Here is a 144,179-nt window from a genome sequence, read left to right as displayed (position 1 = left end):
ACTTTGCCAAGAAAACCCCAAGTAGAGTGATATAGTCATAGACAACTGAACTACTGAACAGCAAAATGTTATTTCACCTATAATATAAAATGCTTTTATTTTATAAATCAAATTTGGTTTTACACAAATGTAAAAATTTTGTTGCTAAAATTAAGATATTTGTAACTTAATATTGGTTTCCAATTATGTACTATGATATATTTTATAATATTATTTGTTGCTATTAAGCATAAATGAACAATTTATAAAATGAACATAAAATGAAAGATCCAATAACACCTACAAAAATACCCAAAATGCAACTACATGGATTTTTAATGCCTTTTGAATCCTATAAAAACTAGAATTAGTTGAAGCAATATTTGAAACAATGACCAACATATTTTCATCAACTGTTATACATAACTTTGAAACAAAAGCCTCAGCTGGAATTTAATATTTAATAGTGTGTATTCTTCATGTATAATTTTATATAGTAAAAAATAAGGATATTTTCAATATTTTCATAAAATTAGGCTTGCCTCTTTAAAAAACAACAATAAAACAAAATGTTAACTTGTAAAATACACATAATAGAACTTAAAAATCTTTATTTTGCTTTTTTAAATTTATTGAAAAGTTAATATTTGATAATGATTATTAGGTTAATTAAAATTTTAAAAATCTTAAAGTTAAAAATGACTAAGCTTTAGCTTCTTAACATCATTTGTAGCACGAGGCAAAAAAAAGTTTTCAATATTAATGTACTTTGTCAGAAAACCCTTATGGCATCTATTAAATCATCTTCTTTCTTGATTATTCTTTAGTTATAAATAGATTCATGATGAATTCTGAAATCTCTACATGTAAATCATGTCACATGCCATTATCTGATATCCTTGAATTAGATATTCATTGCCTTGAGGCCTTAAAGGCTAGCTAGATCCATCTAGCTGTCGCCTCTAGTAATAACTGCTTTATTTTAAAGACTAAAAGCAGATAATAAATAAAATGTTCAAATCTGTACCTAGACTTTGAGTAGGACATAAAAGAATAATGATTTTCTTGCTGTTAGAGATGATCTCTAACAAAAGGTCAAACCTTTCAGTAAAGAGGAAAAATACTTCTAGTACCTTCCAGTTAATAACAGACCAAAATAGAGAGGAAAGAAAAAAAAAAAAAAAAAGAATAATTAACTAAGGTACCAGCCTTTAACATATGTAACACATGCTCCGAGGTCCCCTCTCCCATCTCTCACTTGTACTGGCAGGCTGGATCCTCAGAGAGTCGCTACTACATACGCATTCACAGATTTATGAGTAAAGTCTGAGAAGATGGAGAATTTTTTTTTCCTTGTATGTTTTGTACTAATATACCTTACCCTTTGGTTACCAGATGACACCAATTAGAAAGCCAGGCTTAATTAAACTTTAGAAATAAACATTTAATAATGTAGTCTTTTAAAAAAAAAAAAAAAGACATGAGAGTGAGTGCATTTCTTACTGTAGTTGGGGCAAGATGATAAGTTGGGTCAGTCACTCCTTATCTTTACATCTCCCCCATCATAGTATCTGTGACACACAACAGAGTTGAAAGTTTACGTGGCAAAATAGATATTCTCAGATTCTGAATAGATCTCCAGTTATTTAGAAAGTTTCTGCATTATTCTTTTTAAATGTTTTGTACAGTGTACAGTATATTTGGCACAGTTCATAATTAAATCAGCAAAATAATTCTATTTAATGTTTTTAAATATTTGGTGATAATAATTACCAAATATAATCTTCATGCTTCTAAATATATAATGATAATGATTTAATACAATATCATTTTACACCGTTCTAATAGGTTAGTCTCTGTTTTATTGCTTGCAAAAGGCTTCCATTGATCCAACAAAATACTCTTCTACTTTGGGCTTAATTTGGTTCTAAATGCAACAAAGAAATCAATAATCAGTTGGTTAGTTCTCATCATCCTTTACCAAAAAGTGGTCCCTCTATCTTGGATCTACATCCTTTAGACTAGTTCCAGTATGGATTAAAAAGAAAATCAAGCTTTTAGATAATAAGGAAAACTTAGTTCCTACAAAGGTCCCTGAGACCTAGTAGGTCTGAGGCCTACTAGAAGATACACTTGCCTCCTTTAAATTAGAAAGCAGTTGGTCACACATGAAGTCATCCAAATGGGAAAAGTTTTTTTTAGTGTCCCTGTGGGCACATTTTTTCCCCCAAAGCATCTTCATACCATAGTTATCTGCTTCAACATGCAATCAAATTTCCTCTAGGCTACTATGCCTAAAAATACTCCAAATTTCCTTAATGAATCTTTGCCAACATAAAGGCAATCCAAATTGAATATATAACATATTAGGACAAGCAATTATATGCAAAAATAGTTCTCAACATTTGCCTTTTTGAAAACTTTGTGTTCCAAATTTTTCTCCTTCCTTCTTTTTTCCCCCTCTCCTGAGACGGTAAGCAAACCAATACAGGTTAAGCATGTGCAATTTTTCTAGGCATATTTCCATATTCATCATGTTGCACAAGAAAAAATCAGACAAAAGGGGAAAAAACAAGCAAACAACAACTCCCAAAAAAGTGAAACTACTATACTGTGATTCATATTCAGTCTCCATAATTCTCTCTCTGAATGTGGATGGCTCTTTCCATCACAAGTCTATTGGAATCACAAAATTAATATTTTTTAAAATACTTGGAAAAGTCATCAGTTGTAACACCTTAAAGAGAAAGGAGGCTTTTGTGTTTGTCTCTATTACATCAATTGTCCTTTAAAAAGAAATAATTCTAAGATTCTGATCTAAACATCAATAAGAAATCTTTCAAATTGGAAATGTAAAAATTAACTACAAATTATGAATATCTGTAAATTGTTAGCAGAAATCAATATAAGTAATTTCTGTGACATTTTCACTTTCTTCCTCATCATGGACTGAAAATATAACTTATTTTGAAGCTACCTAACCATTTCTTTTAAGAAAAGAAAGATCTAATGGACTAGTTTGTCTAGAAAATAATTTTCATTTCATTGCGTACTGTTTTTTGTTCCAAAATTGAACTTTAACCAGAACTTGGTTGCTAATGTATATCCAAACTTAGAGCTTAACTACAATGAAATAACAGAAGCATAACAAACTATTTGGCTTTCTTTTCTCCCAGATTAATTTTTCCCTAAGCATAAATAACACCAAAATTCCCTCCCCCTGTTTATTTTTTTAAATAAACTCATTGGTGGCACAATACTAGGTACAGCGTAAAAGCCTAATAAACATTTATTGATTGAGTAATAGACATAAATATTGATATTCTTCCTAGTGATGTAATTCACCAATAGTTCATTTCTATCTGTTTTCATTTCACTGCAATTATAAAAATAAACCACTAGTAGCACAAGATGTAAATTTCTAGTATCTAGGAAAGAACTGATATTTCATAGTATGGGTAATGCCTCACATTGCATATGCATTCAAAAGGTATCAATAATACTACTATGAATTCCAAGCTATATTGTATTTAGAGGAAAAATATGATTCTTTAAAGTTAGAATAATGGAGAGCCAAGATGGTAGAGTGTAGGAAGGCACTACAAGCAAACTTTCCCAACATTCTCCTCCAAAGAATTTTCAAATTACATCCCAAATAGAATTATGAAGTAGCAAAGAAAATAAAAGGTTAGAGTGAGACATTTTCCCATCCCCAGACAACTCAGAAATTCAAAATAGATCTATGAAATCGGGATAAGAGGTTGCCTAAAGTTCACATGGCAGCAGCTCTAGCTATGGGTGTTAAGAGACAGTGACAGAAGTAGCCTGAGCTCTTAAACTAAAAATGACCTCCCATGCTATCACTAAGCACAAACCAGGGCATTATTTGGCAACTTCATGGTCTGTACCTACTTAAGAATTATAGATTCAGAATGGAGAAGAATGCTTTCATTTACAAAGGAGTAAAAGCTCTGAGAAGCAGTATTACTTGAAGTTACAAGGTAGAGCCTCTTAGGATCAGTATCACATGTGGCTACCTTCCTGCATCCTAACTAATCAGAGCACAAACTAGGATGTAATGGGCTGAGGCTTGAGTTGATGCACTGAGGTCCCAAGCACATGAGGCTAAATAGTAATTGGACCATACTCTATTAATATATAAGCTTGGAGAAAGAATGGCCCCGCCCACTCTTTGTGCAAGTCCTGATATGTTGTATAGGAAATGACGATTTTGGTGGGTGGAGGCAGGGGAGTGGAAAAGGAAGGGGAGGAGAGGCTTTTGGGATTGCCATTGCCACGGTTGGCTCAGCTCACATCTTTCTCTGTTAGCTGATTTGTTTCTCTATGTGCTTGGGACCTCAGTGCATCAACTCAAGCCTCAGCCCATTACACTAGGAGAGCAAATCTCTTTCCCAAATTCACATTATTATTGTGGAAGCATTAAATGCTTCCAAATCCCTAGTTTTGAAAACAGCAATACCAAAAAATATGCTTGGGAAAGGACCCAATCCTATTATCACCCTGGGGAAAAGAACCCAACTTTAATATATAAAATTAAAAATTAAAAAGTAAGCTAGAAAAATCAATAAATGACAAAAAAGAACTTGACCATTAAAAGATATTAGGATGACAAGGAAAATCAAAACACAAAGATGCTAAAACAGCTACAGGCAAAACGTTGAGGGGAAAATATATAATAGGTATGAATCCAACAAGAATTATTAGAAAAATTTTAAAAACATTTAAAGAATGAAAAGAGAAGCAGAGGAAAAATTAATATACAGTTTAAAGTCAAGAAATTGACTGGGAAAAATGACTAAAAAGCAAAATTAGTAAAAGAACCTAACCACATGAGGCAGCTGGATGACTTAGTGGATAGAGCACCAGCCCTGAAGTCAGGAGGACCTGAGTTCAAATGAGATCTCAGACACTTAACACTTCCTAGCTGCGTGTCCCAGGCAAGTCACTTAACCCCAATTGCCTCAAATAAATAAACATTAAAAAAAAAGAATCTGACCACAGAAATTTGCTATGGTGACAGGAAAGGTCAAAACCCAAACTCAAAGGAGGAAAACAATAGAAAATTGACTGTATGTTGGCGTAGAGAAAAAGCAGGGATGAGTCTTAGTTCTTTCAAATTCCTCCAAACAACTTTAAATTATGCCTTAAAACAAATTCTGGAGCAACAGAACCTACAAATGGTTGGGGCAAAACAATTTCCAAGAGAAAGGGAAACTTCCAAGAAAATTATGAAAAGACATTAAGTTGTTTTTTAAAAAGAGGGACAAAAAGATATTTAAGAATATCAAAAAAAAAAAAAATCAAACAAAGTCCAAAGAATGAAAAATAGAATAAAATGAGAAATATCAGAAAAACAACTAACTGGAAAATAGATTGAGAAGAGGTAAATTAAGAATGATTGAACAATACAGGCCATGTCACAGAAAGTCAACAGGTCTTGGAGGCAACTGAATCAGCTATAGCAGCTACTGCTTCTAAAGCTTTCAGCCCACAGATGGTAAGGGAATTCGACAACTGGTCAGAAGATTTCAGGGATCTCTTTGTTGACAGTGGGTTCAGAAATCTGATGCATTACCCATACTCAGAGTATCAGTACTGAGTCACAGTCCAAGGGCAAAGAGGAGCACTGATATACCAATTTACAGACACAGGGTATCAGGGACTCTAGTCTTAGTTCTATGGTGGACAAAAGTGATTGTGATTGTTTAAAACCAGAGCACAGGCCAATAGAGAACTACATAGCTTTTCTTAGATCATACTTCTTTCACAAAACTGAAAGTTGACAGACCCTCAGATATAGCTCTTGAAAACAAAATTGGCCAAATGGAATAAAAAATGTACAATTAAAAAGAAGAATGAGCCAAATGGAAAAGGAGTTATAAAAACTCACTAAATATGGCAGAAATTAGGCATGGACCCACACTTAACACCATATACCAAGATAAGATCAAAATGGGTCTATGACCTAGGCATAAAGAACGAGACTATAAATAAATTAGAGGAACATAGAATAGTTTATCTCTCAGACTTGTGGAGGAGAAAGAAATTTGTGACCAAAGATGAACTAGAGACCATTACTGATCACAGAATAGAAAATTTCGATTACATCAAATTAAAAAGCTTTTGTACAAATAAAACTAATGCAAACAAGATTAGAAGGGAAGCAACAAACTGGGAAAACATTTTCACAGTTAAAGGTTCTGATAAAGGCCTCATTTCCAAAATATATAGAGAACTGAATCAAATTTATAAGAAATCAAGCCATTCTCCAATTGATAAATGGTCAAAGGATATGAACAGACAATTTTCAGAGGATGAGATTGAAACTATTACCACTCATATGAAAGAGTGTTCCAAATCATTATTGATCAGAGAAATGCAAATTAAGACAACTCTGAGATACCACTACACACCTGTCAGATTGGCTAAGATGACAGGAAAAAATAATGATGAATGTTGGAGGGGATGCGGGAAAACTGGGACACTAATGCATTGTTGGTGGAGTTGTGAACGAATCCAACCATTCTGGAGAGCAATCTGGAATTATGCCCAAAAAATTATCAAATTGTGCATACCCTTTGATCCAACAGTGTTTCTATTGGGCTTATATCCCAAAGAAATACTAAAGAAGGGAAAGGGACCTGTATGTGCCAAAATGTTTGTAGCAGCCCTGTTTGTAGTGGCTAGAAACTGGAAAATGAATGGATGCCCATCAATTGGAGAATGGCTGGGTAAATTGTGGTATATGAATGTTATGGAATATTATTGTTCTGTAAGAAATGACCAGCAGGATGAATACAGAGAGGACTGGCGAGACTTACATGAACTGATGCTAAGTGAAATGAGCAGAACCAGGAGATCATTATACACTTCGACAACGATATTGTATGAGGACATATTTTGATGGAAGTGGATTTCTTTGACAAAGAGACCTGAGTTTCAATTGATAAATGACGGACAAAAGCAGCTACACCCAAAGAAAGAACACTGGGAAACGAATGTAAACTATCTGCATTTTTGTTTTTCTTCCCGGATTATTTATACCTTCTGAATCCAATTCTCCCTACGCAACAAGAGAACTGTTCGGTTCTGCAAACATATATTGTATCTAGGATATACTGCAACATATCCAACATATAAAGGACTGCTTGCCATCTAGGGGAGGGGGTGGAGGGAGGGAGGGGGAAAAAAATCGGAACAGAAACGAGTGTCAATATAATGTAATTATTAAATAAAAAATTTTAAAAAAAAACTCACTAAAAGAAATAATTTTTTGTAGCAGAAAGTTATTGTTCTATAAAAAAATGATAAGCAGGCTGATTTCAGAAAAGGCTTCCAGGAACTGATGCTAAGTAAAGTGAGCAGAATCAGGAGAATGTTGTATGTAGTAATAGCAAAATTATGTGATGTTCAAATATGATAAAATTAGCTCTCAGCAATGGAGTGATCTAAGACAATTAGAATAGATTTGGGATGGAAAATATCATCCACATGTAGAGAGAGAATTGTGGAGATTTAATAGGGATCAAAGCTTAGTATCTTAACCTTTTTGTCTTATTTTTTCTCATAGTTTTTTTCACTTTTGGTCTGGTTTTTCTTGCACATGACAAAAATGGAAATGTGTTTAAATGTATTGTACATGTATATATATATACATATATATATATATATATGGAACCCATATCAGAATGCTTGCTGGCTTGGGAATGGGGAAATAAGGGAAGGAAAAAAATTTGGAACACAAAATCCTACAATGATAAAAATTATCTTTATGTGTGTTTGAGAAAATAAAATGCTATTAAGGAAAAATAATTTTTGAAATCTAGAATTGAGCAAGTGAAAGTTAATGACTCCATGACACATCAAGAAGCAATCTAAAAACTAAATGAATGAAAAAAATAGAAGAAAATGTAAAATTTCTCATTGGAAAAACAACTGACCTAGAAAATGGATCCAGGAAGGATCATTTAAGAATTTTTGGACTACCTGAAAACTGTGATCAAAGAAAGAGCCTAGACATCATCTTTCAAGAAATTATCAAGGAAAACTGCCCTAATAGCATAAAACCAGAGAGCAAAATAGAAATAAAAAAAAATAAACCTTTCACCTCCTAAAAGAGATCCCAAAAAGAAAACTCTCAGAAATATTATAACAAATTCCAGAGCTCCCAAGTCAAGGAAAAAAATATTGCAAGAAACAATTCAAATACTGAGGAGCAATAATCAGGATCACATAAGATTAAAGGAGCACAAGAAATATAATATTCCAGAAGGCAAAGGAATTAAGTTTACAACCCAGCAAAACAGAATACAATTCTTCCTTGGGGGAGGGATAGATGGACTCAGTGAAGCACAGAGCTTTCAAGCATGCCTGATTAAAAGACCAGAATTGAATATAAAATTTGACTTTCAAATACAAGATTCAAGAGGAGCATATAAAGGTAAATAAGAAAGAAAAAACAAAAGCTTCATTTTTTAAAACTGTTTATATTCCTACATAGAAGAATGATTTTTGTAAATCCTAAAGTATTTCTCATTATTAAACAGTTAAGAGGAATAAACATAGAGGGCGTGGGAGTAAATTATCTATTTGGGGGTGATTTCCAAAAAAAAATAAAATTAAGATATGAGAAAAAAGAGAAGAGGAAAGGGAGAAGGCAGAGTAGAATGAAATAAAAAGAAATGAAAAAAAAATCACATAAAAAGATGTGAAAGAGCTTTTCCTTTAGAAAGGACAATAAGGCATATAGGGGCAGGGGGAGTGTTTCAAACTTACTCTAACTGTAATTGTCTCATAGAATGAATAACATATACTATTCAGTTGTGTATAGAAATTTACCTTACCCTACAGGAAATTAGGGGGAAAAGGAATATTACAGAACATGAGCTTGATAGAAGGAAGGAAGAATTGGGGGAGGTGGTAGTCAAAAGCAAAACACTTTTGATGATGGATAGGATGAAAGGAAAGAAAAAATAGGACAATTGGGGGTAGAGAATGAAAGGAAATATATAGCAATAATGACTGTGGGAAAAAATATATAGCAAATCTCTTTCTCAAATATATAGAGAACTGAGTCATATATATTTCCTTCTAGATACACAAAAAATATTGATGATAGCTCTTTTAGTTGTAGCAAAGAATTGAAAATTGAGTGGATGACTATTAATTAGGAAATGACTGAAAAAGTTATAGTATATGATTGTGATGGAATACTTGATAGTTCAGATTCAATGTTGAATAAAATGAGACACTCAAAATCTATTCAACAATTAACAAAAAGAGATCTATTTAAAAATAGCAAAGAAGGATAGAAGTTTAAAAAGGCATTTATTTGATTTCTGCTGAGTGAAGCTCCCTTGCTAGAATTACCCACAGTGATCCACCAGCCAATGCTCCCCATAACTCCTATGTACTGAAGCTGAACTTTTAGTCCCCTGAAGAACCAAGTCTCAAGGAATATTTTGATATTTTTTAGGAAAAAAATAAGCCAACTTGCATAGGAGTTAAAATATTGCTTCCACCACAGTATCAAAAGAATCTTCATTTTATTTTCAACATTAGTGGTTCAATTAGCATCTCCTTTTATTCATTTCTATATTTACTTCAAAATTATCTTAAGCCTCTTGAATTTCTCCCATATGTGGAAACCTTCTAAATATACACGTCTATAAGTTATTAAATATATTTTCCATTATCGTTTAGGAGAACATCCACTTAATCTCATAGAATTGGCCTGAAATATAATCTAATCAGTAGATAGTATAGACTCACATGATCAGAAAAGTGCCATATGACATGTCTATGTCATTGCCATTTTGACATCAATTATCTCTTCATTCAGTAACAATCTACATTCTTCTACCTAAGTGAAGCCCAAAAGTAAAGATAATAAATAAGTAAATCCCAAACAAATTCATTCAAATTAATTCCCAAGACAGGAAAGTGGCATTAGTCTTAAAAAGCATTAGACATGCCTGACATAAGAAACATTTGAAAATAATGGTCTGCATTTTCTATTTCTTAACATTATGTCAATCTGAATAATTCTCTCCTGTCTTTTGTAATGTCAGATTAACAGTAATTTTTAAATGTCAAATAGAAAAATATCTGTGTGTGTGTGTGTGTGTATATGTGTGTGTGTGTGTGTGTGTGTGTGTGTGTGTGTGTGTGTGTGTATCAGATTTTCTCCCATGATGATAAGGATAAGAAATCATTTTTAAAAACCCAATGTGGCCTAATCATTTTAATTTAAAATTCTGGCTAACATGTTTTATTCATAATGTTCATTCTATATTACATAGATAAATTTTATAGCTTTTTGCAAGTATTACTTATCATTAAGGAGGAAAGGAGTAAGAGAAGAAAATTTAGAGTTCAAAATGTAAGTTTTCAAAATGCCCAGATTCAGTATGTTTTAGAAGACAAGATCATTGTGAATAAAAGCTTAATCAACTGTTGTGAAATGATCTTTTCATTAATCTACTGCACTTGCCTCTACAGCAGTTCACCAGAGCAGTGAGTGTTTTTAATACTCCCTCCTCTCGAATTTATGACCAAAGAAGAACTAGAGATCACTATTGACCACAACATAGAAAATTTTGATTATATCAAATTGAAAAGTTTTTGTACAAACAAAACAAATGCAAACAAGATTAGAAGGGAAACAATAAACTGGGAAAACATTTTTACAATCAAAGGTTCTGATAAAGGCCTCATTTCCAAAATATATAGAGAATTGACTCTAATCTATAAGAGATCAAACCATTCTCCAATTGATAAATGGTCAAAGGATATGAACAGACAATTCTCAGACGAAGAAATTGAAACTATTTATAGACATATGAAAATATGCTCCAAATCATTATTAATCAGAGAAATGCAAATTAAGACAACTCTGAGATACCACTACACACCTGTCAGATTGGCTAGAATGACAGGGAAAGATAATGGGGAATGTTGGAGGGGATGTGGGAAAACAGAGACACTGATACATTGTTGGTGGAATTGTGAACACATCCAGCCATTCTGGAGAGCAATTTGGAACTATGCTCAAAAAGTTATCAAACTGTGCATACCCTTTGATCCAGCAGTGTTTCTACTGGGCTTATACCCCAAAGAGATACTAAAGAAAGGAAAGGGACCTGTATGTGCCAAAATGTTTGTGGCAGCCCTCTTTGTAGTGGCTAGAAGCTGGAAAATGAAAGGATGTCCATCAATTGGAGAATGGTTGAGTAAATTGTGGTATATGAATGTTATGGAATACTATTGTTCTGTAAAGAATGACCAGCAGGATGAATACAGAGAGGACTGGCGAGACTTACATGAACTGATGCTGAGTGAAATGAGCAGAACCAGGAGATCATTATATACCTCAACAACGATACTGTTTGAGGATGTATTCTGATGGAAGTGGATCTCTTCGATAAAGAGAGCCTTAATTGATCAAAGATGGACAGAAGCAGCTACACCCAGAGAAAGAATACTGGGAAATGAATATAAACTGTTTGCATTTTTGTTTTTCTTCCCAGGTTATTTATACCTTTTGAATTCAATTCTCCCTGTGCAACAAGAAAACTGTTCGGTTCTGCACACATATATTGTATCTATGATATACTGCAACCCATTCAACATGTAAAGGACTCTTGCCATCTGGGGGAAGGTGTGGAGGGAGGGAGGGGAAAAATCGGAACAGAAGTGAATGCAAGGGATAATGCTGTAAAAAATTACCCTGGCATGCGTTCTATCAATAAAAAGTTATTAAAAAAAATACTCCCTCCTCTCTAAATGTGTCACACTTCTTGAAAATATAGCCATTTAAAAATAAGGTATTCAACTCTTCCATGAAAATTCTAATCAGATCAAAATTTTTACATTAGTTTTCACCTAGTTGTGTTATAAGAATAATGACATTTAAACCAGATCATTTACTTCCCTCCTTCTCTCACATACAACATGACAGAACTTTGACACTTTATTAAAAGAATGCTTTTTAAATGTCTGTTTTTAGATCTTACAAATGCTCTATCAGAATTTCAGTAATTATCAAATTCCAAAACATGGATGTGGGTTCCATATAGAAGTGGCATCCCCTGAGACTTAGTAGTTAGAAAAACTTTTCATTAGAGTTCTATTCCCTGTGATATATTTTATGGCAATTACTTTATCCAGGTGGTCAAGTAAAGCTTTCACCAAAATTAATCCTCAAAGATTTGGATTGGAGAGTATAAGCATGGGAAAAAATATTTTCAGAAACTCTACCAATTTCAGATAATAAAATAAAATCAGGAGAATAGAGTTTAGTTTGGTAAAGAATTCCTAATATCTGCAAGAGGATATTTTTCATTACAAATTTAATGTATTAAATTACTGTGTCATAAACAATGTATAATCTCACACCTTTTCTTTGAAAAGTTTTCAACTAGAATCAAAACTGGCGATTCTTATACTAAGAGCAAACTTCATAAAATGTACATGGGACATTCAGGGGGGTGTGAAGGGAAATTAGTGGAACCTTAGACTCCAAGTCATAAGGCTATGTAAGGAAAGAAAATGGGTCTTGCCTCATAAAGGAGAAACAGAAATCTCAGGATACCCTAAAGTTACTAATAGGGAAGCCATTGGAAGAAAAGGGAAGCCATTTAGCTCTGCTAAACCAGAAGTGCAATGGAATAATTATTCTTGATATCTAGACATTAAGCCAACTAGTTTTTACTTTCTATTTTATCAATATCAGACCCCTGGTGCAAAATTCTTGTCACCCTGCCCTTGTATTTCAACTAACTTTCCCTATCATTTTACTAATACTCAAATATGAAGCTAACAAAAGCCAAAATAGTTTCTTCATAACAATCATCACTATTATATAGCAATTCAATTAACTCAATGCTTATTAATTAATCCTTTACCATATACAGTGATTAGGACACTTTTTTTTTAATGAAACAAACTCTTTTTCAGGAGATGGTTACATTCAATTTAAAGAGTACAGCTTGTAAAGAAAGTAAATGAATATATAATAATTTGAGGAGGAATGGATAGCTGATTTATTTATTTTATTTTTAATTTATAGAATAAAAGAAGCATTTCCATGATAAAGTACAATAAAAAGATCATTGTGGGGCAGAACCAAGATGGCAGAGAGGACACACACATCTATCTAAGCTGTTCCTTGTCCTCAGGGCATGAAACAGTCTCAGAATTAGTGCTTGACTGAAAAAAAACACGAATATTGGGAGTATAACATATTACTAACAGAAGATATTCTCAAAAATCACCAGAAAAGATCTGTTTTTGCTTGTGGATGAGGATGATTAGAGAGGAGCAGATCTCAGGCAAGCAGTGAGAGCCCAAAAGGCAACTAACACTGAACAGACTGGAGAGGGTTAAGGTATGATCTCAACTGGCAGAAAATTTGCAGCGAAACTTTACTACAGTGTGAACTACTTTGCCCTGGCAGCAAGCCAGTAGATCATCAAAGAAGCTATAAACATAGGGGGTAAAGACTATAACCCCAAAAGCTAGATTTTCTCCAGACCTGGCCACATCCACCCAGCACCAAAGTGACTCAGCATGCTCTCAGAGCACATCCACTGTAGTGCAGTCATTGCTGTCCCACTGCTGCTTCACGGTTACTTCCAGTTGTATGTAGAGGTAGCTTGGTAATACCATTCTGACCCAAAAGCAGATTGTGGTTTTTTGTGTGTTTTTTTAAATTTGTTTTGTTTCTTTTTTGTCAAAATGAGTAAAACGTTAAATCGAGTTCTAACTTTAGATAGCTTCTATACTGATAGAGAGCAGACTTCAAATCCTGAGGAGACTAATAACAGATTATCTCCAAATGAAACCCTAAATGGGGATATGATCTGATCCCCACCACACAAGACTCTCGTAGAAGGAATTAAAAAGACTCTTACAAGAAAGCTAAAAGAAAAATGGGGAAAGAAAAGGGAAACTGGCAAAAAGATCTGGATAAGTCATCCTACTCATTAAAAGATACAATAAATAAAGAAATCAACTCCCTGAAAAACAGAATTAGTGAATTGGAAAAAGAAAATAGCTCTCTAAAAAATAAAATTGATGAAATGGAAAAAAATTCCATAGAACAAAAGAACTCATTTAAAAACTCAGTTGGACAATTACAAAAAGAAATAAAAAATTAAGTAAAGAAAATAATTCATTAAAATCAGAATTGAACAAATGGAAATGAATGACTGAAGGAGACACCAAGAATCAGTCAAGCAAAACCAAAAAAATGAAACAATGGGGAAAAAAATGTTAGATATCTACTTGAAAAAACAAGAGACATGGAAAATAGATCTAGGAGAAATAATCTTAGAATTATTGGACTTTCCGAAAATTATGATGAAAAAAGAGCCTACACACTATTTTTCAGGAAATCATCAAAGAGAACTGCCCAGATGTTATAGAAACAGAGGGTAAAATAGACAATGAAAGAATTCATTGATCACCTTCTGAAAGAGATCCCAAAATCAAAACTCCAAGAAATATTGTGGCTAAATTCCAGAACCATCAGACCAAGGAAAAAATACTACAAACAATTCAAATACAGAGGAGCCACAATAAGGATTACTCAGGATCTAACAACATCCACATGAAAGGATTGAAGGGCCTGGAATCTGATATTGTGAAAGGCTAAGGAACTTGCTTTGCAGCCAAGAATAACTTACACAGCCAAAATGAGCATTTTTTCCAGAGAAGAAGATGTAAATTCAATGAAATAGATGAATTCCATCTATTTCTGATGAAAAAAACGGACCTACACAAAAAGTTTGATCTCCAAATATAGTACTCAAGAGAAACATAAAAAGGTAAAAAGAAATCTTGGGAAATATATTTCTGTTATGAGTATACATAAAGAATACATATATAATTTGGTTTTACTATTGGAATATAAAAAAGAAGCTAGATGTGGAAAGAAAAAGGGTAAAGTGGGTAGTACATCTCACAAAGAGGCAAAGGAAACCTATTATATCTGAGGAAAAGAAGGGAGGAGGATGAACATAGTGTGTATCTTACTCTCATCAGAAATGACTTAAAGAGAAAAAATATTAGACATATTTGATTTACAGAGAAACTTCTCCCACCTCATTGAAAAGTGGGAGGGGGGAATGAAAAGGGAAGGAGTAAGCTAAATAGAAGGGAACAGAGAGATTGTAAGGAAAGGGGGTAAGAGGAGGAATTCTAAAGTGGGGGGAGGGATCCTAAAGAGAGAGGGCTGCTTGAGGCAAGTGGTGCTCACAAGTTTAATACTGGGGAGGGGGGTGAGGAAGAAGGAAAGGAGAAAAGCATAAACTGGGGTTAACAAGATGGCAGAAAATACAGAATTAGTAATTTTAACCATAAATGTGAATGGGGTAAACTTGCCCATAAAGCAGAGGGGGATAGCAGACTGGATTAAAAGCCAGAATCCTACAATATGTTGTTTACAGGAAACATACTTGAAGCACAGCAATATATACAGAGTAAAGGTAAAAGGCTGGAGCAGAATCTACTATGCTTCAGGTGAAGTCAAAAAAGCAGGGGTAGCCATCCTCATCTCAGATCAAGGAAAGGCAAATATTGATCTAATTAAAAGTCATAAGGAAGGAAACTATATCTTAATAAAGGGAACCACAGATAATGAAGCAATATCAATACTAAACACATATGTACCAAGTGGTGTAGCATGGAAATTCCTAAAGGAGAAGTTAAGAGAGTTGCAAGAAGAAATAGACAGCAAAACTATAATAGTGGGAGATCTCAACCTTGCTCTCTCAGAACTAGATATTTCAAACCACAAAATAAATAAGAAAGAATTTAAGGAGGTAACTAGAATACTAGAAAAGTTAGGTATGATAGATCTTTGGAGAAAATTGAATGGAGACAGAAAAGAGTACACTTTCTTCTTGGCAGTTCATGGAACCTATACAAAAATTGATCATATATTATGACATTAAGACCTCAAAATCAAATACAGAAAGGCAGAAATAGTAAAGGCATTTTTTAGATCAGGATGCAATAAAAATTACATTCATTAAGAGGCCAGGGGAAAATAGACCAAAAAGTAATTGGAAAGTAAATAATCTCATCCTAAAAAATGAATGGTGAAATAGCAAATCATAGACATAATTAATAATTTCACCCAAGAGAATGACAATAATGAGACATCATAACAAAATGTGTGGGATGAAGCCAAAGTGGTAATAAGGGGAAATATTATATCTCTAGAGGCCTAGAGCCTTACATAAAATAGAGAAAGAGAAGGTCAATGAGTCAGGCTTGCAACTAAAAAAGCTAGAAAAGGAGCAAATTAAAACCCCCCAGTCAAACACTAAACTTGAAATTCTAAAAATAAAAGGAGTGATTAATAAAATTGAAAGTAAAGAAAAAAATTATTGAATTAATAAATAAAACTAAGAGTTGGTTCTATGAAAAAACCAACAAAATAGATAAACCCTTGGTAAATCTGATTAGAAAAAGGAAAGAGGAAAATCAAATTGTTAGTCTTCAAAATGAAAAGGGAGAACTTGCCACTAATGAAGAGGAAATTAGAGCAATAATTAGGAGTTACTTTGCCCAACTTTATGCCAATGAATTCCATAACTTAAATGAAATGGATGAATACCTTCAAAAATATAGCTTGCCCATATTAACAGAGGAAGAAATGAATTGGTTAAAAAGTCCCATTTTAGAAAAAGAAATAGAACAAGCTATCAATTCCCTAAAAAAAAATCCCCAGGACCAGATGGATTTACATGTGAATTCTACCAAACATTTAAGAACAATTAACTCCAATGCTATATAAACTATTTGAAAAAATAAGGACTGAAGGAGTCCTTTCAAATTCCTTTTATGACACAGACATGGTACTGATACCTAAACCAGGTAGGTTGAAAACAGAGAAAGAAAATTATAGACCAATCTCCCTAATGAATATTGATGCAAAAATCTTAAATAAAATATTAATAAAAAGATTACAGAAAATCATCCCCAGGATAATACACCATGACCAAGTAGGATTTATACTAGGAATGCAGGGCTGGTTCAATATTAGGAAATATATTAACATAATTGACTATATCAATAATCAAATTAACAAAAACCTTATGATCAACTCAATAGGTGCAGAAAAGCATTTGGTAAAATCCAACATCCATTCCTATTAAAAAAAAAAAAAAAAAAAAACACTTGCAAGTATAGGAACAAACGGACTTTCCCATAAAATAGTCAGGAGCATCTATTTAAATCTGTCAGTAAGCATCATATGTAATGGGGATAAACTGGAACCATTCCCAGTAAGATCAGAAGTGAAACAAGGTTGCCCACTATCACCATTACTATTCAATATTCTATTAGAAATTCTAGCTTCAACAATAAGAGTTGAGAAAGAGATTAAAGGAATTAGAGTAGGTAATGAGGAAACCAAATTATCACTCTTTGCAAATGATATGATAGTATACTTAGAGAAGCCCAGAGATTCTACTAAAAATCTATTAGAAATAATACACAATTGCAGGATACAAAATAAATCTACATAAATCCTCAGCATTTTTATACGTCAAAAGCAAAATCCTACATCAAGAGATACAAAGAGAAATTCCATTCAAAATAACTGTCAATAGCATAAAATATTTGGGAATCTATCTGCCAAAAGAAAGTCAGGAACTATATGAGCAAAACTACAAAACACTTTCCACACAAATAAAGTCAGATCTAAACAATTGGAAAAATATTAAGTGCTCTTGGATAGGGTCAAGAGAATATAATAAAGATGACAATACTACCTAAACTAATCTATTTATTTAGTGCTATATCAATCAGACTCCCAAGAGACTATTTTAATGACCTAGAAAAAATGACAACAAAATTCATCTGGAAGAACAAAAGGTCAAGAATTTCAAGGGAACTAATGAAAAAAAAAAAATCAAATGAAAGTGACCTAGCTGTACCTAATCTAAAACTATATTACAAAGTCACCAAAACCATTTGGTATTAGCAAAGAAATAGACTAGTTAATCAGTGGAATAGGTTAGATTCACAGGACAAAATAATCAATAACTATAGCAATCTGTTTGACAAACCCCAAAATTCCAACTTTTGGGATAAGAATTCACTATTTCTTTGCCACCATAGAGAGAGTGCAATAAATAGTTTGGAACATATAGGTTCTTTGCCTTTTTTTTTTCCCTATTTATCTTTAAAAATAGACCAAATAGTGGTACTGTTGAACTAATGGCTATAGGTAACTTAATAATTCTTTCAACATAATTTCTGATTACTCTCCAAAATGATTGGATGAGTTCGCAATTCCACCAACAATGACTTGATGTCCTGATTTTCCTGCATCCTAAGATTTGTCACTTTCCCAGTGACTAGACTTCCTAATGAATATTGATGCAAAAAATCTTAAATAAAATATTAGCAAAAAGATTACAGAAAATCATCCCCAGGATACTACACCATGACCAAGTAGGATTTATACTAGGAATGCAGGGCTGGTTCAATATTAGGAAAACTATTAACATAAATGACTATATCATTTTACTCAGCAATTCTATCATTTTAGCTAATCTGTTAGTATAAGATAGTTCAATGTTGTTTTTATTTGCATTTTTCTAATTAGTAATGATTTAAATTTCATAACAAATTATATTCCTCCAAATTAGCTTTATTACAATTTTGGTCAAATTTTTTGACTGGAAAATATTATTTCTCTAGTATAATGAGCTACATGTTAGGAACTTCCTCTACCAATGAAGATCTATAGTCTTTTGCAAAATTACTGTTGTCTAGAGTTGCTTGGAGCACTGCGACATCACTTACTTGCTAGGTATCAAATAACCAATAGATGTCAAAGCAGGACTTGAACCTAGATTTTTCTAAATCTGAGGCCAGATCTCTTTATATTGCTTCTGTATGAGAGTTACAATGCATTTTTCCAGAAATATTTTATGCATGTAACTGAAACTATAAATTACTGTTCTTGCTTTTAAAAATCAATCTAATAATAGGAGCATAGATTACCATTATTACAAGTAGCAAAATCATTGACAATATTTTTTATTTAAAGTAAAAAGAATCTTGGACTTATTTGATAAGATCAAGTTAAACTTAGAAATGGTTTCCTTGCTAATGAACCACTTTCCATCAGCATTTTTATTCAGTTTGAAACCATGGAACATAAACATGATATCCCATTCAAGATAAACTGATCACCTGAAATCTCATCATTATGCTGATTAGTTTGACTTTGGATAATCAACATCTCAACTCCTTCAGCTTCTTCTCTCCTCTGTTGGCAGTGCTGAGGGTGGAGCCCTAAATTCTTTATAAAACTCCTTTATGAAAGACTGATATCTGAATCTCAATTTTCTATTCACAGATCTGCTTGTTTTCAGTATCATGTCCCCAAGCTGAGTACCCCCTAAGGGACCTGCCCCATCCTTTCACTTTCCAAATTCCTCTTGTATTTCATCTTCCCTTATTAAATTATAAATTCCTTATGCTCCAACCCTTTGATCCAGTAGTGCTACTACTAAGCTTATATCCCAAAGAGATACTAAAGAAGGGAAAGGGACCTGTATGTGCCAAAATGTTTATGACAGCCCTGTTTGTAGTGGCTAGAAACTGGAAAGTGAATGGATGCCCATCAATTGGAGAATGGTTGGGTAAATTGTGGTATATGAATGTTATGGAATATTATTGTTCTGTAAGAAATGACCAACAGAATGAATACACAAAAGCTTGGAGAGACTTACATGAACTGATGCTAAGTGAAATGAGCAGAATCAAGAGATCATTATATACTTCAACAACAATACTGTATGAGGATGTATTCTAATGGAAGTGGATTTCTTTGACAAAAAGAAGATCTAACTCAGTTTCACTTGATCAAGGATGGACAGAAACAGCTACACCCAAAGAAAGAACACTGGGAAATGAATGTAAACTGTTTGCATTTTTGTTTTTCTTCCCGGGTTATTTTTACCTTCTGAATCCAATTCTCCCTGTGCAACAAGAGAACTGTTCAGTTCTGCACACATATATTGTATCTATTGTGACCTGTTTAACATGTATAAGACAGCTTGCCATCTGGGGGAGGGGATGGAAGGAAGGAGGGGAAAAATTGCAACAGAAGTGAGTGCAAGGGATAATGTTGTGAAAAATTATGCAGGCATGGGTTTTGTCAATAAAAAGTTATAATTATTTTTTAAAATTAAACAAAAACAAACAAACAAAAAAAAAGATTATAAATTCCTTGAAGACAGGTACTGTTTTTCTTGTTCTTATTTCTATCTCCAACACTTAGCACTGTACTGACACATGCTTAATAAATATTTATTGGATTGAATTGAATTAAAAGTGAGTTATTTTCATTTGTCATCAAAATTCTATAGCAGGATTTGCTTTGCATGCAATTTTATTACATTAATCACCATTATTATTTTTAAACTGAATTAGTTGGTCAAGTGACCAACATATAACAACTATGCTTCCTATTCAGTATTAGGAGGCAATTGACTTCTGCTAAAGAAAATCGTGTAGTTAAGATGATGGAATGAGCAGCAAACCACTGTAACTCTCCCATCTCCAAACAAATATAAAATAGCATCCACAAAACAAATACTAGAATAGCAGGACCAACCAAAAAACAGAGTAAAACAATCTTTTAGCCCAAATTACTTGAAAGATGGGCAAGAAAGGTCTTTCTCACTTGAGCAAAAGGGGAATACAGTCCAAGACAAGGAATTATCTCAGAAAGTTAGCAACAAGCTTCACTTTAGCACACTAGCAGGAGATCCTGAACCCCAAGGCAGTGGAGCAAGCAAACTCCAATACCAAGACCACAGGCACACACATTTGTCTCAGCATAACTAGAGGAATAGAAAGATTCCAATCCCAAGAACCACCAGGTGATTCAGTATAATCCTGTACAAACCAGCAACCTCCAAAGATCAGATAGCTACATGCTTCACTGTGGGAATGCAGAAACACCTCCATTGACATCAGCATCCAACATACACCAGCATTAGAAGCCTGAATCAAACACCAGATAAACTGCCAAACCATATAGCCCACCCTCCTCACCAACTCCTCAGGCAAGCACCAGACAAGCAATCTCCCAGAGCCTCAGGAAAACATTAGTGTAGTACCCATAGCCAGAATCTGCAGCTCAGACACAAGAAGCCTGAAGTAATGCCCCTTCCACCCCAGGAGCAGAACTCAAATTTAAAAGGAAAAGATCCAAAAGTTAGCAAAAAAAGACAAAATTTAAAAAAAATCATTATGTTTATTACATAGGCTTTCTTGGAATCGAAATTTATTGCTTTATATATTGAACCTCTTTTATGTTATGCTGTGCATATGACATTTTTTTTTAAAAAGTAAAATAAAATAATTTTTAAAAATAACAAAAAATATGACCATAAAAAGGCATTATAGTACAGGGAAGTTCAAGACACAAACTCAGAAGAGAACAACAATGTGAAAACACTTATGGGCAAAACTACATAGGAAAATAGGAAATCACCTCAAGCCCAGAAAAAAAAAAAAAAAACTATGGAAAAGCTCAAAAAAAGAAGCTACCTCATTTAAGAGAGGTAGAAGAAAAGTGGGGAAAAGAAAAGAAATGATACAAGAGAATTATGGGGAAAGAGTCAACAGCTTGAAAGAAGAAAATAGATGCTTAAGAAATAGAATTGGTCAAATGCAAAAGAGGGTTCAAAAATCCACTAAAGAAAACAACTTTTAAAAAATTGCCTAAACGGAAACATACAAAAGTTAACTGAGGAAAACAACTCTTTAAAAGTTAGTATTTGCACTTCCAGTCAAGATGGCGGAGAGGAAGCACACTGCTGTGTAACCTCCGTGTTTTTCTCTCACTATCCATTTCATTTCATGCCTCTGAATTAATGCTCGACTGAAAAAAAACATACAATTACTTACCAAGAGAAACCATCCTTGAGACTCGTCAAGAAAGGTCTGTTTTTCGCGAGGGCGGGGACGGTTATATAGATCGGAAGCAGACTGCGGGCAGCAGCTGCAGCGAGCACAGAAAGCAACTCAGAGCCGAGCAGAGAGGAGAGGGGGTGGGGCGCGATCGCAGCCGTCTCTGAGGGGGGAGCTTTGCTATAGGATTAGATACTTTGCTCCGGCAGCAAGTCAGAAGCCCAGCAGAGAAGCTAAAAACACCAAGAGTGAAGAATACAACCCCAAACAGCTGGAGTCTCTCAGGACCTGGCCACCCCTCCCCCACAGTGTCTCAGCACGCTCTCGGATCTCAGAGTGCAGACGCCACAGCACAGTAGGACCCGTGCCTCACGGCTACCCTGCCCCTCCCCCAAAGAAAGCAGCCTCCATTCAAGGGTTTTTTTTCTTCTGTTTCTTTGATAGTTTGTCTTTGATTGTTAAGAATGAGCAAGAAACTGAAAAAGACTTTAACCCTTGACAGCTTCTATACAGATAAAGAGCAGACTCCAAATCCTGAGGAGACTAAAAACAAACAGTCCCCAGGTGAATCCCCAAAGGAGGAGATGATATGTTCCTCAGCACAGATGAACCTCATGGAGGAAATTAAAAAGGCTCTCACAAGGGAGCTAGAAGAAAAATGGGAAAAGGAGAAAGAGGCTTGGCAAAAGGAGAGGGAGGCTTGGCAAAAGCAGAGTGAGGCTTTGCAAAAGGAGAGGGAGACTTGGCAAAAGGAGAGAGAGGCTTGGCAAAAGAGCCTGGAGAAGTCAGTTAAAGAGAGAGTGGATAAAGAAACCAAATCCTTGAAAAATAGGATTGGTGAACTGGAAAACAAAATTGGCGAAATGGAAAAAAAATTCCAAAGAACAAAAGAACTCAATTGGACAATTAGAAAAAGATCTTTAAAAAGTGAGTAAAGAAAATACTTCACTGAAAATCAGGGTCGAACAAATGGAATTGAATGACTCGAGGAGACAAGAAGAATCAGTCAAGCAAATCCAAAAAAATCAAACAATGGAAAAGAATGTGAAATACCTTCTGGGGAAGACAACAGACCTGGAAAACAGATCCAGGAGAGACAATCTGAGAATCATCGGACTCCCAGAAAAGTATGATGAAAAAAAGAGCCTGGACACTATTTTCCAGGAAATTATCAAAGAGAACTGCCCAGAAGTCATAGAAACAGAGGGCAAAATAGACATTGAAAGAATTCATCGATCCCCTACTGAAAGGGATCCTAAAATCAAAACACCAAGGAATATAGTGGCCAAATGCCAGAACCCTCAGGCGAAGGAAAAAATACTGCAAGCAGCTAGAAAAACCCACTTCAAGTATCAAGGAGCCACAATAAGGATCACCCAAGATCTGGCAGCATCCACATTAAAGGATCGAAGGGCCTGGAATATGATATTCCGAAAGGCTAAGGAACTTGGTATGCAACCAAAAATAACTTACCCAGCGAGAATGAGCATCTTTTTCCAGGGAAGAAGATGGACATTCAACGAAGTAAGCGAATTTCACCTATTTTTGATGAAAAAGCCAGAACTTAACAAAAAATTTGATCTACAAGCACAGAACTCAAGAGAAATCTAAAAAGGTAAAGATTAATCTTGGGAACTATATTTCGGCTATAAAGATGTATAAAGAATACATGTATACCTTGTTCTAGAAACTAGATGTGGAAAGGACATTGTACCAGAAAAAGGGGAAAGTGGGGGTACTACATTTCATGAAGAGGCAAAGAAAACCTATTATATCTGAGAGAAAGAATGGAGAGGGATGAATATAGTGAGTATTTTACTGCTTTCAGAATTGGCATTAAGAGAAAAATTTTAGACATATTCAATCTATGGTGAAACTTCTCCCACCTCATTGAAAAGTGAGAAGGGAAAAATGAAAAGGGAAGGAATAAACTAAGTGGAAGGGAATACGGTAACTGGGAGGGAAAGGGGTAAGTTAGGGGGAGGAACTTTAAGGGGGGAGAGGGATACTAAAAAAGGGAGGGCTGTGAGAAGCAAGTGGTGCTCACAAGCTTAATACTGGGAAGGGGGGTAAGGGAGTAAGAAGGGAGAAAAGCATAAACTGGGGTTAACAAGATGGCAAGTAATACAGAATTGGTCATTTTAACCATAAATGTGAACGGGGTAAACTCCTCTATAAAGAGGAAGCGGTTAGCAGAATGGATTAAAAGGCAGAATCCTACAATATGTTGTTTACAGGAAACACACCTGAAGCGGGGTGATACATGCAGGTTAAAGGTAAAAGGTTGGAGCAAAATCTACTATGCTTCAGGTAAAGTCAAAAAAGCAGGGGTAGCCATCCTGATCTCAGATCAAGCTAAAGCAAAAATTGATCTAATCAAAAGAGATAAGGAAGGGCACTATATCTTGCTAAAGGGTAGAATGAATAATGAAGCAGTATCTATATTAAACATATATGCACCAAGTAGTGTAGCATCTAAATTCTTAAAAGAGAAATTAAGAGAGCTGCAAGAAGAAATAGACAGTAAAACTATAATAGTGGGAGATCTCAACCTTGCACTCTCAGAATTAGATAAATCAAACCACAAAATAAATAAGAAAGAAGTCAAAGAGATAAATAGAATACTAGAAAAATTAGATATGATAGATCTCTGGAGAAAATGTAATGGGGACAGAAAGGAGTACACCTTCTTTTCAGCAGTTCATGGAACTTATACAAAAATTGACCATATATTAGGACATAAAAACCTCAAACTCAAATGCAGTAAGGCAGAAAAAGTAATGCATCCTTTTCAGACCACGATGCAATGAAAATTACATTCAATAAAAAGCCACAGGAAAGTAGACCAAAAAAAATTGGAAACTAAATAATCTCATACTAAAGAATGATTGGGTGAAACAGCAAATTATAGACATAATTAATAACTTCATCCAAGAAAACGATAATAATGAGACATCATACCAAAATGTATGGGATGCAGCCAAAGCGGTAATAAGGGGAAATCTCATATCTCTAGAGGCCTATTTGTATAAAATAGAGAAAGAGAAGGTCAATGAATTGGGCTTGCAACTAAAAATGCTAGAAAAGGAACAAATTAAAAACCCCCAATCAAACACTAAACTTGAAATTCAAAAAATAAAAGGAGAGATCAATAAAATTGAAAGTAAAAAAACTATTGAATTAATTAATAAAACTAAGAGTTGGTTCTATGAAAAAACCAACAAAATAGACAAACCCTTAGTAAATCTGATTAAAAAAGGAAAGAGGAAAATCAAATTGTTAGTCTTAAAAATGAAAAGGGAGAACTCATCACTAATGAAGAGGAAATTAGAGCAATAATTAGGAGTTACTTTGCCCAACTTTACGCCAATAAATTCGACAACTTAAATGAAATAGAAGAATACCTCCAAAAATATAACTTGCCTAAACTAACAGAGGAAGAAGTAAATATCCTAAACACTCCTATCTCAGAAAAAGAAATAGAACAAACTATCAATCAACTCCCTAAGAAAAAATCCCCAGGACCAGATGGATTTACATCTGAATTCTATCAAACATTTAAAGATCAATTAACTCCAATGCTAAATAAACTATTTGAAGAAGTAGGGATTGAAGGAGTCCTACCAAACTCCTTTTATGACACAGATATGGTACTGATACCTAAACCAGGTAGGCTGAAAACAGAGAAAGAAAATTATAGACCAATCTCCCTAATGAATATTGATGCTAAAATCTTAAATAAAATATTAGCAAAAAGATTACAGAAAATCATCCCCAGGATAATACACTATGACCAAGTAGGATTTATACCAGGAATGCAGGGCTGGTTCAATATTAGGAAAACTATTAACATAATTGACTATATCAACAACCAACCAAACAAAAACCATATGATCATCTCAATAGATGCAGAAAAAGCATTTGATAAAATCCAACAGCCATTCCTAATAAAAACACTTGAGAGCATAGGAATAAAAGGACTTTTCCTTAAAATAGTTAGGAGCATATATTTAAAACCTTCAGTAAGCATCATATGCAATGGGAAAAAACTGGAACCTTTCCCAGTAAGATCTGGAGTGAAGCAAGGTTGCCCACTATCACCATTATTATTCAATATTGTATTAGAAACACTAGCCTCTGCAGTAAGAGTCGAGAAAGAGATTAAAGGAATTAGAGTAGGCAATGAGGAAACCAAACTATCACTCTTTGCAGATGATATGATGGTATACCTAGAAAACCCCAGAGATTCTACTAAAAAGCTATTAGAAATAATTCATAATTTTAGCAAAGTAGCAGGATACAAAATAAACCCCCATAAATCCTCAGCATTCTTATACACCACCAACAAAATCCAAGAGCAAGAGATACAAAGAGAAATTCCATTCAAAATAACTGTTGATAGCATAAAATATTTGGGAATCTACCTACCAAAGGAAAGTCAGGAATTATTTGAGCAAAATTACAAAAAAGTTTTCACACAAATAAAGTCAGACTTAAATAATTGGAAAAATATTAAGTGCTCTTGGATAGGCCGAGCGAATATAATAAAGATGACAATACTCCCTAAACTAATCTATTTATTTAGTGCTATACCAATCAGACTTCCAAGAAAATATTTTAATGATTTAGAAAAAATAACAACAAAATTCATATGGAACAATAAAAAGTCGAGAATCTCAAGGGAATTAATGAAAAAAAAAATCAAATGAAGGTGGTCTAGCTGTACCTGATCTAAAATTATATTATAAAGCAGCAGTCACCAAAACCATTTGGTATTGGCTAAGAAATAGATTAGTTGATCAGTGGAAAAGGTTAGGTTCACAAGATAGAATAGTCAACTATAGCAATCTAGTGTTTGACAAACCCAAAGATTCTAAATTTTGGGATAAGATTTCATTATTTGATAAAAACTGCTGGGATAACTGGAAATTAGTATGGCAGAAATTAAGGCAAGGACCCACACTTAATACCACATACCAAGATAAGATCAAAATGGGTCCATGACCTAGGCATAAAGAACAAGATTATAAATAAATTAGAGGAACATAGGATAATTTATCTCTCAGACTTGTGGAGGAGAAAGAAATTTGTGACCAAAGATGAATTAGAGACCATTACCAATCACAAAATAGAAAATTTTGATTATATCAAATTAAAAAGCCTTTGTACAAACAGAACGAATGCAAACAAAGATTAGTAGGGAAGCAACAAACTGGGAAAACATCTTTACAATTAAAGGTTCTGATAAAGGCCTCATTTCCAAAATATATAGAGAACTGACTCAAATTTATAAAAAATCAAGCCATTCTCCAATTGATAAATGGTCAAAGGATATGAACAGACAATTTTCAGATGAAGAAATTGAAACTATTACCACTCACATGAAAGAGTGTTCCAAATCACTATTGATCAGAGAAATGCAAATTAAGACAACTCTGAGATATCACTACACACCTGTCAGATTGGCTAAGATGACAGGAAAAAATAATGATGAATGTTGGAGGGGATGCGGGAAAACGGGGACACTGATGCATTGTTGGTGGAGTTGTGAACGAATCCAGCCATTCTGGAGAGCAATCTGGAATTATGCCCAAAAAGTTATCAAACTGTGCATACCCTTTGATCCAGCAGTGTTTCTATTGGGCTTATACCCCAAAGAGATACTAAAAAAGGGAAAGGGACCTGTATGTGCCAAAATGTTTGTAGCAGCCCTGTTTATAGTGGCTAGAAACTGGAAAATGAATGGATGTCCATCAATTGGAGAATGGCTGGGTAAATTGTGGTATATGAATGTTATGGAATATTATTGCTCTGTAAGGAATGACCAGCAGGATGAATACAGAGAGGCTTGGAGAGACCTACATGGACTGATGCTAAGTGAGATGAGCAGAACCAGGAGATCATTATACACTTCGACAACGATATTGTATGAGGATGTATTCTGATGGAAGTGGATTTCTATGACAAAGAGACTTAACTGAATTTCAATGGATAAATGATGGACAGAAACAGCTACACCCAAAGAAGGAATACTGGGAAATGAATGTGAACTATTTGCATTTTTGATTTTCTTCCCCAGTTATTTTTACCTTCTGAATCCAATTCTCCCTGTGCAGCGGGAGAACTGTTCGGTTCTGCAAATATGTATTGTATCTAGGATATACTGCAACATATTTAACATATATAAGACTGCTTGCCATCTTGGGGAGGGGGGGGTGGACGGAGGGAGGGGAAAAAACGAAACATAAGCGATTGCAAGGGATAATGTTGTATAAAAACTATCCTGGCATGGATTCTGTCAATACAAAGTTATTATTAAATAAAATAAAATTTAAAAAAAAATTAAAAAATAAAATAAAAGTTAGTATTTGGTAAGTATGAACTAATAAGACATCAAGAATCAATCAAACTGAAAATATTGAAAAAATAGAAGAAAATGTAAAATGGAAAAAAAAATGTTCTCATTGGTATAGACATTATCTCCATCAATTCAGATCACAACTTGGCTGTGCCTGCATGACTTTTGGCCCTGTTTTCCCATAAATTCCCCAAAGGGAGTTTACCTAATATGTTGAGGACCTTCCCTTAGAGATCTTAAAATTGTATGTCTATCTTCCTATATGACTGGAGTTCTTGTATTTCAGGACATGCATTTATCTGATATTTTGCTCTAATCTACTTTTCTTCTCTAGTTCTTTATTGGTAATATCTTGCAATCTACTTATGGCCACCATTGGCTTTTGAGTTATCCACAAATCTAATCTTTATAACATTATAGAATTTCATGATTCACAATAATACAGCAACATCAGAAAAATATAGATGTAAATAAGATAGACATTTGTTTCCAAAAGAATGTGGAGTCATGAAAATAGTGGGCAATTTTCCAAATGCATTACAAATTGTTTTCATCTTCCTATTCATTTCTGGACCCATCCACAATATCTGTTCAAAATATATGTCCAGAAGGACCAATTCTATGTGTTGTCCAGATGACTGTATAACAGAAATGTGAATAAAAGACATTCTTCCTTCTTAAGTTTTTTTCTAGTGTTTTTAATTAAGCTGAGCCTTTTTGACTAATTATATAGTTTATGTAGGAGGCTTAGAAATAATCATTTTAATTAGTAAAATTTCATTTTAAAAAAGAATCTAGGGGAATTTACTCTATTGGGAAGTCTTTTTCAATTTGATTTTGTAGTGGACTTCCTCCATGACATTAGTAAACACCTCTAATGAGTCTGTCTTTCTTTTTAATGCCTTGCTTTGTATTAATTATTAGCTGATTATTACAGTTATTTCAGTTATTATAACTTTTAAGGAATCTTGCATGATTTTGTTACATGAGTAGGAGATAAATTGTTGGAGGAAAGTTTTAAAAGTAGTATCAATCTACAAAAATGATAATTTTTACAGTAAACAAATATACTGTACACATGTACTGTATACAAATGTACTGTAAACAAAAAAAAAAGATATACCATATACATAATATTTATTACTCAATTAGGCAACTATAAAGATGTGGTCAATTATAAAATATTATTTGTAAAAGTCTGTCTGCTCCCCCCAACAAACTTGAATCAAAAATGACTTTGACATACATTGCCACAGACAAGGTTATTTTCAGATCCAGGAATAGAATTCAGTGAGTGTCTCAGAGAAAACCTAACAATTACCCCAAAAAATAAACTATTCCATAGCATGAAAGGGCCACTTAGCAAGGCTATAGCTATGATTTATTTGGAAACAGGTTATCTGGCTCCGTGTTGACTCTGACACATGTGTCAAGTAAGTTCAAGATTAAGGTTTTATTTGTATGCTATACATTTTTTCCTACTCTTTTTTAAAAACTAATTCTGGTCTTAAATCAGATTAGTCAATGGTCTGACTTTAAAGAGACATTTGATTCAAGTTACACCTACATCAATAAAAAGTATTCTCTTTTTTTTTAGTAATAAAAGTATTTTTATTAACATATGTACATTTTAAAGACATAATACTATCACACACTTAATAGATTAAGTATAGTGTAAACATACCTTTAATATGCACTTGAAAACCAAAAACTCTGTATGATTCCCTTTATCGTGATGATCTAGAACTGAATTCTATCACTGATATATGTCTATATTTTTCTTTATGTACATGTCATCTCTCCCAAGAAAACATAAGTTCTCTGAGAGCAGGAACTGTTTAATTATCATCTTTGAATCTCCAAAGCCTAGCCTGACACAATGCAAGAACTTGATAAATGACAACTATTTGAAAGAGGGGGCAGAAGGGATAGAAGGGAACAATCATTTATTAAAGCATTCTTTTTTCCCCTCTCTCAATATCTTCCCTAAAGTATTAACAAACAATGTTAAGCATGAAAGTGGAAATCATTTGGCACAATTAAGAGAGAGGAGCTCAATTTGGCTAGAATATAGGATATGACAGGAGGAATTGTAGGAGATAAGTTTATAAGGCAGATGTCAGAAATTGAGGGTGCCAGGATAGAAGGAATAGCTGTGCTTTTAAGGGTGAAGGAGCATACAGGTGTCAGTTTTTCATGGGACTATTTAAAGGCACTATGCAGTTGCCTCAGGGCTGATGTGTTAATCCTCTGCAACCAGCCTGGGTATGGTAAAGGGGACCCATGGGGTCCTACAATCAGGGCATTCCAGTCTCAATGTAAGTTTCACAATGATGGCTTAAAACAAGATTTTGGCAAGATAATTACTTTCAGGGAATTCTTTTCCTATTAAATAAATTTGAATTTTAAAAGAGGACTCTAAGAAAAAATTTCTTAACCTTAAGGAAAGAATCACTTTTAAAAAGCAAGAAAATGACTTAAAAGATTTTGGTAGGCTGGTGGAAGAGATAATTTTGAGTTGTGGCCTTTCTGCAACACCTCAGGAATCACACCAGTAGGCAATCTCCTATTCTGCTTATGCCTAAGGCTGGCCCTGGAGATAGCAGTATAGCTTCAGAAACAAGACATGTGCTAATTGACTCCAAGTCACTTTTTTTCCTGCCTAGTCCTGGGAATGCTCTTGAATGACTCAGCATCCATATGAATAGGAGAACTGTGAAGGCTGGGTAGGGGAAGGCAGGTAGACCTACCTTTTTATTTATTTATTTTTTAAATTATAACTTTTTATTGACAGAACCCATGCCTGCGTAACTTTTACAACATTATCCCTTGCACTCATTTCTGTTCTGACTTTTCCCCTCCCTCCCTTCTTCACCCCCTCCCCCAGATGGCAAGCAATCCTATACATATTGAATATTAGACCTACCTTTAATAAAAAGTATTCTCAAGAAACATAAAATGTAAAACAACCTATATCTATGATAACAATGTTTCTTAAAAGTTTAAACAATGTAAATTAATTGTCACAAGGAGGAGACCAATAAAGCTCAGAACCCCCTTAGTCAACAAATATTTGATTTACTTGACAAATAAAAAGATGCTTAGAAAAGGGAAAACTGAATAAAAATGTAAACTCATTTGTAAAACCTTACAAAAAAAGTATTCTGGCTTATTAATGGTGTCTTGTCATAAATAAGAGAGAAGATATCAAGATTAAAATTTTTAAAGAAGGCCTGACAAGGTATCATAACATGAAGCAAAGTCATCCAATGGGTATTTAGGAATTTAAGAAAGAGGGAAGACAACAAAACAGAAGGAAAATAGAAAATATTTGTAAAAGTCATTATTGTAATTTTTTTCTTCATTAAAGGCAATGAAACTACTGTACTTGGATACTATTATCTGTGTGACTGTGACATAATCACAGATATTCTTACAGAGATAGAATGGTACTGAAGAGAACAAAGGGACAATAGCTTTACTGGTACATAGAAGAGATCAGTGCTGGAAACAAAGCAATTATGAGTGCATTGAGAGACCAATATACAAAGTACCTGAATAAGAGAGAAAATAAGTATGAAAAAAATCTCAAATATTATTAATACTGAAAGAAAAAGATCCAAAAAAAATCAATCATGACTGATCTGTATGCTATCTATACAAAATCATTGAGAGTTATGAATCAAGGTCATTCTCAAATAGAGTATTAGGAGTAAACAAGTAGGTTTTCATAAGTTGTTTTCAATAATTAAATATGTAGTTACTATTCTATAACTAACTAAAACACATAAGCTACATATCAAGGTGGTTACAGGGAAAGAGACTTGACATTTAGACTGAATTTTTTTTAATTTCCTAAATTTTTTCTAAATTTTTCCTAAACATCCCTGAAGCTTGATTAGTCTAAGAGACTGAGGTTCAATCCTTTGCATAGCTTTCCAGTCTCCTAACCCACACACAAGCCAAACCACAAGGAATTCTACATACATGACAAATGTTCCCAAGCCATTTGAATTAACATATCCTTCTCTATGGTAATACATTGCCATATGGAGATTAGAGAGTAAGGATAAAACTCCATATATCCAAAGAAAAATTCTACTTTCTTTCAATATTGTTTTCATTCTAAGATTATGTAAACTTCATTTTGTTAACAATGAATGATAATCTACAAGTATCTCATTGGTCTGACTCACATTGTTGAACTCTGTAGATACAGTTAGACTGAAATAATGGTTCTCACGATCAAAACTGAGAAATGACAGTGCAGAGGAAGTAAAACCCCATGATAAAGGATGATGTGGTATGTTAGCATGGCACCATGTATATGTCTCAGTGAAACCTCTGAGTAGGACAGAAAATAGGCCCTCCCAAACCTGAAATATTGTTAGGTTGACTTGAAAATGGGGGAAGGAAGTGAAGAGGAAATTTTCTAGTTATTTTTAATAGTCCTAAAAAAGCTAGATTTCTTCAAAAACAAAGATAATTTTTCAACATTGACCCAAGGTAAAACCTTGTGTTCCAATTTTTCCTCTCCTTCTCCCTACCCACTACCCTAGATGGCAAGTAATCCAATATATGTTAAGCTTTTGCTTTTTAAAGACTAAAGTCCTAAAAGAAAAGAAGTTATTGGTGAAATTAATAAAGTACAAGTAAAAAGAACAATGATAATGAGGGAGATATTAACAGCCTAATATGAGAAAAATCTTTGTCCCAGTGTGTTGGAATCCTTACTAACTGCTAACTAATTAGAGTTGATCTAATCTTACAAGAAGATGTTTTGGCCAGAACCTGAAACAAGGTACTAAGTAGAACTAATTAGTACAATGCTTGTGTTTGCACCTTTACTCATTGGAGTTCACAAGTATGCCAGCTTCACAAAGTAAACTTTGTACCTTTGTGAGTTCACACCTCCCTTGAAGCTCTTTGGGCCAGAGAGCACTATGGGAGAAAACCCATAATCCCTCTCTCTCGTATCCCACAATTCCTCCCTCTTGGATAAAAGAAACAGACAGAGTCTCTTGGTCAGATTTCACCGGAATGACATGAAGAGCGGTGCTGGCTCTGGAGGCTGAAGAAAGCAGAGGCAGAAGCAAAGGACAAAGCGGCAAGAGCTCTTGGAACCAAGCAGAGAGATAGGCCTCTAAGCTAACCGAGCTATATTGGAGATAATAAAAGATCTGAACTTTTATCACCTGGCTGCATTTGGGAAGAAGATCACCACACCAGTGGTTTTGCTGGAAAATATATTAAATCTCCCTAAAATGAGGGCTATAATGAAAGACAGTAGGAGCAGAAATAAGGATGACAATTGTTAAATGTTGCTAATATTAAGAAAGCCTTGAACTTGTCCTATTCCATTTTTTCCTAACATGATTTTCAAAGGGTTACTGAGCAGACTTTCAAGTTTAAGTAATAACCTGATGCGTCACTAATATATTTTTATTAAGGCTGGTCTAATGGAGCCATATGGAGACACTTGCTATTACAAAGTTCCATTATTTACTTAAGAAGTTACTGAAGAGCTACATATACAAAGACAATCATTAATCAGTTAAAAATTCAAGATGAGAAATGTCTTGTGAAGCTTTTTTTATGATCTTTAGATGGAAAGATGGCTTATTTGAGTTTCGATTTCAGCCAGTTTATTAATAAGTTGTGTATCCATAAACATACACTGGACTAGAAATGAAATTTCTAAAATATATGGATTTGTAACATCTTGATTTCAGGTTGAATTTGACCACTGAAATGGTTTCAGGCTTTAAATATATGCTTCCCCGATACACTACGCTACAGATCAAATGGTGACATTAGCAGTCTTCTGGACAAATATGGTCATCTATACAAATAGATTTTCTGCAGATGGGAAGGGAAGGCTTGATATGTCTTATCTGCCTTGGTATGTAATGAAACTGTTTCAAATGAAATTTTGCCTACTTTCTGAAACATAATTGTCCATTAATATGTGTGTATGACAAAATAGTATAGATGGACAAACTTCACCAAAAGCTAAACAGAAAAAGAATGGATTGTATTCTTTTGTCAAATTTCATTCTCTTTAATAATCCCAAGATTTCATGAAAGCAAAATTCCATCATTTTAATTTTAATATTAACATTCAACCATTCTTGCCATATAGCAGCAAGATGTGGAATACAACTATTCCTGACCAAACTTAAATGAATTTCACAGAGAATGGTGTGAGGAGATAGAGTGGGTGTGCAGACCCATTATGAGGTTGGGGGTTCACTGGGGTTGTACTTACTAAAGTCAAAAAGAGATAAAGGCAATTTTGCAAAACAGTTTTAAAATGAAATTACATGAAATTGAAAAACCTCAAACAAAATGAATCTACAATAAGGGAAGCATTTGAATTGAAAAAAAAATTATAGCAAACTTCTCAAAAAAGGGTTTGGTATCCAAAATATATAGAAATGTTATGAGACCAAAACCCATTCCTCAATATATAAATGACTAAGAAATGTGAACAGTTATATGAATATTATGGAATATTATCGTTCTGCAAGAAATGACCAGCAGGATTTCAGAAAGGCCTGGAGAGACTTACATGAACTGATTATGAGTGAAATTAGCATGACCAGAAGATCATTGTATACTTCAACAACAATACTATATGATGATCAATTCTGACAGACATGGCCTTTTTCAGCAATGAAATGAGCCAAATCAGTTCCAATAGAGCAGTAATGAATTGAGCAAGCTACACCCAGCAAAAGAACTCTGGGAGATGACTATGAACCACTACATAGAATTCCTAATCCCTCTATTTTTGTCTGCCTGCATTTTTTATTTCCTTCACGGGTTAATTGTACACTATTTCAAAGTCTGATTCTTTTTGTACAGCAAAATAACTGTATGGACATGTATACATGTATTGCATTTAACTTATGCTTTAACATGTGTAACATGTATTGGTCAACCTGCCATCTGGGGGAGAGAGTGGGGGGAAGGAAGGGAAAAATTGCAACAAAGGATTTTGCAATTGTCAATGCTGAAAAATTACCCATGCATATATCTTGTAAATAAAAAGCTATAATAAAAAAAGAAATGCAAACAGAAATTTCTTAAAAGAATTGCAAGCTATTAATAACTATATAAAAATACTTCAAATTATCAATAATAAGAGAAATATAAATCAGAACATCCCTAAGACTTTATGTCACATTCAGAAAATTAGAAAAATTAGCAGATGGAAATAGTATTGGAAAGATTATGGAAAATAGATACATTTGTGCATTGCTGGTGAAGCTATGAATCAGTATAATGATTTTGAAAAACAATTTGAAATTTTGCAAAGTGACTATATATAATATATATATACGTGTAGATTCAACTATTAGTAGTTCAACTACTTCAAGGTGGTCATTGCTAAAAAAAAAAAAAAAAAAAAGAGGGTTTTCATGTGCCTAAAATGTTTATAGCAACATGTTTTGTAATAAAGAACTGGAAAGAAAGCAGATGCTCATCAGTTAGGAAATTGGCTAAGCAAATTGTGATATATTTAAGTAAAAAAAAAAAAAATCTTCAGTAGTCAATAGCCAATAAGCACTCCCTGCCCTCAAAGAATTATATTAATACTTCATCTATGTCTTCATTTTGTATCAGGTTTTCCTATATTATTATTCTGTGACATTATGGTCTACAAAGGATCAATTTAGTATTTATGCTTTTTGCAAACATTTTTGTGTTTTTACATATTAATTGTATCAAAGCCTCTCATTCCATCTGCTCCTCCATAATATCACAGCAAAGAAGAATAAGAATTTACCTGAGATGATACCAGGAAATGAGAAAGATATAACTTTGGCCGGGACTCAAGGTCAAAATAAGTGATTCCAGGGAACATGACATCTAACTTCTTCTTGCCATGACTAGCACGTGACATGAACTCTCTCTACCCCATTATTAATGAATATCCTTCAGTCAGAAGATGTGGGAAATACTTTCCAAGGATAGTAAGTCAAGATCAAGAAAAAATCTTGTCCTAAATCCACCCAAATCCTAAACTGAACTCACTCTCTTTCTTCTAATACCTTCCCCACTTCCTAATTTCCCCATTATTATCAGGAAACTACAACTATATTAGTCACCCAGGATAGCAATCTAGATTTCATCTTCTATCTTTGTAACATCTTACTATGAATTTATCCCTTCCCATCTCTACCCATTGGCTTCTCTGATTTTCTCTAAATCTCTAAATTCTACTTTCTTAAAAAAAAAAAAAAAAAACTCTCTGATCTTCCCCCTTAATTCTAGTGCCTTCCCTCTACTGGTTATTTTGAATTTATCCAATATATATCTTGTTTTCACATAGTTGTTAGCCTATTGTCTCCTTCATGAGACTTTGAATTCCTTGTAAGTAGGGATTGTTTTTTGCCTCTCTTTGCCCAAGATCCATCATGTTTCCATCCCCAGTTGTCTATACTAGAGACTAAAAGGAACTTCCCCTTGGTTGAAGTCAAATACTTACTCTCTTGTTATCTTAATTATCTTACTGCTAATGGGAGAACTCTATGATGTATTGTCTCTCTATGATGTATTTTCTCCTATAGAAGAAACCTTCTCTGATATATTGATATCACATAATGACATCATCTTGCTACATGTAAGGGGACAATCCATCACAATATCTGGGGCCTTGCAAGAACTAAATCGTGTGTGTGTGTGTGTGTGAACGAAAATTCCAAAGTAGACATTCCTAATCTGGACAGAGCCGTGTAAGCTTAAGGCATCAAGCGTTCTTTTACCCTTCAGTTAGGGCTGATGGGAATAAGAACTTTCTGCACTAAAGATCATATCTACTGGCAAGAACAGCCTAAACCTTGTTCTGGCTTGACAAGACACTTAGATTTTTCTGTGACTAATCATTCCTGATATGATGGATGTGGGGGTAAGATAGTGATTCCCTGGAGTGGAAGACTAGTAGTAAGTATTACAATTTGGAGCCAGTCAATCACAGAAAGTAGCAGCAATACTCACAACAATATTTATACTTGACATGGGGTAGGGAAAAGGTGTAAGGGAGGGAGGTATCACTTGGCTTTGCAGAGGTGGAGGTAAAAGCTTTTGTGTCAATATACAAGGCTAACACAGGGGAATGGTGAGAGTGTTTTAGTTTTGGGTGAAACATAGAGGGATTGGCCCCAGAAGCACTTCAATCTGACAGATGGTAAATGATAGAACCCCTATATCCCTAGACAGTCCCCCTTCCCCAGAGAGATATCTAGTTAAAGAATCAAGAAGATAAAACTTATTTCCTGGCAAAGCAGAGTATTAAGTACAAAGCTCAAGCTCCAGTGTCACAGGGCAAAGTTTGACCATAAAACAGCAGAAAGTATTGCAAGTGGCAATTGATCTACAGTGGCAGATTAAAGTTGCATGAACTAGAAGTGTTACCAAAGTGGTGGAATAAAAGCAAGGAGTCTCCAGAGTTCTCGCCCATATCCTTCCAAATACCCTTAAATAATGAGTCTAAAAATTTGTAGAATATCAGAACCTACAAAAAGACTAAATGAAGCAATTTCCCTGCCCAACACAATTTAAAAGATTAATAAAAAAGCTTGAAAGTAGAGCTGTTGCTCTTTCCCACTACATTCCTCCCGAGGACTCCCTACCATGCTCTGACATTAAAGTCAACTAGAATTATAACTTTGTGCTCTTTTGACATGTTGATGATGAGTCTCCAGGTCCTCATCAATTTGGGAGCATATGCACTGATGATAGTGGTGTGACATTTTCCCGCAAGTAGCAATCGTATTGTCGCAAGCCTGTTGTTCACTCTTTTGGGGAGACATACAAGCATGCTGACTAGATTGATTTTGATTGGGAAACCCATGCCAACTTCATAGCACTCCCCCTCACTGTGGCTACTACAAAAAATGTGTATCCACTGTCTGACTTATACAAAATGACCATCATTTTCCAGTCTTATTTTACTCAGGGCTGCTATTTGGATGAGAGACCTGCTGAGCTCTTTCACACAAGAGCTGTTTGTCTTTCAGGTCTACTGGACTTCATTTTTCAGGTCTATTGAATTTCACAAGTGTGTGCACATTTCATGTACCAATGATAAATAGGAACATCTTTGTAAAATTTTTTGCATGGATGTATGTGTATATGTTTCAACCATAAACTAGAATCCCCACCTGCTACAGTAAATAGGTTAGAGTTAGGTTAGAAGAAGCAAACAATTTTAGGGCACCTTTTATGATCCTTTCCTCATTCCAGTATTATGATATTTAAAGGCTTCTCCGAGTCCCTGGGGGCAGCTAGATTCCATTGCTGCTTTGTTTTCCCTTTATGCACAGTTTTTTTAAATAACTTTTTATTGACAGAACCCATGCCAGGATAATTTTTTACACCATTATCCCTTGCACTCACTTCTGTTCCGATTTTTCCCTTCCCTCCCTCCACCCCCTCCCCCAGATGGCAAGCAGTCCTTTACATGTTAAATAGGTTATATATCCTAGATGCAATATATGTGTGCAGAACCGAACAGTTTTCTTGTTGTACAGGGAGAATTGGATTCAGAAGGTATAAATAACCTGGGAAGAAAAACAAAAATGCAAGCAGTTTATAGTCATTTCCCAGTGTTCTTTGGGTGTAGCTGCTTCTGTCCATCCTTGATCAACTGAAACTGACTTAGATCTCTTTAACAAAGAGAACCACTTCCATCAGAATATATCCTCAAACAGTATCGTTGTTGAGGTATATAATGATCTTCTGGTTCTGCGCATTTCACTTAACATCAGTTCATGTAAGTCTCACCAGTCCTCTCTGTATTCATCCTGTTGGTCATTCCTTACAGAACAATAATATTCCATAACGTTCCTGTACCACAATTTACCCAGCCATTCTCCAATTGATGGGCATTCATTCATTTTCCAGCTTCTAGCCACTACAAACAGGGCTGCCATAAACATTTTGGCACATACAGGTCCTTTTCCCTTCTTTAGTATCTCTTTGGAGTATAAGCCTAATAAAAGCACTGCTGGATCAAAGGGTATGCATAGTTTGATAACTTTTTGAGCATAGTTCCAAATTGCTCTCCAGAATGGCTGGATGTGTTCACAATTCCACCACCAATGTATCAGTGTCCCAATTTTCCCACATCCCCTCCAACATTCCGCATTATCTTTCCCTGTCATTCTAGCCAATCTGACAGGTGTGTAGTGGTATCTGAAAGTTGTCTTAATTTGCATTTCTCTGATTAATAATGATTTGGACCTTTATGCACAGTTGTGACTTCAGCTCTCTATATATCTGTTTCTGCTGCCTCTTCATTTTTCTTTCACCAGGACTCTGAAGTAGGAGTAAAATAACAAAATTATTAATTAGTAAAATAGTTAAATGTCCAAAGATATGTGTTCTGCCTTTCATTCATGCAAAAATTGATTAAAGTGAAACACAATTGCAAGAAGTTATCAGCTTTGGTTTCTCCTCCAGAATCTTCAACATTCAGCAAGAATAAAAAAGTCAGAATTGGTGATACCTTGGGATGCAGGTGATGACTTTGGCTTCTTTGATACCTATTCATACTTTAAGCACTCCACAAAATCTGCTTTAGCTGCCTTCTTGGTCATTGGAACAAATATTTCCTATCTGTCTATTCTACTGGGGGAAGCTTTTACTTTTACATGCTTATGATAGACAGTCCCCTCCCAAACTTGCTAAGCAGTTTCAAACAGACAATTTTCAGATGATAAAATTAAAACCATCTATACTCATGAAAAAACGTTCCAAATCACTATTAATTAGGGGAATGCAAATTAAAACAACTCTGAGGTACCACCTCACATATCTCAGATCATCTAAGATGACAGGAACTACTAAAGCATTTTTGATGGAGTTGTGAAATGATCCAAACATTCTAGAGAGCAATACGGAACTATGTCCAAAGGGTTATCAAACTATGTACATCTTTTAATCCAGCAGTGCCATTACTGGGTCTGTATCCCAAGGAAATTATAAAGGAGGGACCCACCTGTGCAAAAATGTTTGTAGCAGCTCTTTTTGTGATATCAAAGAATTGGAAAATAAGTAGATGCCCATAAATTGAATGACTGAGTAAGTTATGATATATAAAGGTAGTGAAATATTATTATTCTATAAGAAATTATGAACAAACTGATTTCAGAAAGGCCTGGAAAGATTTACATGAACTAATGCTGAGTGAAACAAGCAGCACCAGGAAAATATTGTTCACAATAACATCAAGAATGTACTATGATCAACTATGAAAGACTTGGTTCTTCTCAGTAGTTCAGTGATCCAAGACAATCGCAATCGACTTTGGATAGAAAATGCTAACTACATTCAGGAAAAAAAAAAAAAAAACTATTGATTACATGAGATTGAATGCAAATCAACACATTATATTCACTTCTTTCTGTTTTTTTTTTTTCCTTTCCCAAGTTTTTTTTTTCTTTTGTTCTGATTTTTTTCTCCCAATATGATTCATAAAACAATGTGCCTTTAAAATAAATAAATGAATGGATGGATAGATGACTAACTAATTAGTTTAATAAATAAATGGGAAAGAAATGAAAGGATATGAATTGGGAAATGCCTAAAAATGTTTTGGTATATGGATGTTATTTAATACTATTGTATAATAAGAAATGATAAATAAGAAGATTTCAGAAAAACCTGCAAAGACTTATACAAACTGATGCAAAGTAAAATGATCAGAATCAGGAAAATATTGTATCCAATATCAGCAACACTGTGTACTGATCAACTATGAATGACTCAGCTCTTCTTAGCAACACAATGATCTAACACAAGTACAAAGAACTCATGAAGGAAGATGTTATCCAAATCCAGAGAAAGAACTGATGTACTCTGAAGGCAAATCAAGGTATACGTTTTTACTTATTTTATTCCTTTTTGTGAGCATTTTTTCCTTTTGATCTATTTCTTTTTTTTCATAATTCTAATATGGAAATGTGTTTAACATGATAGCACACATATAACCAATATCAAATTGCCTACTATTTTTGGACGAGGAGAGGGAAAAAATTTTGAAACTCAAAATCTTGTTAAAAAAAAATGCTATAAATTGTCTTAATATGTAATTGGGGGGGGGGGAATAAAATATAAAGAATAAAAAAGGGGGACAGCTAGTTTGTGCCGTGAATAAAGTGCCAGCCCTGAAGTCCAGGAGGACCTGAGTTCAGATCTGACCTCAGACTCTTAACACTTACTAGCTGTGTTACTCTGGGCAAGTCACTTAATCACAATTACTTCAGCAAAAAATAAAAATAATAATAATAATGATGAAGAAAGTTCATGAAAGTTAGTCAGACATAAAATAAACTATAAAATTTGACTAGTCAAATAATGAGAACTTTTTCTAGTTTGAGGTATTATTGCTTGATGATGATGATGACTGGCACTTTGAGACAGGGATGCTTAATTGAATTCTGTAAATTTGTATTTTTCCTTTAAGTATTTTAATAATTGTATTTCACTTTGATTTGTTTCCTTTGTAATTTCATATGGTTTTTTTTTTAAATTTTGAGAAATGATCCATGACATTCAACAGACTGACAAAGGGGAACATCACACACACACACACACACACACACACACACACACACACACACAAAATATCTCTGTTTTAATATATCTCAAAATGTTTTAAGAAGTATCAACCAATTATTTTTCATTTTAAAAAATTTAAATTTTTAATTTTTAAAGCCTACATTTTTTAATTTAGAAAAATTAACACTGATTTTTTAAATTGAGAAAAGAAATGAAGCAAAAACTGACCTCATGGTTTCAAAATCACTGACATACTTCAGTTAAAGGAAAGTATTAATTAGTCTCAGTGTCCACTAGGTGGTGCCAGGTTTCCATAAAAATAATTTAAACTTCTAGTCCTTTGGAAATCTGTTCTTAGTTTATTTTTTCTTCAACCTCACAATTATCTGATCTTCAGAGCAATTGTCTCCAAAGTGACGACTACACAACTTTAAGAGGCAATAGTTTGACCCATTGTGGTGTATCCAACCAATCAGAGAATGAGAAGATGTCTCATTCTACCCTCTGTGGTAGAAAATCATACGTATGAATTCTGAGCCTCTCTTCTTCTGTGCCAGGACATAATCCTTTTGAATGCTTATAACTAGACAGTGACCTATGTACCTACCACAATTCCACAAATGCCAAAGGGAAAATCCCCTCCCTTCTGCAGCATTCTCATATATTGAGACCCAAGACATATCAGGGAACTTTGAACTCTAGACTAGGACGAACTTTCAGATGCCATTTTTTCAGTGAAAAAGTAGTGAGTCACACATGAAAAGCAGGCAATCTGCATTTCAGATATCATTATCTTTCCTTCTTCTGAACTTCCTTATTTCTGTCCAGAGCATCTTTCAATCTGTTCACATTCTTTTTTTTGAGTTTTCAACATTCACTGTTATTAGATTTTGATTTCCAAATTTTTTTTCACCTTTTTCTCCTTTCCTCTCTCCCCAAGATATCAAGCAATATGATATACGATATACATGTACAATCATATTAAACATATTTCCACAATAGTTCTGTTATGAAAGAAAAACCAGAACAAAAGAGGAAAACTACAAAGGTTCACAACCTTGCCCTTATGTTCAACTCCTCACTCTTCAGTTATTTACATATCAATCACTTGCCATACATGTTCTTCCTACTTCCACAACACCTCTCCATCTATCTTCTCTCACTTCCACACAGCTATCACATTAATTCAAATCATTATTATTTCTCAATTATATTATTATTATTATAGCCTCCTAACAGGTCTCCCTATTTCATCTTTTTCTTATGACAGTAAAGTAAAATTGTGTTCATCTTCTACTTAGCTCCCAAAATGATTTTCCTAATGCATAAGCCTCATCATAACACTTAGTGATAAACTTCAATGGTTCCCAAACACTTCTAGAAACAAATAAAAACTCCATTTAGTATTTAAAAGCCTTTATAATCCTATCCTGCTATAATACTTTCTTCCCAAATTTCCTTTAGATTTACTTTGCATGAGCACTCTTTACACTATCTCCTGTTCCAGGTATATATTTGTATATGCTTATTTTATTCTAAAACACAATGTAAGTTTCTTGAGATTAAACATTCTTTCATTTTTGTTCTTGTATCCTCAGGGCCTTGCACAGTCCTTGTTTGTTGATCATTAGAAAGAACTTCCAAGTCAATGAGAAAAAAAAATTTGCCTAACCTCAGTTCATATAAATATAGAAGGCCCAAGAAACTCTATTGAGATGATCAAGTAAGTATAATCCAGATACAAATCAATTTGAGAATAAAGTTTTTGGATCATATATTGGCTTAAAAAATTGGAAACTCTTCCAGGCCTTTGTGCAACAGCAAACTAGTTCAAAATTGGAATTCGAAAGGCCCTTCTAGTGGTAGAGCAACTCTAAAGGGAAAAAGCCAGTAATTTGAGTTAGTTCAGAAGATTCATCAGAGATATCAGAGGTCCCAATGGCATCTGGGGATTGGTAAAAGTGTTCATTAGAATAGTAGCAGCTGACAGCAGCATCTGTATCAAGAACTAAAAGACATTCCAAGAAAAGGCAGTTTCAGGATTCTACAAGGGCACAGTTCTTAGACCCCAGCAGAGAGCTACCTATAAGGGGAATTTAGAACTGTTTCATAAAGCTACAGACAGAATTCCAATATTGGGTGCTATGAGTTTACCCTTTGATTTGGGGGAATGTTTCTATAAAAATTTCCCTTGATATACCTACTTAGTAAATTCCTTTTCTAAAAGTGAATTAACTTAATGATAGCAGTAGAAATCCAAGCCCTTTAAGATTACTCCTTAGGGAAGATGTAATTAACCACACTGCTACACCAATGCAAGTAGGAATCAAGGAAAGTAGCCCAATAAGAAAGAATACTACATCTTTTACAAAGACAAGTGTCCTAGATTTATTGATTTTTCTTGGGGCGAATGATAACTAAGAGCACTATACTACCTATTGGATAATTTTTAATAGTAACAAAATTTAATAATAATTTTAATACTATTCCATAATGGGATTATGGACCTAACCAGTGTCCTCTCTATTCCTTGGGTTGATATTAGTAAAAAAAATATTCATTTGATAGGGAATACAGTATATCTATTTTCCATCCTCAAAAATATCTGACCTCACCCTCATAGCACAATAGTCTGACAGAGACCTGAAAGAACATTGCCTTCCTAAACATATTAAAGTAGATCACCATATATATGACATAATGTCGACCAGGGCAAATAAGACCAAAGTGACTGAGGTGGTGAATTTGAAGACATAGAGAAATTAATCCCACAAAAATCCAGGATCTAGCCCACTCATTAAAATTCTTAGGTATAGAGTAGACAGGATGAATATAGATGATTCCAGACATATATCAGAATAATCTACTAATACTACTTTCTCCAAAATCCAAAAACGAATCTCAGAGATTTATTGGACTTTTGGGGTTCTGGAAAACATATTCCAAACTTAGGATCTTCACTTACCTAGTCACATTCAAATACCTTTCTTTCAAATGGGGCTCAGAAAAATGCTACAGCTCTGGAAAATCTAAAACTGGCATCTAACTATACCTCCCTCCCTGTAGGGTTCATTTTTAGAGGACTCTTTCTCCAAATTTAAGCACTTTTGGAAAGTTCAGGAATATTTGGCAGTCACCCAAGAGTAGTCCTATCATTAAATTTAAAAAGCCAAAACATTCCCAACTAACCACTTAGTATACCACTTTTGAAAAGCATTTCCTTCTCCTGATACTGGGCCATTAATTTCTATAAAATATATGGCACAAAGCCATATTTTCACCCTTCTCACCGAGTTGTTTGTCATGAATTAGGTGATTCAAGATGACCACTCTACTAAGGTGGATAAAGCAGAACTAACTTACTTTATTACTGACAAGTAGACATTGCACATTCAAAATCAAGCCCATCTGGACAACTTCAGCTGCCTTTCCTGAACAGATTGTGACTTTATTAGAGGCTGAGTTTTTCAGCAAAGTTCCAGCACCCTGCCTCTTGTAATAGGATCAAGTGCTTTTTTTTCCCACCAATGATTTCAGCTTCCCTGATGCAACTTCTCTCTACATACAAACCCCCACCCCAACTTCTCTAATAGCTTCCCTGGTGTTCCTTCCTCTCCCCACAACCTGAGTGGCCCCAGCTTCCTTAATGCAAATTCATACAGAAGAGAAAAAAAAAAGTCTAGCTAGGGTAGTCTGGGCCTTTCAGACTTCATGAGTTCCTACCATGTTTCCCCAATAATAAGACCTATCCCAAAAATAAGCCCTCCCCTTACTGTGTAAGATTCCTCTAAAATAAGCCCTCCCCTGAAAATAAATCCTCTTGAGATTGCTACTGTAGTGAAGGTGATCCCCTGCGCTACACGCTACATTACGGTTCCCTCTGTATGCACCATCGTCTCCCGCCGTGAAACGCACGCCACACTCCGAGCTGCATCCAATCAGAGCTGCAGCAGTGAGGGCGTCATCCTGTTCTTCCCCAGTGATTTGCTTGCTGGCGCCATTGAGAGCAGTGCCGCAGAGGAGAGCTGAGGCAGGACAACATAGAAACCCGGTATGTAAGCAGGAGTGAGGGGGCATGATGGAGGATAAAAGAAAAACTCAGGGGGCATGATGGAGGATAGAAGGAGCACTCAGGGAGCATGATGGGGTTAAAACATTATTAAGGGGCATGATGGAGTGAAAAGAAGGACTGATGGTCATAATTTTATTATTCTGTCTATTTTGACCCCCAGACATGAGTACAAAAAGGAAGAGCTATACTGTTGAGTATAAGAAAGCAATTGTAGAGGAGTCACATGGCAAGAATCTTGCAGTTTTCTGTAAAGAAAAACTTTTGGATCTTCAAATGGTCAGAAAATGGAGAGCAGATTATAATAACCTCACTCAACAGGTGGATGAGGGAAAAGGGAAAAAGTGCACGTCTGGATCAGGTCGGCAACCCTTATATCCTGACTTGGAGATCCTCATTGGTGAATGGATTGCTGACAGGAGAGCAAAGGCCTTGGTTGTGGGCAGGGCTGATATTCAAGCATTTGCCCTTTCAATGGCACCAGAGAAGGATTAAAAGCATCACAACACTGGTTGGACAGTTTCCTTCAACAGTATGAACTGTCCCTAAGATCAACAACACTGTTTAAGCTGGAAGATGCTGAAGTTATTAAACATGCACTTGCATTCAAGTTCTTTATTGATAGGATTGACATTTCCAAGTACCAAACATGCAATATGATTGCTATGGATGAAACTGCAGTGTCTATGGGACAAGGATCTCAAACAACAATTCATTACAGGGGTGCAAACGTCAATCTACATTCCCACCACTGGCTATGAAAGTGCACGGGTCACCTGTGTTTTGGCAATTCGTTTGGATGGAAAGAAACCACACCTCTAATCATCAGTAAGGGCAAGAAAGATAAGATTGAACATGTATCAGGCATTTACGTTCTTGAAACCGAAAAAGCCTGGTGTACACAAGCCGTTATAAGGAAGTGGGTTGATTTAATGCTGCCACTTGTTACAAGAGGTAACCAAAGAGGTCTGATAATCTGGGATTCAGCCAGCACTCACCGCACTAAAGAAATGAAGAACTTCCTTGCAGAGAGAAGAATAGATCAAGTAATGATTCCTTCAGGAATGACTGCCTATCTCCATACCCTTGATATTGCAATAAACAAGCCATTCAAGGACCATTTGCGCATTGAAGTCAATGACTACATTGAAAATAAAATGGAAAGAAATCAGCGTGGAAACTTTGTGAAGCCCTGTCTGCAAGAAGTCATGACTTGAGTGAAGAAGTCATGAGGTAAAATTACTGACAGCTGTGTCGCCAAGGCACTACGAGCAGGTTATCTGGACAAGACATGTTCATTTAAAGAGAGCTATATTGCTGGACATGACAGATTGGGTCCATTTCTTCTGAAGGAAATAGAGACGCAAGACATCCAGGATGGAATTCAGGGTATGGACACTTATGACGATGTTGTTGAAGAAGATGACATGATCATTATTGAATAAAGGTACTTTTTTTTGTTCACATTACCTGTTTATTAAAATTGCTGTCAATGTTCATTAAAATAAGCCCTCCCCTGAAAATAAGCCCTCTGGTGGTTTTCAAAAAAATAATAAGACAGTGTCTTATTATCGGGGAAACACTGTAAGACCACACCAGTCATCATGACCTGTTGATTTGTTAAGCAGATATCTTTCAGGATGAAGACAAAGAAAGCTATGTCCAGAAAAATTATGTCATTGTATCCTGACTGCATATTCTTACAGGATTTGAGCAAAGTAAGAATCTTCCTTTATTAAATGTTCAGTGACTTGCTAGTACTTCATTTCATCCCCACATTAAACTTAACTAGCTAAGGTTAACATTACTGCACAAGTTTTCCCAGGGGACTAGCTGCAAGCTCTATGGCTGGCATAGGAGAGAAACTCCTAGGAAAAAACAACCCAAAACAATCAAGGATTCTCCTTTTGGAAGTGGAGAGCAATAAAGGAATTTTGCTGGTGTCTTGTACTGCATGTTCAGGAGGAATGTTATTGCCCAAAAGAGACATTATACTCCCTCAGCTGAATAAGCAAGTTCATGCCCATAGAACAGGATATGGGATGGGTCCAGGGTCCCATGATATTGGGACCATGGTACTATGTTTTCATTGTGCTCACAATTATATCATTTCTGTTACGAAGGATGAAACAACTAAATGGCATAGTTGATAGAATGTTGAGCCTTGAATTAGGAACACCTAAGTTCAAAACTGATCTTAGACACTGACTGTTCTATAACCCTGTATAAGTCATTTAACCTCTGCCTAGTTTAGTTTCCTCATCTGTAGGAACCCATGTGCACAAAGAATATTTATAGCAGCTATTTTTATAATAACAAAGAACTGAAAGCTAAGGGTGTGCCTATATATTGGAAAATAGATAAACAAATTATGGAAGATAAATGTAATGAAATGGTTTTGCTCCATAAGAAATAACAAAGTAGACAGTGTCAGAGAAAACTGGGAAGATATCTGAAGTGAAATGAGCAAAAACAGGTGAAAATTTTATAAAATAGCATGAACATTATAAAAATTATAAAACAAAGCAATAAAAATTGAAAGGGGAATACTCTGACAAACCACAATTTCTGAGTACCAAAGATGAAACATGTTCAGAAAGATTCTTTGTTGGCCAATTAGACCAATGTTAGTTATAGATAAAATTAAAGACTGGAGGTTCACTTTTCCTTTACTTCTTAGTGTTCTTTTTCCCCTTCATTATGTCTCTAGTGTCCTTGAAATATTGAGAAATTTTGAAATTGATCACACTTTTATGTAAGAGGAAACTGAGGCTCAGAGAGTGTTAGGTTATTTTAAAATGATAACATGGTTTAAAAGTCAACTAAAAACCAATTAAAACAATCAAAAACTTCAGCAAAGTTATGATATGAAATAATCCCAATTTCTATTTAAAATAACTACAGACAGTATAATTTACTTAGGAGTCTGCCTGCCAACACACAGGAACTTTATAAATACAGTTATAAAATACTTTACATAAATAAAGGCAGATCTAAATAATTGGAGAAATGTTCATTGCTTGAAGGTGAGTCAAGCCAATATCTTAAAAATGCCAATATTACCTAATTTAATTTAATGATCTAATTTCTTTGTTCAGAATCATACCATTAGTATTAAGGGAGCAAGAGAATGTGGATTTTTGTTGACTAAAACAACAAGCATAAGAAAGATTTCTAGAAAATTGATATTAATATCAAAACATCTTTTAGGTTTTATCTTATTTCCCACAAATTGGCAGAGATGACAAAGGATCAAATAGTCAATGCTAGAAGGATTTTGCAAAAATAAGTATACTAATAGATTATTGGTGCAGCTATAAATTAGTTGGTTCAATCATTTTGCAAAAAAAATTATGGATTATGCTAAGAAAAATGATTTAAATGCATATATCTTTTGGTTAAGAAGTCCCATTGACATACATGAATACTATGTCATTGGTAGGTAGATGCTCAAATATTTGGTAGATTTGGTACATTTCTGTAGTTATTTTTAACGAAATTTATTTCTTCCTGCTGTAATGCTGAAGATTTATATGAATTTATTTTATGTAAGAAACAATTTTACTAAATGTATTCTTTAAGCTCATTTTATATGACTTTAAAATTCTTTAATGAGATAATATTATTACAAAAAACAATAATTTCATTTTTACTTTACCTATGTAGAAGAAGTAGAGCCAATATAACAGATTAATGGAAAGCCCAGCTCTACTACCACACATTTTCCAAAATATATATAGAAAATGTAACAGACTAAATCCTGACAGGGCTAGCCAAAAAAAAAGCCCCAATAATTAAATTTTTCTGTCTCAAGTCAGTATAGAGATGGAAAGAGAGGTCATCAGACACTAGGGAGGAAGATTAATAAGAAGTTGCAAAATGCAGAGCATTCTAGAACCCAATGACCAAAAAAAGACCAATATGAGCAGAAATGCAGGAAATACAAGAATAGGAAGAGGGGGAGAAGGTCACATGCCATCTGAGAGCTATCACTCATTAGCCAGTTCCTTGTCAGCACAGATTGAGGAGGGAACCAGCACCTAGAAGTTATCAAAGAGGAATTGTGATCTTAATCAGGGGGCCTTGCTATGTACTGATAAAGAAGCAGATTCAGAAACAAAGAATAGTTGTGTGGCTCAGATCTCAGCAGAAGAACAATGACTTAGTTCTAGACTTCAGCCTAAATTAAAACCTGCAGTTAAATAATCAGGACAGCAAGACCTTGTTGTTGAATTAATCTGGAAAATTTCCCAGTTAGCAGATGGCAGTTGAATCCAAAAGCAATCTTGTAACCTTCAACCAAGGACAAGACAACAGGTGTGTATTGGATAGATGCAAACGTATAAAGCTCAAATTAGCAGGACATTGAGCAGACTTTGTTTCAGATTGTATCATTCTGACAGGATTGAAAGTTTTCAACTCCCCCGCCTGAGTTGTCCCTGAGATAACAATACTCAATCCATAAGAAAACAGAAAAAAATATCCAAAACACAATAGCTCAGTCCAGTCATCCCCCAAAAATCTGCACAATCCATACCTAACATAAAGTCTAATCTCAAGCAGTAGTCTGGAGGATGAAAACATAAACAAACAAAAGAAGAATCCCATCCTAAAAAGACATTATCATGGCAGAGAAGCTCAAGACATAAACCAAGAAGAGATGACTTGAAAATATCTATAAGCAAAGCCCCAAAGAAAAATAAGATTGGGATACAAATCCAAGAACTCTTCAAAGAGATAAAATGATTTTTTTAAAAAGGCTAAAAAAAGAGTTTGTAATTCATTTTATATTTAGTCCCTCAACTTTTTTCTTGCTTTATTGCTTTATTGTTTTATTGCTTTTTTGCTATAGGTAACATTTCTAGCACTTTGTCTAGTTCAGATGAAAGTAAGGTTCCTGTTATTCCCAAAGGGCTATCAAATTATGCATATTATTTGATTCAGCAATATTTCTACTAGGTCTGTATCCCAAAGAGATCTTAAAGGACGGAAAGAGACCTACATGTGTAAAAATGTTTGTGGCAGTCCTTTTTGTAGTGGCAAGAAAATGGAAACTGAGTGGATGCCCATCGATTGGAGAATGGCTGAATAAATTGTGGTATATGAATGTTATGGAATATTATTGTTCTTAAGAAACAATCAATCAGCAGGATGATTTCAGAGAGATCCAGAACCACTTACATGAACTGATGCTATGTGAAGTGAACATTTGTACATGGCAACAGAAATATGATGATCAAATCTAATGGACATGGTTCTTTTCAACAGTGAGGTGAATTCGGGCCATCCAATACTCTTGTGATGAAGAGGGAAAACTGTGGGAGACTGATTGTGGATCACAACATAGAATTTTCACTCTTTTTATTGTTGTTTACTTGCATTTTGTTTTCTTTCTCATTTTTTTCCTTTTTGATCTGATTTTTCTTGTACAGCATGATAATTGTTGAAAAATGTTTAGAAGAACTGCACATGTTTAACATATATTGGATTATTTATTATTTAGGGGAAGGGGAAAAGGAGGGAAAATTTTGGAATACAAGGTTTTGCAAGAGTGAATGTTGAAAATTATCTATGAATATATTTTGAAAATAAAAAGCTTTAACAAAAAAAAATACAATCCCATTATATGAAATAAAAAATTCTCTTCTCTCACCCTTTTTCTTCCCTAGATAATCTCCTGCCCATCCTATTTCTATCTTCTAAAAATATTGAAACAAAATAAAATATCCAAATATCATCTTGTGTTCATCTTATTTAGATTTTTCTAGGACCTTAGAGCTCTAAGACATTTTTCCTGTCATCTTATTAACATGTAAACATTTTATCTACAAACAGTTCCAGCTAGTTTTATATATATATATCTACATGTTTCTCTTGACAAATAGCTGATGCAGAATAAAATGAGATATTAGTAAAGTGTTTTGTGTACTTTAAATCTCCACATAAATGTAAGCTATTATTAGTATTATTATCATCTCCTTTATTTATATTTCAAAGGGTCCACTCAGTTCCTGCCTTTTCATCAGAAAGTCTTAGAAATCCTTTCTTTCATTAAAATCCATTTTCCCTCTATAAAGTTATACATAATTTTATCACAGAGGTGGGTTTTCCTTAATTATAAGTCTATCTTTTGCTTTTTGGAATGTAATATTCCAAGCTCTCTTCTAATTTATTGTGTCAGCTTCCTGTTATCCTGGCTATATTCCTTGGTGCTTGAATCTTTTATTTTTTAACTGCTTTTAGAATGTTTTTCTTTGATCTGGAAGCTCTAGAGTTTGTCTCTGACATTACTAAAGGTTTTGATTTGTGGATTTGTTTCAGAAAGTGACCAATAAATTCCATTTTTCACATTATCCTCTAGATCTAATTTATCTGCACACCTTTCATTTGTGGTTTTTTGAAATATGGTGTCAAAAAATTTTTAGATCATTATTTTTAAATACTTTTATGATTCTTAGATTATAATTTCTTGACTATCTTGATTATCTTTCCTAGATTTATCTCAATTTTTTCAATTATTTTAATAAGATACCTTAAATCTTATTCTATTTTGACTAAGCCTTTTGACTTAGTTTTAATATTTCTTGTTATATCATAGCAAAAATGTTGTCTTTTATATAATCCATTCCAATTTTCAGGTATCTACTTCTTAGGTAAATTTTTTCCACTTTTCTAAGATATGTCAGTATTTTCTTTCTGGGTATTTCTTTTTTCATTTCTTGCAAATACTATCATGTTTCTTATAGTAAAGACACTTTTTTTCCTTTGAGTCTATACTTGAACTTTCTTTAGAGACACTCTTCTTTCTTATCATTTGAGTATCTTTCAGTCCCAGATATTTGTTGTGTTTGGCACGCACTTTATGATTTACTTGTATCACCAGCCTTAGAATGTAGATGAGAGGCTTGTGTTCAGGCAAAATTCTGCTCCTGACTGTGATAACTATAACTAGATCCAATTTTCTTCAGAATTTGTCTAGCTTCCTGTCTTGCTGTTACTCAGGCTCAGGCTTTCTGGCTGCTATTTGGGGCCAGAATTGTCTGAATGCTGCTTCAAGCCTTTTTTTTTCTGCTGTGGCCAGGGTTCTAGGGCAACTCTGTTACTGGAGGCTTTCTCATGTGGCTACAGATATCTGAGGCTTCCTTGATTGGAGTCTTTCTCCTTTTATGACTAAGGCTTATATTGTTCTGGGCCTTTCTTCTCTTGAGAGTTTAAAGTTGCCTTTTTGTGAGGGACCAAACAACTTCACTTTACCTACCCTGTTCTGTTTCCATTCAGGATTTCTGCAGGATTTCTATAGGATCTACTAGATGGAGGCGTTTATTGCTAACTCTATTTGATTTTCTTTCCTGGCATAGATTTTGAAAAGTCATAGATAAATTTTTAAAAGTATTCATGGATAACTGTCAAAGAACAAGACCCACTGAATATCAAGGAAATTTATTTTTTGAGCTACCCAATTACTGATGTCAATCTTAAACATATGGTATACATTTACATATTAAAAACAAACAATTTGTCCATGTTGAAGCACTTGAATTTACTGGCTCTTAAATATTAAATTTCCTATAAAAGTTTGGTTTTGATTGACACAAAAATCCTGAAAATCTGCAAGTTTCTTAAATGTTCATTTTTTTTTTCATTCAATATCATTTAGTTTATTGGGTATGATGTTTTTGGCCACAGGCCTAATTCTATTGCCTGTGGATATATATTATTCTGGTACCTATGGTCTATCAAGGAAATTAATTTTTAAAATTAAAAAGAAGGTATCTTAGCCATAATAAAATAGAAAACATCAAAACTTTCTGGTACTGGTGAAGAAATAGACTGGTGGATCAGTAAGAATAGATTAAATATATAAGACACATCACAAATAATGAGAGTAATCTAATGTTTGATAAACTCAAAGACTTCCCACTTCTGGGATGAGAATCCATGACTTGACAAAAACTTCTGGGAAAACTAAAGGACAGTATGGCAGAAACTAAGTATGGTTCAATATTTCATACCATATACCAAGAAAAGGTCAAATGGATATGTAATTAAGACAAAGGAATAATACCATAAGCAAATTAGGAGAACAAAGAATAGCTTCTCTGTTACATTAATAGAAAAGGGATGGATTTTTGACCAAACAAGAAATAGAAAACATTTCAGGAAGCAAAATGATTTTATTTTTCCAATTGCATGTAAGACAATGTTTAACATTCATTTTTTAAATTTTTTGAGTTCAAAACTAAGCATTGACCAACCCCTAACATCCTATAACAAGATAAGGTTGAAATGGGTCCATAATTCAGGCATAATGAGTGATACTATAAACGCATTAGAACAAAGGATAGTCTATCTCTCAGATCTGTGGAGAAGGAATTTATGGTCAAAGAAGAACTATACCTTATGAAATGAAAAAAAGGATAATTTTGATTATATTAAATTTAAAATAATTTGTACAAGCAAAACAACTGCAGACAAAATTAGAAGGGAAGCAGAAAACTTGGGGAGTGAATCTTTACATCCAAGAATTTTGATAAAGGCTTCATTTCTAAAATATATAGATTCAAATTTTAAAGAATACAAATCATTCTCCAGTTGATAAATGTCAAAAGATATGAACAATGATACAATTTTCAGATGAAAAAATTAAAACTATTTCTAGTCATATAAAAAATGTTCTAAATCACTGTTGATCAGAGAAATGCAAATTAGAACAACTCTGAGGTACTTCATACCTCTCATATTGGCTAAAAATGACAGGAAAAGATAATGATAAATGTTGGAGGGGATATGGGAAAACTGGAACACTAATATATTGCTAGTGGAGTTGTGAACTAATCCAATCATTCTAGAAAATAATATGGGACTATGCCCAAAGATTTATCAAACTGTACATACCTTTTAATTCAGCTGTCTCTACTGGGCCTGTATTCCAAAGAGATAATAAAAAGGGAAAAGGATCCACATGTACAAAAATATTTGGAGCAGCCCTTTTTGTAGTGGCAAAGACTAGAAACAGAATGGATGCCCATCAGTTGGAGAATGGCTGGATAAGTTATGGCATATGAATATTATGGAATATTAATGTTCTATAAGAAATGATCAGCACTATGATTTCAGAAAGACCTGGAGAGATGTACAGGAATTGATGCTAAGTGAAGTGAGTAGAACCAAGGGAATAATGTACACAACAGCAATAAGATTATGTGATGATCAGTTCTGATGAATGTAGAGCTTTTCAACAATGAGGCGATTCAGGCCAATTCCAATAATGCTGGAGAGAGCCATTTGCACCCACAAAGAGGACTGTGAGGACTGAATGTGGATCACAATGTAGTTGTTTGTTTGTTTTTTTTTTGTCCTTTTTTGTTGCCATTTTCTTTCTTTTTCTTTTTTTCCTTTTTGATCTGATTTTTCTTGTGCAATATGATAAATGTAGAAATATGTATAGAAAAATTGTACATGTTTAACATATATTGGATTATTTGCTGTCTAGGGGAGGGAGTAAAGGGAGAGAGGGAGAAAAATTTGAAATACAAAGTTTTTTTCCTGAGCTCCAATTGTGTATCTTTAACTATCTACTTAATGTTTCAAATTAAATATACCATACGTAACTCAAATTCAAAAAGTCCAAAATAGAAATCATCTTTCTTCTAAAATTACCACTTACCCAGGTTTGCAATTTTCTTTCATCTCACCTCAAAATTGGTCTCTTCTCACATATTCACCACTCTGGCTCATGCCTTCATCATTATCTTTTACCTAGACCATTTCAATAGTTTCCTAATTAGTCTCCTTTCCTCTCTCCCCTACAATCCAATCCATTCTTTCCACAAACTGTCAAAGCCATTTCTCTATATAAGTGTAAATCTTACTATGTCATTCTTTTAATAAATACCAATGCCTCTAGGAACAAATAAAAATACCTTTATTGACATTTAAAGCCTTTGTAACCTGACTCCAACATACTTTTATAATATATTACTCCTCTATATCACATTCTATGCTCCAATCAAACTTGCCTTATTTTAATCCTCATATTTAATACTCTAGTACTTATCTCCAAGCCTTTACATTGTTAGACTTTCACCCATCTTACCTGCATTCTCTCCTGACCTTTTCCTCTTATTCCTTTTTTCTTCAAGACTCAGTTTAATCACCAGTTTCAAAGGGAAGCCTTTCCTGACCCTCCCAGCAAAATGTGCCTTCCCCTTGCCTGAATACTTTATATTTATTTTGTCCACAATTTGTGTACTCTTATGTAACTCAAGGTTACATCAGAATTTATTTTTATCCAAGAATTTTTTTTTAGCTTTTTACTTTCAAAATATAATGCATAGTTTTCAACATTCACTCTTGAAAAATTTTGTGTTCCAAATTTTTCTCCCTCCCTTCCTTCTATCCCTTCCCTTAGATAGAAACTAAACCAATATATATTAAACATTTGCAATTCTTTTATACATTTATTTCCACAATTATCATGCTACATAAGAAAAATCAGATCAAAAAGGGAAAAAATTAGAAACAAAAACATGCAAACAATAACAAAAAAGGTGAAAATACTATGTTGTGAACCACACTCAGTCCCCATAATCCTTCTTTGGGTACAGATGTCCCTCTCCATCATAAATGGAGGCCAATTGGAATTGGCCTGAATCATCTCTTTCTTGAAAAGAATCACATCCATCAGAACTGATCATCACAAAATCTTCTTGTTGCTATGTACAATATTCTCCTGATTCTTAGTATCAGTTCATGTAAGTCTTTCCAGGCCTTTCTGAAATTATCCTGTTGATTGTTTTTTATAGAATAATAATATTCCATAACATTCATATACTATAACTTATTCAGTCATTCTTTAACTGGTGGGTATCTCCTCAGTTTCCTATTCCTTGACATTACAAAAAGGACTGCTCCAAACATTTTTATACATGTGGGTTCCTTTTCTATTTTTTATTATCTCTTTGGGATAGAGACCCAGTACAGAAACTACCAGATAAAAGAGTATGCATAGTTTGATAGCCCTTTGGGCACAATTCCATATTGCTCTCCAGAATGATTGGATCAGTTCCCAAGTTCACCACCATGTATTAGTAGCTCACTTTTCCCACATCACCTCAAACATTAACCATTATCTTTTACTGTCATCTTAGCCAAAGTTAGAGGTATATAGTGGTACCTCAGAGTTGTCTTAATTTGCAATTCTCTGATCAATGGTGATTTAAAACATTTTTTCACATGACAATAAACCCAAGCATTTATATCAAGAGGAAAATGATTACATGATTCTTTCCATCTATGTGAGTTTGGTGAAGAGAGTTTTTTTCTAACTTTCTAACTCCTACTCTAGTTTTTTCTAACTTTTCTAACTTCTAACTCTGTAGCAGGTTGATTTAGAGCAATGGAGAACAAGAAAAAAAAATGGAGGAAGAAATCAGTATGTAGCAAAAGTGATGCCTCGAGCATATATAAATTTCCAGTTTGGAGATTAAGATTAGGTGTTCCAGCACTCTCTTTCCCTCTCTGTCTCCCTCTGTCTCTGTCTGTTTCTGTTTTATGTGGCTGTCTGTCTGTCTGTCTGTTTCTGTCTCTGTCTTTGTATGTCTATGTATCTGTCTCTCTCTGTCTTTGTGATCTTGTCTCTCTGTCTCTATTTCTCTCTCTCTCTCTCTCTCTCTCACACACACACACACACACACATACACACACAAATACATGAACACACACATATTCCTCCTACTGGGAGAACTCAATCCCCATGTTTACTGCCTAATATGTTCTAATCTATATAACTTTTTTGATTTTTAGTCCATTGGTGTTCCTTTGAATAGTTATTAGTCAGCTTTGGATAATTATTAAAAGCTTTTTGATTTGGTTTTGTGTTTTAGGTATCTCTAGTTTCTTAATTCCAAGTTCAATGAGCAGACTTTTTTTTTAATTATATACTTTCCCATTTATTTTCCATGATTACAGATTTTCAAAAGTGCTAATATGACTAATAATATGCATCTGAGATTACGTGATATTTTGCCTATGGAAAAAATGTAGGTAAAAGGAAACTACTTCAACCATACTGATAGTTACTCATTAACTTTATTTTTTTTTTAAAGAGGCATTCTGTAGATTAGAGGTCACTCTAAGAGAAAGTCCTGTCGTGAAAAAACCCTGTTCTTCTATGATCACTTCAGAGAGTGTCTATGAGTGGTTAAGGTGTCTTTCCTGACTTTTGCAAATCAAACACACAATGGCGAAGAAAAGGCAATTCTCTAGTGATAGCTTTTTTCAGTATGAAGGGCTGAGCGAGGAGTTAAGTCCAACAGACAGTCCTGGATCTGTATTTCTTAGGTAAGTACCAACAATTGAGTATTTTTTACTCTTTCATTCGACTGACTTGCCCATGATATTCTCCTTATACTACTGACGCAGAATAAATAGCCTCCAGCTTTATAGCCTCTATACTATGATTAACATTGTGATTTGCTCTTTCTCCTTGATATGAAATAAAATTTAAACCAAAAGAAGAAAACATGAGAAAGGTGTACAAATTTTCCAGAAATGCATAACCTAAAAATAAGATATTTTTCAGAAAAAATAAAATAAACTTACTGTCCAATATTAAAAAACAGGAATTGGAATGTGATCATTAATAATTGAAAAACAATTTGGCTGTGCAGCTATCTGAACCTTTGCTCAGTTTCAGCTATATAAATAAAGCAAAAACAAATAGCTGGAATCAAAGATATAATGAGAGATTTAGAAAAATGACTTTGTTTTTCCTATACACAATCAATAGACACAGCAGGAAAGAGGGGGAAGTAGGGTTGGGAGTGTACTATTTTTCAATTATGTTATTATGAATATAGTGATTTTTAATTGGTTTTGCTTTGACTCTATTATATAGGGAGTGCATTTGTTTGAATTATAAAACTGTTGCTAACTAATAATAATTGTAAAATAAAGGTAATCATATTTTTAGTATCTAGCTAATTCACATAAGTATTCTGAAAATCAAATGAAATAACACGTAAAGTACATTGCAAACTTGAAATGTTAATATCATCAGTATTTTTAAGAATGAAAATTTAGCTTCATTGAATCACTACCATGAAGATCAAATAAGACATTTGTGAAAGTATTTCCTTATAAATCTCTATCTAAAGATGAAGTGGTCCTATTATGTAAAGATGTGCTGGGCCATGTTACTTTACAAAGTTCCTACTCTGGCTTTGTTACTTTACAAAGTTCCTACTCTGGCTTCACCTACAATCCAAGGGAAACTAACATCTAAAGGGAAGAACCATTTAAATTCTTGGGAAATTTCTCCTTAGGAAAGATCAGAGAAGATATCTCTTTTATTTTAAGTTGAGATCTTTTTCTACCAATGTGCACGCATTCATTTATGGATTATCTGATATTCTAATCCCTATAACTTCTTTTGTTTTTATTTGATATTTAATTATATAAATGAATTTATTCCCTATTCAGTTTTTGGAAGGTCTTTTGTGGAACTGGCATTTAGTAGAAAGAGTATCAAGCCTTCAGATATAAGTTTGAGATATTTCTTCCCTATTAAAGATTAGTGACCAGCACAGTAAATTGAAACTAAAGGAAATTCTTTACCCTTGAATTGCAGTTTTCAACAGGTAGTTGAATACCTACTTGTCTGATATTTCCTTTCTTTAAAGATTAGCTTCATGGTTTCAATCTCTTACTCTTTTCCAGGCAAGTATCAAAATCTTCCTTGGAGATGTATGATGGACATCTCTAAATCAGAAATAACTTCCATACATAGTATCCTTAGAGTTACTGCTGTTATTTTTCCTCAGTCACTACTTGTTATTTTTCCTCAGCTTTTGCTTTTAAAAGACAATTTTAATATTAATATCACCAAATTCTACTCTTGAGGTTGTGAGTTGAACTGTGCCAGAAGAGACCAATGTGCATTTATAGTGTATAGCTGCCTTTTTCACATTAAACATTTGAAGCTTTCCTCTTGCTTCATTCTCTTCTTCATCTACATGGCAAAATCCACCTTTAGGCATGGAATCACTGGGATTCCTCTATGTGGAAACATCTCTCTACAGGAATTACTCTCCGTTTCATCAGTGCCATGAAAGGATGTAGATCTTCTTTGAAGGGGCAATCTTCTGACTTTCCCTTTAAAAATCATTTTTTTTGGCCTTCCTTTGTGACTTTTCTTTTTTCCCATGAGTGATAAAGATTACAATTCATGTTTACTGATACTATCTTCTACATCAAGGACTTCAGAGTTATGTGGATTTTTCTTGTGTTCTTCACAATCCACCATGCAAATTCTTTGTGGAGATTCCTCTCATATTTGAGCCTTGTCATGCAATGTACAATGGTAATGTTATGTCCTGGGACACTTTTTAACAAAACAGTCAAATGTTGTTCCTGGACAATAATGGCATAAAAAGCACATCAGTTGAGTGCCTCTTTTTATTTCTTTTTGAATATCTTCAATAGAAAATATACCAAGACTCTCATCATCAGAGTGCTGATGAAAAAAACATACATTTGTGATGTGCTGCCATATTCTGGTTTTAAGATATGAAAAGGGGTAGCTAGGTGATGTAGTGGATGGAGCACCAGCCCTGAAATCAGGAGGACCTGAGTTCAAATCCAGCCTCAGACACTTAATACTTCCTACCTGTGTGAGCTTGGGCAAGTCACTTAACCCCAATTGGCTTAGCAAAAAAATAGATATAGATATAGATATAGATATAGATATATATACCAATAAATGTATTTTCTTTGTCTCTATTGGCTTTACAAAAGCCATTTCGTCATTTCTTATACCACAATAGTATTTTATCATATTCATATACTACAACTTATTTGTTTATTCCTCAATTGACAGACATTTCCTTAGTTTTGAGGATTTTGCCACTACAAAGAGTTCTGCTATAAATATTTTGTACACATAAGCTCTTTTCCTCTTGATTTACTTTCTTTGGTCTACCAATGGTAAAGCTCAATTAAAGAACATGTAGGTGTAATAACTTTTTTGTATATAATTCCAAACTATTTTCCAGAATAGTTATGGTCATTCACAGATCTATCAACAGTACATCAATGTGCTTTTTCCCCCATAGACTTTTTAACATTTTTCCTTTTTTTAATCTTTGCTTTTCTGATAAGTAAAAGGTAAATTCTCAGAATTGCTTTCCTTTGCAATTTTTGATTATTAGTGGCATTTTATATATGCCCAAATTCTCATCAGTAATTTAAGAAAAACTAATTATTTTTATCTACACCAACTAATTCGCTTTGCTCACATCAACACTCTGTAATCCCATCTCACCCATAGGATAATATAATATTTAAGACAGGAATTTGAATTAGGGATTGTTTTCTTTCATATCTCAAATTTTTATGATAAATTCCTAAAAATCTGGTTGGTTTTTGTATTTTGACAAATTGTAATGAATGTTCATGGTCTTGGAGAACAAATAATGTTTCTCTCCTCTTAATAAAAAGTGCTAAGCAAGGTACTTGACACATAATAGGTATTTTGTAAGACATTTTATGCTATCAGAAATAATACCTGTGTCATTTGTAGTCACTTCATCATTTTTCCTTGTTACTAAGAAGGATTCATTATTGAATGGGTTGAAGAATAAATGAGAATTAAAGAAAACATTAAAATTCTGAAACTAACTAAAAAGTACTGTGTGCTACTTTAAAAAAAAATTGAAGGGAAAAAATCTTATTTTATTTCCCTTAAAAGTCTTTCACAAAATCAAATTGTAGATGATTGGGAGCAGGGGAGGTAAGTACACAAGTTCTTTTTATTTTAGAAGTCCAAAATTTTGCTTTGAAAATTAGTTTCAAACATAGATAACTTAGTTTGTCTATCCATTTTTAATTTTCAGTGATTCATTGAACTAGCAATAAATAAGGCAAGAATGTCTTTTGGACTTAAAAAAAATTGAATGATATACAAATTATTGCTAAGTTTTAAATTGCTATAGAACCACTTTTTCTAAAATCTCTCTAATAAGAGAGTATACATTCTTCTGGGGGCAGCATTTTTGAAGTGTTCTTTTCTTAAAGCTTACAATCAAGAAAAGAAAGTCACACCCAAATAAATTCAAGCCATATTTAACTACCCAACTGCTGGAACTCTGTTGGATGCTTGTTTGAATGTATGATAATTCATAATAAAGTTTTAAGGAAGGGGAATTTCCACCAGGATGAGATAATATATTATGTCTATTCTGGTAAACTGAATTATTTCACTCCAATGGGAGAGTTACTTCAATGTGTAAACTTTTTTCTGATTTCTCGTTACAAACTTGCCATTTTTTGCTAATTTCTCTGATGTTTTGGTATCTACTTTTTTTTTTCTGAAGCAATTGGGATTAAGTGACTTGCCCAGGGTTGCACAGCCAGGAAGTGTTAAGTGTCTGAGGCCAGATTTGAACTTAGGTCCTCCTGACTTCAGGGCTCATGTTCTATTCACTATATCAACTAGCTGCCCCAAAATGGACATTTTAAAATTTAGATAGGACCCTAAGAGTTTAAGTATTGTAACATGACATTTTCAATTATATGGTTCAAACCAATTATTTCCCCCACAAAATTTTTTCTCTCCCTTTAGAAGATGAACTATTTAATGGCAACAATTTTTCATTTATGCCTTCATATCTTCAATATGTAGGCTAGTACCTGGCACAAAGTATAGGGCAACAAATTTGTACATACCATCTGATGCAGCAATATCACTGCTAGGTCTAAATTCCAAAGTGATCATAAAAAAGGGGGAAAGGACCTACATGTACAAAAAGATTTATAGCAGCCTTTTTCATGGTAGCAAAATATTGGAAATCGAGGGAATATCCATTAATTGGAAAATAGCTGAAAAAGCAGTGTTATATGTGGAATACTATTGTGGAATAAAAAATGATGAATATGCAGGTTTCAGAAAAACCTGAAAAGATTTGTATGAACTGATGCAAAGTGAAATGAACAGACCCAGGAAAACATCAAACACAGCATGAACAAAATTATGTAATAATCAGTTATTACAGCTCTTTTCCTCAATATAATAATTCAAGACAAGTACAAAGAACTTATGAAGGAAAATGCTATCCATAACCAGATAAAGAACTGATGACTCTGAATATGGATTGAAGCATATTTTTCCACTCTATTGCTTCCTTGTGTTTTTTTCTTCTTCTTTCACAACTGTAGTTAATACAGAAATGTTTTACATGATATTACTTGTATTACATCTATAAACTATATCAACTATATAAACTACATCAAAATGACTACTATTTTGAAAAAGGGAAGAAGAAAGAGGAAGGGAGAAAAATCTGGAACTCAAAATCTTGTGAAAATGAATGCAAAAATTTTCTTGATATGTAACTGGAAAAAAATAAAATACAATTAAAATAATAAAGTGAAAAACATTGTCAACTGGCAAAAACAAAACCAAAAAAAGGAGTTAGATGACTATCTTTGTTTTTGCATCTTTCAATTCATCTTACTTCGACATATGAACAGGAAATATCTTGTTAGAGATGTCCTTTAAGGGAATATTTTCAATGATGTTACTTAGTAAGAGATATTATCAGACTTTCTGTAGATGATTTTCCCCTACTGCACTTGTCTCCTTCCTTTGGATTCACCTGATTCATAGAAATTTTTTATTATGTACCCTTATTTTTATTCTGTGTGTGTCTTTTTTTTTTAATGTGTTTCATGTGAGCAACAAATTTTTAAGTTTTGGTTTCTAAGGACTTTTTCATTTCATTGAATTGTTTAACACCTTCACATAAAAGTTATGACAGTTAATTTTATAATTTTTCTGCCTAAATTTTTTTTCAAATTGTGATTTATCCCCTTGTTGCTCTAAATTAATACTGTCTCTCAAGTTATTTTTAACTTAAATCTTTTTTAGTCAACTTTGACTCAATACTGACTCTTCCTTTTACCCTCAAGCCTCCCCTTCCCAAATTTGTCATAGAGAGCAATCATCTTTAACAGCATCACCAAAAATCCACTAGAAGCATAAAGCTATACTGTGCTTGGCAAAAAGTGCTGTGAGTACTGATACTAAGTGCCTAAGACCAGAACATCACTAACTTTCACTAATTCATCACAGTTGAGGAGAATTGTACCATTAGATAGAGAAATTCCAAAGGATCACACTAGCGTTTGGATCCCCCTTCCTATTAGTGGCTATCCTATTTAAAGCAGGAAATTCCTCTTGCTGCCAGTCAAACCTTTGAGCAATCCATTTTAAACTCCAAAAGCTGCTATGATTACAAGGATGTACATCCCAAGATTGTTGAGCTATATAGAGCAAAACAGAAAAGAAAACAAAAAGCCAGAAACTCTTCTAGATTAGTAAATGAATTGTATTTGCCAAATGCAAACAATAAGCATTTCTACTGGAGTTGGGGAAATCCTCTTAGGATCTGAATTATTCAGGAGTCCCTCACTGGAAGCTTCAGTGATTGAAAGAAAGGGGAAAGATTCACAGTTAGGAGGCAAAAGTTTAAAGTTTTTAAACTGATGACTGTCCATAGCTAATTAAGCTCATTTATTTATAATTCCATTTCCAGAAGTGTCTCTGGGCTTTGTGGAGAGAATTAAGTATTGTCTATTCAAGGGCTTTCCCCAGTGACTTATACAAAAATATCACAATAAACTCCTTGTGGCAAAATTCCAGCTGGCCTTTCAAATGTCATATTCAAAAATAAAATGCAAATGGTTCCTTCAGTACAAATATTAGATAATCTACTTTGGTTTGTATTCTTCCATTCTTGGTGTTCTTCATGGTTTGTAGTCTCATTCCTCAATGGCTGGCTTTGTCCAAATACAATTAATTGAACTAAAGGACCCTTGTTTTATTGCATTAACATTTCCAACAAGCTATTTTAAAACCCAACAATTCTTTTCCAATTCACACATAAATAGTATTCATCTATATAAGAGAGATATTTTTTCAGTAGATCTCCCTTGAGACAATTATGATAACTATCAGTAGAACAAAGGCATCCAGTTCCAGAAAGGGCAGATCATAACAAGTTCTTCTTAATTTGTTCTTTTTTAATGATGAAAAATCTGTTTTGATTAAAAAGAAATCCAATGGGAGAACAAGGAAGAACTCATAGAGAGCAATCATCTTTAACAGCATCACCAAAAATCCACCAGACGCATAAAGCACACCTTCCTCTGAATTACTCATTCTCCTCTTCATGGAGCTTATTATGCTCCAATCCTGCAAAATTATACCAGTTGTTCTGGTTCAGGTCTGATCCAGGCTCTTGGGATATTAGTGTCCCTATTAGAATAATATGAGACACTGGGAGATCATTCAAGAGTAAACAAAAGATTTACTTATCCACAGCAGGAAAAGGATATTCAATCCAGCACACCTCAAATTGATTGAACTGAACAAAATCTCTTACCTAAATTAACCAACATTTTCCACCAACCAAATATCAGAGAAAGTACCTAGAATTATTTGTGTATTTTGTACACAGATGAAAAGGAAATTATGTAAAAAGCTTGAACCTTTAGTCCACTGAGCCAACCAGTTCTCAAGAATGCTCTGAATATCTTAAAGAACAACAATTTTATCTTGCATGGGAGAGATATCAGACTATTCCTCCTCACATAACCATGAAGTACCACTGGAGCTCTGGAACTGAAGGTTCCCCAGTTTTGTTTTTTTTTACTCTAAGATTCTTTCATTCTCTACCCTAGGGGGAAAAAAAAAAGCAAAAAGTTCAGTCTCAAAAGCAATGTTATTGCCTCTTCTACTATCTCATCTTGTGTTCTTGTGTTTTATATACAATTACAACCAATTAAGGAATCTAACTAATTTTAGCAAGTCATTTAATCTCTGATAATAGCAAGACTTGGGGAAAGTGTTTTAAATTTCAAAATGATATATATAATATGTATGTATATACATATTTATATAAATATCATTGTGTATTATTAAAGCACAATGCAGGAGGAACAGCTTCTTAATATACTAAATAAATGGTATCAATCAACAAAGAAATTAATTATCACATATATAATAGGCACTATGTTATAGACTGAGAAAATACTAATAATCAGACAATCCCTACCTGCAATCACCTTATATTCAGACATCAGGAGTTATTAAAGTCAAAGTAACTGGAAGATTAAAAAAGAAGAAAAAGACAATCACTGTTAAAATATATGCCAAAATTTCTTGAAAATAATTATTCCAATATATGTTCAAAATTATCCAGAAATACTGACATTGTTTCCTGTTCATTACAGCTATCTATCACTGATGTTATTTTTTTTTTTACTGTAAATATTAACATTATACTTAGCAATCAGAATAATTCTAAGCTGGTAACAGAAGAACAAAAGGGAAAAACAAAGGCTATCACGTCTTTAAATAATGTTACTCCATGAAAATATTTAAGAGCTACTTTGTGTGAAGTTGCACTAGAAGGATTATTAAAGCTAAATTAATGGAACTTTTCTAAAGTATTTTTGTTGAATATACTGACTCCCACTTTTCTCAGTCACATTCTATTTGGATACATTGTGTTGTTATATTTTAAAAAGCATAATTGAACCATGTTTGAAAGCTATTTATGGCTGAACCAACCAAACAGAGGAATAGACACTATCTCTCATCTTCAGGACCTCTTAAATATTATAAAAATCAGAATTATGTATACAAGATAAAGCAATTTTGGTTGTCTCCATAATTTAAAATACCAAGAAGTCTAACAAAGTAGCAATTTAATGAAATGGAAGCAGAAAAAACTAATCCCTATTCCCTAAAATGTTGCCTTGAAATAGTATTAAACCCAGCATCTCCTCTCTAACACAATCTCTTCTCCAAAGAAAGCCAAAAGACCATTTTATTCTGGAGGAGACTGAAGCATGACAGCAATCTGTAATGTAAGAGGACTCGGAGAACTGAGAAAAAGAAGGAACTAAAATAGAAAGTCAACCCCTGTATGTATTCACAAGACTGAAGTAAAGTGAATTAGAATTCAACTGGATGCAGTTCTGTCACCCTAAAAGTCATTTAGGGCTGACACTGAGACCAGTAAAATGTGAATTGCCCTGTATGCAAAGAGGTTGAGAAAGCTTTAAGACTCAGCCTTCAAGGAAACTGCCATCAAAGGAGATAATCAGAAAATAAAACCTAGGGGAATAGAAGGTAAAAAAAACAATATTGCCAAAGATCTCAGAAAAGGAAAAGCTCAATTAAAGCACAAAAGTTTCCTAAGCACAAGAAGATAAATCAAAAGGAAAGATGCTAACAAAAAGGAATATCATCTAAAGAAATCCAAATATCTGAATAAATGTTGCAAAATAAAAGGAAATAATGAAGAGAAACTTGATGAAGAGAAACCATGATTCTCTTGAATCAAGAAATTCTTGAAACCATGAAACACTTGATTTTCAAGTGACAAGGAATGTTTCCAAATAGTTTGTGAAGGAGAAAAATTATGGAAACATAATATATGACCTGCACAACAAAACTAATTGACAGAATAGAAAAATGTGAATTCACAGTGGCAAAGCTCACTAAAAAACTAAAAGGAGAATAATCTCTTGGGAATATAAATAGAAAAGAATAGCAACAATAATAGCTGACATTTCTATGAGACTTTAAAGTTTATAAAATGTTTTGCCAATATTATCTCATTTGATCCTCAGAACAGTTCTATGAAGTAAGTGCTATTATTATTCCCAATTTACAAAGGAAAAAAACTGAAGTAGAGGTCAAATGATTTGCCCAGGGTCACAAAGTTAACAAGTTCTGAGAAGAAATTTGAACTGTATTCTATCTGACTCCAGATCCAGTGATCTCTCCATTGTACTACTTAGTTGCCAGAAGTGAAGGACAACATGAAAGATTATATATGATGATTATTTTCAGTTTTACATAATAAAGACATTTATTCTGGATGGAACTGAAACATGGCAGTAATCTGTGCTAGAAGTAGATTCAGCAGAATATTGAAAGAAAGAGAGATAAGATGCAAATATGTATGTGACTCCACCAGGACTGAAGTAAAAGGGACTGTGATCCAGCTAGATATAGTTCTATCAACCTAGAAATCATTTGTGGCAGAAACTAATGCTAGTTAAATGTAAATTGCCAGATATGTGAAGAAGCTGAAAAAGCTTTGAGGTCCAGCCTTCAGGGAAACTGCTATCAAAGGAAAATTACTCAGAAAGTGGGCAATATTGGAAGACAAAGGAAAATAACTGAAATTACTGAGAATTCAAAATAAAACTTAAACACCCTGAACACAAACAACAAGGAAGTACTTATAAAAAGGAAACAGATATTTATAGAAAGGCCTCTAGATCATATAAATGATCCCAGACATCTATGAACGAATATTATGAGATAACAGAAAATGAATTTAATACTTGATGAAGAAGAGATTCTCAAGATTCTCAAGAGAATATGAATGTTTTAAGAAAGAAATAACAATTATGGAAACAGAATTTGTGAGTTGTATAGGAAAAATGATTGTCAAAACAGAAAAAATTAAATCCATAGTTGCAAAGAAAGACAAGAAAAACAATGGATTGGGGATGCAAGAAAACAGACATGAGAGATAATCTGGAAAAAGAAGCAAAAAGCAATAATTTTTAAAATATTCTTTATAAAGGCAAAATATCTTGAACTCACAGGCAGAATGTTTAGAGATAAATTAAAGATCACAGGTCTCCCAAAAGAACATGACAAATCAAGAATTATGAAAGCCATAATATAAAAAATAATACAAGAATACTTCCCCAAATTTCTGAGTATGTAAAACAAATTCTAAAAAATTCTCAGAATCCCTCCAGAAGAAAAAATTCCTGTGATGCAAATTCCAAGACATACAGTGATTAAATTAAATAATTCCAATGATAACAAATTCTGCAAGCAATCATAAGAAAGACCTTCAAATATAAAGAAAAAGAAAGTTGAATAATCAGGACTATTCTAATCACACCAGAAATCACAAGAGGGAATGGAATGATGTATTTGTAAGAGCAAGGAAACTAAGGATGCATAAAAATGTAAAACTGAGCTTTAATCAATAACTATCTGAGTGAATTTTGCCTTTATAAACATCTAAGACAAGAGAAATATAAGCAAAGCATAAAAAAAAAAAAAAAGAAAAAGAAAAATTGAGGAAGGCAGAAGAAATAAAATAAATTTTTACCCCAGAAAAATAAAAAGAAGGATATTCATGGCATTAACAACAAAACAACATCAAAATAATAATAAAGAGATTTTTCTCTAAAAAATATAAAAAGAAATGAATGACGCTGCAAAAGTAAGCCAAAAGATATGATGATGATGATGGAGAAACAAACCTGAAAAAAACATCATAGACGGAATCTTAGAAAATCCCACCTGGATTAGGCTAAAATAACTGAAGAGACAAATTACTGTCTTTGAGGGGGGAACAATATTAAAGCTAACATTTTCATAATTCTAAAAGTGAACATAAATAATGACAAATTTATTAAGAAAACAAAATTTACAATCCTTTGCTTACAAGAACACCTTTTAAAAAAGAAAAGGAATAAAAATGAGAGACAAACAAAAGCAGGAGTAATAATCATTACTCTTTAGTCAAAGCGAAAATAAACATTCCCAACATAAAAAGAAATAAACTAGGAAATTACAGTAAGGCAAAAAGAAGCAGGAACAATAAATCGTAATTAATTTTCTACTCCTGGTGCCATAGCATATAAATTCATAAAGGAAGAAAATATCTGAATTACAAAAAGACAAGCAATAATACAATAGTGGCAGGAGATTTTGATGTCCCTCTCCTAATTTGGGAGGAAAAAAATGTACAAAAAGATTAACAAATAGGATCTAGAACTGAACAAATTGATATAGAAATTAGGCCCACAAGACCTATTGCATTTTTAAATGAGATTGATAAGACGTTATCTTAATTTCCCAACACCAAATAGAACTTTAACAAAAATTGACCATGTATTAAGCTACACAGATATTACAAGGAAATACAAAAAAGTAGAAATATCAAACATGTTCTATGAACCATAATTTTAAAAATAGTGATCCATTCAGAGACCACAAATAAGAAACAAAGACTCAAACAAAGATTTAATGATGAAATTCTAAATATTGGGTGAGTCAAAAATCAAATCAAAGAATTAATGCTAATGTAAAAGAAAATGCTAATGATGAAACAAGTCAAATTTTTTGAGATAAAGTTAAAGCAGTCTTCAGGGGGAAAATCATAAACTTACAAATATACATTAAGAAAATAATCAAGGAGAGGATTAATGAACTGAATGTGCCTTCTTAGAATGAGAAAGTCATATAAATAACACTAACATAAGTACAAAGTATATTAAAAATTAGAGAAGAAATAAACTGCACAAAAATGAAATAATATATAAAACTAAAAGCTGGTTCTTTGAAAAGATTACTAAAATTGACAAATTCTTAGTCAACCTTATTAAAAAAAAAAAGAAAAGGGGCAGAAAATTGATCAACAAAAAAGCAAAGGAACAGGGTGAAATCACAACAAAACTAGAAGAAATAATATTAATTATCAGAAATTACTAAGTATATATATGCTAACAAAATTGAGAAGACAAAAGAAATAAAGGAATATATTCAAAAATTCAAAATACCCAAACAAGAAGAAAAATTAACTAATCTATCCATAGTAAAGGAAATAGAACTGCTTTTAATGGAACTCCCAAAGGAAAAAATGCCTACTTTTTATGAATTCACAGGAGGATTCTATCAACACTTTAAAAAATAATTATTACTCATAGTACCAAATTTATTTTCAAAAATTAAAAAGGAAACCACATTGTCTAGATCCTTTTATCAGATAAATATAGGCCAAATACAAAAACCATGAAAGAATAAAATGTAGGACAATTATGGACCAATATCAGTGATGAAAACCAATTCAATATTTTTTTAAAATTTTGTTAAATGGACTAGAGTGAATTATACAAGAAATTATTCATTGTCACCAAATTAGATTTACAATAGGAATGCAAGTTTCATTCAACATCAAGAAAAGAATCAACATAATCATGTTAAAAAGAAAAAATACTCAAACCCACATGATTAATTCAATAGATATAGAATCTTCAACAAAATACAACACTCATTTAAGGAAGTAGAACAAGTAAAGATGCCTACTCTCTCTACTATCATTTGTTATAATTTAGAAATGCTAGTCAAAGCAATAAGACAAGAAAAAGAAATTAAATGTGTAATGATCAGGAAAGATAAATAGGTAGATAGATATAGAAAGCTATATCCCAAATTGCTGGTGACATGGGAGTTTATTTATAACATCCTAATATATCAGTAAAGATATTAATTTATATAAATAATAGCTTCAGCAAAATCACAGGCTATAAAGTAAACCCTCAAAAATCAATAACATTTTCATATAACAATAGCAAAATCCAAGTGACAATAATAGAAGAAAAAATTTCATTGAACTAATTATAAAATGTATAAAATATTTGAAGATCAATTTCCAAAGTGCACGCACACACAATATATATACTTACATTATATATGTATACATATATATACATATGCACATACATACATGTTCAAATATTAAATTCCCCTTGAAGAAATAAGGAATAAATAGCTAGAGAAATATTCTGTGGTCATGGTTGGACTATAATTAAAATGACAATACTAATTAAGTTACCTTACAATTTTAATGCTATGCTAATCACATTATCAAAGAGAATTGTAGAATTTGATTAAATAACAAATCCACTTGGAAAAGTAATATATCTTGAAGATCAAGGGAAATCATTTTAAAAGGTAAGCATGAAGAAGAACTAGCATTTCCAGACCTCAAACTATATTATAAAATAGCCATTGTCAAAATTATATAGCATTAGTCAAAAAGAGAGAGAGGCAGACCAATAGAATAGAACAGACAAAAAAGAATCAGAAACAATGGAACTCAGTGATTCAATAAACAAGAAAACATAAATTACTTAGGAAAGAATTCCCTATTTGACTTTTTTTAACTGCTAAGAAAACTGAGAAGCAGTATGGTACAAATTAGGCTTAGATCATATTACCTTATATACCTAACATCATATTCCACAACCAATTCTAAATGGGTACATGACCTTAATGTTAAAGATCATATGAGAAAAAATTGAAGTGATACTTATTGGTGATGTAGTGAAAGACGAATTTTATTATGTATAGTAAAAGAATATAAATAGGCAATAATTATACAGTAATATTTATTTGGTATTATTCTGAAATGTTTACTGACAAATATAGGCTTGTTGTTTTTAGTAAAAGTTTTTAAAAATCAAGTTAGTAAAACCTCAAACCTTGAGAACTTTTTCTTGAGTACCTAAGTTATCTTTATTCCATCTAAAAAATTATCTTTAAAAAAAAGACATTTTGATTGCTTATTACTTAAACATTTCTGTCTGTTATTCTGAAGCTGGTTTACAGTCATAGTGGTTCTATTCAAAAGCAAAGATATGATTAAATATGCCATATAAAAGAAGGAAAAAGTTCAATTCACCAAATACAATCCAAAAAAATTAACAATAGATATCCATGAAAAATCATAAAAATCAAGCATGACACAAATAAAGAGATATATGAAGAGGGCACTTCCAAGCCACCCCTTTGTGGAGAGAGGAGTGTTGCACATTTTAGATATTTTTGGACTTTTTCAATCTATTTATGAGTTGTGATGATTTTTCCTCATTTTCTTTTCTTTTCTTTGTCTTTAAAAATAATATTTCTTATATAATATGTCTTTCTAAGAGGGTTACTGGGAAAAGCTATAGTGATTTTGTTTTGTAGAACAAAAGACATCAATAAAAACCCCAAGTGAAGAGATGACTACTCATGCATGGTAGTTAAAACTCATGTGCTATTTTAGATGAGTATCTAACCATCTTATCTATTAAAGGTATTAATTTCCTAAGATCAAAGAATCTATAATGATACAAAAGTGGAATTTTTAGCAACATCAGTGATGAACTGAGAGAGAAAAAGAAACTCATTTGATCCTACAAGGGGAAAATTTAGGTTATGTGAAGGAAAAAAAAACTTCTGGTTCTGCTATAACACAATATATGTGTTCATAAAAAACCCACAAGTCATGCAATAAATAACCAGAGACCTTATGGGAGGAATGGAAGTAGGGGCAAAATGCTTCAAAACATCAGTAGTGATACACAGGGGGAAAAAAGATAACACTTTATTTAAAAAAAAAAAAAACAGTTTTATATATGTTAAATGATTGAGGAATACATAAATAATAGAATAAATAAAATGCTCCCTAATAAATTAAAATGTTTCCTAAGAAATCAATCATTCGGGAATAGTCTCATTCATTTCTTTTTAAAGCTTCAGTTCTCTCAGGTTCCTCCCTAGCCAATGTGCTTCTTAGTGAAAGGATTTGGATTCACAATCCTCCATTGTCATTTATTACCTATGTCTTGAATATAAGAGTTTGTGAAGTATAATTTAGCCCAATCACTCCAATTATTTTCACTTTCACTTACTAAATCTTCCCCTGGGACTATTCTAGTAATAGGTTTTTTGCTCTCTCAGTTGCCCACTACAGTTTTTCTTCAAGTTTCTAAGGATCAATGGATATCTTTTTTCCTTCCTACCCTAACCTTATCCAGTTCTGGAATTATAATCACAGAATCATATCTTTAAAGTTGGAAGGGATTTTAAAAACAAACTTGTCAGATCCCTCAAAGAGATAATGAAGTTAAGTTCAGAGAGATCAAGTGACATAAATAAGCAACAGAATCATTGATTCTTCCTCCATTCTACTCAACATCCCTGGAACTTTCCAGTTCAAAATATGGTTGCCTGTCCACTATTATCCTATCTGTATTATAATACTTGATAATTTTTATATGTCTATATATATAAACCTTAATAATTTTTAATTCATTCATTCATGAAGGCAAACATTTCAGACTGTCCTTTTCAGACATTGAATAATCTGTGACCTTTTAGATTTTAAAGAGTATGTTCCTTGAAAAGATTCTAGGACTTGTCTATTGGATAAAGGAAACTGGAAACATTTAGAAGATTTCTCATGATTGGCTGAGAATATAAGCCTTAACCCACCCCCCCCTTTTTTTTTTAAAGCAGGCTACTCAATTCTGGAATAAATTAAGAGAGGAACTTTGGCAATTAAAAGAGGAGAATTGAGAGATGGTCTCAGCTATTACATAATACTTCTTTAACTTTACTCTTGCCTCTCTTGTAAAATACAGCATGAGAAATGGATAAACTTAAAATATTTTAAATGTTTGCAAGCATCAAAGTGACTATTTGTGAGGAGGGAAAATTCTCTTATCTGTTATTCCCTACTTTAGGAAAGTTTTTAAAGCAACTGTTACTGCTAATTTTAATAATTTCCTTTATTATTCCACAAAAAATTAGAAAACACTATCTGATAGATGTTTTATTTGGTTTAATAACAAATGGATATACTTCCAGTTCCAAAACCCCTTTTTAATGGTGATAGAAACATCAAATATTTCTGGGGAAAAAAAGTAAGGAAAAGGTAGATACATTAATTTTCCTTTCAAATCTCTTTCAAATACCCACCTTTACCCAGTACGGAAGAGTTAACCAGGCAGTCGTATGTGACTGCAATTTCTTTTTACCTATGTCATTCCCACATGAAAAACTGAGCAGATCTATTGTTTAAGCAATGAGGAGGCAGTACTCAATGAGGCAACATCCTGTTTGAATAATTTAAGTTGTAGAATAAGAGCTACACAGTGAATTTGGCAAACTCTGTTGTTACTTTAACCTCACTCAGCCTTATTCATTTCCTGTAGTCACGTATAGTGGGTGAAGTTGGAATTTCTCATTTCATAGCATTAATAGAAAAAAATAATCATTTTTTAAAGAGTTAAACATATTGTGACTTGTCAGTCGACTGTTTTAAACGCCCTAGTCAATGCTTCCTGTTCCAGAAAGACTTGTTGAACAGGTTTTCTTTTTTTTTTCTTCATCTCCTCTTGGGTTGGGGAAGGAAACTGTCACTTCTCATCTGCCCTCCCCTTCGCTCTCTAACTTCAACACTCAGTTCAACCAGTAGCACCAATGAAAACTTGTCCCAGTTAAACCCAGACAAAGACTTACTCTCCTTTGGATGCAAAGAATTCTAAGAGTTTTATGACTGTGAAGAAGGCGCGGAGGTGGAGAGTTGCTAATTTCAGTTGAGTTATAGGGTAGGATAGGGAGAGAGGGAAAGAAAAAGAAGAAGTGGAGCCAGCCATAGGCATTCAGAGAACACGCAGAGCTCCCCGAGAAGGGCCTAATGACTGAACTACAGCAAGACTGGGAAGATATAAAACCGGCAAAATTTCTCAGCAGGAAGGAGAGCAAGGCTGGTTTGTTCCAGTGAGTATTTTCTTCTGCCTTCTATGAAGTACATAAGAAAAAGAGCTTTTCTCCATGTAATTTATCACAACATTTTAGAGAGAATTCAATCTCTAAAAAGTCATGACATACATAATTTTTTTCCTGTTTTTTTAACTTACAGCTTTAGCTCTCTTGCTTCTGGGTTTTGTGCTGAAAACATACTTCTAAATGAATATTATATTTAGCTTCATATTTAGTTTAGTATATGTTCTATTCAAATTAAATGCTTCTGTCATTCATTCTGCTTTTGATTTCTCTGTCAGATTTTCCATAATTGTAATCCCCTTTTTATCTACACTTATGGGGTTTTTGCCATCCATTACCCTGAAGTTGATATTAATGATATTATAATACACTTTGTTTTTAATTGAAAAGATTGGTAGGTGATTTTGTACCCTTTTCTGATTAAGCAGGTGGAGCTTACCCAAAATACCTATTGAGTATTCTAACCTCCCCATTTTTAACATACCCTCCAATTCTTTGGTCCCTTTTCTACAGATCATCTAAATACTGTTTCTGTCCTCTTCTCTTCTATCCTGGATCTGTTCTTTCTGACATTTTTTTTTCTTTCAGTGATACTACTAGTTTGAAACTTGGGAGTCATATTAAATTCTTCTTCCTTACTTTTCATATTCAATCAATTATCAAGACTTGTAGATTTTATCTCCACACTCTCTCCCCAGTATGTCCCTTCTTTCTGTTCCCATCATCCCTTTTCCAAATCATCCTTCACACCTCTGCCATACTTACCTTGCTAATTCACAAATTTAATTATGTCATTTCTCTGTTCAGAATTCTTCACCTGACCTACAATAAAGTTCAAACACTTTTGCTTAGCTTTCCATAATATCAATTCACTCTTTCTTTCCAAAGTGATTTCATCCAACTCTTTTCCACATGTCTCAAATTCATCCCACACTTTGGCACCTCTGTGCTTTACTCATACTATTTCATATGACTGAGTTTTCTACCTCTTAGCTGAGTGAGAGAGAGAGAGAGAGAGAGAGAGAGAGAGAGAGAGAGAGAGAGAAAGTAAAATTATACCATTCCTTTAGTCTAATTCAAGTATAGCTTTCCATGATCCCAATTTGCAATGTTCTTCTTCACTTAATCAGTAAATATTTATTAGGCACCTAGTGTCTGCCAGGTACAAGCAATGAGGATACCAAAAGGCAAAAAGTCCCTGACCTTAAGGAGTTTGGGAAGATGCTATGTAAACAAATAAATACAAAGTAAGCTATATATTAGGATATAAGGAAATAATTAGCAGAGGGAATAATTAAGAGGAGTTAGGAAAGGTTTCCTGTTAAAAAAAAAAAATAGAAATTTACCTTAGTGGTTAACTTTTAACCCTTTGAAATCAAGAATGATATATGCATTTATGTCTCCCTACGTACATTACTCTGCACATAGTAGGAACTTAATATGCTCAGAACAATGTTCTGAAATGAGAATATTCATCTTATCTTAAAATATGCTCTACTGGAACATAGAAAAATAAGACAGAACAGTAATATATTTTACTTAGTTTTTCTAAATTGACTGTGCAAGCTTAAATCTGTGTTCCTTAGCTAGTCAGAAAATCACAGTGTTTTCCTTCTTTCTTGAGCATCAAGATTTTCCCTTTCAAGAGGATTCTTTAGTAATATTTGGTTTGAATAACTGATAGAAAAAGACTATCTTGTTTGAGATTGGAATCATGAAAATATATGTTTGTTAAAGGTGACATGAACAAGTGGAATAGGGATCTCTGATAGGTAGAGAAATCCTCAGAAGTAATCTGTTCTCATTGAATTAAGCCTTAATTACTGCAAAGCCTCCTAAATGAAACATATATCATTCAAAAAGTTTTAATTCCCAATACCAGAGTGATTAAGTAGATAAAGAATAACTCATAGCCCAAAGAATTAATTTATCGGTTCATGTATATATCTATTTAAATTCTGCAAATACCTAGATAAACTAGATCCAAAATTTAATAGGAGAAAGAAAACAGAATAGGTTATGTTTGTAAAATTATGCAGTATTTTTAAGTATTCCCTGAAACAGAAATTCACCTTTTCAGCATGACTATTTGGATGAAGAATTATGAATCAAAAATGCCATTCTCTGAAAATTCAAAATTAAAGGACAATGTAAAGACACATGATACACTCAAATAAGTTATAACATATTACCCACAAAGAATTACACACATTAAAAAATATAAAAGAGATATACGATAAGAAAAAAAAGTGAGTCAGTCCTGTTTTAAAGGCAAGGGGTAAGAGATGGCCAGGCCAATTGTTCCATTGTCATCTACATAACATTAGGAAACATTATTTGCCATAAGTACTTACATAAGACTTTATCTACTAAATCTAGGACTTTTTATTCCCAGCTATTGAAAAGTATATGCCATTGGCCTTTTTGAGTAATATCACCATTTTGTAACCAGACTGATTCTTTTGAAATTGGGGAAATTGTTCTGAAAAATAAGTTTTATAGGGGAAAAAGTTTTTTCTTATTTCAGCTATCTTAATGTAAACAAGGCATGTTTATGAATAACATAGTTCTACTAACAGAAAAATATATTTAGCCCTTCCTGGATATTATAAGATATAATATTTCTCTTTTTAAAAAATGCATTTTCTTTTAAATAGAGAAATAAAGTTGAAATACAAGGGTGGTCACATTAAACATGATGATGGTAGTAAATGTACATAGAAAACATTGCATATAAATTAGGCTAATAGAATCAGAAATAGTCACTATATATATCTAGATTCTTTAATGTTTCCTTATATCTTATGACAATTCCCACTGAATATGAAGCAAACAAAAATATTATGATCTCCAAATGATAAATTGTTTATATTTCAAATTCAAAGAAGGTCATCTTATAAATATCCACAATTTTGTTTAAATGGATTTCATCAGGTTTGGTCTGACACGTGTAATTTGAGTCTTTGAATCATTCAATCCACAAGCATTGATTAGGTGCCTACCTGCCAGGGTAAACAAACTTTGCCACTTAATCTTTTCCCTCTTCAAACTGCAAGATATTTTTAAACCCCTTAAGATCTATGCTTTAACTAACCTTCTTTTAGTTAAAGGTACTTCAAACAATTTAATAAGTATATGTTAGTATATTTGTTTTTTATCTCAAATTCCTCCCATCCTTTTTGAGTATAAACAAAAACAACTAAAACTATGTTTCTATTTCTTGCCTAATGACTCATAAATCAGAATTGTCTTCATTTCAGTAATGCAAGATGATCCTATAATCTGATAGATGTAACATTTGATAAAGTAATTAGGTAATAGAAATCCTGAAGAATATTAATTTTATAAGACAGGGAAAGCAGTGTGATCCAGTAGAAAGAATGCTGAACTTGCATTTCCTAGTTGTAAGTTTGAATCTCAGCTTTGCCACTTAACCACCTCTCTTAAAGACTCTCCTTCCTCATCTGTAAAATGGGAGAGTTGGATTAAGTGACTTCTAATGTTTTATATACATCTATGACATTTTAAATATACTGTAACATCTCATATATCAAGGACAGCTCATATATATCAATTTTTAACTCAATTTAATTGTATCATTTTAAATTACATTTATTAGCTACAAAGACATAAAATATTAGAGTTAGAAGGCATTAGACTAGAAATCAGGAAACCAGAATTTAGATATCCATTATGCTACTTCCTATATGACAAACGAATAAGTTACTTTACCTCTTCTGTTTCTTAATTTGCAAAAAAGGATAAGGAACCCTATGGTTACCAATGCAGGGCTATACCTTCTTGGCTGTATATAATCTTATAGCATTAGAACACTAAAAACTACCCAGTGTTTGCTAGAAGCAGGATTTAAACCCAAATTTTCCTGAAAATATACTACAGAAGACTTATCATAAAGTCTATTATAAACTATAAAGTATTCTAAAGTCTCTAGCATTCTTCAAAGTTTATCTTCAGCACCACTTCTTACATGAGGCAATCAGGATGATTCAGCAGCTAGAAGGTTACTCATGAGGAGACTAATCAGGATAGTAACTATGGACACATTTTAAAAAGATGGGAATAGTTAATTCTAATTAATTGATTAGATAAAAAATTAGATGACTATTAGCAGTTATTAATTATTGATTAGGTTAGTGATCAATTGTAATTGTCTCCAAGTCCTACTGTCTATCCTGCCACTGATTCCTAAGATCCTTTGGGACTTAACTGCCCTGAATCTAGGTCTTTTGGATCCCAGGGCATAGTTACCTGCTAATGCAACATAAAGCCACTTAAACCTTGCCCTACCTTGTTGCTACACTTTTAATCTTCAGTTTCTTCCCATCTAACCTACACTTGATTTTTCCCCTATATTTCACTCTCCCTTACCCCATCTCATTTTTTCCCAAGCCTGTTTATCTTTGCAACATTGCTTGAATGTAATCTCTCCTCTAACATTATCACCACTTTCACATAAACACATCTTCTCATGAGTGAATTATTGCAATAGTTTGCTGGTTGATCTGTCTATTGCAAGTCTCTTACCACTTGAATCAGTCCCTCATTTAGCTTCCAAAGTGATTTTTTAAAGTTCATACCTGATCGTGTTACTCCTTTTTCCCACTCAATGAACTCTAGTGGTTCCCTATTATTTTCAAAAATCATGCAAACTCTCTAGTTGGCATTCAAAGCCTATCATAACTAGCCACTCATCTTTCCAATCTTCATACACCTTACGTCCCTGCACATACATTTTGATAGAGTGACACTGCCTCCATGCTATTCCACAATAAGATATTCCATCTCTTACTTTTATGCATTTCCTTTGATCCAAGCTACCCTGACTTTCAATTCCCAGGTAATATCTCCCTTTATACCGGAAACCTTTTATAATAACTCTTAATTCCAATGCCTTTCCTCTGTTGATTGTTTCCTATTTATCTGGCATGTAGCTTGTTTGTACACATTTGTTTACTTATTATTTCCCTATTAGGTTGAGGACAGGGACTATCTTTTGTCTCTTTTTGAATGTAGTGTCTGGCACATAGTTGGCACTTAATAAATGCTTACTGATTAACCAACTGCTTTTCTTCCTATAACACTCATGTCTCTCTATGTCCTTTCACTAGCTGTTGCCAATGCCAAAAATGCTCTACCTCTTCACTACCATCTCTTGGAATCTGTAACTTCATTTAAATCTCTGCTCAAATGCTACCTCTCCTAGGAAGCTTCTCTTGATCATTACCATACCAACTGCAAAGTAGGTAGCTGCTAAAATTATTTGCTCAAAGATTACTTTCTCACTATAATTATCTTGTATATTCTGATTTTCTCCCCCATTAAAATGTGATTTCGTTGAGATGTAGAAAAATTCTGGGTTTTTTTTTTTTTTTTTTTTTTTTTTTGCATCACCAGCATTCAGTACAGTGTCTGACACATAGTTGCTACTTAATAAATATTTGTTAATTTAAAGAATAGGAACAGAGAAACATAATTAATCAAAACTTTGGAATCTGGCAAGGCATAAGCATCAATAAGATAGGAGAGTAAATGATTTGAGACTAGTTGTTATTCAGTTTCAATCATGTCCAACTCTTCATGATCCCATTCAAGGTTTTCTTGCAAAGATATTGGAGTAGTTTGCTATTTTCTTCTTCTACTCATTTTACAAATGAGGAAAGTGAGTCAAATTTGAATTCAAGTTTTCCTGACTCCAGTACTCTTTGCACTATGCCATCTAGCTGCCCTGATGAGAGTAAGATTAAAGTTGAACTAGTTAACTATATCTATCTTATAGGAGCATCCTTTCTGTTCTCTTACCTTGTCTTATTGATACTTGCCCCTGCAGTTTGGGACTCTAACCTCTTACACCGTCTAAATTTTAAGTTCTATATCTGCCTTTCCTTTTGATTGCAAGTAGTTTGGGGAGCAAGGGAAACTTCTGATAAAGTAATTCACTCTAAGGCATCTGTGAATAGTAACAGTTTAATATGACACCTCCTCCTTTAAAGATATTTATGTTTTGACAGCCCAATTAATGCCTTAATCAAAAGGAATTAATTAAAAACAATGAAATTTTATACTTGAGTAGCCTATTAGAGATATTTTGTATCTGTATATGTTGTTTATTTGTTTCTATTTTGGAGTAGGAAAGACTTCCAACTGATACTCCTCATACTATATAGACAGCTGCCTAATCTGTCATTATGAAAGGCTAATCCTGAAGGGAGACTATTTTCCTTCAGAAGTACAAATTTCTTAATATAGTATAGTAATGCATCAAGTAATGCCTTAAGTAATTTATGTGGGAGAACAAGACTGTTTCTAGTTGGGCAACAGTTTTTATATATACATAGTTAATTCTAACAAATAATTGTTCTAGGAGTGCTAAAAACAATTACAAGAGACTGGCAAAATGAAAGGGATTTTTGACATTTCTGGCACTACTCAAGTGCCACATCTGAGATTTGAGATCTGAGAATTGTAATCCTTGTGCATAGGGCTTTATACTTTTTGTGCCAAGATCTCCACATTTTTTTAAATTTATTCTTTTGGGTTTTTTTTTTTTTTTACATTATACATTCCTTATGTCCTCCTAGAGTATCATCTCATACAAAAAAAAAGTAAAATATCTAAGTAACTGTGCCTAGCAGCAAATCTGACATTCTATGTCTGTTCCTACTGCCTTTCTGCAAAGAAGAGAAAATTCCATTTCATCATTCATTCCTCAATCTAAAGTTAATGATGATACTGTTCAAATTTTTTATGTTTTAATGTTGTTTTCATTTATATTTTGGGTACTGTTTTCTAACATTCTGTTAGCCCACAAAATTCTTCCTATATTTCTTTGAATTCCTCAAATTCATAATTCCTTATAACAAAAGTATTCTATTACACCCATGACTGACAGTATACTACTATGGAAAGAACATTAGATTTAGAACCAGAGGATCTGAAATCAAATCCCAGCTCTGCTACTTTCTATCTATATGACCTTACACAAATCATTTGGTCTCTTTGGCCTCCCAAACTGTAAAATGGAGGTGTTGTAATAGTTGACTTTTAAGGTCATTTCTGCCTCTAAACCTCTAAATTTACTATAATTTGTTCAGCCGTTGCCCAATAAATGCAGATGTTTCCAAGTTTTTGTTCATTTAAAAAGTGATATTATGACTCTTTTGGTGTATATTTGAACTTTCTTTTTGCCAGTAATCACCTTGAGGACAATAGTGGAATCACCGACTTAAAGGTAAAATCAAATAATTTTTCCCACCCAATTCTAAATTGCTTTCTAGACCAAGTATTCTGTTCAATAACAAAAAAAAAAAAAAAAAGAATAAATGTAACATCCCACATCTCATTAGTTCAAAATTAACCAAACCATATTAAATTAGCAAAGTTTTCTATTTCATATAGTTCATATGCAAAATTATACTGAATGGCATTTTAGTATTCCAAAGTAAGTAACATCCATATATTTATGTTGACTATACATAAGGGAAAGTGTCTAAGTCAGATGTCATTTTGTTACCCAAGTCAGCTATTCATCAACATTTCCTCATGCATATACTCTTTAGACCAGGGCTAAAGGAATGGGGAAGAACTACAGTAGTAATAACTTGGAGACAGAACTATACCTGAGTCATAGGCAAAAGCTGGTATAAAATGAAGATAGTACGGATCTTGAGAATGAATTCATGAATCTCTTCTATATTCAGAGACCTAATTATGTGGTGTGGCTCTATACACCCACACATGGAACTTAGGCCTTGTTAATTATTCTATTCAGGAATCCCTCCCTAATCCCAGCAGCATTCTTGAGATATCAGGATTCATCAGGAATTTAAGAATGGGGGATTTCTAATCTTGTTTCTTCAGGAATTTAAGATTGGGGGATTTCTAATCTTGTTTCTTTCCTAATAGGGACGCAATATAGGAGATTTCCTTGGTATAAACCAATGATATGCTATGTTTTTACCTTTATCCTGAAATTAATGTTTCATTTCCCTAAAATATGATTGATAAAGTTCATTGTTTTTATGACAGAAAATAAATGTTTTTTCATTTACCAAATCATCTATGATACTATGTTATCAATCAATAAATTGAGAGCTTAAAAGAATCTTAAAAATTATCTGACCATTTCAACCAATCTATAAAGATTCCCCAAAGATAGCACGATAAGTAACAGACTTAGAATAGAAATTTGGTTTTCTAATTCTAAATAAAATATTCTTTCCTGACATTTTCTCAAATGGCCATTGCAAAAGGGAAAACAATCTACTTTGTCATAATGAGACAGAGCTCTTATATATTTATTTAATTCTTGTATCTCACAAAAATGCTAGCACTTAACTTTTAAAACATATACAGAAAATGTACTCATCTCTCCCCTTTCCCACTCCTTTCATCCCAAAAATAAACCCCTTTCAAATTAAAACGTCATCCAGCAAGTTCAATATTTAAATTATGCATGTCTAAGAATATAATTCATCAAATAATTTATTTATGCAATCATTATTTTGATTAGTAGAACTAATGCCTCTACCAATAAAAGAAGATAGTAATCTGTGGGAGGTAATTTTATTAATAGTAGAACCCATTATTCTTATAGCTTCTTATTAAGACTTCAAAAATGAGAAGCAACTCTTATGAAAGTGCCACTCCTAGAAGCCATTTCTCTGTGCCTCAGAAGCTTAGGGCTATGGGGTTAAGGATCTGTTCATTAAGTCTTTTTATTCTGAATAAGTCTAAGAAATATATGTGAAGTATAAAAGGGAGTTAACTATGCTTCTTTTTACTTATTTTTGAAATGTCTGATTACTAAAAATTACCTCTATAGTAAACTGTATCATTTAAGAACATAAATCCAAATGAAAGCAAAAAAAAAATCTGACCCACCCAAAAAAATGACAGAAACATTTGATTTTAACCAAGAACTTATTTCACAGCCTTTCACTTAGTAGTTTTGTGGGAACTCAGAATATATTACTAGTCTATGTTTCCTTTATCCATCTTCATGGAAAGACTACTTCATCTGAATTTCAGCTGATAAACTACTATATAGTCAAAGAAATAGAGTTTCACTTTAGGACAACTGTTAACATCTGATTCATCTCTCTGCATTTACTTTTGTTGCCATAAATACTAAAATAATATTTTAAATTGAAAAATAAATTTTAGTAATTTTTTTGTGTTCACATCAGTGATTTTTTTATATGTTGCCCCACAGACACCTTAAATGTGAACCATCCTTTGCAAAAGAAAAACAGAAGCTAAAACAACAAACATGTTGACTTTATCTACTGAAATATGTAACATTCTGCCAGAATAGTTCTCTGCCTCTCTGCTGGAAGGAAAGATCTGTTCACTGAAATTATTAGTAGCAGTATTTCATTTATTCATAGTTTAACTTCCTTTAAGTGACCTTTTCATTTACATCATTATACACTTTGTTCAAAGAATCTTTCTAAAGCATGTGTACAGAATAGATTCATCTCGAAGGTTAACTTTTAAAAACTTCATTTCTACTCTCAAAATTTATTCTGGCTTTTTCCAAGCTGCAAAAATAAAAAGTTTTCAGCCCTTTTTCTTATACTTTCAATTATTTCATATTTAAGAATTAGTGTGAATAAAGGCCTAATAGGAAAAAAAAAAAAAAAAGGTTATACAAAGAAAGGAAACCCAAGATATGTTTCCAAAATATTTCTGTACAACTAGAGAAGGAAAAGTTGAGTCTGAATAGAAAGAAGAAAATAAAGGCGAAGGAAGAAAAGGAGAAGGAGGGGAAAGAAGAGGGAGGAAGAAGAGGAGGAGGAAAAAGAAGAACAGGAGGAGAAGGAGGAGAAAAGAGAGACAGAGAAAGAGAGAGAGAGAGAGAGAGAAAGAAAAAAGGAAAGGAAAGGGAGGGAAGAGGGAAGAAGGAAGGAGGGAAGGAGAAGGAAAGAAGAAAGGAAGAAAGGCAAGGAGGAAAAAGAGAGAAAGAAAAAAGAGAGGACCGAAAGAAACTAGGAAACCAAATATAAGAGAAGTATTTAAATCATTGAAAAAGTGGCATAATGGATAGAGTACCATACTTGAAGTCACAAAGTCTGGCTCAGGTACTTATTAACTCTGCAACCTTGGGCAAGATGTTTATCTGTCCTCAATTTTAGTTTCCTCATTTACAAAATGAGGGTGCTGTATTTAATAAACTCTAAAGTTCCTCCTAGCTCTAAATCTAGGACCCTATAACCTTCTTAGGCCTAACTGCTCATTCTCTTTGAGGTCCTGGAGTGCTATCAATTTTAATAGTTGATCTTAAGGCAGATTTAGGTCTTAAGCTACATTAATATTACCTTTTTCATTGATATACCATATGATCCTGCATAGGTTATATATAGTTATGTGACCTATATATATATTTTCTGCATATAAATTTTCTTTATAAAGTAGGACTTTAAAAAAAGCTTGTCTCAGGAGAATAGGAGTAATTAATACATTAACCTTAATAAAAAGGTATAATAATACTTATATAATATATAAGGTATTATAATACTTCATAAGAAGTATTAATACTAATGAATAATCACATATGAATTGTTTTGGCATAACTAATATGATACCTATTTTCTTATACTACAAAATGGCTTAACTTGCTTTTTCACAAAGCAAATATATGTATTTTCTAGATTAATAAGAACTTTTATATAAGTATACATACATCTTTAAAAGAAGTTAAAGACACCTATTGTCTTTCCTTGAAGTTGAGAGGTTTGGGTTTTGTTTTTGTTTTTTCCTTTGGTTGGTTGGTCAGTTGGTTTTTTTGGAAAAAAAAAAAAAAACAGGTATTTATAGCAGATAACATTTAAGCAAAAATAATTTATATATTTGCTAAGAACCTCCAGCATGGCACAATAATTATCCTTAAAATGAAGGTACAAATAAGATTACCTCCAAAATTCAGGTCCAGAAATTTCTGTGTAACACTTTTTTGTTGTTGAGTCATTTCAATCGTGTTCAACTCTTCATAAATAACTTCATTTGGTGCTTTCTTGGCAAATATATTGGAGAGGTTTGTCAATTCCTTCTGCAGTTCATTTTATAGAAGAAGAAACTAAGCAAACAGGATTAACTGACTTGGCCAAGGTCACACAACTAGTAAGTGCCGAGGTCGGATTTCAACTCAGGAAGATGAGTCTTCCTTGACTTGTGGTCAGGAGTGGCACTGAATCCATTGTGCCACCTTGATACCTATGTAATAATACTTCACATAATCCAAAAAGTTGTAGGGTGGGAGGAATATTGTAAACACTTCATCTTTTTTTGGAATCTTTTTGCATTTTTTATTTTAGTGAGATTAAACTTTGTATAATTACTCTATTTTAAGCATTCTGTGTACATGAGCAGCTTTCAAAACTCTGAGACTAAAATACAGAAATCTGTGAAAGTGATAAATCTACATAAACTTGAATGTCAGATCCTGATATCTTATCCAGTTTAGGTGACAAAGTAACAGATGAAGTTTTAATGTGTTTACAATTTTTTAATACTGTCATCCTCTTCATTAAATACACACACATACACACACACACACACACACACACACACACACACACACACTCCTCACTGTCCCCAGAAAGTTGACTGATCTAAAAATTGACCACATCACTGAGGGCAATGAGACAGTTAGCAATTAAAGGCAGTTATGGCAAGCGTTAGTAATCAGGAAAGAACCCAGTTCTTCATCTTAGGGAGAATTCTCTCCTCCCTGCAACCTCCTCTTCCCCATCTCCTCCTCATCCTGAGTCTCCCACCCCCACTGTCAGAGGTATTTGTTTGAAAGAAGACATCCCATTCAGAAGTTAGAGAGTCAGTCTGAAAGAATTTAATAAACAGCTGGGAGAATAAAGACACTGTATTCCAGATAGATGTGGATACTGAGAAACATTCACTCAAAGCCAAATGCAGTTTTAAGGAGTTTGCTCTCTAGTCAAAAGAAAGAGAGTTGGCTATTGACTCTAGGAAGAGCCCTGTTCATTAAGAATTCCCTTGCAGAGAATAGCAGATTGTGGGAGTCCAAATTAAGCAACCTGCCTATCAGAGATCTTGGGGGGGCAGGGGAAAAGGGATTGGGAAATTCCATAGAAAGAAAGAACTCACTAGTGATGAAGGAACTGAGTAGCACTGTCCACATCTATTCCCTATAAAGTAACTCAGACCAGTCTGCTTAAGTTTTTGTCCCATGGACATTACATGTATTTTTGTACAGTGTATCCCAGTTTATGGGGGCACATTTTGTAATTATTGTTTTTACTATGCTATCTCTCTTTTTGTCAGATATTTTTATTAAAGAATAATCATGCCCAGTTAAGGGGAAGGAATTAAAGTTGCTCGGAATTATAGAACATGTTTAATTTTTAGTTATCTGTGACTCACTTGACTGAGTTGGTGATGCCATCAGCAGTAAACATCTAGGAGGAAATAGCTGACACTAAATCAGCTGATAACCATTGAAAGTGTGCAAAGCATTTTGTTTTCCACAATAGTTAAACGAATGCATATTTCCACAGTCCCTCCAACACTAATTATAGTATATTCCCATCTTTTAAAATCTTTCACAATATACTGGGTGTGAGATAAAACATCAGAGTTGTTTTGATTAGTATTTCTCTTAATGTTAGATATCTGAAGCAGTGTTCAATAGGGGACTTAATAATAGGTTGTAATTCTTTTGAAAATTCTTTATATTTTTTGCTGTATTGGGGAATGGCTTTTCATTTTATATATTTCTACTATATATCTATAGATATAGATATAGATATAGATATAGGCTTTCAGACCTTCATCAGAGATACTTGATACAAAGATTTTCCCCAGTCTTATGCTAATTGCATTAATTTTTGTGGGAAAAACTTTTTAATTTTATTCAATAAAATTACTCATTTTATTTTTGTACATCTTTTGTTTGATTAAGCTTATTCATCCTCTAGGCATACTTGTAAAGGTACATGATCTGATTCTATGCTAATTTTTTTCAGATTTTCAACATTCATATTACAAATCCATTTTGAATTTATTGTGATATCTGTTTTCCAGATTCCTAGCAATTATTATTTTCTTCAAATAATTTATGTATTCAAGTTTATTAAACACTTAGAAATCACATTTGTTTGGTTCAGATATTTGTTTATTTAATATATTCCACTGATTCTTTTTTGAAACCAGTACCAATTAATTTTATGATTATTAATTCATAACATAGTGAAATCTAAACATATTATCCCTTCTTCATTTTTTACTTTTCTTCCCTATTTTCATTGGCATTTTCAGTCTGTTATTCCTCCAAATGAGTTTTTTTTAATTTATTTTCCTAGCTTGATAGTTTTATTGGTATTGTACTAGATTATACATTTATATTGAATCATTATTTTTGTTATATTGGCATAGTCCAATTACAACCACTGAATATCATTCTATTTATTCAAACCATTTTGTTTGTTTCTTTAAGAAGTGTTTTGAGGAGCTGCTAGTTGGTGTAATAAATAGAGCACCAGCCCTCAAGTCAGGAGGACCTGAGTTCAAATTGATCTCAGACACTTAATACTTCCTGGTTGTGTGACCCTGGACAAGTCACTTAACCCCAATTGCCTCAGGAAAAAAAGTTGTTGTTTTTTAATTCCATCTGTATAGATCTTAAGATTACTTCAATAGATTAACTCTCATATTTTTTATTCGTTTTGTAGTTTGAATGCTCTCAGTTCTAGTTTGATAGTGGAATGAAATAAAACACTACCATTGAACAAGGGAGGTCCAAATAGAGCAAAGATATAGAGCAAATTTACAGTGGTATATGGGTTCTCTGGATATGGCCCACATTGTCTTCATCTGACTTCATTAGACCAGTATGTCATCAAAGTATGGCAACTCTGATGATCTCAGGCATCTACCAAGTCTGAGAGACCACAGCTATACTGTCTGCCCCCAAGCCAGAAAACTGCCCCAGGGAAGCTGGATCCTGCCTCAATTGTAAGAAATTTGCCTTAGGGAAACTATGCTAATTAAGTTGCTTGGGGGAAGAAATCAGTAAAGCTCTGTCTGGAAAATGCTGTTCCTATCATATGCCAGTCCTTGGTGGCAAGGTTCTAATGATCTTCTAAAGCAGGGCTTCTTAAACTTTTTCCATTCATGACTCCTCTTTGCCTGAGAAATTATTACATGACTCCAGATATATAGATACATAAAATACGTATACAAATCAAATATTACTGATAACTAATCATAATTTTGCAATCACCACATTTAGTTATGAGAACCATATGGGGCCATGAACCACAGTTTAAGAAGGAGAGCTCCAAAGGACCTTTCACCATTTAAATTATTGGGCAATCTTCCTGATATGGGATGAAAAGAGAGGGAAAGGAAAAAACAAAAACAAACAAAACAAGATAAAAACAAAACAAAAATATAAAGGAGTTTGATAAAAGCCAAAAATCCTAAGATTTCCTGTCCTATTTAGAAAGAGTCTCACAGTCTGACCAATGTGATGAGTAATGTCACATATTTGCAGCTCATTGTGTACAATACACTGTGATTTAGAAGGGTGATAATGAACCATACATGCTACAAGAACATTAGAATTACAACACAATGATGATGCCTTCAATGTAGCCTTAGATTTCTTCTGATGAGAAATGGTGAGGAGCAGGAAGAGATCCAAGAATATCAGGTCCTTTGTATGGATACTTCTAGCACAATAAACAATTCTTGTATCAGTTAACTGTAGCCAAGTGTCATAATAATAACTGGAGAATTTCAATTGCATATGCCTCTTTTATAGCAGATAGAACTAATGTTTAACTAGGCAAAATGGCATTTCTCAGAACTCAAGTCATTACAGCTGGAAATCATTGAGCTAGTGAAGGGCCCAAGGTTCCAAGATCTAGACTGGAGGCAATAGCTTCTTGACACAGTCTGGAATAGCACTCACACCAAAGGGACCTAAACAAGCATGATTTTTAACATACTATTTCCATTCAGCAACAGAAGCCTCCTATGTTCTACTGATCTTGCTCATGGAACTACCTCAAATCAATTCATAATAGGCAATTCTGGATAATGATTGATTGGTATGACCCCGTGTCATCTGTACTAGTACCAAGTAAGAGACAAGCAATTGCTTTTCTTTCTTTAAAAAAACAAAGAAACATGATTGCACATGAACCTGCAAATCTATTATATACAACTTACTATTCATTTTAAATGTAGAAGAGTTATCTCTTTTTTTTTTGTAATTTTTTTTATTTTTTTCTTTATGTATGTATATATACACATATATATGCATGTAATTTTTTTTTTACAGATACTTCTTTTTATCAGTTCTTTCTCTGGATAGACAATCTTCCTTCAATCTTCCTTTGTAGTTAATTTGAGTATTTATAATAGTCACCATGACTTCTTTTCTCAGAGTTGTTCTTAAAAATAATATGGCTATTGCTGTATAGAGTGGTTTTGTTTTTTTTTTTGATTCTTCTCATTTCATTCTTCATTATTTTGTGCAAGTCTTTCCACATATTTTTAAGATCATTGAGCTCATCATTTCTTATAACATTATAGTATTCTATCACAATCATATACCACAAGTTGCTGAGCCATTCCCCTCAATTAACAGACATCCCCACAATTTCCAGTTCTTTGCCACAACAAAAAGAACTTCTATAAATATTTTTAAATATATGATTTCTTTTCTTTTTTCTTTAATCATCTTTGGAAATAGATCTAGTAGTGTTATTGTGGGGTAAAAAGGAATAGATAGTAAATAATTTTTTGGAAATAATTACAGATTACTCTCCAAAATGTTTGGATGAGTTCAAAACTCCACCAATAATGAAATAGTGTCCCAATTTTTCCATATCCCCTCCAACATTTGTCACTTTCCCTTCGATCATTTTAGTCAATCTGATAGATATAAAATTATACCTCAAGATTTTTTTAATTTTCATTTCAATAATCAACAATGACTTAAATCATTTTTTTCAAAACAAATTGGAGATTAAACAACCTAATCTTAAAAAATAAATAGGTGAAAGAACAAACCATAAAAACACCAATAATTTCATTAAAGAGAATGACAACAATGAGACAATGTGGCAAAACTTATAGGATACAACAAAAGCAGTGATCAGAGCAAAAAAGTATATATCCAAAGGCTTACCTCAATAAAACAGAGAAAGAGCAGACCAATGAATTGGGTATACAATTTTAAAAACTAGAAAAGGAACAAATTGAAATTTCTTAATTAAATGCTAAATTGGAAATTCTAAAAATTAAAGGTAAGATTAATAAAATCAAGTGTAATAAGATTTAATTAATAAATAAAATGAAGTTAGTTATATAAAAAATAATAAAATAAACAATTAGCTAATTTGGTTTCAAAAAGAGAGACAAAGGGAGCGAAGAAAAGGAAATCAAAGCATTAAAAATGAAAAATGGTGAATATGCTACTAATAAAAATGAAATTAAAGCAATTATATGATATTATTTTATCCAAATATATGCCAATAAATTTGACAATGTAAGGGAAATGAAAGAAGATTTACAAAAATATAAATTGTCTAAATTAGCAGGAGAAGAAATAGAATATCTAAATAGACAGATTTTAGAAAAAAGAAATTAAAAAAAAAGAAATTGAACAAGCCACTGAACAAATGAGCTTCCTAAGAAAAAAATATGAGGACCAAATGGATTTACAAGTAAATTTCATCAAACACTTAAAGACCAACTAATTCTAATATTTTTTTAAAGTATTTAGAATGAAGGCAAAGAAGGAATCCTAAACATTCCTTTTATGAAACAAATACGATACTGATACCTAAACCAGGAAGGGTAAAAACAGAGAAAGAAAATAGATAAATTTCATGAGTGATTATGGATTCAAAAATCCTAGATAAAATAGTAGCTGAAAGATAACAACAACATATTTTTTAAATTATGCCTTATAAGTAAGTGGGATTTATACTAGGAAGAGATGAATGGTTTAACATAAGGAAAACTATTAACACAATTGATTATATCAATAATAAAAGGTTTTGAAAATCATATCATTATTTTAATAGATACAGAAAAGACTTTTGATAAATACAAAAATAATTTCTATTTAAAATACTTGAAAGTATAGGTATAAATGGATTTTTCATAAATTGATAAAAAAAATTTTATTCAAAACCAAAAGCAAACATTATTTGTAATGAAGATAAGCTAGAAGCCTTTCCAGTAAGATCAGGTAAAAAACAAGGATGCATCTGTTACCAGTTTATTCAGTATTGTATTGAAAATCTTAGCAATAGCAATAAAAGAAGGAAAAACAGAAACAAATTAGGAAACAAGGTAATAAGTGATTCCTTTTTGCAGATGATATGATGAAGTACTTGAAATATTTCAAAGACTCAACCAAAAAATGAATTGAAATGATAATTTTAGCAAAGTATCAGGATATAATGTAAATTCACGTAATCACAGCATTCCTATATATCCTAAACAAAACTCTGGAAGAAAAGACCATCAAAATTACCCTATTTAAAATAACTCTGTTTAATATAAAATACTTAGAAGTACACCTGCCAAAACAAACCCAGGAAGTATATGAGGAAAATTATTTTTAAAAAAATTTTTATACAAATAAAATCAGAGTTAAATAATCGGAGATATAGTAGTACTCATTTGTAAGAAGGACGAACATTATAAAAATGACAAGATTAATCAGAATTAATGTATTTATTCAGTGCTCTCCCAATCAAATTACTAAAAATTATTTTACTGAATTTGAAAAATTATAACAAAATTCATTTGGAAGAACAAAAGGTCAAGGATATCAAGGGAATTGATTTTAAAATGTAAAGGAAAGAGATTTATCAATATCAGATTTTAAACTATATTCTCAGACAGTAATTATCAAAACTATTTGTTATTGGATAAGAAATAGAAAGATATATCAATGGAATAGAATAGACATAGATTTTACAGAAGCAAATAAATATAGTAATCTTGTACTTAACAAGTGTAAAGATTTAAGATTTTGGAAAAAGAATTCATTATTTGTTGAAAGATTGCTGGGAAAACTTGAAAGTAGTATGGCAGAAATTGTGCATAGACCAATAAATATCTTACCCCATTTACCAAAATAAGGTCAAAATGATTCATGACCTATAAAGAAAGATATTACAAGATCCATTTAAACATAGAATATATTACTTATCAGAATTATGGATAATCAAACAATTTATAAATAACCAAGAGAGATAGCAGAGTGAAGTATAAAATGGATAATTTTGATTAAATTAAAAGGTTTTGTACAAATTTTTTTAAAATGTAGCCAAAATCAAAAGGGGAGTGGGGTGGGAACATAGGAGGAATTTTATGGACAATTTTTCATATAAAGGTCTCATATGTCAAATAAAGAACTTAGTAAAATCTCCAAGAATATGAGCTATTCCCCAATTAATAAATAGTCAAAAATCTGTGAATAATCAGTTTTTAGATTTTAAAAAAAAGTAACAGTGAAGGGGAAACTGCAAAGGAGTATGCCTTGAAGATCCATGGTTTATTCTGGCTATCCATTGATGCCTGCCAAAGGTTCCATGAACTCTGGTCTTTCTGGACAAGGATCTCCAGAAATATGAACCTGAGCAGAGTCATGAGAGATTGCTAGGTAACCTGCTTTACAACCTCCAGGATTATTAACCTGTACTAGATCACTTTAAAAACACAGACCTCAGAGTGACACAGTAATTTGGAGCAGAGACAATGTGATAGGACCAATATTTTCCTGGCATGACTTCCATAACTTCCTTCCCATCCTCTTCCCTCTCCCTGCCATGCCAAACAACCTCAGTGACCTTCTCAGAGATAGTTTCCTCAGAACTGATTGGCTCTATCTTTCCTGAGGCAGTTTTTTGTAGTGAGAGTATAAAAAGTCCCAGTCATTGTAATTAGGGCTTCTTAAAGTTGTTGCATGCCTGAGTCCAAAAGAGCCACCATACCTTGATGACATATTGACCAGATATGTATCCAGGTGAAGACAAGAGGATCCACATCCAGAGCAACCAAGGGCCACTGTATGTGTACTGTACAAAGTAAATCTCCTTAGTTCTATGATTCACAAGTGTCTAATTTATTTCAATATCAAATATGAATTGAGAACACTAAAGATAGAGCTGTGCTTTACAACACAGAATTATTTTACTACTTTTTATTCCCATCTACTGTTGATGTCAAAGGAGAAATGCTTTTCTCTTTTCTGTAGTTCAGAAGCTGAAAATGGTGTGGAAGAGAAAAAGAAGGTTGGCAAGTTATCAATACTACAGATGCCAGTATCTCCAGAGACAGAATCACTGGACCAGAAAAAAATCACTTGCTTAAGGTAAAGTCCTAAATCCAAACAGAAAATACTCATTTCTAAATAAATCTTTACAAAACTATTCCAGTAAAATTATTTTTAAAAATTCATAATATTTTTTCTTTTTTAATATTTTTAATAACTTTTTATTGATAGAACCCATGCCAGGGTAATTTTTTACAGCATTATCCCTTGCACTCACTTCTGTTCCGATTTTTCCCCTCCCTCCCTTCACCCCCTCCCCTAGATGGCAAACAGTCCTTTACATGTTGAATAGGTTACAGTATATCCTAGATACAATATATGTGTGCAGAACCGAACAGTTTTCTTGTTGTACAGGGAGAATTGGATTCAGAAGGTATAAATAACCCAGGAAGAAAAACAAAAATGCAAGCAGTTTATATTCATTTCTCAGTATTCTTTCTTTGGTTGTAGCTGCTTCTGTCCATCCTTGATCAATTGAAACTGAATTAGCTCTCTTTATCGAAGAGATCTACTTCCATCAGAATACATCCTCAAACAGTATCGTTGTTGAGGTATATAATGAGATTCATAATATTTTTGTGGGAAAATAATGTAACTTGAGTTTGTTTCTTTAATTCATGGAAGTTTTTCATCTTCCTTCCATTGTATATTCCTATATATAGATACATATACAGATATATATATATATAGATAAATATATACACACATATATTCTGACTGACTGGAAGAAGAAAGAAGAATCATTTGATAACTTTTAAATGATTATCTAAAACAATATTTAAATGTCTGAAATGGTAAGTTATGATAAGAGAAGAGAAGAAGCAAAAGAGAATTTGCTAGTTTGAACACTAACTATTCATCTTCTGATACTATATATCAAACTATTTCTTCTTCCTATAAGAAATGAAATGGAATGGATCCATGAATTTCAGTGTTAGAATTTTAGACACTATAGTTTTGCAACCTATACTATATAAATATTAATTCTATCCCACATTCCTATTAAGTTAAAGTGACCATTAATCAGTGGGACTAGGAGAATAGGGGGTGAAAAGTGGGCAATATGGCTATCAAGGAGAAAGATTCTGTTGAGAACTGAGGCAAGAGTGAAGTGAAACATGACCGAAATCCTTTCTAAAATGGGTTCCCCTAGGAAATAGTAGCCATTGCTGGATGAGGGGAAACAGGTTATACAGCCAGTATCTGGCATAAACAGGACTTGAATTCAAATTTTTCTAATTCAAAGCTAGTTCTCTAACCTCTATATGTCAGGTCACCTCCCAAAATCACAAAAGATATCAATAAACAAACACACCCACACATACACTCCCCCCAGAAAACAACTAATTTCTAATATATTAATCATTTATTAAGGGAACAAATCAAATATAATAACTTTCTCAGTCCTTATTCTTATTGATTCCTCTACAGCAATAAACATTTGATCACTCTTTCTTCCTGCAAATCTCTTTTCTAGGTTGTTGTGACATTGCTCTCTTCTGGTTAATCTCCTACCCATCTGCCTGCCCCTTCTTAATCATTGACCAGTCTTCATCCAGGTCATGTCCAATAATCTTGAGTGTCCCTAAAAGCTCTTTCTCCTGGACTATCTTATCTTTTGCTTCTGCATTACTATCTCATTTGATGATTTCATTAGCTCCTGTGGTTTCAATTATCATCTATGAAATGATTCCCAGATTTATATTTCCAGCCCTAACTTCTTTCCTGAACTCCCAAATGGCATCCCCACTTGTCTTTTGGACATCTAAAACTGGATGTCTTGTAGTTGACTCTATAGCTATCTCAAACTCAATATGTCCATAACAAAACCCATAATCTTTCCCAAAAACCCTTTCCCTTTACAAACTTTCCTATACCTGGTTGAAGCAAAACCATCCTACTAATCAGTCACTCAAGCTCACAATCTCTGTGTCATTCCTCACTTGTATTCATCATACATCTACAATTTATTGCTAAGCATATACATATACATATATGGATATATATTTATATATATATAAAATCTTCCTTTCCACCTACACAACTCTCATTTCCTCATACTTGGGATAGTCTTATGATTAGTCTTGTTCCCTCAAATTTTTCCCCATTCCAATCTGTCTTTCATTTAGCTGCCAAGCTAATGCTCATGTCTGATTATGTCACACTTCCATTTAGGAAATTCTAGTGGCTGTCTGTTTTTATTATTCAGTCATTTCAGTCATGTCCAACATTTCATGATAATACTTGGTGTTTTCTTGGCCAAGATACTGGAGTGGTTTGCCATTTCTTTCTCCAGTTCATTTTACAGATGAGGAGCTAATGCAAAGAAGGTTAAAAGATTTGCCCAGGTCACAAGCTTTTAACTATCTAAAGCCAATTAGAATTCAAGAAGAGGAGTCTTCCTAACATCTGACCCAACACTTTATCCACTCTGCTACCTATCTGCCTGGCCATGATCAATTGTAAAATCTCTTTGGCATTTAAGGCCATTCATAACTTGGTTCCTTTCTGTTTTTCCATTCTTCTTATACTTTTTTTCCCTTTAATGTACTTTATAATCCAATGAAATTGGCTTCTTGCTGTTCTTCTCATGATACTCCATCTCTCAATTCCATCTTCTTATACTGACTGCTCCCCATGACTAGAAGGCTTTCTCAGTTCATATCTGCCTCCTGGTTACATTGGCTTCCATCAGTGCTCATCTGTATCCTGTCTTCTGCAAAAGCTCATTCCAGATTTACCCCAGTGTTATGTCACCTTACTTTGAGGTTATCTTCCAAATTTGTTTATCTTGTATATATTTATTTGCATTTTTTCTGTACCATTAGAATTTAGAATTAGAAACAAAGTATAGGGCCTTGTTCTTGCCTTTCTTTGTGTGCTTAGTATTTAGCATAATGCCTAGAACATAGTAAGCATTTAATGAAAGCTTATTAACTGGAGCCAATTTGGGAAAAGTTTTAAATACCCAAGGAAGAGTTTGTGTTTGCTAAGAGAAATTAAACAGCCAGATATTGACATATCCACTATGATTAAGAAACTGTCACTTTGGCAACTATGTGGATTGATTGACTAATGATGTGTAAGATTTGGGTTGGGAAGACTAAGTTATTATAATAGAACAGGTAAGAAGGAATGAGGGCCTGAATTATGACAAATTTTATATGAGTGGAGGGAAGAAGCAAGATATGAAAAGTGTTTTGGAAATAGAAACAGTAAGATTTGGCAAATGTATTGGAGGCAAAATATGAACATAAGTCTCACCTAAATCCAAGTTCAGTACTTCCACTATATCGTATTATTTTGCTTTGTTTTTTTTTTCTTTTCCTTTTTATAGTTTAATATCTCAGTATGTGTGCCCAACGAGAAAGATTTGTACTACATATTGCATATGCAGAACAATATCTGATTCCTAATTGATTGAGAAAATACTGAACATGTCTACCTTCTGAAAGGGATTTAATTCCATGGTTGCAGATACACATGAAGAGTGAATGACCTCACCCAAAAGAACTCCTATCTCATTAGTCTAGAATAGCAAGACTTCCAGGTCAGGGAAGATGATGGGATCCACTCTTATAAGTGTCTGCAATGCTAAGGGTTCTAGTCTTGCATTTAAAAATCTCCCTGATGAGGTTATGAATAATAGATATGATGAGATTTGAATGCCCTCAATTCCTGGTGGTCATGAGGTTAGTGGCAATAAGAAAGTTGTTTAAAATTCTCTTTTATTGGCCACAGGTTTAAAAGTGAAAGAATTCACTTATTCCTGAATTGAAAAATGAAAATTTATTATTGGATAGAAATCAGTTTGCCCAGGGAATGACTTCTATAGTGGCAAAGACCTATTGGGGAAATGGAGTTTTGGCTCTGAGAGAATGCTCAGCGGGCAGGGTCCTAGCAAATTTCTTGGGCCATCTGCAAGGAGCTAATCCAGATAGTGCCCTTTTAAGGAGTTTTGGGGCTTCAGGAGCCAAGGTTCAAAGGATTAGATGCTTATCAATTTTCAGCTCAGATCTCCTATTGGAATTAACAACACTTCAAAGGGGTGCTTTTTGACCAGGATTTCTAATTGAATCAAAAGCTCTGGCATCCCAGAAAAATAACTTATCTGGGGATATACCTTCCCCAGGAGGAGCTGAGACTCCAAAAGGGATCACAGATCAAAAGGAAATACAGTTTCTTGAAGACAACTTCAGTAAAGGGAACAGTTTCCCTCAGGCTTCAGATAGGATTGGCAGAAAGAGCCTGAAGCATTGATAAAATTACTCCCTGAGGCAAGTAGAGAATGGCATAAATGGGGATCAGTTTAACCTTATAGTCCCAGCCTCTGTGGAGGTTATGGGTAGGCCCACCTTGCTGTGTCCAGCCAGAAATCCATGTTATATCAAACCCCTGAGGGTAAATTTCCCCTATAAATTTGTCCATGGCTCACACCATCTTTGCTGAACCCCCACCAAGGCTCTTGGCCTTTCTCTTCATCCCTCCCCCATGCTTCATGTAATTTCCTCTCAAATGTTCCCCAACATATCCATGGTGTCTTTCTCTTTCTTATAGCTAACTAACTCTTTAAGGTGTTAAACTCCTCTATGGATTTAGCCTATTCATTAAGGGCATACTCCCATCTTAAGGAGTATACCCTTTCTCCTGGTTAATTGTGAGTTCTACTAGTAAATAGGCTGTTTATCTGAAATTCCAGAAAAAAAAAATCATCTTTTTTTTTAAATTGCTAACATTTGTGTTTATGCCATGAAGTTACAGGGTTCAAGCTTTCCATAGCTAATTTTTACTAAACTGCAAAAGGCTTTGGCCTAAGGAAGAAATAATCTTGATTTTGTCTTGAGGCCACTTTGCAGAGGAACAATCCTGTGTTATTTTTAGAGAAAAGGCATGAGTCCTTGTTATCTGAGAGGAAGATGATTAACAATGAGAGGCTTAATTCACTGTTGCAAAAATGTCAGAGATAGAAACTTTGGAGACAACTAAAGGAGTAACTCAATTGAGTTTATTGGAAGAGAGACTTTTGGAAAACTGCAGCCTTAAAGCATCAAAAATGTATGAGAGTGAGTCCATCTTATATCTAGATCTTCAAGGCTTTCAATTCTAGAGAATACTGAGATAGGACCTCCTCTGAGTGATATCATTCATTCTCCATGTGTGTCAAAAAGTAACTTAAACAAGTCTCTTAAGGCAGTTGGAAATTTCATGTCTAGCTTTCTCTTAGTAAATTAGAAGTCACATCTCCCTTAGCTTAAGCAGTGTGGGGCTATCCCTCTGGTTTAAAGTGTTGGATAAGTATGAAATATTCCAGTAATCCAAACTAGCCGAAAATGTTGACTAATAGGGTAACACAAGAAAGTCTCACAAATGGGTAAAATATTTTATAATTAAAATATCAGTTTAACATTTTCCAGATTAATGAGTTTTGGCATCAATAATAACTAATTAATTAATGAAGAGAATCTCCATTCTGACCACCCACCAATATCCCTGTGGGTTTGAGTTTTCTAATTTGTTTCATTTCTCCAATTTAATATTTATAACTGTGGAACTCAAATAAATGTGCATCCATTTCTCCCACTATATAATCAAAACCATAGATGCTTCCCATTTTACTAACTTCTAGAGTATTCGTTATCTTTGCTTCTCATTTTGGCACATGTAATACTTTGTATTATATTTTATGTGCATTTTTGTATGTGTATGTGTGTGTGTATTTTTGTCTTCTCAAATGGATTGTAAACTTCCTAAAGGCAGCTCCTGCCTAGCAAAATATTTTTTTGCATAGGACTCAGTAAATACCATTGAAGCGAATCAATAAATGGATGTTTATGTTCATATTGAAAATATATTGCTATATAAAACTTTATAGCAGCCATATTGATTAAAGTTTGAAACCAGCAAATTCTTCTTTTAAAAAAATTTATAATTTCTGCAGCTATAGAATGTCTTTTTTCTAAAGTTTATTTCCTCGTTTGGAGGATGGGAATATAAGGGAGGTTCCACTGGAGATCAAAAAGGCATTAAATAAAGTTCAGATAGTGTTACATTGACTTTCAATACCTGGAAAAATTAATTTATTAATTAAGTTATTATGTTGTGAGATGATAAAATAATCAGGATGATTTAAAGAAGATAAATGAAACAACATCATCAAAATATTAGTTTCATGAAATCCTAGGATTTTCTCTCTCCAGGTCAAAGACCAGTAGTGATGTCTTCTCCTTAATAAGTGACTGTAGGAGTGATTCTAAAACAGACAACAAAAATGATTCTAAAACTGAAAGGAAAAAATCAAATTCTACAAGTCAGGTAATTCTTGTTTTTCTTCCTTTTCTTATTTTTCCTCCTTCACTTAACAAATAACAAGATAGCTCAAATTCATTCTACAAGAAGTAAAAGAAGGAAGATTTAAATAATCTGCAAGCTTGCAGACTAAGATTACCTATCTTGTAAAACTTTATGTACTGTGATTCTTTTAGATGAATCAAAATAGAATACATCAAAGAAGTCAATAAAATAAATTGTAAGCAGCATAAAAGCAAGGAATACAAGCAATATACCTTTATTTCTCCTTTTGTACTTAGAGCTAGTTCTTGCACATAGTTTGGTGAGAAGTTAATTGCATTAAAGTTTGTAAAACTGTTTTAATCTGAGAGATTTTGGATATATGCATATGATATTTTGTTATACTGTGGAAGAATCTTATGAAGTATTTACTTATTTTAACAGACATAGAACCTGAAGCCTTGGAAATTAAATCTAGTGCATTATCTTTTTCATGCTTCCAAACTTTCATCTCATTTCCTATTCAAAATTTTCTAGTGCAGACCTGGGGGAGAAGAAAGAGTTTATATGACCACCAATATCATCAGAATGGTTATTCCATAATTCAGCTTCTGTCCCACTTATAATTTACTAATCTTGTTGCTGTCACTGTTATGATATGTAGTTAGGAGGGAAAAGTCTTCAACAATTTAAAATTCATTTGTTTTTCTAAAGAACAATATCAAAATTAATATTGCTATATCCATATTCAGGTGTGCATAGTTGTGAGGAGAAAGAAGTTTGGGTGGGTAAGAGTTTTGAGTAAATCATGGCAATTGAAGAAGTAAAAATCTTCAGTGATTAATGGAGATCATCAATATATTTTGTTTTCATTGTAGTACAAGGCAAACAAGCACTTTCACAAGTTATTTCTTGAAGTCCCAAGTGCGGAATCACTGATACAAAGTAAGTATTATTCTGTTTTATTTTCTTTTTAATTCTAGTGTTTTATGCATTGCTCTCTTGGAAAATTAATTGAAGTAAATCACTAGATTCACTAGAACTCCAAAACAATGGTGACAATTGACTATTGCTGAAATTGATCCATAAAGACAATTAAGTGGAAAAGTTGTGAAAGTTGATGCTACAAAAACAGTAATTTTCAAATATCACATTTACCTTGAATTGAAATTCCTGAAATTAGGTGGTCCTAAGACCAAAAGTAATAACCAATGATGGTACAAATTAACCAGATAGAAATAAATCTATTGAAATGGACAAATCTTAAACACCATTTTGTGATTACTGTTATCACTAAAAACTACCTTAACTGACCTTAAGCAAATCCTTTAATTTTCTCTAAGCCTTGTTTTCTTCTATCTAAAAGATGATAATGCTTTCACTATCTAGCTCATACTTTATTATCTCCATTTGAGAAATTAGTGAACCAAGACAAAGGTTGATGTGAAGAAAGCACTTTAGAAATGCGAGTGGTTTTCATTGTCATGACACTGGGCTGATAAATATTGTTGAAAGGTTTCAAATATTTCATTCTTACCTTTTCAAGTAAAAACATGCCGAAGTTCTTCAAGATCCTGCAACTGGCATAGGATAATTGAATCTTTATCCAGAGGACCAGAATCTAGAGGGTACTGATATTATCTGAAGGTCTTTAACAGTGCAGAGGAGAAAACTACTTACCACATTATATTTGCTAAAATGGAAAGTTATAAGATGACTTACTTTTTTTCCTTATTAGCTATAACTTAGGTAAGATCCTCTCTGGCATACTTCTACTATTCTCCAGCAGTTGTATCCCCCATAGTGGTCAAATGAATTAAAAGCCACTTTCATTTCATTTGTCTGAGGTACAAATATTCTAAGTATAGTTCTGGCTATTTCTTACAGTCTCTAAAAGGGAGGTATATATCATGGAGTGCCATTACTTCAGTGAGAAGTACTTTGGAAAAACTGTCTCTTTGAAATCTCCCAAAAGAAAAATATGCTATCAGGAGAATATGTGATATATCAATGTGTCCTCATATGGAGAATAATATTTACTTTGGAAAACTTTTAAAAACCTTTAAATGGGAGTATTGCTCTTCAGTTTTTATTTTTCAGTTTGGTTTCAAAGTTATTGAGATTTATAAAACAGAATTTTTCTCCTTTCTAGTATTAGCAATTTTATTTCACTAAAAATTCATATTTTTAGCAAGTATTGTATGAAGTTAGATAATAAGTTGTATATATATATATCCCCTTTCTATACTTCCCTCACCAAAAATATTGTTTCCTTTGAAAAAAATTTACATAATAGAATATATTTATACTTGGTTTCAGGTTTTACTTGTGCTCTGCAGAAGGAAATACTGTACCAAGGAAAACTGTTTGTATCAGAAAACTGGATTTGTTTCTGTTCCAAAGTCTTTGGCAAAGACACCAAGGTTAGTTTGTAATTGGAAGAGAAATAACAAGCCTCTTGAAATTAAAAAAATATATGTATTTAAATATTATCACTAATAAACCCAACATCTGGAAGATTTATAAATATAGCTCTTTTTTTAATTCTTACTTTTTTATAAACCTAATTTCCATGAGTTCTTTATGCAAATATTAGACTCCTGTTGCCATGTAGCTCATGATTTCATTCCTCTTCTCCTGAAATCATTCCTATAACTTATAAAGAAGAGCTAAGGTTTTGTGGATCAATATGTCCTCTTACATACTATCTTCTCTCTAGGTTTTTGACAATGCTCTCTCCAGATTAATCTGGATACTTCTGATTAACACTTCTCTTTCTTCTTTAATGATCTTCATCCAGAACACTCCCATTAACTATGTTATGTGATTTAAGCACCAAATGATGTGTTTTAGGAGAAAAATTCCTGCACGAAATGTTGATATTGACATAGAATTCACAATGGCCATTCTCTTTGGCAAAACATTAGTTTATTTTTGATAAGAGATTACAGACAAAATGAATACAATAGACACCAGGAATGGTAAATATGAAATAGAATTGGGAGAATATATAATCAGCAAAAAAAAAAAAAAGGGAGGGGTTTAACAATTGACAATGAAAAAGACAATTTTACCAGTGGAACTCACAATTAATCAGGAGAAAGGGAACATCCTATGAGGTTGTAGTAGATTGTGATATTCCCTTAGAAAGACAGCATGAGACATGGTGGGAGAATGAAAGGAGAGACACCATAATGCATGGGGAAGAGGGAAGAGGAAACACCTCAAGGCAGAGCTCATGGTGGGCTATATAGCTCCAAAAGGGATTCAGCAAAGATGGTATGGGCTATGGACAAATTTATAGGGGGCATTTACTCAAGGGTTTGAGAAGGTCAGATTTCTGACTGGACATAGCTAGGTGGGACTATCCCCAACCTCCACAAAGGACTATAAGTTGAATTGCTCCCCATTAGTGCCCTTCCCTGCTTACCTCAAGGATTAATTCCATCAATACTTCATCTTTCTCTGTCACACCTAGTTACTCAGGGCTTCATTATGTAAGTATCAGCCAAAGCTCTCTCCTAGACTCTCTTCTCTTTTCTGTCTGTGTTACCTTGTTTGGTAATCTTGTCAGCTCCTATTGATTCAATTATTCCTAAATATATAGATCTAGCTCTATAGATATAGAATTTTACATAACTAACTGCCTTTTGGATAACTTAAATTGAATATCCTATAGCCATCTCAGATTCAACTTATCCAAACAGAAATTATCTTTTTTCCCAGTACCATCTGGACTAGCTCTCTGGAGGACCTCAATACCAGCATGAGTCCTTGATATTAGAAGAAGAGTGAAGAGACAGGGACTCACACAGATGGTCAAGAATGGAGTCCATTTATTACAAATTCTCTCAGCCTTAAATACTTTAATACAATTACATCACTATAGCACACTGTGCATGTGCTAACTATAAGCATCTTGCTATTATTATATAGATGCCTCTTTACTGCAAGTATCTCTGCTTCAAGTAAAACATAGGTGATCATGCCCCCTGACTTTTCAGAAAGGCTGAGATGCACTCAAGGGGAGATGAGAGCTGAACCAAACATTGTCACTCTGGGCTGAAGGATCTTATACTTCACTGTATAGTTCCCCCACTGTCTGTGCCCCTATACATCTCAGGCTTTCTTTTGTTTTAATTGAAGCGGGTTTACATAAATCCATCAGCTTGGGAGGAATCACACAAGCAAATAGTAATATCACACAGCTAGTAGTAATGTAATAAAAATGAATCATCATGAGAGGAATCACACAGGCTAGTAGTGGTGTAACAAACAATATGAATCAACATGGTATTATAAAAGACTTAACATGAGTCCTAGAAGAAGGGTATGTAAATAACAATCATACATATGCTTTCTTCAGCAGCCAAGAAATAATCCAAAACCAATCTATTGTCCATTACTTCATGTATGAGATAATCCAATGATTCCTGCAGGTTTTGAAGTCCTGCATCAGTATTATTTTTGATTTTCATGAGTCAATTGCCACACATGTAGTTAGCCATGCCCTTTCAGTGGTGGATGTAGTCAGAGATAGAACCACCCAATATTTCTTGGATTTTCTCCTTCATTTCAAGGGTCTTTATTTGTGTGGAAAATGTTTTGCAGTTGCATTCATATATTTTCACTGTGTATCTTGGTAGGTAGACTCCCAAGTATTTTAAACTGTATGTTGTTATTTTAAATGGAATTTCTCTTTTTATCTCTTCCTATTGGATTTTACTGATAATATATAGAAATGCTAATTTCCATAAGACCAAATAACAGATTTTTAGGGGCAGGAAAGACTTGAGTGTGTTTGTAGGCAGCAGGAAAGGAAGTAAAAGGGAGTGACTGAAAATTAAAGAATAGAGATGATGGTAAAAGAAATCTGCTGGAGAATAGAAGAGGATGACATAAAGAAGGTATATATACGGATTATTCTTGGCAAAAAAAGGGCCACCTTTTCATCTGAAACAGAAGTGGGAAAAAGGGGGGAGATTTCTATGCTATTTGAGTTGAAGAGAGGATAAGAGAGACCTCGCAGAAAATAGCCTTAGTTTCTCAGGGAAGTATGAAGTGAAGTGCTCAGTTGAGTAGGTTATGGGAACGAACACTGTAAGAGATTAATAGAGAAACCAGATGGCTTAGAATAACCCTTGGAAAACATAATAACAAATTGGATGAGAAATCCAGCATGGTTGCCTTGCTACAATGGGATTAGGTAGCATAAATTTATAATGGACCCAGTCAGCATGGCTTTATGATTTTTTTCCAGTTCCATTTATCAATACATGAAATAATTGGCCTAAAATTCCTCTTTTCTAGGACACTTATAATGTTTAGTTTAAAATTTATTATATAGCAACATTTGATTTGATATTTTTTGTCATTTGATTAAGAAAATGAGTAGTTTTCTTGCATTGTTACTCATCTTCATGTATCTATTCCTTGTTATTTTATCTCTTCTAGAACATATCACAATCGACTACTTCTAGATATTAAGTTCAATCTCTTGTGATTAGCTACGCTTTAGATTCCTTTTGTGAAATAGCTAAATATCTCCACATTTGACTACATGCTGCTCTTAATATTTCATTTTTTTCAATCTTTCCTGTGTTGTGTTTATATTGGAAATTTTCTTTCATAGCAAATCATTGGTGAATAGGAATATCACCTAAAATAAATTACATATTAGAATAAGAGCTGGAAGGGACCTAAAATGCCATCTAGTCAAACCCCTTAATTTTAAGATGGGCTTTTACAAGGGTCAGTGATATTCAATGTTTTGATTAAGGTCACACATTTAGTTTATGTTAATGTTTCAGTTTCAAGTCTGTGGTCTCTTGACCTGCATGTGAATTAATTCCTTAGAAATAAAGCTGAATATTGATTTTTTTTTCATCTACCATGCTAGCTAACTATTCTAATATATAAAGATTTCATCTTTCCCTAATTAAGCCTACACCAAAAGGCATAAAACATAATTATATAGTAAGTAAATAGACAGGTGTAACTACTGAGGAAAGAAATATTTATTAGAGATAACATTGAGCATATTACTCTGCCTCTTTATTAAGCCAATTAGGTGTTATAGTGAGTAGTGTACTAGACCTATAATTAGGAAGACCTGAGTTCAAATCCCATATCAGATACCTACTAGCTAGGTAACTCTGGACAAATCACTTAACTCCTTGTCTGCCTTAATTTCCTCGACTATAAAATGGGAATAGTAATAGCACCTATTTCACAAGGTTGTTGTGAGAACCCAACAAAATAATATTTGTTAAGCACTTCACTTTGGTACATTGTAGGAACTAAATAAATGTTTGTTACCTTCCCTTAGAGATATTTTTTTTTTCAATTTACTCATTCCTTTGACAAAACTCTGTTGGAAGGATACAGTAGAGAAAGCATGGGAAGTTCTTAAGGAAGTGTTTATCTCATAACTACACATATATATAGTATGCATTCTTGAATCAGAGAATCATAAACTATTAAAACTATAAGGAAACTTAGAGCTCTTCTAGTACAATGAATTCCATGGAGTGGAATATCAGCCATAGCAATCCTCTAAATTCTCTCTACATCTGTATGTGAATCTACAAGTAAGAAGTCATAAACTGAATAAAATAAGCAAAGCAGTCTTAAAAATATCTTGCACAATATATTTAACATATATAGGACTGCTTGCCATCTTGGGGGGAGGGGGGGGTGAAGAGAGGGAGGGGAAAAAACGAAACATAAGCGAGTGCAAAGAATAATGTTGTAGAAAGTTATCCTGGCATGGATTCTGTCAATACAAAGTTATTATTAAATAAAATAAAATTTAATAAATAAATAAATAAATAAAAGTAAGAATAGAAATATAAATAAATAAATAAATAAATGAGTAAATAAGTAAAAATATCTTGCACATATATGTGACTTTTCCAAATACATATAGCTGTTAGGATTAATAGAAATGATAATAACTAACATTTATTGATAACTTCAAAGTTTGCAAAGCACTTTATATATATTATCTCATAAAAACCACAAATTTATTTAGAGGTATCACTGAATCTAGAGCAGATTTTTTATCATAATTTTTTCAACCAGTAGTTCAGAATAATTAATGTGTCTACTCAGAGGGTTGTTGTTGGGGTTATTTTTTATTTAAAAACATTTTAAATTAAGTTAATTTAAATTTAAATTTTTTTTAAAAAATTAACATTAAGGAATCTTCATACTTGAAAAGATTGGGAACCACCATTCTTGTACAATCTAGTTCTTTTATGAAAAAAGAAAACTTTGGGGGAGAAGAGGTCACTAAACAATTTGGAGGTAGATATTCAGTATAGAATACCACCTGCTTTAAAGAAATGATGAGTTCAAAGATTTTAGACCTACAAAATAATGAGAAAAATAAGGTAACACTGTATACAGTAACAGCAATATTGTTTTAAGAATAATTTTGAGCAACCAAATCATTCTTTTATAAATAACCGAATTAATTATAAGATCTTATAAAGGGAGAATGCAGTAACAGAAAGAACTGACATACTTATGAGTATATACATATATGTATGGATACACACACATATATAACTATATATATATAATTATGTGTGTGTGTATGTGTGTGTGTGTGTGTGTGTGTGTGTGTATGAAATAGATACATACATACATACACACCTGTGTCTAATGATAGCCAGAGAGATGGGGGAAGAAAGGTATAAAAAAAAGTTACATGTTTATTTTGTTGTATATTTAAAGGGAAGAGCAAGTTGTATATGATAGATCTGTAGTTTCAGGTGGAATCCCCTTTTTTTTCTATTCCACTTTATTATGGAAACAATTGTTTTGTTTCTTACGTTTACAATAAAGAAAAGAAAAGTAAAAGAAAGAAAAGGAGGCTCAGAGAGGCAAGCTACTCTGCTCTGGCTCTCAGAGCAATTGAGGAGAGGTCAGGACCATGAAGAGCTAATATGTCATGATTTCCAGCTCTCCTTTTCCCACTATAACCTGTTTGTCATTCTTTATAGTTCACTTTTCTCCATCAAAGCTATAGAACTTATTACTATACTTAGTTAGGCTTAGATTTATTATTACTATGATTTTCTTTTTAACTTACTATTAATAATAACATGAAGATTTGAATCTATTTTTGTGGAAACCCGAACTGTTTATTTGATGATTCCATTACAGATCTCTATTCCAGCACTCTCAGTAACTCTAATAAAGAAAACCAAAACTGCCCTGTTGGTGCCAAATGCTCTGATTATTTCAACAGACACAGAAAGGGTATGTATAAGACATATATATAGCAGTATTTACTCATATATCTCTTTATTCTCTTCTAACTTCATGGAGATCACCCAAATTCCAGTAATCTAAAACTATGGTAGATATCCATCTTTATCATCACGTCCAAAATCTGTGAAAACTTTACATGCAAATAACATTGTATAAAACCCTGAAGCCCTAAAGTCAAAATTTCTACATGTTAACATGGTATTGCTATCTTGGTACTTAGAAGTCTGGAAGGAGAGGAGAATTAATTATAATTGTTTCTTGTTTGCATCTACTAAATTTTGATATTTTTTCATATAATATATTTACATGTCTGTTATTTCAAATCGCTCTTCTCTTCTTTAAAAAATTATATAACATAGCCCTTGGTTATTCCTATGAAATACTGTGTTCAATCACTAGTCACATTTCTTAAAAACTTGAAATTTAAGGAAAGAAGAAGAGAGATATAAAATAAAAAAATTTTTCCTGATAAGTTAGGTGTATATAAATGTCTCTACATGTTTGTTTATTTGGAAGGCTATTCTTTGGCAAATGTTTTCTGTATTATCTATGGGTAAAAAGTCTTAATCACAAACCAGTGATAAAAGAATTCTTCTGAATTTAAAGGGGACAAAATTATTTATTTCATTTCTTTATTTATGTAGTTCTTCCTAAATTGGAATTTGCCATTCTTAGTAACCCTTTTCTCTTAAAGTCAAAGGCTTTCAAATTGTCTTTGTGGTTCTTCTGGTTATATATATTTTACATATTGCACTTGTAAGCACTTCTAAACAGAAAAGCCATGAGTGATATGGGAAAAAAAAAATATTATGTAATTCCTGGGAACATTTCAATGTTCAATGTCTAGGTTTTAGTGTAACTTTTGAAAAAACTGTTGAATGTCTCTGAAAGCAAACTTTAAAGGATATTTACTAAAAGTCTCTTCCCAGATATATAACTTTTCATTTATGGTTCAGAATCATGTTTCTCTTTGTATTGAGAATTATATATAAGGGGTAGGTGCTGGGACCAACTGATCAAAGTGTCCTCATTATTTATGACTTTGTTATTGAGTAGTAGGAAAGAAAAATGAGATGACTAAAGGTAGAATGAAAAGGAAAAATGAGTATAATTGAGTGAAAAAGAATGTCTATGTGCACTTAGCTTAAATGTAGAGAATATAACATGTGTCTTCCTGAAACCTTGCCACTTTTCAGTATTTGTAACAGTTTGGATTGGTTTGTTTCACAGCACATATTCGTTTCCTTGCTCTCCAGAGATACAACCTACAAGTTAATAAAATCAGTATGCAGCCACCTAGAAGTAAGTATTGACTTATATTGTTTTAAAATGCCCCCAAACCCTTCTTTTCTCCTTTAAAAATTATTTTCGTATTCTTTAATTTTTCCCATGAAATCCTATATTCAATCACTAATCACTTTTCTCAAAAACTAATAATTTAAACAGGAAAGAAGGGAGAAACAAAGGAAAAAGGATCCTGATAAGTTAGGAGAACTATCGTTGCTACCTTTTTGTATGCTGTTTCTAAGTTAGAATTGTAGATTTACAACTGGAAGGGACTTGATGGGGTCATCTAATTCAATAATTTAATTTTACAAATAACAAAACTGATGGCTATAAATTATATTGGTAGTAAGTGGCAGAGTTGGGATTCTGATTTCAATTCCATCATTTTTTTCAATATACAATGACACAAATGCCTCCTTGTAACCTTATGATATTTTGTTTTTATATCACTGATTTTCAGAATACAAGTGTGGGCAACAGCCCCAGTCCTTCATCTCCTGAAAACAGTTTCCGGGCTGAACGTCCTTCATCTTTGCCTCTGGTAGGTTTCCCTACATCATTGTCTGGAAAGTAACACAAAGATATCCAATAAATCTGACTTTAAAGAGATAGTGAACAAATCAAATATCTCGAGTGTGACCAGCCAGCAGGAGTATATAAAATTCTATGCTCCAATAAAAAATTTCAGAAACTAGCCCTTTTCCTTTTACAAAAGAAAGGTTCACTAGTAGATAGGAGTTTCTATGCAATAAAAGGGCTATGTGGGCAAGATGTTGTCCTGACAAAGGAACCCTTTCATTGGGGGAAGTTTCTTCTAGAACCTCCATTTTGAGTAAGGACCAGCCATGCTTCAATTCTGGATTTTGCGACTTTAGTTCAACTGTGTCAACTGTATTTTCCTTTACCTCTATAGGCCTCTTCTTCCACTAGTGAATTTCTCCCAAAAATGTCCATTTTAAACCCCTTTCAAGTCCTAAAGACTGTAAAACGCAGTGATATGGGGGAACTATATTCTATCCATGAGAGATAGTCTATGAAAAGACTGGGGTAGGAAGAGGGTGTAGAATGCTGGTTTGAGGAAATTTATTATTTTTTTATTTATATTTATCTATTTATTTGTTTATATTTATTTATTGTTATATTTTGCTAATAGTCTCACTTGCCTGGAATATAGACTATATTGACAAATTGAAGGAAATAATTTTGGCAAACTAGATTGGAGCTAAATTTTCAATGCCTTAAATGCCAAGCTAGGGAATACATACTTTTCTCCTAATGACAACTGGGAGACAAATTTTTGAGGAAAGGAATGTCATGGTCAGACCTGAACTTTAAGATTATTTTTACAGTTATATGGAAAATTCTGAAAGCAAGGAAACTAATTAGAATGCTATTGTAATAATTCAGTCAAGATGTTAAGGAGGCCCAAACTAGAATTGTAACTTTATAATTAGGGAGAAAGGGAAAGAGGTAAAGTTAAAATTAAGACTTAACAAATAAGATGAAATTTTATTAAATATGAAATAGTAAGATTTGGGAAGGATTCTGAGGTTGCAAAAATCTTCTAGAAAGATACTGTTACCCTTAACAAACATGGGGAAATTTGGAGGATAAGTATTTTAGAGAGGAACACATATTGAATATTAGATTGCCAATAGTATATTCAATTAGCAACACAAACATAAAGATTAAAAATGACTTTAGGCTAAATACATAGATCTAGGCATTATCTGCATAAAGACAGTAATCATGGGTTCCTATATTTACTGATGTGCTGATGAGATTACCAAGAGAGAACATAGAAAAACATCAGAATCTAAGACAGAACCTTGGAAGAGCATCCATGGTTAGAAATAGGTGGTAGAGCCTGAGAAGATAAAATCAAATAGTAAAGAAACTCATCATTGAGTCATTTTCAGTCACATGTGACTCTTTGTGACCTCATTTGGGTTTTCTTGGCAAAGACACTGAAGTGGCTTGCCATTTCCTTCTCCAGTTCATTTTTTCACAGATGAAAAAACTGAGGCAAATGGTTACATAATCTGCCCAAGATCACATAACCAGCAAATTTTGATTTGATTTGAACTCAGATCTTCCTGACTTCAGACCTAGAGCTCTATTCACTGTGCTATCTAGCTGCCTTAGTAAAGTCACCAGGAGGCATCAATACCATAGTGGACAAAATTGAAGAGAACATATTGAAGGAAGGTGTGTTTAAGTGACAAATACCACAAAAAGGATCTGGAAATTAAGAAATCATTGAAAGCTTTGGAGAACATCGTTTTAGTTGAATGCTGAGGTTGAAAGCCAGATTGCAAGTGATTGAGAATTGACTGAAAAATAAAAGTGGTGGCAACAAGCCAAGATGACATTTCTAGGGGCTTGACTATAAAGAGAAAAAGAAATAGAGGATGGAGTTGCATTAAGTATCATGTAAAGGTGTTTTAAAGATGGGATATATACAGGATATGTTTTTAAGCTGTTAGGAAGGAACCAAAAGATAAGAAAAGATTATAACAGAGAAAATGATCAAAGGAACAAATTCCCAAAAGACAGGAAGGGATGCAATTGAATTCCTTCAGAAAAGAAAGAAACATGCTCTGGATGACAGGGCAGGATAACTAACATACAAATAAAAGAGAGGGAAATATAATGGAGACTTGGGAACAGGATAGATATAAAATAGATATAAAGGATGAGAGAGAAAAAAACCAGCAAGGAATAAAGATTCCCTTTAAAACATCAAAAATCTTACAAATCCCATATAATATTGACATAATCATACTGCATGTTTTGGTTAAAATAAAATAGATCAAAATTATAGTTGTTGTTGAATATATGGATTCAAGGATTCTGCAGTAACTCAGTAATTGCAGAGATTCTTGGGTTACAGGATGGGAAGCATTGGCCTGCATAATAGACATTCTTTGGGAGTTTATTATTCTTGAGAGTTTACTGGGCTATTAAAAAAGGGAACTTTCATGGATCTTTCATATGCCATTGTTTCCCTCAAATTACATGGGGACTGAAAAAAAAGGCCAGGGTTTTCACTCCCCTGCCTCCACCCACCAGAATCATCATTTCCTATACACCACATCAGGACTTGCACAAAGAGTAGGTGGGGGCCATTCTTTCTCCAAGCTTATATATTAATAGAGTATGGTCCAATTACTATTTAGCCTCATATGCTTGGGACCTCAGTGCATCAACTCAAGCCTCAACCCATTACATCTCCCGCTTTCTTTTGTTTTTGAACACAGGTGATCATGCCATCCCTGACTCCTCAGGGAGGTCAGAGCCCCCAAGGGGAGGTGATCACATCCTCCCTGACTTGGTACAATAATACAATAACAGTTCCCACATAATTTGAGGAAACTAGTGGCATATGAAAAATCTCTGAAATTTCTGCTTTTGATTTTCAGTAATTTCATCAACAACATTCATTTAAAATGCCAGGAATCAATGACTCACATTAGATCTTCATTAGAAAAGTTAAGTCTCAAGGCATTTTTTTCTGCTGATTGACTTTACTTGAAAAGGACATATTAAAATGATGCATTGCTTTTAAGAGCTAATTACACTTTCCCCCCTCTTCTATTCTTTTTTATGTTATAATTTCACTACTCACTTTTCCATTTAAGATAATCTATCTCACATTTGTTTTCTACACATCTTTCTAATAATTGTTTCAAATGGTAGAATTCCTTATTCTGAAGTGCCAATTACATCTTAAGTAAATTAATGGTGAGTATAGAAAAACTTTTAAGTTTTAGCTCCTAAATTTCTTCTCCAGCCATCTGTAGCTTCAAGATACTGGTTTTTTGCCTACAGACATAAAGCTAACTGCCCACAGGAATTCAGATACAATAATTCTATACTAAATGATCAGCAGTTAGAGAAATCTCCAACAGTATAGAATAGATCATTTTTCCATTATATGGGTCATTTGGTAAATATGAAAATCAGGAATGTATAAAAGTCAGCCTATTTAGTAAAACAAAAGTAGTCTCTGACCTTATTCTTTCTCTTTAGGATTCCAATGATGAGTTGTCAGATTTAGATGGCATGGTACAGCAAAACAAACAAGGAAGGAAGGAATTTAGCAGCTCTGGATCTCAGACTCCTGAATCTGAAAATTCTCAAGGTCTGGAGAATATTATTGTGTTGGACAAAAATTCAGTTCTCTGCATAAGGTCCAAAAAAAACTTATATTCCTAGTTAAGTGTGGGCATAGAATTGGTGGGGAGAATTCATGTGTGATATTAACTTCACATATTTTTTTCCTTTAAAACTTCATAGAAATGCTATTTGTCCTTAGTTTTCTCAGTATTTCTCAAGTCACCATCAAAACATTTCTAACTCTTTGGAAGTGAAACCAATTGGGGATTTGCTCTCTTTCTAATATGATGACTAATTAAAATGTACACCTGAGGCAAACTTGCACCGAGCCTGATTTTGTTTTGACAGATTTTCATGTGATGGAGTCCCAGACAGTTCTGAAAGTCATTAAGGGAGAAACAAAATCAGTTCATACAGAATCTCATGTGAATTGTGTGCCCAAAGGAAAAGCCAAGAGCCTTCCAGGATACAGTAAGAATAACAGGTGTTTTCTGGACATCCATTTGTAATTGCTGAGGTCCAAATTGTCCAGTATGGATCTATTCTTTGTTTTTTCTTTTCTTTTTCTTCTTGTGAGCTTTTAGGCTACTTGTTTTGATTCCTTGAAAAGGTGAGAAGTCATTGGATTTGGCTTTTTTATGGGGAAAAAATGTTAAAACTGGCAGCTAAAATGGCATCTAGGAGGACTGCTTTTTCTGCCTCCTATCACCAGAAAAATTTTTTCTAAAGTACGAATTATCTGTATGTGTGCATGTATGCTGTTAGGACATTGATTATAAAGTATTGCCTTGAACTAAGTTTTAAAGCCAGTTTGCTTTCAGCAGGTCAGTCAGGAGCCTTTGGATTCTTCCATAAATTAAGATCCCAGAAATGTCTGACACTCCGCCACATTCTCATATTCTATGCAGTTGTGTAAGTACATGAATTGACTATGAGTGACAAGCAAATGGTCTCTTCACACTAACTTTAACTCTCAATTATTTATAATGTCCATTTGACTGTTTTCCACCCCATTCCTTTTAGCTAGTTAGCAGAGCAAATCGGAATTGAATTAACTCATAAGAAACATGAGATGTGCAAAGTTAGAGTCCACTCCAAATTCCATAGGGACTATTTGTGTCTGACCTGTGGCAGAGCATTCTGAGCTCATATTAGCCACAGTCAGATACACTGTAACTGGACTTAAACATAGTGATATCATTTTGGTCCTCTTTGAGAACGAAGGACAATAACCAACTAACCAATCATCAAAAGATATCTTTTTTAGGAAATAGGGGAAAGAGTAGGAAAACTAAAATGAAGGTTTGGTATAGTAGAAAAAAGCATATTCCTAAGAATCAGAAGACATGGATCCATGCAATGCCATTGCTTAACTATGTGCTTGTTAGTGATTCCTCACAATGTTGGGAATGTTTTACAGCTTTTTTAAGCTATAAAATTTAAATCATTAGACTTCCTGTTTATTACTCTGGTAAAAGAAGGAATTACAACTGATAGCTAAAATGAAGTTTTCAAGGATTTTAATCTGTTTTTTCTAACCCCCTCCACCTGTCAGGAGAATGAAAAGATATTTCTTACTGTAAATATACATGTAAATAACCAGAGGCTAGACTGAGGACTTGACAAGTAGACTCTTTTCTCCCTCTTAATTTGAAAATAATTAAAATATAACTGAAAGACTGCTGGACCAGAAATCCCAAGGCCTGAGTTTGATTCCTATAGCACTTTTATTAATGAACTGTGTGACCCAAGATACATCTCTTGACCTCTTTAACATCTAACTAAAACATTCACTAGCTATATGATTGTGAACAAGTCACTTCAACAATTTGAGTCTCAGTTTGCTCATTTGTAAAATGGAAGTGCTTGTCCTTGATGGGGCTATTGAGAGGGAAGAACTTTGTAAAAAATTAAAACCAATTTTTTTTTCTATTATGGGTTCTAAGTTGAGCATCTGAGATTTTCACATTTTCAATCAATTTTTCAAAGTAGTTTCTAGATGGATTATATTATGAACATTGTGCCCTAGTCAAAAACTTAGACTGGTGTTTTCCTTTTCTTTTGCAGTGTCTGTGCACTTATTTTTTCTACCTTCTACATGAGACACAGAATCAATGCTTTGGAGGAGCGACTTAGATCAATAACCTCTATGGTTGATTCTCATGAGTAAGAGAATACCTTATTACAATGATTGTCTCCCATTTGAAGTTGGACAGTGTTTGACTGGGTCTGTTCAGTAAATATTTGTTGAACATATGCTGTATGTGAGGCACAATGCTTGATCCTGAAGACTGGGAAGTAGAAAAGGGTATATAAAAATAAAGTTGTAGTCTTTTTTGTTGTGGTGGTATGCCAAACAGCAAATCCAGCTACATAATTATATCATTTTTCCAAGGATGAATCTCTGTAAAAAACTACTAATATGCCCTAAAACCCAGATATGACCTGATCAATTCATAGATTGTGTTATTTGATTTACTGAAGGGGTAAGAGTAAATAAGCAGAAAATATAAATGCAGCAAATTTCTCCATGAGTAACTTCTTATATTAATTCATATGTCATAAGAAAAACTCTCAGACAATACAAAATCAATGTGGTTAAAGTTCATTCCTCAGAAGGAATGGCTTATTCATGACAATAACTATTTAAGCAACTTAAACCAATAGAAGCTATTTAGTCATATTGCTAAGAGATTTCCATTTTTAGTAATGCATTTTAAAGCCCATTGAATGAGTTGCAACTACTTCTATGAGTTTTCTGTTTCTTTATATAAATTTTCCTATATATATATACACATTTATACAATGTACAATGCCATATGCCAATAACAGTTCCTCTAGGGTCTGGACCAATACAGTGAGTGCTCTACTTATGTGAAAGCATTTGCCATTTCTGTCAAGGTACAAGTTCCCTACACTACACTTCAAATGAGTCTCAAAGAAAATGAGTTATAGTCTGGAGTGAGAAAATAAAAGCTATCTCTCTTTTCAAACTGACATTGTCACCTCTGTCCTTGGTAAATCACCTGGCATGCATTTGGTACATCCATCTATATTCCAAATTCTGAAAAGATCTCTGGAATACTGGAAAAGTTTATACATTGTCTTTTAGTTACAAAAAGTCCAAGTAACACAGATCTTCATGACCTTGTAAATGCCACATAAAAAAGTCTGAAGAAATATTTCAGTGTAATTCTTAGACAATCTCCAAATTAATAATCTTCAGGAAGGACCTAAGGCTGCCAAATACAAAATTATCGAAATTCAACAAATAATATTTTGTAACATTTGTCATCTTATATGTGTGGTTATTAAGGATCCAGAATACATTATCACCTGTCATTAGTTACAAACATATCATTTACTGGACCTTTCTCTTTCCCATAAGATTCAAGGTATATGGTCAAATGCATTGGCTACAAGTTTCAGTATGGTATCTGATTTTCTGAGGTTGGTCTTCCTCCACATTTTTTTTACCCCTACCTTTAATCACAAAGTTCCCTACAAAGATCAAGAATTATACCATGGAAATTGTTAAAAAGAGTTCATCAAAAAGCATATTCCTTTTGAATAAGTCAAAAATCATATTCATTACTAAAAGTGGAAATCTCTTAGGAATATGACAATAGCTTCTATTGGCTTTCAACAGAATATGAGATTTTGATATAAATCTCAGTCATAGAATACATACAACTGGACAACTACAATAATTTGTAGGACTGATGAATTCTTGTAGAATTAGTTCCCTAAAGCACTTAACATGGAGTATATGAGTAGCTGTAGTCTCATTTATTAGTGAGTATAGTGCTTACTGTTCCTTTATGAGCTTTCTCTTGCTCTGTGCAATTTCAGTGTTATTGCTCTCCTTTACATTCCTCATTCTTTTTTATTGTTGTTCTTGCAGACAAAAAACACCACAATCCTTGGGATCACAATTGGAAGTCAATACTGAAGCTCTCTGTGCAGAGTTAACAGCCAATATAGTAAAACTGGAAAAGGTGACTTTTCATTCCTATATGCATGGACCCTAAATGTTAAATACCAAATGTTGAACATTGTCGCGCTATAGGCTTTTCCCTGGAACCTGCCCTACTTCCTGTGTGTGCTTTTCTTAATCCTACGTCCCATGTCGTAGCAACATCATTACTTCCTATACGTAGTACATGAATATCCTCTTAGGGATAGTCTAGTATTTTCAGGTATTTTACAGATATTATGTTTGATATGCCTTATGACTTTCTTCCTAAACAGACATCATACCTGCTACCTTATGTGGTATTTCTCCTTCCTAGGTGATGTACATTTCATTTCCTTTTGAAAGATTAAAAATACTGAGATTCAAGAGAAGATTAAATGATTTTCCTTTGGGTCACATTTAAATCCAAAGTTAGAATTCAGATGTGGTATTCTGGCTGCAGATTCAATTTTCACTATAATCGCAGGCCCTTATTAAAAAAAAAAAAAAAAAAAGTCTGCTTCTTTGAAGATGATTGTCGAGTTATAATCATAAGTCTCTTGGTCTCAAAGACTGATCACTCAGAACATTAAGAAATAAAGGATCAAGAAGAAACTTTCATAACAATAATAACAACAAAAATTACTCTTTTGTAACAAAACTACTTTCTAACAATACTACTATATGTTTGAAACCTTTTAAAGCACTTTTGCATACATTTTCTCATTTGATCTTTAAGATGTCATGTGTAAGCTACAGATTCAATTAGTTTTGAAGTATGAGGCACTATGCACTGGGAATACAAAGAAGAAAATCTCAAGATTAAAACTTAATTGGAGACATTTACATAAATAAGCATAACTCAAAGTAGAATGTGATATGGACAAAGCATGGCATACTAAAAAGAGTAGGGGTTTGGAGTAAAAGGGACCTACATCCAAATCCCAGCTCCACTGATTAATACCTGTGTAATCACTTTAAGATTTCTGGGCTTGTTTCTTCATCTGAGAGTGTTGCCTAGATGACCTCTAAAATCCGTACCAGCTTTAAATCTATGAATGTACATGAAAATTTAAGGCAGGAAAGAATTTTCTTTTATTATTTCAACTAAAAGAAAAATGCCTGCTTTCTCATCCTTTTATCTCCCTACCTCCCAATGAAAAAGAAAAAAAAAATTTAATATGTAAAGCAAAACAAATTCCCACATTATTATGCAAAAAATGCATGACTTAATTTGTATGCTGAGTCCATCACCTCTCTTGGAACAGATAATTTTCAACTGGAAAATCAGAGAAGTCTTCAAAGGAAGTATAAATTAGGTTGAGTCTGACAAGAAGAGAGAAGCATTAAAACAGGAAATGTCTTAAACAATTAAACAATAATAATATGCTTAGTGTTTGGGAAATGAGGATACATGATATCAATTCAGAAATGCCTTTTGTTTTTATTGACATTTTCCCCCCAATCTCAAAACAAGTTTTAGTGATATTCATCTTTATGTTGCATAAAAAAAGAATAGAGTTAACTTTTTTATCTTTCCATTTGTTATCTGTGCTTCTTTCTCCTATCAGTGCATTCTTCTGCCATAGTAAATCGCAGTCTAGATCAGTGGTTCTCAAACTTTTGTTTTCAGTATCTTTATCCTATTAAAAATTATTGAGGATCTCTCCAAAGCATTTTTGTTTATCTGGATTATATTTATAGACACTTACCATATTGGAAATAAAAACTATTTTTGAATTTGTAGACCCTCTTAGAGGGTTTCAGAGATCCCCAGGATTCTTTAGGCCATACTTTGAGAACCACTCTAGATAATCTAAATAGCAATAAATCTTACTTTCTACAGTTGATGTATTTCTGCAAAGTAAATAAGAGATTTTATTTTTTTTTTCAGTAGAGGTGAGAAAAAGTAGGAAAGAAAAAATAAATTCCAGTTAATTTTAAAAATAAAATATAATTTAAAATAAATAAATAAATAAATAATGATATATAATTTTTTAAAATCATCTACAATTCAGACTTGTGCTTTCAAGGATCAATTCTTTTATTTGTATATTTAGGTGATACTTAGAATTAAGCAAGATCTTGATATTACTTTCTCATGCCTGCATGAGATGTTCCTGTGTTTTGCTTTTCTTTTAAATTCCTATTCCATGTTTTTATATTCACATGCCCTTTTGATATAGAAAGATCTAATGGTTTCATCTAAATAGTTGTCAAAAAACCAATCATTTGCTTAAAATATAAAAAACATAAAACACATGCAAAAAAAAAAAAAATCTTGCTTTTGAGGAAACAATTTGGCCTTAATAGTTCTACAGGGGATGCTTTTATAAAGAATACCCCCCCATCTGAAACGTTGTCCTTTCTCATCTCCCCCTCTTTGAATCTCTAGTTTCATTCAAAGCTTACCTTGGACAGTACCTCCTCTACTTAGATTTTTCTTGATTCTCCCCAATTGTTGGTACTCTCATGCTTCCAAGAAATTACTTTATATTCATATATGGGTGTTATATTGTTTCTCCTTTCATTGAGAGCAAGTTTGTTTTATTTTTTGTGTATTCCCAGTGCCTAGCTCAGTGTTTACTATATAGTATGCATTTAACAAATTGAATTGAATGGTGAATAGCATGAAAAAAGGCCAAAAGTACAAGACCCTTGTTTTGAGTCCTAGCTATATCACTTACTATTTCCATGAACAAATCAATTAGCCATACTAAATATCAGATCTTTTTAGTGGAAATAATGGTATTTGTGTGATCTACAATACATAAAGCTATGATAAAGAAAGCTCTTTGTAAACTTTAAAGATATATATGAATTATGATCATTATTATTATGTTTAATAATGGGGACTTCTTTTCTATCATTTTTAGATACAAAACAATTTACAAAGGCTACTGGAGAATGGTGACTGACTTACCTGGTTGCTTGGGGCCAAGTTTTCAAAAGCAAGTTCAATATTTGTGGAGAGCACTCTGCTGGACAGAGACACTGATTAATTGAAATCCAAAGTCACTTTTGCACTTTATGGTTACTGTCTAAGGAAAATAGGAAGTGATTTGATTATTGTGCAATAAATATTAACATTGACTCTAAGGGTGTTTTCACTGCTACTTCATGGAGAGAATGGATCTCATTTCCTTGGATATAGCAAAGGAGACTGTTCCATATAACTGTGCCTTCAGGTTTGGATGACTGAGGTACAACAGTGACTATAACATCAGCAAACATATTCCATTCTGTTGGATGACTGAGGTACAACAATGACTGTAACATCAGCAAACATGTTCCACTCTGTTTTACGTCTTCCTTTCTACACTTTCTTTATCCCTTAAAACTCTTCACCTTCAACTTTAAAATTAGGCAGTAAATTTAGGGTTGTCCAAAAATAAAAGAAGCAACCTCATAAAAAATAAATAAATATATAAGTGATGAATTCCCATATCTAGAAGTATTCAAATACAGACTAGATCCATGAGTTAGATAGGGATTGGAAGAGATTACTTCTAAAGTTTCTTTCATTGCTAATACTCTCTTATCCTTTTTAAAGTGCCTAATAGATGCCCAAATAAATTAACTAAGGTAGTTTTTTAAAGCCTACATGTAAATGACACAGAATGCACAAAATAAACTCTTAACTTTTTTCTCCTGTTTCTCTATCCTCTTTTAAATAAACCGTGAATTTTAATTTCTCAATAGAGGGTCAGTATTAATAATAGACAACATAGATTTAAGTACTCAGTTGACTTTTTCTTTTCTTGTAGGTAATGTCTATTTCTAAGTGATTTTTCCCTAAAGAAAGTATGGGACTGGAGCCCTAAATTAAAACTCACCTTGAGAATCTAATTTTTAAAACAAAAAAGCATAACAATGATTTTTGCACAGAATATAAATATTGAAGGTAATTTTGGGATTCAATACAGAAATCCATTTCAACAGATAATAATGGACTTTTCTTTTTTGTCATGTGAAATTAAGAAATCGCTATATCTTCTATTTACTAAGTTGTCATTATGTACTATAAGATCTGTAAGTACAAAATATTCTATTTGTAAAACACATTTTATAATCATTTCTATGAAATGTATTTTATTATTAAATCAAATAAACTAATAAAATAAGTTGATTGTCTCATTTGTATTTGATAGCCCACTGGCAAAAAATGTGTGTTATCAGCTCTTAATAAATTAATATTATTATTATTAATATTGAATAATAATTCAAAGCTAACACCTTTAAAAGAAGTACTTAAATGCTAATTAAGAAGTGGTGGGAAATGGGAGGGGACAATTACCTGCAACTTTTAGTTATGGCTCTATTTGTTATCATAAAGTGTTAAGTCACAGTTAAGGCTATTTTCCCATGAGAGTGTCTTCATTTAGTTAATTCCTCATACTCAACAATCACTGCCTTAAACTATTCATCTCTGCAGGATTCAGGAAATTTGGTTCCAAACCTGGCTATGATGGAATCCAGGATAAAGACTTGGATCTTGTCAAAGAGTTGTTTTTGAATTAACTTTGGAGAGGGAAGTTTTGAATGATCGATAAGATTGAATGATTGGACACTTATTAAAGTTAAGAAGAGAAAAAATGGAGGCACATTATTGACAGAAGAGAAGAGGGAATAGATCAATAATAAGAGAGCATAGATGTATCAAGGGAGTTATTGTGGATGGTGGAGACGGGCATATTTGCAGACTCTGGAAAAGAGCCAAAAGAGAGAATTTGAAGATAAATAAAAGATAATAAAAGGAACAATTTACTAGAGAAAATGGAATGGAATGTGATCAGTTGTGCAATGATGGTGTTGAGGCAGAAGATACCGCAACAGTATTAGCATCCCCAGATCAGTGTCGTTGATATGGCAAAAGAATTAATAAACTCACTTTGTCTCAAAGTTAAGATGTGAAGATTTATTATGCCAGGGGGCTAAATTCCAAGGGAATTTAGCAAAGAATCGGGAGCAAGAAAATAATTTCATAGGAAAAAGTTATTTTATATCTTAGAAGTAAAATAGAGGTAAAAATGAGGTGAGATTGCACCCATTTTTGAATTCTATCACTTAGAGGTAAAACTGCAGAGTGGAATTGAGGAGTATTGAATTCTAGGGCTCAGAGATAGAGCCACATCCATATTGAATTAGAGGTGAAGCTGTACCCCACTATTGAATTCAGAAACCTTGCTATTATTGACCTACAGATTGTTATCTGACAGCTATCATTGTTTATAGCACTCCCAGGTTGCTTTAGGATTATTGCTACATCTTCTCTAGGAGCTACATCACGTCAATAGGTTTGCTTTATCAAAAGGAGTGAAGGAGGAATAAGAGACATAAGGTATCTGGAGACATGTGAGATTAGAAGAGAAAAAGAGGAACCTCTCAGCAAATATCTTTAATTTTTTCAGTAAATTATAAAGGAAGTTTCTTAGCTGAGAGGTTATGGGGAAATAGAGCCATGGGAGGTTTAGAGAAAGATGAAAAGGTTTGAAAAAGCAGCTATGGTAAATGGGATAGTGATTTAATTAGAAAAGTGAAAAAGGATGGACTTCCAATAGTTTAGGCTAAATCAAGATTATGTAACCCAAATTTGTAGTAGGCCTAATCAGCATGATTTCCTTATTTTCTCCGGTTTCTTACAGATCCTATAGATTCCTACAGATATGTAGGAATAAAGGCATTGGATAGTGTGGGTAAGCAAAGCCTGAGGCTAAAAGTGCATGATCTTTGATATGATAAGAGATCAAAATTTTCCAGAGAAGAGGATAATGAGTTCAAAATGAGTTAGATGGAAGAGGGAGAAGAATGTTACTAATTCAGGGGTTATAGCCAAAGAAAGAGCTAAGTGGTTGAAGGTCACAATGTGGCCAGAGAACGGAGTTTGGATTTGTAAGAGATTGAAAGACAACAGACTTTTCAGAATTTCATAGTTCATAAACATGGAAGTGTTGCCCTGGATAGAAACTCTTCCATGATTCCCTCAATGCATAAAGCCATCTGGGTGGGGTCTAGACAAAACTATCGGGCACGGTTCCAAGTGCCAGATCCAAAGTCTATCATGGGCTCAAATCCCAGGCACCCTAGCTTCTCGGTGCTTGCTACACAAGAAACATATACATGCACAGGCATCTCTCTGTACCATAGATAATCCCCACAGGAGTAGGACACTTTCTTCTAGCACTTGCTAGAAATTCCTTTCCATAAACCATTACTACTGCCAAGTTATTGCCAAAAGCAATTGCAAATTCAATCGTTAGGGAAAGAAAAGGGAATAGTAAACTTAGAGAAGTAACAAATATCAACTACTTCTGTATTTTAGGCACATGTATCTCACTCTAAGAAGTTGTAATATATTATTCTTTCACAAAAGGCAGCTTTCCATGACAAATGGAAACTTGTTTTTAAGAATTGCACATATTGGTGTGGGACCAAGATGGTGGAGAGAAGACATGACTTTTTGTGATCTTCTCTGACCTTCTTTCAAACTAACAATAGATTCAATCTCTAAAATAGTTTTCGAGTGAAAGAACCCACAAATAGTTGGAGTACAACTCATTTCCAAAAGATACTTTGGAAGAAATTCAGAACAGGTCTGTTTCAAACTGGCAGAGGGAGCAGTCTGCCAAGCCCAGACCACAGTACAGGGAGCCCAAGGCAAGAAGCTGGAGCAGGGAACCAGAGTGTTGCAGCTTCAGAGCACCAGGGAATCTTCTGTGAGGCTCTTAGGCTACTATGTCCTGGCTGCAAGGAGGTAGCAATACCCCCAAAAAAATAATACAAAAGGTAAATTGTAAGCTGCTGAGCCCTGGAAGAACTCAGCACCTGGTGGTGATTACTCAGCACCTGAAGCCAATCAGAAACATCAGCCTCAGGGCAAATTAAAGCAGCTATCAGTCCTTTGCCTTAAGAGCAGATCTCAACTCAAAAAAGAAAAAATGAACAAAAAAGCAAAAAGAACTCTGACCATAGACAACTCTTATGGAGAAGAGAACAGACCTCAAACCCTGAGGTTTGAGGCTAATCAACTCCAGATGAAGCCCCAAACGAAAATATGAGCTAGTTCCAATTTCACATGGATTTCTTAGAACATTTCAAAAAGAAACTTAAATGAGAATTAGAAGAAAAATAAGGAAATGAGATCTTTACAAGAGGGTATGGAAAAGGAAAAACAGAAATTATCTGAAGAAAACTCTGTTGGAATCCTTACTAACTGCTAACTAATTAGAGTTGATCTAATCTTACAAGAAGATGTTTTGGGCAGAACCTGAAACAAGGTACTAAGTAGAACTAATTAATACAAGGCTTGTGGTCACACCTTTACTCATTGGAGTTCAATGAGTTCACACCTCCCTTGAAGCTTTGGGTCAGAGAGCACTATGGGAGAAAACCCATAATCCCTCTCTCTGGAAGGAGCATAAATAGGCCAATGGGCCAGTCGAAGAAGTTCTTCAGAGGAAGACGCTACAAGTCGAGATTTCACCGGAATGACATGAAGACTGGAGCTGGCTGGAGGCTGAAGAAAGCAGAGGCAGAGGCTGAAGGACCAGACCTTTGGATTTAAAGACATTTGGAGAGAGCTCTTGGAACCAAGCAGAGAGATAGGCCTCTAAGCTAACCGGGCTATATTGGAAATAATAAAAGATCTGAACTTTTATCACCTGGCTGCGTTTTGAGAAGAAAAAGCTCACCACAAAACTCCTTAAAAAATAGATTTGATGAAATGAGAAAAGCATATAACTAATTTTACAAAATAGATATGAAAAAGATACCAATTTGTTGAAAAACAGAAATTTGACTTAAAGAAAGACCATCAGACTCAAAGAAACTTTTCTCATCAGAAAATGGGAGGGGAAAGGAGAAAAGAAAGGAAAAGGCTAATAAAAGGAAAACAGAAGTAGTAGGGGAAAGGTGTAAGAAAGGGGAGGAGCTCTAAAGGGGAGGACTGTTTGAGGGAGGTAGTGATCAGAAGCAAAATACTGGAGAGAAGGGAAGAGAGAAGGGAAAGAGAAAAACATAATTTAGGGTAAATAAGATGTCAGGAAATACAGAATTAGTAGTTTTAACCATAAGTGTGAATGGGGTAAACTCCCCCATAAAATGGAAGTGGGGAGCAGACTAGATGAAAAGCCAGAGTCCTATAATATGTTGTTGACAAGGAACAAACTTAAAGCATAGTAATATATACAGAATAAAGGTAAAGGGCTGGAGCAGAATCTATTATGCTTCAGGTGAAGTAAAAAAAAGTGGGGGTAGCAATCCTGATCTCAGATCAAGTAAAAGCAAAGATAGATTTAATTAAAAGAGATAAAGAAGGAAATTATATTTTACTAAAGTATATCAAAAATAATGAATCAATATCAATACTAAACATATATGCACCAAGTGGTATAGCATCCAGATTCCTAGAGAAGTTATAACAGATACAAGAAGAAATAGACAGCAAAACTATATTAGTGGGAGATCCCAACCCTACTCTCTCAGAACTAGATAAATTGAACCACAAAATAAATAAGAAAGAAGTTAAAGAAGTAAGCAGAATGTAAGAAAACTTAGATAAGATAAATCTTTGGAGAAAATTGAATAGAGAGAGAAAGGATGTCAATTTTTTTCTTGGTGGTTCATGGAACTGATACAAAAATTGATCATGTATTAGGGCATAAAAATCTCAAAATCAAATGCAGAAATGCAGAAAGGCAGAAATGGTTAATCAATTTTTTTTCAGATCCTGACGCCATAAAAATCACAAGCAATAAAAAACCAGGGGGAAATAGAGCAAAAATTAATTGGAGAGTATATAATCTAATCCTTAAGAATGAATGAGTGAAACAACAAATCTAAGAGAATTACAATAATGAGACAATATGCCGAAATTTGTGGGATGCAGCCAAAGTGGTTATTAGGGCAAATTTTATATCTCTAGCTGCTTACTTACATAAAATAAAGAGAAGATTGGGCTTACAACTAAAAAAATTAGGAAGAGAGATTAAATACCAAATTTGAAATTCTGAAAATAAAGAGATTAATAAAATTGAAAGTAAGAAACTGGTGAATTAATAAATAAAACTGAATTGGTTTCACAAAAAGAAACAAAACAGATAAAGCTTTAATTAATTTGATTAGAAAAAGGTAAGAAGAAAATCAAATCATTAGTCTCAAAAATGAAAAGGGAGAACTTTCCACCAATTAAGAGGAAATTTGAGCAATAATTAGGAGTTACATTGCTCAACTATATGTCAATAAATTTGATAATCTAAGTGAAATGGAGGAATATCTACAAAATATAGATTTCCCAGGTTAACAAAAGAGGAAATAAATTACTTAAATAGTCCCATTTTAGAAAAAGAAATAGAACAACTTATTAATAAACCCCTTAAGAAAAAATCTCCAGGGCCAGTTGCCTTTACATGTGAATTCTACCAAACACTTAAAGAATAATTAATTCCAGTACTATAGAAACTATTTGAAAAAGTAGGGAAAGAAGGACTTTTACAAAATTCTTTTTATCACAAATATGGTGCTGATCTTAAATCAGGTAGTGTGAAAACAGAGAAAGAAAATTATAGACCAATTTCTCTAATGAATATTGATGCAAAACTATTGAATAAAATATTAACAAAAAGATTATAGAAAGTAATCCCCAGGATAATACACTATAACCAAGTAAGATTTATCAGGAATGCAGAGCTGGTTCAATATTAGGAAAAGTATTAGCATAATTGACTATATCAATAATCAAATTGACAAAAATCATATGATTATCTCAATAGATGCAGGAAAAGCATTTGATAAAATCCAACACCCATTCCTATTAAAAGCACTAGAGAGTATAGGAATAAATGGAGTTTTCCTTAAAATGATTAGTAGCATCTATTTAAAACCATCAGCAAGCATCATATGTAATGGAGACAAACTAGAAGCATTCTCAGTAAGATCATGAGTGAAACAAAGTTGCTCACTCTCACCATTATGATTTAATATTGTATTAGAAATTTTGGCTTTGGCATTAAGAGAAGAAAAAGAAATTGAAGGAATTAGAGTAGGTAATGAGTAAACCAAATTATCACTCATTGCAGATGATATGATGGTATTCTTAGAGAATCCTAGAGAATCAACTAAAAAGCAATTAGAAACAATTTACAATGTTAGCAGAGTTGAAGGACATCAAATAAATCCACATAAATCATTAGCATTTTTATATATTACCAAGAAAGCCCACCAGCAAGAGATACAAAGAGAAATTCCATTCAAAATAACTGTCAATAGTATAAAATATTTGGGAATCTATCTGTCAAGGGAAAGTCTGGAACTATATGAACACAACTACAAAACAAAACAAAGTAAAAGTCTGAAAACTCTGAATAGGTGCACTGAAATCGGACAACCAAGCACTTAAGGAAAATTATTTATTGGACAATAACTTTATTAGCATGTGCTTGGGAAAATGGCCCTTCTCACTATTCCATGCTGGCACGATCTTTTGGTATATACAGGTAATCGTAGGAGGGATTAGGGGATGGAGTGAGACAAGTCAGAGTCATTTTGGAAGAGGACGAGGTAAAGGGAGGTTGGTGGAGAGCTGGTGGCAGTTTTGTTTATCCCCTTCACTTGTCATCCTAAAGATCAAGGACTTTTGCTTATCCTAACTCTGGCTGATTCTGAGGTTTCCAGGGAGCTAACCCAGACTTCACACATTTTCTGTTATGGGCCAGAACTCTGAACTTGAAACAAAGGATTCTTACAAGGTACTAAGTCAGTGAAATTGATAGAGACAATAATTATCTAATTTAGCATGGTTCAGTATGATTGATTTAATCCTACAAGGAGATGTTATGGGCCAGAACTTGAAACAAGGTACTAAGTGAAATTGAGGAGACAGTGGTTGAATCTAGTTTAGCATTGATTTAATCCAACAACAAATAATGGTTTCCTAGTGATATAATGATTGGTTTGTACTGAATGTGGAGCTTATAAGCTAGAAACCTCAGCCAGAGAGGTTCAGAGACAAGCAGACAGAAGACTGGAGCACATACCCTTGGACTCAGAAAGATTCATGCCATCTCACACCACCTTAGTGGCAGGCTCGCCTCCTTTACTTCTCCACTGAAACCAAGACTCCATAAGGCCCCCAGAAAACTAGCTGAATCCCAAGTGAAGGAGATAGAACTTTGAAAGAGATAATAAAGGATTTGGACTTCAACACCTGACTGCACTTGTGGTGATTACTGAACTGCAACAAAGGCTGCTCCCAGAGACCCCAAGAAAACCTCAACAGAGAACATTACATTTTAGAGAGAACATTACAACTTTCCACATAAATAAGGTCAGATCTAATCAGTTGGCAAAATATCAAGTACTCATGGGTAGGCCAAGCGAATAAAATAAAAATGACAATACTACCTAAACTAATCTACTTATTTAGTGCCATACCAATAAAACTTCCAAGAAATTATTTTACACATTTAGGAAAAATAACTAAGTTCATCTGGAAGAACAAAAGGTCAAGAATTTCGAGGGAATTAATGGGAAAAAATACCAATGAAGGTGGCCTACTGTGCCAGACCTAAAACTATATTATAAAGCAGTGGTCATCAAAAATCATTTGATACTGGCTAAGAAATAGAATAGTCAATCAGTGAAATAGGTTAGGTTCACAGGACGAAATAGTTAATAACTATAGCAATCTAGTGTTTAACAAACCCAAAAACCCCAACTTTGGTGATAAGAATTCACTATTGAACAAAAATTGTTGGGAAAATTGGAAACTAGTATAGCAGAAACTAGGCACTGACCCTCATCTAATACCATATACCAAGATAAGGTCGAAATGGGTTCATGATTTAGACATAAAGAGTGATATTATAAGCAAATTAGAAGAACATATGATAGTTTACCTCTCAAATCTGTGGAGAAGGAAGGAATGTGTGAACAAAGAAGACCTGGGATTCATTATTGAACACCAAATAGTTTGATTATATTAAATTTAAAAAGGTTTTGTACAAACAAAACTAATGCAGACAGGATTAGAAGGGAAACAATAAATTGGGAAAACATTTTTACATTTAAGGATTCTGATAAAGGCCTCATTTCTAAAACATATAGAGAATTGACTCAATTTTATAAGAATTCAGGTCATTCTCCAGTTGATAAATGGCCAAAGGATATGAATAGATAATTATCAGATGAAGAAATCAAAATTATTTCTAGTCATATGAAAAGGTGTTCCAAATCACTATTGATCAGAGAAATGCAAATTAGGACGATTCTGAGATACCACTACACACCTATCAGATTGGCTAAGAGGACAGGAAAAGATCATGACAAATTTTGGAGGGGATGTGGGAAAACTGGGATACTAATACATTGTTGGTGGAATTGTGAACAGATGCAACCATTCTGGAGCGCAATTTGGAACTTGCTGAAAAAGTTAATCAAATTGTTCCTACCCTTTGATTCAGCAGTTTTTCTACTGGGCCTATATCCCAAAGAAATCTTAAAGGAGGGAAAGAGACCCACATGTGCAAAAATGTTTGTGGCAGCCCTTTCTATAGTGGCAGGAAACTAGAAACTGAGTGGATGTCCATCAGTCGGAAAATGGTTGAATAAGTTATGGTATATGAATGTTATAGAATATTATTGTTCTATAAGAAACAATCAGCATGATGATTTTAGAGAGGCCTGGAGAGACTTACATGAGTTGATGCTAAGTTAAATGAGCAGAACCAGGAAGATCATTGTACATGGCAACATCACTATTATACAAAAATTCTGATGGACGTGACTCTTTCCAACAATGAGATAATTGAGGCCAGTTCCAATGATTTTGTGATGAAGAGAGCCACCTACATCTAGAGAAAGCACTGTGGGAACTGAGGGGAGATCACAACACAGCATTTTCACTTTTTTGTTGTTGTTTACTTGCATTTTGTTTTCTTTCTCATTTTTTACCCTTTTGATCTGATTTTTCTTGTGCAGCATGATAATTGTATAAATGTTTACATATATTGGATTTAACATGTATCTTAACATTTATAACATTTATTGGATTACTTGCCATCTAGGGGAGAGGGTGGAGGGAAGGAAGGGAAAACACAAGGAACACAAGGTTTTACAGGGGTGAGTGTTGAAAAATTATCTATATATGTTTTGAAAATAAAAAAAATAATTGTACATATTTAATCTATATCAAATTACTTGCTGCCTTGAGGAGGGAGAATGTAAGGAAGAGAAGGAGAAAAAATTGGGACACAAAGTTTATCAAAATGTTGAAAAAAAGTTGAAAACTATCTTTCCATGTATTTAGAAAGATAAATACTATTTACTATTAATTAATTTTTTAAAAGGCAAGTTGTCTTGATCTGTTTAGATGCAAAAAAGTGAACATTTCTATTAGAGAGAAAGACTACTAATCCAATCTAGTGATTAAGCAACGGGTGAAACTTTAATTTCTATTGATTTAATATCAGTATTTATACAGACTATATCAGCATTTATATAGACAAGCAATGAAAATTTAGCAAACAAATGAAAATTTAACAAAATTACAACAGAACTAACTTTGAATTTTGCATTCGAAAGGTATGATGATCCACTTCATAACCACCCTTAAAATACATAAATCCTATGACTTTAAGCATAAACCTACATCATAGATGTGAATCAAATTGCAAATACATATGTACGTGTGGATATATACACATGCAAATATATATTATGTATATAACTACATGTAGAAATCTATATCTAATACATATATAGATTTATCCATATATGTGTATATGCAGCTATCCATGTATATACATATTTTATATATATGTATTCATGGAAAGATACATTTATTAGATATATATATTAGTTAGCTCTGTCAATGTATGTAAGATAATAATTTCCTTCTGCCTCCTCCTCTTTCTCTGAAATGCCCTTTCCCCTTTCCTTTGTTTCCAGAATTATCATCTAGTTACTTATTAGGACTTAAATGCTTCAATTATATTAGTGTAATTTTGGCAGGATGAACCTGAATTCAGTTCAAGCATGTACACCTTGTCTCCTTGAAAGAACTTAAAGAATTTTAAAAGACTATTCCAGAAGACCATGCTATGTTACAATTTAACCCTTGCTTATTTCTTAAAATATGTTCAATAGTACTGAGGGAGAACTGTTATTGAATTTTTTAATTAAAATGGATTATTTATTAAATTAAATTTTTAATCATGTTTCAAAAACATGATTTTGTTTTTTAAAATATCTGTGGGATCTAAGATAGAGAGAACCTGGAATCCACACATAGAAGTATAAAAATTATTTTTAGAGCACTTAATGTGTCAGAAAACTTACAGCTTTCAGAGTTTGGCAATATCATTCATCACAAAAGGACATTCCTATTCCAATTTTTGTCATATTGAGACTAATACAGAAAAGAATAGTTCCTCTTGAAAAAGTAGCTAAGAGAAATTTGAAACAAATAGCCAAAAGACTAGTAGGCTATGGTGATTTTAAAATGTCTAAATAATGTAAAAAAAAAAAAAAAGAATTAAATTAAAATACATGGAGCATCTGAATGAATGGAAATTACCACTTGCACAGATATTTGATCCCTTCTTCCTCATGAATCATCCAAAGTAACTAAATAGGGAATGAGCCTTGCAGGTGCAAGAAACTCACAGAAATATTGATTAGAAATAGGGAAAATTATTTCTATCTGGAAAGGAATTGGTGAAAGAGAGTAGAGAGCAAACTAACCTGAAATATGAATACTATCACTAGAAGAAAACTAGAAAAATAGACTGTTCTGTCAAAACTGTGGAGAAGATGGCTATATGCTGGTTTTATGCTCTCATGAACAGAATGTAGTTCTAATGGCACGGAAGTTGAAGACCACAACAGATTTAGGAAAAGGACATGAGACCAGGAAGGAGACTATCCCAATTCCCACAAGCAAAAATCATGATCCCATAAGAAATTGCAAAGGGGTGTTTTCCACTTGAATCCCACATGGAAATGATGGTAAGACTTGAAAATTTGGGTTATATGTTGCATTAGATAACACAGATCCCACTCATTTATGAGACATTTGAAGAAAACTCTAGAAACATTTGTTTTTGCTTGAAGGACTAAGACAAAAATTACTCATATATATTATATGTTGTGTACAAAGAAATTGTAGGTATCAGCAAAGCAAAGTCTCAAGTGTGTCTGATGTGTCTCTGGCTCTGGTATGCCCAGACCTAATATGTGTGAAGGGAGTGTCAGCTCTACTTTTCATCAAATTCAATTTACTGGAAAGATTTGCTAAATACCTGCATACTTTGGCTATCTATGAGGCTTGTACAGAGGTGTAAAAGAGGATAAGTGACACAAATCGTACAAGTAGTGGTTCTTCACCTTTTAAAAAAAACTTGAACTTAATACCAAATAAAATTTCAATTTCCATATACATAGTATAAATGCAAAGAATTATACTTGAAATTTTGAGTCATATACGTTAATCATATTAAACTGTAAACTACTATATATTAAAACTTTTCTTTTAAATATGTAACATTTTTTAAAATAAGTTTGAATTAATGTCTTTTTTAATATCATCATAGTTTCCTGAACTCTCTCCCACTCTCAGAGATATCTCATCTAACGAATAGTATCTTAAAAAGAAGACAGAGGAAAAGGGGAGGAAGGGAAGAGAGAAAGTAAGAGGAGGAGGAGAAGGATGAAAAAACAATACAATTTATTAATGCACTTTAAAAAATTTCAATAAATTATGTAATGTGTGATATTGGTGGACCTCCCACCTGCATGAAGGGATGGGTTGAGAATGTCTGCTCTTTTCATTTGAGTTATGCTTGATCTTAATAATCTGCTACCTTAACTGTTGATATTTTTCTGTGCATGGTTGTTCTATTTACATTGTTGTGTAGTCATTGTATGTATTATTGTATATATAATTTCCGCTTACTTCTGTCTTCATTAGTTCATGCAGATTTTTCCATGCTTCTCTGTACTCATTACATTCTTAATTTCTTTCAGCCCAGTAATATCATAGCATTCATGGATCAGAATTTATTTTGTCTATTTCCAATCAATAGGCATCTATCTTGTTTCCAATTCTTTACTATCACAAAACATTCTGCTGTACATATATTGTTGTCTGGGGGGGAATTTTCTTCTTATAAATAAGTTCTTTGGGTCATAAACTCATGTGCACATGTACTATTTGTGCTGAATCTATGATGACAGAGTCTTCTGAACTCATTTTGGTCCTATCACAATTGGACACATTGTATCTTAACTCCAACAATGATGTTATTAGTCTTCTTTAAGAAAAAAAGACAACCAAGCCTAGCAATGTAAGAGCATTGAGGTCTTTTCTAGAGTTAAACTGTCAATGATTCAAAGGATATGGACTAAAAAGTAATTTTATTTTCATAATTCCAAATGCCTTTCTAAATTACTAGACCATTTCACAGATCCACTAACAATGTATGACTGCATTTATCATCTCATAAAGCCTTCAACACTGATTGCCTTTTTTTGTCATCTTTTCCAATATATGGTGCATGAGGTAAAAGCTTAGAGAAATTACATTTCTCTTATTAGTGATTTGGAGCATTTCTTTCATATGATTATGAATGCTTTCCAATTCTTTTGAGTACCATTTGTATCTTTTGTTCATTTATCTAATAGAAAATTATTATTGGTCATTTTTTTCCTTTTTTTCTCCCTCCCTCTTTACTCCAATACTACAGGAGACTACCATTACACACACACACACACACACACATGTAAAACCATACTATTTATGTACTTCTGTTCCTCACTTTTTTTTCTCTCTGCAGGTATATAGCAGCTTCCTTCATAAATCCTTTGTAGTTGTTTGAGTATCCTATAATATTCCACTTTTTCTTTGAACAATATTGCTATTACTCTACAGAATGTTCTGTTCATTTCACTCTTCATTATTTGTCATAGGTATTTCCATATTTTTCTATAGCACAGTAATATTCCATCATAATCACATACAACAACTTGTTTAACTATTCCCCAGTTGATGGGCATCCCCTCAATTTCCAGTTCTTTGCCAACAAAAAGAGTGTTGTTGTAAATGTTTTGGAACATATGGGATTTTTTTGTCCCTTTATCTCTGATAACCTTTGGAAATAGACCTAATAGTGCTATAACTCTTTGACCACTGGTTATAGCAAATGGAAAAATTTTAAATACTGTGGCTAAGTTCATTTAACCTTGGTGGTATAAAAATACAGATAATGAAGTTGACACACACATTGCCAGAACTAACTATTTGGGGTGTTTTGGAGAAAAGTGTGTGAGAAAAAGCTGCCTACCAAATTAAAGATCCATGGAGCCATTGGGCTGACTTCACTGCTGTATGCCTGTAAAATCTGGATAGCATACTAACACCATTCCAGAAAACTGAATCACTTCCATTTGAATTGTTTTAGAAAGATTCTGAAAATCACCTGGCAGTATAATGTAAGAGCATTGAGGTCTTTTCTAGAGTTAAACTGTCAAGCATTCAAATTATACAACAAAGAGCACAACTCTAATGGGATGGTCATTTTGTTCAAATGTTAAATGTCTGTTTGCTTAAAAGACTATTTTATGGAGAACTCACACAAGACAAAACCTCTCCAGAGGTCAGAAAAAGCAATACAAAGACCCTCTTAAGGTCTCTCGGAAGAACTTTGGAATTGTGTGACATGGGAGTTACTAACAAAGGACTACCCAGCATAACATGCCCATTTTAAAGAAGGCACTGTGCTCTATGAACAAACCATAATTGCAGTAGCTCAAAAGAAACATGAGGTGTGCAATTTTAGGAAAATCTCCATTCCAAATGTTCATGGGGACTACTTATATAGGACCTGTGGCTTCATGTTATAAGTTTCTGACAGCATTGAGAAAGGCTTCTGCTTTAGCTCTATATACTACAAGTATGTATGGCTCATGCTGAGAAATTTCTGTCTTGTTTATACTGTAATTGACTTTTTTGGCAGAATCTCTTTCCTATATTCATGAGTTTCTGGATGACTTTTTTAAAGTTCTGTGGTTAGATACAGCCATTTATGGTTGTATCTTCACAATGCAGGGCAAGGGAGGAGAAAGGGTGAGGAGGGAGAGAAGAAGACAGAGAGGGGAGAAAGAGACAAGCAAAGGGAAAGATAGAGAGAATGAAAGAGAGGACGAAAAAAATAAATGCAGAAATGGAGATGGGAGAGAAAATTGAACCTATGTGAACAAGGGAGAAAAGAGAGCTCACATCAAATCCATGTTAAAGGTTTGGGAAGAGCATAGAGAAGTCATTAAAATCCCTGAATGTCTATAGACATTGTATATATACAACCTATGTGAAATTATTTCCTTGTTACAGCTTCCTTTCATCTGTAAAATGAGAGAGATAGACTATATGATCTTGATGGTTCTTTAAATTGAAGACCTGTGATCTTTTGAGAGAAAAGTAATTAGATAGAAAAACCATTAGATAGTTAGGTATACATGTTTTATATACAAATTTTGTGTGTATGTGTGTGTGTGTGTGTGTGTATGTGTGTGTATATATATTTATTTGTTTTTAATACAAAATTAGATAGTAACCAGAAGTACTTTCATAATTTCTTTCTGGTGGTAGTGGTGTCAAAAACTGAAGACATAATGATAAAATAGCCAAAAAAAAATGAAGAAAACATGATTAATTTGGCAATTAAGAGTTCCCTTGTGATCTTAAGGTTAGTTTCAGAAAGTAAGGAAGTAAGCAGAATTACACAATTGAAAAAAAAATGTAGCCATTGGATGAAGACAACTTTTACTAAGAAAATTATAGCAACAAAGAAATAACAGCATAGCTACCTTAGAAGAGGCAAAGGAAAGCTTTTTTTTTAAATTAGGAATACCAAAGAATGTATACAAATGAAGAATCAGTGACAGGGATCAAAGATGCAAAACACAATAAACAGGGACCAATGGAACAATATTCTCAAAAGGGCAGCAAGAAATGGGATCAAATAAAGACCTCATTTCCAAAATATATAGAGAATTGACTCTAATTTATAAGAAATCAAGCCATTCTCCAATTGATAAATGGTCAAAGGATATGAACAGACAATTCTCAGATGATGAAATTGAAACTATTTTCTAGCCATATGAAAAGATGCTCCAAATCATTATTAATCAGAAATGCAAATTAAGACAACTCTGAGATACCACTACACACCTGTCAGATTGGCTAGAATGACAGGGAAAGATAATGCAGAATGTTGGAGGGGATGTGGGAAAACAGGGACACTGATACATTGTTAGTGGAATGTGGTGACCACGTATTTTAAAATCAGCCAGAGTCAGGAATTCAGGTTAAGGAAAAATCTTTGATCTTTATTCTTTGTGGATGTGAAGGGGGGTGACGATAGCAATATGAACAGCTCTGACACAAACCCGGCCAGCAGTCTCTCTCTGCCTCTCTTTCTGCCCCTCTGACTCCACCCACCAAAATCATCCCTATGTCAGTTCCTATACAGCACATCAGGACTTGCACAAAGAGTGGGTGGGGGCCATTCTTTCTCCAAAGCATATATATTAATAGAGTATGGTCCAATTACTATTAAGCCTCACATGCTTGGGACCTCAGTGCATCAACTAGAGCTTCAGCCCATTATAGTGGAATGTGAATATATCCAACCATTCTGGAGAGCAATTTGGAACTATTCTCAAAAAGTTATCAAATTGTGCATACCCTTTGATCCAGCAGTGTTTCTACTGGGCTTATACCCCAAAGAGATACTAAAGAAGGGAAAGGGACCTGTATGTGCCAAAATGTTTGTGGCAGCCCTCTTTGTAGTGGCCAAAAACTGGAAACTGAGTGGATGTCCATCAATTGGAGAATGGCTGAATAAATTGTGGTATATGAATATTGTGGAATATTATTGGTCTGTAAGAAGAAATGACTAACAGGATGATTTCAGAAAGGCCTGGAGAGACTTACATGAATTGATGCTGAGTGAAATGAGCAGGACCAGGAGATCATTATATATTTCAACAACAATACTATATGATGATCAATTCTGATGGATGTGGCCCTCTTCAGCAATGAGATAAACCAAATCAGTTCCAATAGAGCAGTAATGAACTGAACCAGCTATACCCAGCGAAAGAACTCTGGGAGATGACTATGAACCACTTCATAGAATTCCCAATCCCTCTATTTTTGTCCACCTGCATTTTTTATTTCCTTCACAGACTAATTGTATACTATTTCAAAGTCCAGTTCTTTTTGTACAGCAAAATAACTATTTGGACATGTATACTTATATTGTATTTAATTTATACTTTAACATATTTAACACGTATTGGTCAACCTGCCATCTCGGGGAGGGGATGGGAGGAAGGAGGGGAAAAATTGGAACAAAAGATTTGGCAATTGTCAATGCTGAAAAATTACCCATGCATATAACTTGTAAATAAAAAGCTATAAAAAAAAAAAAAAAGAAATGGGATCAAAAATGCTGGTTGATGCATTAGTTCTAGTGAGTAATAGAAATTTCTTCTGTGACTAGAGGGAAGGATAGGAGAGTAACGCTACTTAGTTTTAAAGAATAAATTTGACAAGAGAAGGAGTTTGGTTTGTATAGCTTCAGTTCATACAGAATGACCTCAGTCTTCTCAATTAGGTAGCTTAGGTCACTTGTATGTAATGGTGTTAAGAAAAAAAAGGTTAAGAAGTTGTTATATGAAAGGGTTAATGAATTGGTAAAAACCAAATCAAATTGTCTAGCAAAAAATCAGGTTCATCTAGGGTTATATACAATCAATAGGTAAAAATTAACTTGATCTCCTGACTCTAGCAATATTCACATGTTCTAGAGTAGCAGTGACAAGAGAATGACCAGAGCTAGTGAGACCTTAAAATGGTAGGCCATGGAGGAAAGGGAAGCATGAATATGAAAGACATACTAGGAAACAGAACAGGTCAAGGAACTGAAGTTTCAAAGTATACATATATTTTTAAGAAAGAGATATGTTGAGGGTTGAAACTATTGGGTTGATGCACTGAGGTTGGGACTGTGGGGCACTTGAGGCTAACTACTGATTAGACAATACTCTATGGGCATATGCTTGGAAAATGGTCCTTTCCACTATTCTGTGCTGGCTCAATGATTGGTGTATAGAGGATTGTAGGAGGGACTAGGGGGTGGAGTAAGACGAGCCAGGGACACCCTCTTGGCAGTAAACAAGGGACGAAGCGGTTGCGGAGAATCTGTTTCCATCCTGTTCAATCCTGGGGACCAAGAATAGAGATTGAGGACTTTTGCTTATCCTGACTCCGGCTGATTCTGGGGTGTCCTGGGTGCTAGCGTGGTAGTCACAGAGATAGGACGACAAATTGTGGGGAGTTTTAAATTTCCATATCTTGAGATAAGATCTTAAATGTGGCTGTGTTTCAATGTGTTATTGAAATGTGGTGACTGAGAAACTGTGTAGCTAGTTTATCAGGGGAAATGACAACTTGAACATTATTAGCTTTATAACCATATTTAAATTACTTCATTTCTAAGCCTCAGTTGCCTCAGTGATAAAGATGATACTTGCACTATCCTCACTGAGTTGTTGGGAGGACTCTAAAGTACTATGTAACATATATTCTTATTAATCATTGATTTCCACCTTCTCAGTTTCAATGATACTTAATCTTGTATAGCACAATTTAACTATTATAGGTAATGTTCAAACTTCTCCATTCTATGTATATAGCCTACATCATTTTCCTATGTAAATTCTAAGTTTTTCAAAAGACAATGGCACTATGTCTTTGATTTCTTTTATGGCTGATATTGCTGAGCATACAATGACCCCTAAATACCTACAGGTTGTTTTAGTATAGTTGTTCATACAAAAAGTTTTGCATATTTTACATTTAGCCTACATTCCCTCAAATTTGAAAACAAAAGGTTCTAGATACATTGTTCATGTAAAATCTTTTCAATTTCTTTTATTCAAAGTTATGTATTTATCTTTTGTATTGACAGCTAGATCATGTATGTAATATAACCTGGGCCTGGGGCCAGAAAGTCCTGATTTCAAATCCAGCTAACTGTGATAGTGAGGCACATCACACAATCTCTTCTTTCTTCTATAAAAGGGGGATAATACCACCTACCTTCCAGGACTATTATATGGATGAAATGGAGATTATAAAGTGCTTAACAATACCTGGCATACATAGTAAGAGCTATAGAAATGTTAGTCATTGTTACTGTATTTCAAATTTAGTTAAGAACACATTTATATATAATTTGCTTTCCTCTTAGTTTTTTTTTAAAGGTTTGCTCTTTAGTATAAAACATGTTATTAATGAAACTACCTATTTTTAACCAATAACAGTTTTGATCTTTATAATGTATTTTGTATTCCAAAAATACTATTTCTCCTTTAATCCAGATCATCTCTTTCCCTGGATATATATTTCCTTGACATTCCAGGTGTTTTATTTCTCTAGATGAATTTTTTGTCAAATTCTATAAAGAATTTCATTTGGTAGTTTTATTAGTGTAGTATTGAAGCTGCAAATCAACTTTGGTAGCATTGCCATTTTTATAATATTGGCATGGCTCCACTACAGATATTGGCTATTTTAAGAAGCATTTTGTTACTGAATCTATTCAAGTATTTTGTCTGCTTTGGTAGACAGAATCCTCCACATTTTATGTAATTTTGTAGTTATTTGGAATGGTATTTCTTATTATTCATGGATTTTTTTAACTGATATTCTATTTATTTTTTAGGCTTTACTTTTTAGCCAATAACTTTCCTGAAGATAATGTTTCAATCGTGTCTTTGATGATTCTCTAGGATTTTCTAAGTAATCAGCAAATAGAAATAAGACAGTTAAAAAAATGAATTAAAAAAAAAAACCCTCTGTATCAAATTTCTACCAAAGATTTTGGTATCTGAAATATACAAATAATAGATATAACCAAATGTCTCCCCAATATATAGACAAAAGATATAAACAAACAGTTCTAAGAACTGCAAACTATTAACAGCCATATAAAACAATAGTTCAAATCACTAAGAAGAGAATAATAGTCCAAATCACTAATAATAATAGTAAAAGAATTGCAAGATAATCCTGAGGTTTCACCTTACACCCAGCAAATTATCAAAAATATCAAAATACTGACAGCATCACTTTTTCTAATAGCAAAAAACTAGAAGCAAAGTGAATGCCTATCCAAAGGGGAATAGCTAAATAAAATATATTACATGAATAATGGAATATTATTGTGCTGTAAAAAATTATGAATATGATAATACAGAGAAACATGGAAAGATCTACAAGAACTGATGAAGAGTAAAACAAGTAGAGCCAAGGAAACAATTGCCACAATAATACAAGAATATATGACCCAAAAAAAAAAAAAAAAATCAATAGTGAATGTTGCCAAACTACAAAGAAAAGCATAGCTCCAATAAAGAAAAATATAAAGTCATCCCCATTCTACTCTTTGCAAAAGAGGTGGGAGATCTTCAAGTGTAATGTACTAAACATACTTTCATATTTCATTTTTTATGTTTTAATTATTTTCATCAATTTTTTTCTTTTTTTGTCTTTAAAAATATTATTTATTATATAAGATGGTACTCTGGAAAAGGAGATAAGGGATATGGGGGAAATTTTGGTGATAACATATCAATAAAAATATTTTTAAAACTAAATGATCAGTTTTTTTCATATTAAGAATACTTTATTTCTTCACACCTACAGAAATGCTCTACTTCCAAATTTGATTTAATATAACCAATTACTCCAATGTCAAACGGAAGAGGAAATATTTATTTATTACTGCTAGGAAATTCACTTTAGAAAGAAAGCTTTCTAAGTTTAGCTATATGAAATTATTTTAGTGTCCCAAATTGGAACTTTATTCTCCTCTTAGAAAAAACCTGAAATTAGGGCTATACAAAAAGGGCCACAGCAATTCAAATCATACAGCATTTAGAAACATTAATAAGTAAAAGGTAAAAAGAATAATTAAAAATATAAACTTCAGTTACATATTCAGTACAGATAATATCTGTAGTTCGGCACAACAATTTGAAAAACCACTGTAAAAGTATGCAACAAAATATGAGAGGCCAAACTTTAAACAAGAATCATACACAATGATTCAGAAAAAAAAACATCCAAATGCTACTTATCTTCCTATAGGAAACATTCTTAAATCCAACTTGATCAAGGTTATTTGATTAAAATGACCTGGAAATGAGCATGGCTGACTGAAATAAAACATTAATATTATCATGATATATTTACAGTCTTTCACACAACTACAATTAGTGTTTTACAGTTACACTCTTAAAAATCAATACTGGATTCCTTAATCATATTGAATCTCAATTAGATGCAGTTATAAAAATAGAAAAACCTGATGATAAAAATAGATTTTTGTTTATAAAATCCACACAGGTTTTATTACAATGATCCTTAGCTCAAGATTGTGAACGTGGGATATGAACAATTTCAGATGAAGAAATTGAAGGCACTTCTAGTCAGAGGGGAAAAATGCTATAAATCACTATTGATTAGAGAAATACAAATTAAGAGAACTCTGAAATACCACTACACAACTCTCAGATTGGCTAAGATGACAGGAAAAGATAATGATGTTTTGGAGGGGATGTGGGAAAACTGGGACATTAATACATTGTTGGTGGAGTTGTAAACTCATCCAACCATTTCAGGGAGCAATTTGGAACTGTGCCCAAAGGGCTATCAAATTGTGCATACCCTTTGATCTAGCAGTGTCTGTACTGGGCCTGTATGCCAAAAATATCATAAAAAAGGGAAAAAGACCTACATGTGCAAAAATGTTTGTAGTAGGCCTTTTGATGGTAGCAAGGAACTGAAAACTGAGGGATTGTCCATCAGTTGGGAAATGGCTAAATAAGTTATGGTACATGAATGTTATGAAATATTATTGTTCTGTAAGAAGCAATCAGCAGGATAATTTCAGAAAGGCCTAGAGTACAACTGGGTGAAGAAAACAAATCTATGTAATAATCAATTCTTGATACAGTAGCTCTTTTCAACAATGAGGTGATTAAAGCTAATTCCAATAGATTCGTGATGGAGAAATCCATGTTATTCCTGAAAGAGGCCCATGGGAACTCAATGTGGATCACAATATAGTATTTTCATCTTTTTGTTGTTTCTTGCTTGCTTTTTATTTTTTCTCATTTTTTTCCTTTTTGATATCATTTCTCTTGTGCAGCATGATAAACGTGGAAATGTTTAGAAGAATTGCACATGTTTAACCTATATTGGATTACTTGTTGTCTAGGAGAGGGGGTAGAGGGAAGCGAGGGAGAAAATTTTGGAACACAAGGTTTTGCAGGGTGAATGTTGAAAACTATCTTTGCATGTATTTTAAAAATAAAAAAAATTTTTAAAAAATTTTAAATGATTGTGAATTTGAAGGGGAAGAACTATATAGGCCCTATATT

At 33.3% G+C, this 144,179-nt stretch overlaps 1 protein-coding gene and 1 pseudogene across 4 annotated transcripts; one reads left to right on the top strand and one right to left on the bottom strand.

Annotated features, from left to right (window-relative positions):
* The first annotated feature begins 58,150 nt into the window (after positions 1 to 58,150).
* GRAMD2B (GRAM domain containing 2B) lies at positions 58,151 to 122,797 on the top strand. Of its 4 annotated transcripts, none has more exons than XM_051994680.1 (14): positions 58,151 to 58,286; positions 94,667 to 94,783; positions 100,942 to 101,056; positions 101,911 to 101,977; positions 103,352 to 103,455; positions 109,205 to 109,300; positions 110,543 to 110,614; positions 111,060 to 111,140; positions 114,632 to 114,743; positions 115,067 to 115,189; positions 115,543 to 115,630; positions 116,786 to 116,884; positions 118,623 to 118,716; positions 121,550 to 121,772. In XM_051994680.1, the coding sequence occupies exons 1-14, from the start codon at positions 58,186 to 58,188 to the stop codon at positions 121,589 to 121,591; spliced, it is 1,311 nt and encodes a 436-aa protein (XP_051850640.1). In that variant the 5' UTR covers positions 58,151 to 58,185; the 3' UTR covers positions 121,592 to 121,772. The 4 variants fall into 4 exon arrangements, with proteins under 4 accessions (XP_051850640.1, XP_051850630.1, XP_051850647.1 ...); XM_051994670.1 differs by having other exon boundaries at positions 115,540 to 115,630; XM_051994695.1 differs by lacking the exon at positions 58,151 to 58,286 and adding an exon at positions 74,839 to 75,381 and having other exon boundaries at positions 115,540 to 115,630.
* LOC127545937 (PHD finger protein 6-like) lies at positions 59,771 to 60,736 on the bottom strand (annotated as a pseudogene).
* Positions 122,798 to 144,179: the final 21,382 nt, after the last annotated feature.

This window comes from Antechinus flavipes, chromosome 1 (assembly GCF_016432865.1).
Source record: "Antechinus flavipes isolate AdamAnt ecotype Samford, QLD, Australia chromosome 1, AdamAnt_v2, whole genome shotgun sequence".
Lineage (NCBI taxonomy): Eukaryota > Metazoa > Chordata > Mammalia > Dasyuromorphia > Dasyuridae > Antechinus > Antechinus flavipes.
The sequence above is the reverse complement of the archived record's forward strand: the minus strand, read 5'-3'. Positions and strand labels throughout refer to the sequence as shown.

What these genes read in the sequence shown, in the direction of transcription:
- GRAMD2B (XM_051994670.1), top strand. Translation starts at nt 58,186, where the DNA reads ATGGCGAAGAAAAGGCAATTCTCTAGTGATAGCTTTTTTCAGTATGAA. An exon ending in TGAATCTGAAAATTCTCAAG is followed by an intron (nt 114,744 to 115,066) that starts GTCTGGAGAATA and finishes TTGTTTTGACAG; the next exon opens with ATTTTCATGTGATGGAGTCC. An exon ending in CAAGAGCCTTCCAGGATACA is followed by an intron (nt 115,190 to 115,539) that starts GTAAGAATAACA and finishes GTTTGCTTTCAG; the next exon opens with CAGGTCAGTCAGGAGCCTTT.